This window comes from Accipiter gentilis, chromosome 7 (genome assembly GCF_929443795.1).
Source record: "Accipiter gentilis chromosome 7, bAccGen1.1, whole genome shotgun sequence".
Lineage (NCBI taxonomy): Eukaryota > Metazoa > Chordata > Aves > Accipitriformes > Accipitridae > Astur > Astur gentilis.
In genome coordinates, this window is record NC_064886.1 from 11,818,769 (window position 1) to 11,952,349 (window position 133,581).

Consider the following 133,581-nt stretch of genomic DNA (forward strand, 5'->3'; position numbering starts at 1 on the left):
ACTGCATTGTCAGGTGACGTAAAATACCTGAGGAGGAAAGAGGCATTATACTATGTGCTTAGGGCTTTTACTAACCTTTTTGATTCATTTCCGTTGCAATTAATGGCAGGCGTTCCATTGATTCCTTTAGGTTCTTCTACTGTCTATAATTTGGCATATGCACTATGAGAAGCTTAGGCCAAGGCACAGGATCAATTAACAGAGCACCTGAGCAATGTGTCTAAGACTTACGGTCTGTTTTTTTCTTTTTTCTCTCTCTTTTCTGGATGAAATTATTAGAAAATCTTGCTTGAGTCAATGTCTCATGATATGACACACATATGATATATGAGAGGTAGGTATGAGGTACATATATGCATATATAATACTGGGGCAAGTATCACTGCAGGATCTGGTAGTGCAGAACAAATCTGGGGTTCCTGTTGGTCTACCACAGGGACTGCAGTAGAGAAAAGGGGGAGACCAGTCTTTTAGGAAGGCTGTGGAAGCCAGTAAGATGGAGACCATGCATTCCTGACTGGTAGGAAGCGTTTGCTGGGGAGGGTAGCTAGCAGTGAGGTGTCCAAAGAAGACCCTTGCTTTGTAATGGGCTTTAGTAGAATAAAAAGGCTGGTGGAGTGCTATAAGTTGCCCACTGCAGAAGGGTTTTTTTTAAGCCAGGAAAGGAGAAATCACTTCTCTGATTTTTTGTGGTGCTGTTATCCAGTGAGATATGGCTGTATCTCTGCCAGTCTACACCAGGTGAGGATGCCGACTAATGCCTTAGTTTTAATAAAGACAAATATTGCTTAGCCCAGGGGTTCCCTTCCCTGTTCTGTTGTTTATTATACAACATTGAGGCACCTTTCTGTAACAAACTATTAGTATTTAAATAATACAAACATTGCTAAAGTAAATCTTTAATGACTGTTTTGGAGGAGCATTGATACCATAAATTCTGATGAGGCTCAGCACTTCCAGAATGTCTGTTATTATCCTCATTTAATATGCAAATGAGGAATGGCTCACTGCAGTGGAGGTCACACAAGCAGGTATTTGTTGAGGAAAAAAAAAAAAAGGTAGGCTCTTGACTTTAAGTGTTGTGCTCTGCTTCCTTTGGGAAGCCAGTGTTAGATGAGGCTGAAAACCAGCATCTATAAGATTTGCTGTAAAATAATATTTATAATTTTAACTTCTAAATATTCTGCTAAGATCAGTGTTATAGAACTTAATTTACATTTGCTTTGGTGATATTCTGAAAGAATTTTTTTGTGGTATGAGCAGGTACAATGGCAAAGTATAGACTATGTGATTAATTTTTCCTCCCCCCTCTATGTATATGTATGTAATAGTTACTCAAATGAATGCTGAACTTCTATCAATGTCCTGGTTTTTGTTAGTGAACCAGACTGAAAAGAAATATTAAAGGTGTAAAATAAAAATATTTTAGAAGAAGAGGAGAAAATAGCTATTTTTTCTCAAATACAAAACTCAGTTTTACAGGCACAAATAAGAGGCAAAGAAAAGTGGCACAAAATATTTTTGCCGCCTCTGCTACTCTAGCAGTAGGAATTTTTATTTTGTGAGGAAGAGAGGGTGCACTAGGTTTTATTTTTAAATGTATATTAGGTATATGTAAGTGTACAGAACTTTTTTTTTCCTCTAGGAAATGCTGATATAATTCAGGCTACACACAATTTTAATATGTTAAAAATTTCCCAAATATATGATTTTTTATTCTCAGTCATCTCTAGTCTGAGTATCTGTCATTCTCTTGTCCATTCTGGTATCTCGATTTGATAATTAAAACTGAGGATGACCCCAAAAGTTTTAAGATGAAAGAAGCTCATAACTTTTGCATTGTCATGTGGAGATGAGAACAGACTAATGATCCTTGACATTGAAGAAACCAATTATATTAATTGAAGTTGTGACGTGCAAAAAAATTTAGTTCTGTTGCTGTTTGCGCAGATCAGGATTGTAATTTCTGAGTGACCAAGCAGCCTGTTGCATGGCAGCTGAGGCCAGGTCCCTCACAAACAGCTGAGGAGCACTGAAATGGCCATTAATTGTCCTGGAAAATTGCATACATGCATGAGATTTTTCAAAGTTACCTAACTGCTCAATAATAGAATATTTTGATGTCCCAAATATTGAAAATCAGAAATCAAGCTTGGGAAGTGTGAATTCACTAATGCCTGCTCTTCTGTACGTAGAAACAAAAGTAATACAGGTAAGTGCCTCAAATAGACTTCAAGACACACAGCAGCATTCAGTCAGTAACTGGAAATATAATTTATAAAAAATCTTGTTAGTTATAGAAAGATGGAGTCAAATTCACAGAGGAAAAGATATTAAAACATTTAGTTAAAAGCCTTGACTAATGAGAACTTTGCAGGTTTAAGCGCGCTAATCCCTATAAGATTTCAATTGCTTTTTGTCACCTTCATTTGCCAAATTATTTTTCCTATGTTATTCCTTCATTTGATGTATTTTTCCAGCTGTACTGTAGTAGAGTTTATACCAGAACTAACATAAATACTTTAAAAGTGTGTATTAAAAAGAACTTCTGAAAAAGTTAATGAAAAATGTTGATACATTCTCTCAAGGTGGATGTTTCTATTTTCTCTAACTTATTTTATCAAGTGCATAGTTATTTCATCTCCTATCACATCAGTAATAAGACTATATAGAAATAACACATGTAATTCTAAATACATAAAAATAGGGTATATTTGTGTGTGTTTGTGTGTGTACATAAAAAACTTCATCATTTCTTGAGATGTGATCCACTTTTCCCTATTTCTTCTGCCAACATGCTATGACTGACAATATTTATTGAAAAAATTCTAGTAATTTCATTTTTTTAAATAAAGAAGAATATTTCATATGAGTATAAATATTTTTATTCTTTTTTGTATTATATACAAAATTTAAATGGGAACATTTTGAACAAGTGAAAAAATAGATTGTACTAATTGAAAGACAAACCATTTCCAATTTCTTTGTGTTACTCTGAAATAGGAAAGTCTGTGATGTACTGTATCAACTGATAACTTCTCTTAAACTTTTAAAACAAATTTATGCATAAACCAGAGCTACTTTTAAATAAAAATTGAATACCTTCAGATGCTGAATTTGCACTTCATGACCAGTTGAGGGAAACATTGATTTGCATTTTTAGACTGTTATATCAGATGAGAACATTTTCAGTAAAAGGAACTTAATATAACAATTCAGCACAATGAACAGGAAAAGCCTTTGTTAGTAGATAATTTGTCCAAAATAATTTTTTAGAACTACTATAAGACCAGAATGGTGAATTTTCAAAGCAGGGTTTGATGGATACTTCTGGCAGCTCACCAAGGGACTCATGGGCTTGTTTTCTTCAGATTTCTCTTTTGCAGTCTCCTCTGCCAACCTCTTGAATAACCTGTTGAATAAGTGTCTAGGTTCTGCTTCATTTCTATGCTCTGCTTTTACGTGGATGCAAATTCACATGAGCCTTGCTTTTGCTGGGAATTGGTTGCACCTGACACTTATGGGATGAGACAAGAAACCCTACAGACATTTCCCTGGTCTACCCACCAGGGAAATGTCAGCGCCAAAGTCCATAATTCTGCCTCCTACATGCAGATTGGTGTTGGCTGGAGAGCTGAAGTTCCTGCAGACTTGGAGGAGAAACATTTCCTGCTGGAAATCACTTCCAAAACTCAATCTTCTTGTGGCTCCAGATGGCTCCAACTTGGGAACGGTCCCAGTAGGTTCATCCTTTCATCATCAACCTGACAGTCACCTTTACTTTAAGCAACTCTTCTCCCTCCCTGTCACATGCCTTCTTGTTAATTATGGGGAAGAAGAGGATTCCCCTTGAAGCCTTGGCTTATCTGGAATCTGCACGCTTCTTGTCTTCCTTTGTAAAACAGTTTTTGCTGATGGCAAAGGCTGGCAGACGCTTGCAGGATGCACGCCCAAAGCCAGCCCAGGCAGGGCAGCGATGGGAAGGACTAAGCTCACAGCTCACACACAGGATGTCAACCGCACAAAGTCTCTGGTGGAGAAATGGCAATATTTAAACCTTGTTATGCATTGGGAAGAGGTGAATGTGAGCTCCTGTGTGTTCTCATATCAGGTATATATTTCAGAGCTGCAGAAAGCTTAGGGAGTCTGGCATTTTGTGTCTCAGTGCATTTTGGATTCTCAAATGTAGCATAACTTGGGCTGGAATGTAGTCAGCAAGTACTGGTTTAATTTTCTTGAATCTTCACATTTCTAAGCTAGTATTTTGGAAATAAGCAGTGTTTTTGTGTGTTTGGTGGAAGAGGGGCAGAGTTAAGACACGACAGATGTGAGTTTTGAGAACTGTCTTGGAGGAGACAGAAACTGAGGTGTTCAATACGTCCTCAGTCACCTCAGATTCTACAGGATGCTTAAAATTGAAGATCTGAAAAGCTAGTGCCTCCTTTTTTTGACATGTGTCAGGTAAATAATTAGTAAAGTCAATTATAAAAGAAAAAAATATTAAAGTATAACAGAAGCCATACTGCGATGCAAGATCTTTTAATGAGAGTAAGAAGCACTGTACACAAGCAGTTACAGCTTATAGTAGTACAGAACAGGGGTATCCAAAGATTCATACATTCTTTAAACAAAGAGTTACTACATTTCATAGCAGATGCTTTTGGGACTATGGTGGTGTTTGGTGAAGAGCAGAGCTGTCAGCATGACATACAGCAAGACGCAGCATCTGCCCTGGTCTGCATCTCCTGTTGCAAAGCTACACATCAAAATACACAGCATATCCACCAACAAAGGCTATGAAGGAAAAGCTGACTCTAAAAGCAGGCTATTCAAAATAGCTGCAGACATTGAAGAGAGATATTAAGCACTCAGGACCATTCCTGACCACAGTCACTGTCACAGGAGCTTAGCAAAGATAAAATTCACACAGGAGTCATAAATCACTATTCTGCCTTTTCATTTCCTATCTGGTTGTTATATGGCTGGATTTAGCAGGGGTAGAAGCTCCCATAGCTGTATCTACGGGCATAGCAAGAAGAGTAGGGGTAGCAATAGCGGGAGCTGTAGGAAGGGTAGCAGTCCCTATAACTGCCCAGACCCCTGTAGCCCCGGTAGCTGCAGGGGCTCCCGCAGTCATAGGTCTGGTAGCTGTACACGGTCCCATAGTTGCAGGGAGTGTAGCAGGCATCCTCACACTGGTTCTGGTAGTAGTAAGTCATCGCGGTGCAATGGAGGGAGGTAAGTCTGAAACACAGCAGAAGAGAAGAAGATAAGGTCTGTCCCAGAGACCGAGTGGCAGCTTACTGCTTCTAGAAAACCCTATGTAAGCATGGCAGAGAGGGAGAGGAGAGAAGGGCAAACACAGGAACCCAGTGAACATCTCCATTTGAGGCTATAGTCTGTCTCCTTCTTGCCCAGATCACTCCTTTCTGTTTATCTCCCTTCTTTTCTCCATAAAAATATTTCATGCTGCTTTTCTTGTTGCCATTGCTTAGAATTGGCAGTGCAGATTCAGATAGTATTTTAGAGAGAATATTGTTAGGATTAGGTTGTCTGTAGCAGTGTCTGATGCTTCTCTAAAAACCGTAATTGAGCAGACACTAGTTCAGGAATGAATTCCACCAGTTTTTGCTGTCAAGACCAGACACCACAGAAGAAATCCTCCCCTTCTGCAAGTCAGCAGTGCTCTGCTGAAAAAGGCAGCTTGTTTGTTTGAACCCATGTCTGTGCCTTGATTGCCAGTTCAATATATACTTGCTTTTTGTTCAAAATAACTGAAAAAATGTAATGCATTGTCTGCTTCAAAATAAAGAAGCCTGAAATACTTCAGTATATCATAAAATAAGGTAATTTCTCATAGTGCATGGCTAGATGAGACAATCTTCTAAGCTTATGCAGGCATCTTAATATGCCATTTTTAACAAGAAAGAATTGTACTTGCATGGCTGTGAAATCACAGCCTTTGCTTTCAAAGTATAACTTCCATCTGTATAGCAATATAGCAAAACCACAGCATCTACACAGCAATAAAGACATTACAGTAGGTCTGACTTACCAAGTTCAGTGAGAATGTAAGTCTGGAGATGCGAGTAGAGAGCCTTGAATTTCTCTCCCTTTTATATATTTATCTGACCAAGCCTACTGTGCTTTAAACTCATATTCATCACAAAACAAATTTACTTATACACGTCATTCCATCAGTTGATGTAATTGTTTTTCTTGGTTTGTGATTATTAGTCAGTTCTTGGCTTCCAAAAGCATGACATTGCATTGCAGTTTTCTTTCATGTTCAGACTTCCTGGGTCAATTGTATTTGTAGAATTAGTATGGTGAAATCTGAGTTATAACAGGAAAGGGAAGGAAGGATATTGAAGGCAGAGTGGATTGACATTCACAATCCCAGTTTTGGAGGAATGGACAAATTTCAGTATATGAAGCTTGCAATGGCTCTGGATTGGTTTGAGGAAGAATGAATTTCACATTTTTTGCAGAAATAATAATATGTAGAAAGCATTTCTTGGTTTGTTTGTTTTTATTTCAAAATTGCATTTTTAGGTCAGAATATTGGCATTGTTTGTATTTATGGTTTTGTTTGTATTATTTCCAGCTCAAAAGCAGAAGTACAAGAAAGGTGTTTGGATTAGAGGACAAGTCTGGTCTGTACCTTGCTGCAATCAAATATGCATGGATGTGTTAACTGCATACTGTGACCTGTCACAGGAAAGTAATTTTGTAGAAAATTTGATTTACTTGCTTGTTATGCTCTACCGCTTACTTTTACCAAACATCAACAGCCACCTCCTAAGTCTACCTAAAAGGAAACTGGTGTCCTTTTTGGTGTAAGAACAGTGGAAATATTTTTTTAATAAGGCAAGGAGTCAGTGACAAGACTTTATGGGAACCATAAAGCAGGTAGCAATCAATAATAAATCTAATGCCTTTCAAGCAGAAATAATGATATTTGAAATTTCCAGGCTTTGCACCATATATGAAATAAACTTACAAACTCAGTCTTCTGGAGAGCCAGCCCAAGTGACACAAATTGGACCCAAAAATATCTGCTTAGTGATTGTTTACACTTAGATCAGAAAATGATTCACTCAGGGGTTCATTACAAGGAATAAGATAAAACAAACAGGAACATATCTCTGTAATAACTGTAGTTTTCCTGAGAAGTCCCCCAAATGCTAAGTATGGTTTAACGTGACGACTTCTTAATAGAAGTGTTGGAAAGTTGATGTGTTTAACTTAATGTTGTTAATGATGGTGAATAATGCTGAGCCCTGTGAATGTGACCTGGCAAGCAGCAACATCCTGGTCTTCCCTGGTGACCTTCACCTCAAAACACTGCTGTTTACTTGCATCTAAAGGAAGGATAATAACAGGCATGACAGATGTTCTGGGCCTTTCTCTAAATTTTGAATATCAAAGCCTTCATTAATACTTATTAAAGATTTACATGTACAAAGAGATTTATTATTTGAATATTAATACTATGTTAGTGGAAAACACCCCAGTGTTATGTAACACAGTTTCTAAAAACATATGTCAGGTTATCCTGTTTCTATGCTTTATTAAGGTTGTAATTTATAGTTTCAGTATTGGGTGTCTGAATGTATTTTCTCTAAAAATACATCATATACATACCATTTTAATGCTTACAGGCCAATTTTCTATCTGAATCAATCAGCACAACAATATCCTGTTGCATGACAGCACCAAATCAAAGAAATGGTCTTTCCCCCTTTGCTAGTCACAGGAAATGTTTGAAAGGATTCATAAGAATGTGCTGTTTCATGTGTCATTAAAGTTATGAAATACATGAAAAGGAGATGCTACCCCTTCCACAAGTATTTTGAAAAAAAAAATGTACAACGAAGTACATGGGCCAATATGCATGGTGAGGCTGGTCTTCCAAAAATGACACGTTTGGTAATCTGTACATCTTTGCATATTCTGTCAACTTGTTGCTGTACTGAAGAAGTGAATTCAGCATGATGATACCATGGCTTAATTGTCCTATACAGTTTTGAGATGAAAGAAACCTGGAGGGTGTAGCCTGCATGTCACAGTGCTGGACCAATAATCAGAAACCTTGGGGAGAACCGGTATATCAATGAGAAGGAGTCATGAGGGAGGCAAAATATGTCTGGTAATTGGAGCTGACCTGGGGTGCAGACATACCTTTCACGCGCTGGGTGGGACTGGGTGCTCTATAAAAACCCGCGCTGCTGAGAATAATGCATTCACTTCTCCTGCCTTATCCTCCTTGCAGAAGTGGGTAAGTTGGAAGAGATTTAGAAAACCTAGTGAATAGTGAAGACATGTATTTGGTGCTATTTCTCCCCTCTTCTCCCCCCGCTCCTGGTTACTAATCTACAAGTACTGTAGATTAATGTATTGGGAATCAAGGTTGTGATTTCATGAGATTTATTTATATGTAAGGTATACTTTCCTCCCTGGATTTTCATTGATATTTGAGTGTTCAAAACTGGGTCAGTCCTGCACATATCCCTCTTCTCCTTTAAAGTCTTTATCTCAGTATGGCTATGAAGGATTTTCCAGTTTATTTCCTGTTGGCTCCATTTTGACACAGGCGTCATGGTTCACAATCCCATCTCCCATCATGATCCATGGGTGCAGCCAGTGCTGCTGTGCAGGAAAGCTCAGAAAGGCTGGTCAGGATGGAGGATCAGGGGGAAGACCCATCACTAAAAATCAGGATAGAACAATAGATGAGCACAGAGGGTGTCAGGCAGTGTGCCTGGGTTTGCTGGCTCTCTCTTCTCTCCCTGCTTGCTTGCAACATTTATTTGAGTTTTACTTGCTGTTGGGAGCATTGCCTTATAAGCTTTTTCTTCCCTGCTGTGTTGCAGGCTTGCCTCCCTCCATCACACCAAGATGACTTACTACTACCAGAACCAGTGTGAGGATGCCTGCTACTCTCCCTGCAACTACAAGACCGTGTACAGCTACCGGACCTACGACTGCAGAAGCCCTTGTGGTTACCGTGGCTATGGGAGTCTGGGCAGTTATCGGGACTGCTACCCCTCCTACAGCTCCCGTTACTGCTACCCCTACTCTTCTTGCTACACCCGTAGATACAGCTATGGGAGCTTCTACCCCTGCTACCCCTGCTAAATTCAGAAGATTTAATGGGAAATGAGGACTGAGAATTAATTACCAAATTCATGGCTGCTGTTAGGGGGAGGGTGTGCAAAAGCTCTGAGTCCAGGACTGTGACTGAAAGCCGTAGTATTTTGGAGACCTCAGTGTTTCTGTAAAACTTCTTCAATGTTCTTCCAAAATGTTTTGTTTTCCTTTTTCCCCTAAAGATTTCTTACCCCTACGTGGGTTTGGTGGTGTAAAGGAAGCTGGGCTTTACATGGGTTAACATGGGAAAACAACTTCTTAACTCATTTATAGCTCTTTCCCAGCTAACATTAATGAAATCTAGAGTGTACCTGTACTAGCCTTCCTATGGATATGTTTCTGACTTAACTGCTTTTGAAGCTATACCAAAGAAACAGTAAGTCATCCAATCAGATTTATTTCACTGGACTTAAAGCAAGTGGAAAAGTTTGAAAACGGAAATTGATAGTCAAATGCTACAGCTGTAACAGCAAAAATGGTACCAATGGAACTGGGAGATCTTCTGCAGATATAAATTAATCTCTGTACACATTCTTTCTGCTTCTTCTTTCTGTAATATTTTAGATTATGATTGTGAGCTTTACTCTTATTAAAAATGTTATAGCATCATTACATGTCCCCTTTGTTCTTTTTCTGACTTGGATGTACACAAATTTTTGCCCCCTGCTTGCTATGTTTTACGGAGACATACTGCACCCTGTAGCTTTTATGAATGTCAGCTGAACTTGAGCACACATTTTGCAAACTAATAACCCAGTAGTACCTCAGAAAATGAAGTCACTCATTCCAGAATTTCCTAGGAAGGATTTGGAAACATTCTTTTAAATTTGCCTTAGCATCACAGTGCGTGTGCAGACATTGGACATAACCGCACCACATCTTAGTGATTTGTAAAAGCACAGACTGCATGCAGGAAACCTCAATTTAACTGGGGAATAAGCCAAGAAGTTGGGAGAAAATCCCTCTTTCTCAAGTGCTTTTGTGCTGGCAGTGTCTGGGACGCTTTCTGGATTTAGAGACTTGATCTGTTACAGAGCAGAAAATTGCATGCTTTCTGTTCACCTTATTAAGTGCTGGTAAGGGCAAGTGCTTGCAAGTGTTACTGCATGGCTCCATTTGAATGACAATGAAATGGCATGAATTTCCCAGGCTGCACAATCACACAGTTGTTATTAAGGTAGAGAACCCTTAATGAAAGTCTGAAGTGACTCTGTTATTCATGACTGAAGTACCTAACTGGCAGTGGTAGTAACCTCTTAATAGTATGATGCTGTAACACAGTCTAGGCAAAAAACAGTGAAGTGCTTTAAAAGCCCTATTAAACCCTAGAGTCCTTAATGTGAGTGTAATTGCTGTCCTTTGAACACACACAGAGGCACTTTGAGGGCAGTCTTACAAGAAGAACAGAGCTCAGTTGTGCTACAATACAAAATATGAGTAGAAAATCCATTGAAAACCTTTGCAAGTAAAACTGTGGGTTACACTTCCAGCAATGTTTGGGATGGAGCTTTCTCATGGCTCCTGAGGAGCTTTGTTCCTAGGAAAGCATTCACTGACTTTGGTGCCTGATGTGTTCCCTGCAGAAGCACAGTGCAAATTTCTGTTCAACATTTATCTTGAGATGAAGGTCTATACATTTAGCTGGAACTACTCATAATTTCAATTTTTCATTAGTGAAATCTATTAAAATCTGGAAAGTTATGAATAAGTTACTAAGTTAAAACTGGAAAGTATTAAGTGTGTCAGTGCACAAGAGACAATGTTAGCTTAAAATAATTGTTAATATCTCAGTAGTTCTACAGACTGTTTATGGACTTGGCTGCTTTAAGAGGGGACATAGTCAAAAGAAATTAATTAATGGAATGCCATACACATATATGTTTCTTCCACTACACGACTAGGAAGAAGTCCAAATTTCTGGGATGAGAAGGCAAAGTAACTAATTGTAGGGCCTATCATGGTTGTTTGTACAGAGCCACATTTGAATGAAAAATTTGAAGGTAATAAAATCACATTCTGACTAAAGCATATGTTGAAACGTCTCAACATATACTTTTGAAGTAACTATTATTCAATAATGAAGCACCTGACAAGAGCAGTAAGCTTTTAATAGAGTAATAACATACTATAAATGCATAAAATAGTTATGAGTGGCTGAGAAGTGCTTTGAACTTCTCACACTATCTAGCATGGAAAAAAGGGAAGACATTATATATTTTGATAGGGAAAAGGACCACAAAGTAATGAATAAATTCACTGATATTTTTTCTTTCAAAAGCTGTCCCTTACTATGGGACTAACAGCTTGTTTGTATCTTGTGTGCTACAACACAAAGGTTTCCATCACAAGCTGTTGAACCTCTCACAAACCCTGTTTGCTGATCCGTATGCTATCCGATATATAACCCTGTAGTTTAAGCTTCATTTTCAACATATCCCTAGCCAATGAGGAAAATCAGAAGAGCAAACTCATATAAACCAACGAAAAGCCAAGTAACTGATGCAATGTGGATTCTTTAATTGGGATAGAAAATACAATAGGCAGTGACAGCAGGAAACAAAACAACACAAAACCAATGAGTTGTAAATAGGAAAGTCATAAGGCTGCAGCAAGGCACAACCCAGGGCTCCAGTACAAAGACACCCTCCCTTCCTATTGTGGGATGGGAATCTCAGAGCCAGGCAGAGCAGGAGAGACTCTTGTCCAAGGATGAGTACAAATTCTTTGTATCGCAGGTAAAGGGGAGCTTTAGGAGGCAGTACTGGAAACCCTAAAGCCACGAGCTGAAGATCTGCAAGGTTACTCCGTGCTAATAAGCAAGGACCATAAAGATCAAATAGCTGCTATGCCACAGACTAAACAGGGGCTGAGAGATTTGTTCTGCATGTGGTGGTAGAAGAGAAGAGGGGCTACTTGTGGAGACGGAGGGCAGATGCAGCACTGAACTCCATGGATACTTGGGGTCTAGCAGGGCTCACAGTCGTCGTTGAGGTACCTGTGGCCTCGGTCCCAGCTGCCATATCTGCAACCCCATAGCCTCTGTAGCCCCTGTAGCCACCATAACCTCCGTAGCCCCCATAGCCAACATACCCCAAGAGCAGTTTGAGGGGAGGAGGCAATTGGGAGAAGAGCAGGGCCCCGGCCAAGGGCAGCCCCACATCTCCTGGCAGCCGGCAGACCGAGAGTGCGCATCAGCTGTGCCCAACAGACCCCAAGGCCTCCAAAACTACCACGGCCTGAAAAAGTTCCACCAAAGCCTGCAATGAACATCCCTAAAGCATCCCTTCAAGACATGTTGCCGAATGACGACAGAAACATGCACTGGCAGGTGGGTGACACAGGGAATCCCAGGAAGAGCTTCTGCTCCAGCAGCGGGGGCAAGACGGGGCCAAAAGTGCCTGCAAGCAGCAGTGGAAGACGGAGGAAAAACAGGGTGAGGAGGTGGTGCAGGGGTGCAGGGATGTGGAGGGGATGGAGGCATGGCAGTTGGGGAGGTGCTGGGGGTTGCTTACCGTCTCCCCTGTCGACCCATGGCCTCCCAAGTGGCTCTGAGCTGGGCCTTTGCTGTTGGAGCGTCTCCGTTGGCATCCCAATCCCCGCGGCCCTGAGGCTGCAGGCAGCCCCTGGGGAATGGCCAGAGTGGGCGGCAAACTCACTGCGGGGCCCAACAGCTCTTCTTGGGCTGTGGAGTGCAGGAGCCCAAAGTGGGGGGAAGACAGGGAAGGGAAAGAGGGAGAAGCTGTTGGTGAAGGAGACGAGCATGATCCCTGCTGCATAAGAGTGGCTGGTGGAGGGACGTGCTGCCAAGGGCAGGCAGGAGGAAGCACAGCAGCTCCTGCAGGTGCCCCTGACGAGGCCCCGGGTGGGAGCTGGCTGGGGCGGCCCAGGGAGCCAAGGCTGCCACTCGGGGTACTGGGTATGGAGGAAGGATGAAGAAAAACCATGGGTCGACCTTGCGATGCGACATCAGCTTTTATTGCAGTTTGAGGGGAGGAGGCAGCTGGGAGGAGAGCAGGGCCCCGGCCAAGGGCAGCCCCACGTCTCCTGGCAGCCGGCAGAGCGACAGCGAGCATCAGCCGTGCCGCAGCAGCAGGCACCTAGGGCAAGTCTCTGTCATCAGGGGGCAACAAGTCTTGAAGGGATGCTCAAGGAGGGCAGGAGGAAGGCAGAGCTGGGCCCCGAGCAGGCACGAGGCACCCAGGTTCTGGAGAGCAGCAATGCCGAAGGCATGTCCTTCCACAGAGCGTCGTGTCGGGATGTGCCAGGGGCTTTTCTGGAGCTCTCCTTCATCTGTGGCCAGACCCAGCGTGGGGCTTAGCAAGGCCCACAGTTGCCGTTGAGGTACCTGTGGCCTCGGCCCCAGCCGCCATATCCGCAACCCCCGTAGCCCCCGTAGCCCCCGTAGCCTCCATAGCCCCCAAGGCCTCCATAGCCCCAAGAGCCTCCATAGCCTCCATAGCCCCCAAGGCCTCCAAAACCGCCACGGCCTCCAAAAGTGCCACCAAAGCCCCCTCCAACTCCGGGGGCTCCCGCCGAGCCAACAACGCTGTACTGCGGGAAGGAGCTGAGGATGGGCCCGGGGAAGGTGACCACCGAGGGCGGGGGCTGGATCACCACCGTGGAGTCGGGGCACTGCCGCACGCAGGGCTCGTTGCAGGTGTCAGCCAGCGGGGCCGGGGCGGCCACCCCGCAGGAAGGGGCGCACAGGCTGGAGCAGGACATCTTCCAGGCAGGCAGGGAGTGCTGGAAAAGGCACCAGGGATTAGGCCAGGGTGTGGGGAAGGGGCTGTATGGAGGGAGGCAGGCAGAGATCCCCAAGAGGCTTCCAAGAGCTGGACTTACCCAGTTGATTAGGAGAGTCAAGTGGAGGAAGATGGATAGAGGGCTGCAAAGGCCTCAGCTCTTTTATACTTGTCCCACACTGCCTGGGGCATCGGCTAAGGGGGTGGTGGTGGAAACCCCACGTAATCCCGAAATCAAGTGAAGAAGCTTCATGACACAGATAATGAAGCGAGACAATTATATCCCTCTTCACTGGGGACTTTGGTGTCCTGAAGAGGCAAACGCGCCCTGAAGAGCATAGGGGCGATGGGAGGGACAGACCGTGACACGTCATTACATGAAAGACAAGGCGGTGCTGTAGTTGACCTCGTACCACCAATAAACCCCGATCTGTCCCTGATCCCCCACTTTGCCTATGTAGAAAAGTCCCAGGCATCTTGCAGAAGTGCTTTGCAATCCTGGGCACAGCCATCACGCCTGTCATTAGCTCTCTTTTACAGGCTGGTAAACACAGGCAGCGGGAGGTTGGGCAAAAGCAGAAGCCATTCCAGGCGCTCGGGGTGACTTCCAAATGCCCACCATCTCTGAATGCCAGCAACAGCTGCGCATCTCACGGTCCTGGGGTCCACAGGCATCTCTGCTAATTGCCCACCCCAAAGGCTCTGGCGGGCATTGGGATTTTTAGGTCCCGGTTTCACTCGACGGCCATGCAAAGAGTAGAGGGGATGGGTGCCATGTGTGGCAAAACCGCAGACGCACAGGGGCCTGGTAGAGACGCGATGGGCACGGCAGTGGGGTAGAGCAGGGGAGACCTCTGAGACGGGGGACGTGTATGGAGGAGCAGAAGGGCAGCAACGCGACCAGGTCGCTGTCAGCTCCTTCAGCCTCATGTCTGTGAGCGTGGTCCTCCCCGAGCCCCCTCTGGTGGGACTTGATTACTCACCTGGGCACTGAGGACTGTGCCCGGAGATGCTGGCCGAGCACCCACAGAGAGCCAGGCTGCACGTGGCCACGCTCCCTACGGGCACAGGCATGCTGGGCACCGATGGCTCTGGGTGCGTGGCTGGACTGCTGCTGAGTGCTGAGCGTGGCGTGGTTGGGCACAGCAATCTTCTGCGAGATGCCCAGGATTCTTCTACGTAAGCAAAGTGAGGGATTAGGGACAGGCCAGGGTTTATTGGTGCCGCGAGTTCAGCTACAGCAGCGCCTTGTCTTTCATGTAATGATGTGTCACAGTCTGTCCCTCCCATCACCTCTTTCTTCTCCAGGGCACATTTGCACGCCAATGTCCCCAGTGAGGAGGCACATAGTTGTCTCGCATCACTATCTGTGTCAGGAAGCTTGTCCGCTGGTATTCATAATTACCTGGGCTTTTTGCAACCGCCCCCTTGGCCGATGGCCCGGGCAGTCTGGGACATGTATAAAAGAGCTGAGGGCTTTGCAGCCCTCTATCCAGTTTCCTCCGCTTGTCTCTCCTGATCATTGTGGTAAGTCCAAGTCTTACCTCCACCTTTCCTTCCACAGCAGTGGCTTTCTCAAGGTGTCTTTTGCTGAGTGCTCCACCACACTTTCATAGCACATGGTTAGGATGTGATGGTGCTGTTTCAGAACTATGGAAAGGATGGAAATTTGAACTCACAGGTACGATGCCCTGAGTATGCCAGTGCCCTCAAGTCCTTTGGGAGCTTGGTGATTTTCCATCTGCTTTGGATGAGGGAGTTTTGCCTCCCTGCCGTGGCCGAGTAAGAACCAGGGAGCATGAGGGCAGCAAGGGGTCTAAAGCGGCATTTCAACTCTGGAACGTGTTTTTGCTCTGACTGCCAAGATAATCGCGAGCACGCCCTGGGACACAGGCTCCGAGTGTGAGAGAGGCCGGAGGGACTTAGGATCAGGCCTTGCACTGAGCCAGAGCTCTGCCTTGTCTTGCAGCTTTACCTCCCGAACCCAAGGATGTCCTGCTCCAGCCTGTGCGCCCCTTCCTGCGGGGTGGCCGCCCCGGCCCCGCTGGCTGACACCTGCAACGAGCCCTGCGTGCGGCAGTGCCCCGACTCCACGGTGGTGATCCAGCCCCCGCCCTCGGTGGTCACCTTCCCCGGGCCCATCCTCAGCTCCTTCCCGCAGTACAGCGTTGTTGGCTCGGCGGGAGCCCCCGGAGTTGGAGGGGGCTTTGGTGGCACTTTTGGAGGCCGTGGCGGTTTTGGAGGCCTTGGGGGCTATGGAGGCTATGGAGGCTCTTGGGGCTATGGAGGCCTTGGGGGCTATGGAGGCTACGGGGGCTACGGGGGCTACGGGGGTTGCGGATATGGCGGCTGGGGCCGAGGCCACAGGTACCTCAACGGCAACTGTGGGCCTTGCTAAGCCCCACGCTGGGTCTGGCCACAGATGAAGGAGAGCTCCAGAAAAGCCCCTGGCACATCCCGACACGACGCTCTGTGGAAGGACATGCCTTCGGCATTGCTTCTCTCCAGAGCCTGGGAGCCTCGTGCCTGCTCGGGGCCCAGCTCTGCCTTCCTCCTGCCCTCCTTGAGCATCCCTTCAAGACTTGTTGCCCCCTGATGACAGAGACTTGCCCTAGGTGCCTGCTGCTGCGGCACGGCTGATGCTCGCTGTCGCTCTGCCGGCTGCCAGGAGACGTGGGGCTGCCCTTGGCCGGGGCCCTGCTCTTCTCCCAGCTGCCTCCTCCCCTCAAACTGCAATAAAAGCTGTGTTGCATCGCAAGGTCGACCCATGGTTTTTCTTCATCCTTCCTTCTTCTTTCCCACTTCCCCCAAACCTCGGGGCGTATTGGTCCGGGCTGCTTGAATCTGCCACGGTAGTGCCCTTGGAGCATTTGGGCAATTTGCTCAGTGTCTTACAACTGATGATGGCAGTCCCAGCTGAGTCTTGTAGAGCACATCACACTGAGCTTCCCTGGTCTCCCACCAGCAATAAGCACAATACATTCCCAAAGCCCACTTTGAATACGTGAAAGCGCCATAGGTGTCTTGCAGAAGCTCTTCCAAATGCCCTGCAAAACCAGCATGCCAGGCACTACCTCCTTTTACTGCCTTGTTAACGGTCACGTTTGGAGGTCCAGGGAAATGGAGAGACGACCACTGCATGTACAGGGCTGCTGGCCATGCCCCTGTGCCCAGCTAGAGGTGGGGGCCACCGGGAAGGAGTGAGATAGACACAGCCAAGTCTTCCCAAATCTCCCCTCAGAGGCCTGAAGTGGCCACGGGTATCCAGTCAGGTGAAGCACAAAGCTCTCCGAGCACGAGGTTGGATTGTCTACCCTCCTGAGGTGCCTCCCTTCTCCAAGTATCTTCTGAGCTTGTGATCCCGGGACGGCAAAGTGGTCTTGGACAGGGAGAGTTCCGGCCAGAGCCACCAGGAAGGGCAGTGTGGCAGCACGTTGGTCACTGCTGGGGAGCTCAAGAAAAGATGTCTCATCCGCAGCTGTGAACACAGAGGATGGGATAGAAGGCAGCAAACTGGCAAGAGCAGGCGTTCCTTCCTTCCACTGCCTGAACTGAAGTTTGCACGTCTTCTCTTTCCCTTGAGGGTGTTTCAGTCTCTGCCCGTCCTCACAGCTGGCCAGGTCCCCCTGCACTGATTCTCGGCCATCCACCAGGTCCTGGCTCACGTGGTGTCCCCTGTGTGTCTGCTGAGGACACAGCGGTGGTAGGGGATTCTGGCGACCGCGTCATGGCTGCTGTGGCTGGGTGCTTTGCGGGGGGTGTGGTAGTGTGGGCTACTTTGTGGGCTGGTGTGCAAACAAGGGCCAGCAAATCTGGTCCAGAGCACGGGGCTGTGGGAAGCTCTCCAGTCATTTTTTTCCTGGGCAGAGCCGTATCCCCAGGTGGCAGGTGGGTGACACAGGGAATCCCAGGAAGAGCTTCTGCTCCAGCAGCGGGGGCAAGACGGGGCCAAAAGTGCCTGCAAGCAGCAGTGGAAGACGGAGGAAAAACAGGGTGAGGAGGTGGTGCAGGGGTGCAGGGATGTGGAGGGGATGGAGGCATGGCAGTTGGGGAGGTGCTGGGGGTTGCTTACCGTCTCCCCTGTCGACCCATGGCCTCCCAAGTGGCTCTGAGCTGGGCCTTTGCTGTTGGAGCGTCTCCGTTGGCATCCCAATCCCCGCGGCCCTGAGGCTGCAGGCAGCCCCTGGGGAATGGCCAGAGTGGGCGGCAAACTCACTGCGGGGCCCAACAGCTCTTCTTGGGCTGTGGAGTGCAGGAGCCCAAAGTGGGGGGAAGACAGGGAAGGGAAAGAGGGAGAAGCTGTTGGTGAAGGAGACGAGCATGATCCCTGCTGCATAAGAGTGGCTGGTGGAGGGACGTGCTGCCAAGGGCAGGCAGGAGGAAGCACAGCAGCTCCTGCAGGTGCCCCTGATGAGGCCCTGGGTGGGAGCTGGCTGGGGCGGCCCAGGGAGCCAAGGCTGCCACTCGGGGTACTGGGTATGGAGGAAGGATGAAGAAAAACCATGGGTCGACCTTGCGATGCGACATCAGCTTTTATTGCAGTTTGAGGGGAGGAGGCAGCTGGGAGGAGAGCAGGGCCCCGGCCAAGGGCAGCCCCACGTCTCCTGGCAGCCGGCAGAGCGACAGCGAGCATCAGCCGTGCCGCAGCAGCAGGCACCTAGGGCAAGTCTCTGTCATCAGGGGGCAACAAGTCTTGAAGGGATGCTCAAGGAGGGCAGGAGGAAGGCAGAGCTGGGCCCCGAGCAGGCACGAGGCACCCAGGTTCTGGAGAGCAGCAATGCCGAAGGCATGTCCTTCCACAGAGCGTCGTGTCGGGATGTGCCAGGGGCTTTTCTGGAGCTCTCCTTCATCTGTGGCCAGACCCAGCGTGGGGCTTAGCAAGGCCCACAGTTGCCGTTGAGGTACCTGTGGCCTCGGCCCCAGCCGCCATATCCGCAACCCCCGTAGCCCCCGTAGCCCCCGTAGCCTCCATAGCCCCCAAGGCCTCCATAGCCCCAAGAGCCTCCATAGCCTCCATAGCCCCCAAGGCCTCCAAAACCGCCACGGCCTCCAAAAGTGCCACCAAAGCCCCCTCCAACTCCGGGGGCTCCCGCCGAGCCAACAACGCTGTACTGCGGGAAGGAGCTGAGGATGGGCCCGGGGAAGGTGACCACCGAGGGCGGGGGCTGGATCACCACCGTGGAGTCGGGGCACTGCCGCACGCAGGGCTCGTTGCAGGTGTCAGCCAGCGGGGCCGGGGCGGCCACCCCGCAGGAAGGGGCGCACAGGCTGGAGCAGGACATCTTCCAGGCAGGCAGGGAGTGCTGGAAAAGGCACCAGGGATTAGGCCAGGGTGTGGGGAAGGGGCTGTATGGAGGGAGGCAGGCAGAGAGCCCCAAGAGGCTTCCAAGAGCTGGACTTACCCAGTTGATTAGGAGAGGCAAGTGGAGGAAGATGGATAGAGGGCTGCAAAGGCCTCAGCTCTTTTATACTTGTCCCACACTGCCTGGGGCATCGGCTAAGGGGGTGGTGGTGGAAACCCCACGTAATCCCGAAATCAAGTGAAGAAGCTTCATGACACAGATAATGAAGCGAGACAATTATATCCCTCTTCACTGGGGACTTTGGTGTCCTGAAGAGGCAAACGCGCCCTGAAGAGCATAGGGGCGATGGGAGGGACAGACCGTGACACGTCATTACATGAAAGACAAGGCGGTGCTGTAGTTGACCTCGTACCACCAATAAACCCCGATCTGTCCCTGATCCCCCACTTTGCCTATGTAGAAAAGTCCCAGGCATCTTGCAGAAGTGCTTTGCAATCCTGGGCACAGCCATCACGCCTGTCATTAGCTCTCTTTTACAGGCTGGTAAACACAGGCAGCGGGAGGTTGGGCAAAAGCAGAAGCCATTCCAGGCGCTCGGGGTGACTTCCAAATGCCCACCATCTCTGAATGCCAGCAACAGCTGCGCATCTCACGGTCCTGGGGTCCACAGGCATCTCTGCTAATTGCCCACCCCAAAGGCTCTGGCGGGCATTGGGATTTTTAGGTCCCGGTTTCACTCGACGGCCATGCAAAGAGTAGAGGGGATGGGTGCCATGTGTGGCAAAACCGCAGACGCACAGGGGCCTGGTAGAGACGCGATGGGCACGGCAGTGGGGTAGAGCAGGGGAGACCTCTGAGACGGGGGACGTGTATGGAGGAGCAGAAGGGCAGCAACGCGACCAGGTCGCTGTCAGCTCCTTCAGCCTCATGTCTGTGAGCGTGGTCCTCCCCGAGCCCCCTCTGGAGGGACTTGATTACTCTCCTGGGCACTGAGGACTGTGCCCGGAGATGCTGGCCGAGCACCCACAGAGAGCCAGGCTGCACGTGGCCACGCTCCCTACGGGCACAGGCATGCTGGGCACCGATGGCTCTGGGTGCGTGGCTGGACTGCTGCTGAGTGCTGAGCGTGGCGTGGTTGGGCACAGCAATCTTCTGCGAGATGCCCAGGATTCTTCTACGTAAGCAAAGTGAGGGATTAGGGACAGGCCAGGGTTTATTGGTGCCGCGAGTTCAGCTACAGCAGCGCCTTGTCTTTCATGTAATGATGTGTCACAGTCTGTCCCTCCCATCACCTCTTTCTTCTCCAGGGCACATTTGCACGCCAATGTCCCCAGTGAGGAGGCACATAGTTGTCTCGCATCACTATCTGTGTCAGGAAGCTTGTCCGCTGGTATTCATAATTACCTGGGCTTTTTGCAACCGCCCCCTTGGCCGATGGCCCGGGCAGTCTGGGACATGTATAAAAGAGCTGAGGGCTTTGCAGCCCTCTATCCAGTTTCCTCCGCTTGTCTCTCCTGATCATTGTGGTAAGTCCAAGTCTTACCTCCACCTTTCCTTCCACAGCAGTGGCTTTCTCAAGGTGTCTTTTGCTGAGTGCTCCACCACACTTTCATAGCACATGGTTAGGATGTGATGGTGCTGTTTCAGAACTATGGAAAGGATGGAAATTTGAACTCACAGGTACGATGCCCTGAGTATGCCAGTGCCCTCAAGTCCTTTGGGAGCTTGGTGATTTTCCATCTGCTTTGGATGAGGGAGTTTTGCCTCCCTGCCGTGGCCGAGTAAGAACCAGGGAGCATGAGGGCAGCAAGGGGTCTAAAGCAGCATTTCAACTCTGGAACGTGTTTTTGCTCTGACTGCCGAGATAATCGCGAGCACGCCCTGGGACACAGGCTCCGAGTGTGAGAGAGGCCGGAGGGACTTAGGATCAGGCCTTGCACTGAGCCAGAGCTCTGCCTTGTCTTGCAGCTTTACCTCCCGAACCCAAGGATGTCCTGCTCCAGCCTGTGCGCCCCTTCCTGCGGGGTGGCCGCCCCGGCCCCGCTGGCTGACACCTGCAACGAGCCCTGCGTGCGGCAGTGCCCCGACTCCACGGTGGTGATCCAGCCCCCGCCCTCGGTGGTCACCTTCCCCGGGCCCATCCTCAGCTCCTTCCCGCAGTACAGCGTTGTTGGCTCGGCGGGAGCCCCCGGAGTTGGAGGGGGCTTTGGTGGCACTTTTGGAGGCCGTGGCGGTTTTGGAGGCCTTGGGGGCTATGGAGGCTATGGAGGCTCTTGGGGCTATGGAGGCCTTGGGGGCTATGGAGGCTACGGGGGCTACGGGGGCTACGGGGGTTGCGGATATGGCGGCTGGGGCCGAGGCCACAGGTACCTCAACGGCAACTGTGGGCCTTGCTAAGCCCCACGCTGGGTCTGGCCACAGATGAAGGAGAGCTCCAGAAAAGCCCCTGGCACATCCCGACACGACGCTCTGTGGAAGGACATGCCTTCGGCATTGCTTCTCTCCAGAGCCTGGGAGCCTCGTGCCTGCTCGGGGCCCAGCTCTGCCTTCCTCCTGCCCTCCTTGAGCATCCCTTCAAGACTTGTTGCCCCCTGATGACAGAGACTTGCCCTAGGTGCCTGCTGCTGCGGCACGGCTGATGCTCGCTGTCGCTCTGCCGGCTGCCAGGAGACGTGGGGCTGCCCTTGGCCGGGGCCCTGCTCTTCTCCCAGCTGCCTCCTCCCCTCAAACTGCAATAAAAGCTGTGTTGCATCGCAAGGTCGACCCATGGTTTTTCTTCATCCTTCCTTCTTCTTTCCCACTTCCCCCAAACCTCGGGGCGTATTGGTCCGGGCTGCTTGAATCTGCCACGGTAGTGCCCTTGGAGCATTTGGGCAATTTGCTCAGTGTCTTACAACTGATGATGGCAGTCCCAGCTGAGTCTTGTAGAGCACATCCCACTGAGCTTCCCTGGTCTCCCACCAGCAATAAGCACAATACATTCCCAAAGCCCACTTTGAATACGTGAAAGCGCCATAGGTGTCTTGCAGAAGCTCTTCCAAATGCCCTGCAAAACCAGCATGCCAGGCACTACCTCCTTTTACTGCCTTGTTAACGGTCACGTTTGGAGGTCCAGGGAAATGGAGAGACGACCACTGCATGTACAGGGCTGCTGGCCATGCCCCTGTGCCCAGCTAGAGGTGGGGGCCACCGGGAAGGAGTGAGATAGACACAGCCAAGTCTTCCCAAATCTCCCCTTAGAAGCCTGAAGTGGCCACGGGTATCCAGTCAGGTGAAGCACAAAGCTCTCCGAGCACGAGGTTGGATTGTCTACCCTCCTGAGGTGCCTCCCTTCTCCAAGTATCTTCTGAGCTTGTGATCCCGGGACGGCAAAGTGGTCTTGGACAGGGAGAGTTCCGGCCAGAGCCACCAGGAAGGGCAGTGTGGCAGCACGTTGGTCACTGCTGGGGAGCTCAAGAAAAGATGTCTCATCCGCAGCTGTGAACACAGAGGATGGGATAGAAGGCAGCAAACTGGCAAGAGCAGGCGTTCCTTCCTTCCACTGCCTGAACTGAAGTTTGCACGTCTTCTCTTTCCCTTGAGGGTGTTTCAGTCTCTGCCCGTCCTCACAGCTGGCCAGGTCCCCCTGCACTGATTCTCGGCCATCCACCAGGTCCTGGCTCACGTGGTGTCCCCTGTGTGTCTGCTGAGGACACAGCGGTGGAAGGGGGTTCTGGCGACCGCGTCATGGCTGCTGTGGCTGGGTGCTTTGCGGGGGGTGTGGTAGTGTGGGCTACTTTGTGGGCTGGTGTGCAAACAAGGGCCAGCAAATCTGGTCCAGAGCACGGGGCTGTGGGAAGCTCTCCAGTCATTTTTTTCCTGGGCAGAGCCGTATCCCCAGGTGGCAGGTGGGTGACACAGGGAATCCCAGGAAGAGCTTCTGCTCCAGCAGCGGGGGCAAGACGGGGCCAAAAGTGCCTGCAAGCAGCAGTGGAAGACGGAGGAAAAACAGGGTGAGGAGGTGGTGCAGGGGTGCAGGGATGTGGAGGGGATGGAGGCATGGCAGTTGGGGAGGTGCTGGGGGTTGCTTACCGTCTCCCCTGTCGACCCATGGCCTCCCAAGTGGCTCTGAGCTGGGCCTTTGCTGTTGGAGCGTCTCCGTTGGCATCCCAATCCCCGCGGCCCTGAGGCTGCAGGCAGCCCCTGGGGAATGGCCAGAGTGGGCGGCAAACTCACTGCGGGGCCCAACAGCTCTTCTTGGGCTGTGGAGTGCAGGAGCCCAAAGTGAGCGGAAGACAGGGAAGGGAAAGAGGGAGAAGCTGTTGGTGAAGGAGACGAGCATGATCCCTGCTGCATAAGAGTGGCTGGTGGAGGGACGTGCTGCCAAGGGCAGGCAGGAGGAAGCACAGCAGCTCCTGCAGGTGCCCCTGATGAGGCCCCGGGTGGGAGCTGGCTGGGGCGGCCCAGGGAGCCAAGGCTGCCACTCGGGGTACTGGGTATGGAGGAAGGATGAAGAAAAACCATGGGTCGACCTTGCGATGCGACACAGCTTTTATTGCAGTTTGAGGGGAGGAGGCAGCTGGGAGGAGAGCAGGGCCCCGGCCAAGGGCAGCCCCACGTCTCCTGGCAGCCGGCAGAGCGACAGCGAGCATCAGCCGTGCCGCAGCAGCAGGCACCTAGGGCAAGTCTCTGTCATCAGGGGGCAACAAGTCTTGAAGGGATGCTCAAGGAGGGCAGGAGGAAGGCAGAGCTGGGCCCCGAGCAGGCACGAGGCACCCAGGTTCTGGAGAGCAGCAATGCCGAAGGCATGTCCTTCCACAGAGCGTCGTGTCGGGATGTGCCAGGGGCTTTTCTGGAGCTCTCCTTCATCTGTGGCCAGACCCAGCGTGGGGCTTAGCAAGGCCCACAGTTGCCGTTGAGGTACCTGTGGCCTCGGCCCCAGCCGCCATATCCGCAACCCCCATAGCCTCCGTAGCCTCCGTAGCCCCCGTAGCCCCCGTAGCCTCCATAGCCCCCAAGGCCTCCATAGCCCCAAGAGCCTCCATAGCCTCCATAGCCCCCAAGGCCTCCAAAACCGCCACGGCCTCCAAAAGTGCCACCAAAGCCCCCTCCAACTCCGGGGGCTCCCGCCGAGCCAACAACGCTGTACTGCGGGAAGGAGCTGAGGATGGGCCCGGGGAAGGTGACCACCGAGGGCGGGGGCTGGATCACCACCGTGGAGTCGGGGCACTGCCGCACGCAGGGCTCGTTGCAGGTGTCAGCCAGCGGGGCCGGGGCGGCCACCCCGCAGGAAGGGGCGCACAGGCTGGAGCAGGACATCTTCCAGGCAGGCAGGGAGTGCTGGAAAAGGCACCAGGGATTAGGCCAGGGTGTGGGGAAGGGGCTGTATGGAGGGAGGCAGGCAGAGATCCCCAAGAGGCTTCCAAGAGCTGGACTTACCCAGTTGATTAGGAGAGGCAAGTGGAGGAAGATGGATAGAGGGCTGCAAAGGCCTCAGCTCTTTTATACTTGTCCCACACTGCCTGGGGCATCGGCTAAGGGGGTGGTGGTGGAAACCCCACGTAATCCCGAAATCAAGTGAAGAAGCTTCATGACACAGATAATGAAGCGAGACAATTATATCCCTCTTCACTGGGGACTTTGGTGTCCTGAAGAGGCAAACGCGCCCTGAAGAGCATAGGGGCGATGGGAGGGACAGACCGTGACACGTCATTACATGAAAGACAAGGCGGTGCTGTAGTTGACCTCGTACCACCAATAAACCCCGATCTGTCCCTGATCCCCCACTTTGCCTATGTAGAAAAGTCCCAGGCATCTTGCAGAAGTGCTTTGCAATCCTGGGCACAGCCATCACGCCTGTCATTAGCTCTCTTTTACAGGCTGGTAAACACAGGCAGCGGGAGGTTGGGCAAAAGCAGAAGCCATTCCAGGCGCTCGGGGTGACTTCCAAATGCCCACCATCTCTGAATGCCAGCAACAGCTGCGCATCTCACGGTCCTGGGGTCCACAGGCATCTCTGCTAATTGCCCACCCCAAAGGCTCTGGCGGGCATTGGGATTTTTAGGTCCCGGTTTCACTCGACGGCCATGCAAAGAGTAGAGGGGATGGGTGCCATGTGTGGCAAAACCGCAGACGCACAGGGGCCTGGTAGAGACGCGATGGGCACGGCAGTGGGGTAGAGCAGGGGAGACCTCTGAGACGGGGGACGTGTATGGAGGAGCAGAAGGGCAGCAACGCGACCAGGTCGCTGTCAGCTCCTTCAGCCTCATGTCTGTGAGCGTGGTCCTCCCCGAGCCCCCTCTGGAGGGACTTGATTACTCTCCTGGGCACTGAGGACTGTGCCCGGAGATGCTGGCCGAGCACCCACAGAGAGCCAGGCTGCACGTGGCCACGCTCCCTACGGGCACAGGCATGCTGGGCACCGATGGCTCTGGGTGCGTGGCTGGACTGCTGCTGAGTGCTGAGCGTGGCGTGGTTGGGCACAGCAATCTTCTGCGAGATGCCCAGGATTCTTCTACGTAAGCAAAGTGAGGGATTAGGGACAGGCCAGGGTTTATTGGTGCCGCGAGTTCAGCTACAGCAGCGCCTTGTCTTTCATGTAATGATGTGTCACAGTCTGTCCCTCCCATCACCTCTTTCTTCTCCAGGGCACATTTGCACGCCAATGTCCCCAGTGAGGAGGCACATAGTTGTCTCGCATCACTATCTGTGTCAGGAAGCTTGTCCGCTGGTATTCATAATTACCTGGGCTTTTTGCAACCGCCCCCTTGGCCGATGGCCCGGGCAGTCTGGGACATGTATAAAAGAGCTGAGGGCTTTGCAGCCCTCTATCCAGTTTCCTCCGCTTGTCTCTCCTGATCATTGTGGTAAGTCCAAGTCTTACCTCCACCTTTCCTTCCACAGCAGTGGCTTTCTCAAGGTGTCTTTTGCTGAGTGCTCCACCACACTTTCATAGCACATGGTTAGGATGTGATGGTGCTGTTTCAGAACTATGGAAAGGATGGAAATTTGAACTCACAGGTACGATGCCCTGAGTATGCCAGTGCCCTCAAGTCCTTTGGGAGCTTGGTGATTTTCCATCTGCTTTGGATGAGGGAGTTTTGCCTCCCTGCCGTGGCCGAGTAAGAACCAGGGAGCATGAGGGCAGCAAGGGGTCTAAAGCAGCATTTCAACTCTGGAACGTGTTTTTGCTCTGACTGCCGAGATAATCGCGAGCACGCCCTGGGACACAGGCTCCGAGTGTGAGAGAGGCCGGAGGGACTTAGGATCAGGCCTTGCACTGAGCCAGAGCTCTGCCTTGTCTTGCAGCTTTACCTCCCGAACCCAAGGATGTCCTGCTCCAGCCTGTGCGCCCCTTCCTGCGGGGTGGCCGCCCCGGCCCCGCTGGCTGACACCTGCAACGAGCCCTGCGTGCGGCAGTGCCCCGACTCCACGGTGGTGATCCAGCCCCCGCCCTCGGTGGTCACCTTCCCCGGGCCCATCCTCAGCTCCTTCCCGCAGTACAGCGTTGTTGGCTCGGCGGGAGCCCCCGGAGTTGGAGGGGGCTTTGGTGGCACTTTTGGAGGCCGTGGCGGTTTTGGAGGCCTTGGGGGCTATGGAGGCTATGGAGGCTCTTGGGGCTATGGAGGCCTTGGGGGCTATGGAGGCTACGGGGGCTACGGGGGCTACGGGGGTTGCGGATATGGCGGCTGGGGCCGAGGCCACAGGTACCTCAACGGCAACTGTGGGCCTTGCTAAGCCCCACGCTGGGTCTGGCCACAGATGAAGGAGAGCTCCAGAAAAGCCCCTGGCACATCCCGACACGACGCTCTGTGGAAGGACATGCCTTCGGCATTGCTTCTCTCCAGAGCCTGGGAGCCTCGTGCCTGCTCGGGGCCCAGCTCTGCCTTCCTCCTGCCCTCCTTGAGCATCCCTTCAAGACTTGTTGCCCCCTGATGACAGAGACTTGCCCTAGGTGCCTGCTGCTGCGGCACGGCTGATGCTCGCTGTCGCTCTGCCGGCTGCCAGGAGACGTGGGGCTGCCCTTGGCCGGGGCCCTGCTCTTCTCCCAGCTGCCTCCTCCCCTCAAACTGCAATAAAAGCTGTGTTGCATCGCAAGGTCGACCCATGGTTTTTCTTCATCCTTCCTTCTTCTTTCCCACTTCCCCCAAACCTCGGGGCGTATTGGTCCGGGCTGCTTGAATCTGCCACGGTAGTGCCCTTGGAGCATTTGGGCAATTTGCTCAGTGTCTTACAACTGATGATGGCAGTCCCAGCTGAGTCTTGTAGAGCACATCCCACTGAGCTTCCCTGGTCTCCCACCAGCAATAAGCACAATACATTCCCAAAGCCCACTTTGAATACGTGAAAGCGCCATAGGTGTCTTGCAGAAGCTCTTCCAAATGCCCTGCAAAACCAGCATGCCAGGCACTACCTCCTTTTACTGCCTTGTTAACGGTCACGTTTGGAGGTCCAGGGAAATGGAGAGACGACCACTGCATGTACAGGGCTGCTGGCCATGCCCCTGTGCCCAGCTAGAGGTGGGGGCCACCGGGAAGGAGTGAGATAGACACAGCCAAGTCTTCCCAAATCTCCCCTCAGAGGCCTGAAGTGGCCACGGGTATCCAGTCAGGTGAAGCACAAAGCTCTCCGAGCACGAGGTTGGATTGTCTACCCTCCTGAGGTGCCTCCCTTCTCCAAGTATCTTCTGAGCTTGTGATCCCGGGACGGCAAAGTGGTCTTGGACAGGGAGAGTTCCGGCCAGAGCCACCAGGAAGGGCAGTGTGGCAGCACGTTGGTCACTGCTGGGGAGCTCAAGAAAAGATGTCTCATCCGCAGCTGTGAACACAGAGGATGGGATAGAAGGCAGCAAACTGGCAAGAGCAGGCGTTCCTTCCTTCCACTGCCTGAACTGAAGTTTGCACGTCTTCTCTTTCCCTTGAGGGTGTTTCAGTCTCTGCCCGTCCTCACAGCTGGCCAGGTCCCCCTGCACTGATTCTTGGCCATCCACCAGGTCCTGGCTCACGTGGTGTCCCCTGTGTGTCTGCTGAGGACACAGCGGTGGAAGGGGGTTCTGGCGACCGCGTCATGGCTGCTGTGGCTGGGTGCTTTGCGGGGGGTGTGGTAGTGTGGGCTACTTTGTGGGCTGGTGTGCAAACAAGGGCCAGCAAATCTGGTCCAGAGCACGGGGCTGTGGGAAGCTCTCCAGTCATTTTTTTCCTGGGCAGAGCCGTATCCCCAGGTGGCAGGTGGGTGACACAGGGAATCCCAGGAAGAGCTTCTGCTCCAGCAGCGGGGGCAAGACGGGGCCAAAAGTGCCTGCAAGCAGCAGTGGAAGACGGAGGAAAAACAGGGTGAGGAGGTGGTGCAGGGGTGCAGGGATGTGGAGGCGATGGAGGCATGGCAGTTGGGGAGGTGCTGGGGGTTGCTTACCGTCTCCCCTGTCGACCCATGGCCTCCCAAGTGGCTCTGAGCTGGGCCTTTGCTGTTGGAGCGTCTCCGTTGGCATCCCAATCCCCGCGGCCCTGAGGCTGCAGGCAGCCCCTGGGGAATGGCCAGAGTGGGCGGCAAACTCACTGCGGGGCCCAACAGCTCTTCTTGGGCTGTGGAGTGCAGGAGCCCAAAGTGAGCGGAAGACAGGGAAGGGAAAGAGGGAGAAGCTGTTGGTGAAAGAGACGAGCATGATCCCTGCTGCATAAGAGTGGCTGGTGGAGGGACGTGCTGCCAAGGGCAGGCAGGAGGAAGCACAGCAGCTCCTGCAGGTGCCCCTGATGAGGCCCTGGGTGGGAGCTGGCTGGGGCGGCCCAGGGAGCCAAGGCTGCCACTCGGGGTACTGGGTATGGAGGAAGGATGAAGAAAAACCATGGGTCGACCTTGCGATGCGACACAGCTTTTATTGCAGTTTGAGGGGAGGAGGCAGCTGGGAGGAGAGCAGGGCCCCGGCCAAGGGCAGCCCCACGTCTCCTGGCAGCCGGCAGAGCGACAGCGAGCATCAGCCGTGCCGCAGCAGCAGGCACCTAGGGCAAGTCTCTGTCATCAGGGGGCAACAAGTCTTGAAGGGATGCTCAAGGAGGGCAGGAGGAAGGCAGAGCTGGGCCCCGAGCAGGCACGAGGCACCCAGGTTCTGGAGAGCAGCAATGCCGAAGGCATGTCCTTCCACAGAGTGTCGTGTCGGGATGTGCCAGGGGCTTTTCTGGAGCTCTCCTTCATCTGTGGCCAGACCCAGCGTGGGGCTTAGCAAGGCCCACAGTTGCCGTTGAGGTACCTGTGGCCTCGGCCCCAGCCGCCATATCCGCAACCCCCATAGCCTCCGTAGCCTCCGTAGCCCCCGTAGCCCCCGTAGCCTCCATAGCCCCCAAGGCCTCCATAGCCCCAAGAGCCTCCATAGCCTCCATAGCCCCCAAGGCCTCCAAAACCGCCACGGCCTCCAAAAGTGCCACCAAAGCCCCCTCCAACTCCGGGGGCTCCCGCCGAGCCAACAACGCTGTACTGCGGGAAGGAGCTGAGGATGGGCCCGGGGAAGGTGACCACCGAGGGCGGGGGCTGGATCACCACCGTGGAGTCGGGGCACTGCCGCACGCAGGGCTCGTTGCAGGTGTCAGCCAGCGGGGCCGGGGCGGCCACCCCGCAGGAAGGGGCGCACAGGCTGGAGCAGGACATCTTCCAGGCAGGCAGGGAGTGCTGGAAAAGGCACCAGGGATTAGGCCAGGGTGTGGGGAAGGGGCTGTATGGAGGGAGGCAGGCAGAGATCCCCAAGAGGCTTCCAAGAGCTGGACTTACCCAGTTGATTAGGAGAGTCAAGTGGAGGAAGATGGATAGAGGGCTGCAAAGGCCTCAGCTCTTTTATACTTGTCCCACACTGCCTGGGGCATCGGCTAAGGGGGTGGTGGTGGAAACCCCACGTAATCGCGAAATCAAGTGAAGAAGCTTCATGACACAGATAATGAAGCGAGACAATTATATCCCTCTTCACTGGGGACTTTGGTGTCCTGAAGAGGCAAACGCGCCCTGAAGAGCATAGGGGCGATGGGAGGGACAGACCGTGACACGTCATTACATGAAAGACAAGGCGGTGCTGTAGTTGACCTCGTACCACCAATAAACCCCGATCTGTCCCTGATCCCCCACTTTGCCTATGTAGAAAAGTCCCAGGCATCTTGCAGAAGTGCTTTGCAATCCTGGGCACAGCCATCACGCCTGTCATTAGCTCTCTTTTACAGGCTGGTAAACACAGGCAGCGGGAGGTTGGGCAAAAGCAGAAGCCATTCCAGGCGCTCGGGGTGACTTCCAAATGCCCACCATCTCTGAATGCCAGCAACAGCTGCGCATCTCACGGTCCTGGGGTCCACAGGCATCTCTGCTAATTGCCCACCCCAAAGGCTCTGGCGGGCATTGGGATTTTTAGGTCCCGGTTTCACTCGACGGCCATGCAAAGAGTAGAGGGGATGGGTGCCATGTGTGGCAAAACCGCAGACGCACAGGGGCCTGGTAGAGACGCGATGGGCACGGCAGTGGGGTAGAGCAGGGGAGACCTCTGAGACGGGGGACGTATATGGAGGAGCAGAAGGGCAGCAACGCGACCAGGTCGCTGTCAGCTCCTTCAGCCTCATGTCTGTGAGCGTGGTCCTCCCCGAGCCCCCTCTGGAGGGACTTGATTACTCTCCTGGGCACTGAGGACTGTGCCCGGAGATGCTGGCCGAGCACCCACAGAGAGCCAGGCTGCACGTGGCCACGCTCCCTACGGGCACAGGCATGCTGGGCACCGATGGCTCTGGGTGCGTGGCTGGACTGCTGCTGAGTGCTGAGCGTGGCGTGGTTGGGCACAGCAATCTTCTGCGAGATGCCCAGGATTCTTCTACGTAAGCAAAGTGAGGGATTAGGGACAGGCCAGGGTTTATTGGTGCCGCGAGTTCAGCTACAGCAGCGCCTTGTCTTTCATGTAATGATGTGTCACAGTCTGTCCCTCCCATCACCTCTTTCTTCTCCAGGGCACATTTGCACGCCAATGTCCCCAGTGAGGAGGCACATAGTTGTCTCGCATCACTATCTGTGTCAGGAAGCTTGTCCGCTTGTATTCATAATTACCTGGGCTTTTTGCAACCGCCCCCTTGGCCGATGGCCCGGGCAGTCTGGGACATGTATAAAAGAGCTGAGGGCTTTGCAGCCCTCTATCCAGTTTCCTCCGCTTGTCTCTCCTGATCATTGTGGTAAGTCCAAGTCTTACCTCCACCTTTCCTTCCACAGCAGTGGCTTTCTCAAGGTGTCTTTTGCTGAGTGCTCCACCACACTTTCATAGCACATGGTTAGGATGTGATGGTGCTGTTTCAGAACTATGGAAAGGATGGAAATTTGAACTCACAGGTACGATGCCCTGAGTATGCCAGTGCCCTCAAGTCCTTTGGGAGCTTGGTGATTTTCCATCTGCTTTGGATGAGGGAGTTTTGCCTCCCTGCCGTGGCCGAGTAAGAACCAGGGAGCATGAGGGCAGCAAGGGGTCTAAAGCAGCATTTCAACTCTGGAACGTGTTTTTGCTCTGACTGCCGAGATAATCGCGAGCACGCCCTGGGACACAGGCTCCGAGTGTGAGAGAGGCCGGAGGGACTTAGGATCAGGCCTTGCACTGAGCCAGAGCTCTGCCTTGTCTTGCAGCTTTACCTCCCGAACCCAAGGATGTCCTGCTCCAGCCTGTGCGCCCCTTCCTGCGGGGTGGCCGCCCCGGCCCCGCTGGCTGACACCTGCAACGAGCCCTGCGTGCGGCAGTGCCCCGACTCCACGGTGGTGATCCAGCCCCCGCCCTCGGTGGTCACCTTCCCCGGGCCCATCCTCAGCTCCTTCCCGCAGTACAGCGTTGTTGGCTCGGCGGGAGCCCCCGGAGTTGGAGGGGGCTTTGGTGGCACTTTTGGAGGCCGTGGCGGTTTTGGAGGCCTTGGGGGCTATGGAGGCTATGGAGGCTCTTGGGGCTATGGAGGCCTTGGGGGCTATGGAGGCTACGGGGGCTACGGGGGCTACGGGGGTTGCGGATATGGCGGCTGGGGCCGAGGCCACAGGTACCTCAACGGCAACTGTGGGCCTTGCTAAGCCCCACGCTGGGTCTGGCCACAGATGAAGGAGAGCTCCAGAAAAGCCCCTGGCACATCCCGACACGACGCTCTGTGGAAGGACATGCCTTCGGCATTGCTTCTCTCCAGAGCCTGGGAGCCTCGTGCCTGCTCGGGGCCCAGCTCTGCCTTCCTCCTGCCCTCCTTGAGCATCCCTTCAAGACTTGTTGCCCCCTGATGACAGAGACTTGCCCTAGGTGCCTGCTGCTGCGGCACGGCTGATGCTCGCTGTCGCTCTGCCGGCTGCCAGGAGACGTGGGGCTGCCCTTGGCCGGGGCCCTGCTCTTCTCCCAGCTGCCTCCTCCCCTCAAACTGCAATAAAAGCTGTGTTGCATCGCAAGGTCGACCCATGGTTTTTCTTCATCCTTCCTTCTTCTTTCCCACTTCCCCCAAACCTCGGGGCGTATTGGTCCGGGCTGCTTGAATCTGCCACGGTAGTGCCCTTGGAGCATTTGGGCAATTTGCTCAGTGTCTTACAACTGATGATGGCAGTCCCAGCTGAGTCTTGTAGAGCACATCCCACTGAGCTTCCCTGGTCTCCCACCAGCAATAAGCACAATACATTCCCAAAGCCCACTTTGAATACGTGAAAGCGCCATAGGTGTCTTGCAGAAGCTCTTCCAAATGCCCTGCAAAACCAGCATGCCAGGCACTACCTCCTTTTACTGCCTTGTTAACGGTCACGTTTGGAGGTCCAGGGAAATGGAGAGACGACCACTGCATGTACAGGGCTGCTGGCCATGCCCCTGTGCCCAGCTAGAGGTGGGGGCCACCGGGAAGGAGTGAGATAGACACAGCCAAGTCTTCCCAAATCTCCCCTCAGAGGCCTGAAGTGGCCACGGGTATCCAGTCAGGTGAAGCACAAAGCTCTCCGAGCACGAGGTTGGATTGTCTACCCTCCTGAGGTGCCTCCCTTCTCCAAGTATCTTCTGAGCTTGTGATCCCGGGACGGCAAAGTGGTCTTGGACAGGGAGAGTTCCGGCCAGAGCCACCAGGAAGGGCAGTGTGGCAGCACGTTGGTCACTGCTGGGGAGCTCAAGAAAAGATGTCTCATCCGCAGCTGTGAACACAGAGGATGGGATAGAAGGCAGCAAACTGGCAAGAGCAGGCGTTCCTTCCTTCCACTGCCTGAACTGAAGTTTGCACGTCTTCTCTTTCCCTTGAGGGTGTTTCAGTCTCTGCCCGTCCTCACAGCTGGCCAGGTCCCCCTGCACTGATTCTCGGCCATCCACCAGGTCCTGGCTCACGTGGTGTCCCCTGTGTGTCTGCTGAGGACACAGCGGTGGAAGGGGGTTCTGGCGACCGCGTCATGGCTGCTGTGGCTGGGTGCTTTGCGGGGGGTGTGGTAGTGTGGGCTACTTTGTGGGCTGGTGTGCAAACAAGGGCCAGCAAATCTGGTCCAGAGCACGGGGCTGTGGGAAGCTCTCCAGTCATTTTTTTCCTGGGCAGAGCCGTATCCCCAGGTGGCAGGTGGGTGACACAGGGAATCCCAGGAAGAGCTTCTGCTCCAGCAGCGGGGGCAAGACGGGGCCAAAAGTGCCTGCAAGCAGCAGTGGAAGACGGAGGAAAAACAGGGTGAGGAGGTGGTGCAGGGGTGCAGGGATGTGGAGGCGATGGAGGCATGGCAGTTGGGGAGGTGCTGGGGGTTGCTTACCGTCTCCCCTGTCGACCCATGGCCTCCCAAGTGGCTCTGAGCTGGGCCTTTGCTGTTGGAGCGTCTCCGTTGGCATCCCAATCCCCGCGGCCCTGAGGCTGCAGGCAGCCCCTGGGGAATGGCCAGAGTGGGCGGCAAACTCACTGCGGGGCCCAACAGCTCTTCTTGGGCTGTGGAGTGCAGGAGCCCAAAGTGAGCGGAAGACAGGGAAGGGAAAGAGGGAGAAGCTGTTGGTGAAAGAGACGAGCATGATCCCTGCTGCATAAGAGTGGCTGGTGGAGGGACGTGCTGCCAAGGGCAGGCAGGAGGAAGCACAGCAGCTCCTGCAGGTGCCCCTGATGAGGCCCTGGGTGGGAGCTGGCTGGGGCGGCCCAGGGAGCCAAGGCTGCCACTCGGGGTACTGGGTATGGAGGAAGGATGAAGAAAAACCATGGGTCGACCTTGCGATGCGACACAGCTTTTATTGCAGTTTGAGGGGAGGAGGCAGCTGGGAGGAGAGCAGGGCCCCGGCCAAGGGCAGCCCCACGTCTCCTGGCAGCCGGCAGAGCGACAGCGAGCATCAGCCGTGCCGCAGCAGCAGGCACCTAGGGCAAGTCTCTGTCATCAGGGGGCAACAAGTCTTGAAGGGATGCTCAAGGAGGGCAGGAGGAAGGCAGAGCTGGGCCCCGAGCAGGCACGAGGCACCCAGGTTCTGGAGAGCAGCAATGCCGAAGGCATGTCCTTCCACAGAGTGTCGTGTCGGGATGTGCCAGGGGCTTTTCTGGAGCTCTCCTTCATCTGTGGCCAGACCCAGCGTGGGGCTTAGCAAGGCCCACAGTTGCCGTTGAGGTACCTGTGGCCTCGGCCCCAGCCGCCATATCCGCAACCCCCATAGCCTCCGTAGCCTCCGTAGCCCCCGTAGCCCCCGTAGCCTCCATAGCCCCCAAGGCCTCCATAGCCCCAAGAGCCTCCATAGCCTCCATAGCCCCCAAGGCCTCCAAAACCGCCACGGCCTCCAAAAGTGCCACCAAAGCCCCCTCCAACTCCGGGGGCTCCCGCCGAGCCAACAACGCTGTACTGCGGGAAGGAGCTGAGGATGGGCCCGGGGAAGGTGACCACCGAGGGCGGGGGCTGGATCACCACCGTGGAGTCGGGGCACTGCCGCACGCAGGGCTCGTTGCAGGTGTCAGCCAGCGGGGCCGGGGCGGCCACCCCGCAGGAAGGGGCGCACAGGCTGGAGCAGGACATCTTCCAGGCAGGCAGGGAGTGCTGGAAAAGGCACCAGGGATTAGGCCAGGGTGTGGGGAAGGGGCTGTATGGAGGGAGGCAGGCAGAGATCCCCAAGAGGCTTCCAAGAGCTGGACTTACCCAGTTGATTAGGAGAGTCAAGTGGAGGAAGATGGATAGAGGGCTGCAAAGGCCTCAGCTCTTTTATACTTGTCCCACACTGCCTGGGGCATCGGCTAAGGGGGTGGTGGTGGAAACCCCACGTAATCGCGAAATCAAGTGAAGAAGCTTCATGACACAGATAATGAAGCGAGACAATTATATCCCTCTTCACTGGGGACTTTGGTGTCCTGAAGAGGCAAACGCGCCCTGAAGAGCATAGGGGCGATGGGAGGGACAGACCGTGACACGTCATTACATGAAAGACAAGGCGGTGCTGTAGTTGACCTCGTACCACCAATAAACCCCGATCTGTCCCTGATCCCCCACTTTGCCTATGTAGAAAAGTCCCAGGCATCTTGCAGAAGTGCTTTGCAATCCTGGGCACAGCCATCACGCCTGTCATTAGCTCTCTTTTACAGGCTGGTAAACACAGGCAGCGGGAGGTTGGGCAAAAGCAGAAGCCATTCCAGGCGCTCGGGGTGACTTCCAAATGCCCACCATCTCTGAATGCCAGCAACAGCTGCGCATCTCACGGTCCTGGGGTCCACAGGCATCTCTGCTAATTGCCCACCCCAAAGGCTCTGGCGGGCATTGGGATTTTTAGGTCCCGGTTTCACTCGACGGCCATGCAAAGAGTAGAGGGGATGGGTGCCATGTGTGGCAAAACCGCAGACGCACAGGGGCCTGGTAGAGACGCGATGGGCACGGCAGTGGGGTAGAGCAGGGGAGACCTCTGAGACGGGGGACGTATATGGAGGAGCAGAAGGGCAGCAACGCGACCAGGTCGCTGTCAGCTCCTTCAGCCTCATGTCTGTGAGCGTGGTCCTCCCCGAGCCCCCTCTGGAGGGACTTGATTACTCTCCTGGGCACTGAGGACTGTGCCCGGAGATGCTGGCCGAGCACCCACAGAGAGCCAGGCTGCACGTGGCCACGCTCCCTACGGGCACAGGCATGCTGGGCACCGATGGCTCTGGGTGCGTGGCTGGACTGCTGCTGAGTGCTGAGCGTGGCGTGGTTGGGCACAGCAATCTTCTGCGAGATGCCCAGGATTCTTCTACGTAAGCAAAGTGAGGGATTAGGGACAGGCCAGGGTTTATTGGTGCCGCGAGTTCAGCTACAGCAGCGCCTTGTCTTTCATGTAATGATGTGTCACAGTCTGTCCCTCCCATCACCTCTTTCTTCTCCAGGGCACATTTGCACGCCAATGTCCCCAGTGAGGAGGCACATAGTTGTCTCGCATCACTATCTGTGTCAGGAAGCTTGTCCGCTTGTATTCATAATTACCTGGGCTTTTTGCAACCGCCCCCTTGGCCGATGGCCCGGGCAGTCTGGGACATGTATAAAAGAGCTGAGGGCTTTGCAGCCCTCTATCCAGTTTCCTCCGCTTGTCTCTCCTGATCATTGTGGTAAGTCCAAGTCTTACCTCCACCTTTCCTTCCACAGCAGTGGCTTTCTCAAGGTGTCTTTTGCTGAGTGCTCCACCACACTTTCATAGCACATGGTTAGGATGTGATGGTGCTGTTTCAGAACTATGGAAAGGATGGAAATTTGAACTCACAGGTACGATGCCCTGAGTATGCCAGTGCCCTCAAGTCCTTTGGGAGCTTGGTGATTTTCCATCTGCTTTGGATGAGGGAGTTTTGCCTCCCTGCCGTGGCCGAGTAAGAACCAGGGAGCATGAGGGCAGCAAGGGGTCTAAAGCAGCATTTCAACTCTGGAACGTGTTTTTGCTCTGACTGCCGAGATAATCGCGAGCACGCCCTGGGACACAGGCTCCGAGTGTGAGAGAGGCCGGAGGGACTTAGGATCAGGCCTTGCACTGAGCCAGAGCTCTGCCTTGTCTTGCAGCTTTACCTCCCGAACCCAAGGATGTCCTGCTCCAGCCTGTGCGCCCCTTCCTGCGGGGTGGCCGCCCCGGCCCCGCTGGCTGACACCTGCAACGAGCCCTGCGTGCGGCAGTGCCCCGACTCCACGGTGGTGATCCAGCCCCCGCCCTCGGTGGTCACCTTCCCCGGGCCCATCCTCAGCTCCTTCCCGCAGTACAGCGTTGTTGGCTCGGCGGGAGCCCCCGGAGTTGGAGGGGGCTTTGGTGGCACTTTTGGAGGCCGTGGCGGTTTTGGAGGCCTTGGGGGCTATGGAGGCTATGGAGGCTCTTGGGGCTATGGAGGCCTTGGAGGCTATGGAGGCTACGGGGGCTACGGGGGCTACGGGGGTTGCGGATATGGCGGCTGGGGCCGAGGCCACAGGTACCTCAACGGCAACTGTGGGCCTTGCTAAGCCCCACGCTGGGTCTGGCCACAGATGAAGGAGAGCTCCAGAAAAGCCCCTGGCACATCCCGACACGACGCTCTGTGGAAGGACATGCCTTTGGCATTGCTGCTCTCCAGAACCTGGGTGCCTCGTGCCTGCTCGGGGCCCAGCTCTGCCTTCCTCCTGCCCTCCTTGAGCATCCCTTCAAGACTTGTTGCCCCCTGATGACAGAGACTTGCCCTAGGTACCTGCTGCTGCGGCACGGCTGATGCTCGCTGTCGCTCTGCCGGCTGCCAGGAGACGTGGGGCTGCCCTTGGCCGGGGCCCTGCTCTTCTCCCAGCTGCCTCCTCCCCTCAAACTGCAATAAAAGCTGTGTTGCATCGCAAGGTCGACCCATGGTTTTTCTTCATCCTTCCTTCTTCTTTCCCACTTCCCCCAAACCTCGGGGCGTATTGGTCCGGGCTGCTTGAATCTGCCACGGTAGTGCCCTTGGAGCATTTGGGCAATTTGCTCAGTGTCTTACAACTGATGATGGCAGTCCCAGCTGAGTCTTGTAGAGCACATCCCACTGAGCTTCCCTGGTCTCCCACCAGCAATAAGCACAATACATTCCCAAAGCCCACTTTGAATACGTGAAAGCGCCATAGGTGTCTTGCAGAAGCTCTTCCAAATGCCCTGCAAAACCAGCATGCCAGGCACTACCTCCTTTTACTGCCTTGTTAACGGTCACGTTTGGAGGTCCAGGGAAATGGAGAGACGACCACTGCATGTACAGGGCTGCTGGCCATGCCCCTGTGCCCAGCTAGAGGTGGGGGCCACCGGGAAGGAGTGAGATAGACACAGCCAAGTCTTCCCAAATCTCCCCTCAGAGGCCTGAAGTGGCCACGGGTATCCAGTCAGGTGAAGCACAAAGCTCTCCGAGCACGAGGTTGGATTGTCTACCCTCCTGAGGTGCCTCCCTTCTCCAAGTATCTTCTGAGCTTGTGATCCCGGGACGGCAAAGTGGTCTTGGACAGGGAGAGTTCCGGCCAGAGCCACCAGGAAGGGCAGTGTGGCAGCACGTTGGTCACTGCTGGGGAGCTCAAGAAAAGATGTCTCATCCGCAGCTGTGAACACAGAGGATGGGATAGAAGGCAGCAAACTGGCAAGAGCAGGCGTTCCTTCCTTCCACTGCCTGAACTGAAGTTTGCACGTCTTCTCTTTCCCTTGAGGGTGTTTCAGTCTCTGCCCGTCCTCACAGCTGGCCAGGTCCCCCTGCACTGATTCTCGGCCATCCACCAGGTCCTGGCTCACGTGGTGTCCCCTGTGTGTCTGCTGAGGACACAGCGGTGGTAGGGGATTCTGGCGACCGCGTCATGGCTGCTGTGGCTGGGTGCTTTGCGGGGGGTGTGGTAGTGTGGGCTACTTTGTGGGCTGGTGTGCAAACAAGGGCCAGCAAATCTGGTCCAGAGCACGGGGCTGTGGGAAGCTCTCCAGTCATTTTTTTCCTGGGCAGAGCCGTATCCCCAGGTGGCAGGTGGGTGACACAGGGAATCCCAGGAAGAGCTTCTGCTCCAGCAGCGGGGGCAAGACGGGGCCAAAAGTGCCTGCAAGCAGCAGTGGAAGACGGAGGAAAAACAGGGTGAGGAGGTGGTGCAGGGGTGCAGGGATGTGGAGGGGATGGAGGCATGGCAGTTGGGGAGGTGCTGGGGGTTGCTTACCGTCTCCCCTGTCGACCCATGGCCTCCCAAGTGGCTCTGAGCTGGGCCTTTGCTGTTGGAGCGTCTCCGTTGGCATCCCAATCCCCGCGGCCCTGAGGCTGCAGGCAGCCCCTGGGGAATGGCCAGAGTGGGCGGCAAACTCACTGCGGGGCCCAACAGCTCTTCTTGGGCTGTGGAGTGCAGGAGCCCAAAGTGGGGGGAAGACAGGGAAGGGAAAGAGGGAGAAGCTGTTGGTGAAGGAGACGAGCATGATCCCTGCTGCATAAGAGTGGCTGGTGGAGGGACGTGCTGCCAAGGGCAGGCAGGAGGAAGCACAGCAGCTCCTGCAGGTGCCCCTGATGAGGCCCTGGGTGGGAGCTGGCTGGGGCGGCCCAGGGAGCCAAGGCTGCCACTCGGGGTACTGGGTATGGAGGAAGGATGAAGAAAAACCATGGGTCGACCTTGCGATGCGACATCAGCTTTTATTGCAGTTTGAGGGGAGGAGGCAGCTGGGAGGAGAGCAGGGCCCCGGCCAAGGGCAGCCCCACGTCTCCTGGCAGCCGGCAGAGCGACAGCGAGCATCAGCCGTGCCGCAGCAGCAGGCACCTAGGGCAAGTCTCTGTCATCAGGGGGCAACAAGTCTTGAAGGGATGCTCAAGGAGGGTAGGAGGAAGGCAGAGCTGGGCCCCGAGCAGGCACGAGGCACCCAGGTTCTGGAGAGCAGCAATGCCGAAGGCATGTCCTTCCACAGAGCGTCGTGTCGGGATGTGCCAGGGGCTTTTCTGGAGCTCTCCTTCATCTGTGGCCAGACCCAGCGTGGGGCTTAGCAAGGCCCACAGTTGCCGTTGAGGTACCTGTGGCCTCGGCCCCAGCCGCCATATCCGCAACCCCCGTAGCCCCCGTAGCCCCCGTAGCCTCCATAGCCCCCAAGGCCTCCATAGCCCCAAGAGCCTCCATAGCCTCCATAGCCCCCAAGGCCTCCAAAACCGCCACGGCCTCCAAAAGTGCCACCAAAGCCCCCTCCAACTCCGGGGGCTCCCGCCGAGCCAACAACGCTGTACTGCGGGAAGGAGCTGAGGATGGGCCCGGGGAAGGTGACCACCGAGGGCGGGGGCTGGATCACCACCGTGGAGTCGGGGCACTGCCGCACGCAGGGCTCGTTGCAGGTGTCAGCCAGCGGGGCCGGGGCGGCCACCCCGCAGGAAGGGGCGCACAGGCTGGAGCAGGACATCTTCCAGGCAGGCAGGGAGTGCTGGAAAAGGCACCAGGGATTAGGCCAGGGTGTGGGGAAGGGGCTGTATGGAGGGAGGCAGGCAGAGATCCCCAAGAGGCTTCCAAGAGCTGGACTTACCCAGTTGATTAGGAGAGTCAAGTGGAGGAAGATGGATAGAGGGCTGCAAAGGCCTCAGCTCTTTTATACTTGTCCCACACTGCCTGGGGCATCGGCTAAGGGGGTGGTGGTGGAAACCCCACGTAATCCCGAAATCAAGTGAAGAAGCTTCATGACACAGATAATGAAGCGAGACAATTATATCCCTCTTCACTGGGGACTTTGGTGTCCTGAAGAGGCAAACGCGCCCTGAAGAGCATAGGGGCGATGGGAGGGACAGACCGTGACACGTCATTACATGAAAGACAAGGCGGTGCTGTAGTTGACCTCGTACCACCAATAAACCCCGATCTGTCCCTGATCCCCCACTTTGCCTATGTAGAAAAGTCCCAGGCATCTTGCAGAAGTGCTTTGCAATCCTGGGCACAGCCATCACGCCTGTCATTAGCTCTCTTTTACAGGCTGGTAAACACAGGCAGCGGGAGGTTGGGCAAAAGCAGAAGCCATTCCAGGCGCTCGGGGTGACTTCCAAATGCCCACCATCTCTGAATGCCAGCAACAGCTGCGCATCTCACGGTCCTGGGGTCCACAGGCATCTCTGCTAATTGCCCACCCCAAAGGCTCTGGCGGGCATTGGGATTTTTAGGTCCCGGTTTCACTCGACGGCCATGCAAAGAGTAGAGGGGATGGGTGCCATGTGTGGCAAAACCGCAGACGCACAGGGGCCTGGTAGAGACGCGATGGGCACGGCAGTGGGGTAGAGCAGGGGAGACCTCTGAGACGGGGGACGTATATGGAGGAGCAGAAGGGCAGCAACGCGACCAGGTCGCTGTCAGCTCCTTCAGCCTCATGTCTGTGAGCGTGGTCCTCCCCGAGCCCCCTCTGGAGGGACTTGATTACTCTCCTGGGCACTGAGGACTGTGCCCGGAGATGCTGGCCGAGCACCCACAGAGAGCCAGGCTGCACGTGGCCACGCTCCCTACGGGCACAGGCATGCTGGGCACCGATGGCTCTGGGTGCGTGGCTGGACTGCTGCTGAGTGCTGAGCGTGGCGTGGTTGGGCACAGCAATCTTCTGCGAGATGCCCAGGATTCTTCTACGTAAGCAAAGTGAGGGATTAGGGACAGGCCAGGGTTTATTGGTGCCGCGAGTTCAGCTACAGCAGCGCCTTGTCTTTCATGTAATGATGTGTCACAGTCTGTCCCTCCCATCACCTCTTTCTTCTCCAGGGCACATTTGCACGCCAATGTCCCCAGTGAGGAGGCACATAGTTGTCTCGCATCACTATCTGTGTCAGGAAGCTTGTCCGCTTGTATTCATAATTACCTGGGCTTTTTGCAACCGCCCCCTTGGCCGATGGCCCGGGCAGTCTGGGACATGTATAAAAGAGCTGAGGGCTTTGCAGCCCTCTATCCAGTTTCCTCTGCTTGTCTCTCCTGATCATTGTGGTAAGTCCAAGTCTTACCTCCACCTTTCCTTCCACAGCAGTGGCTTTCTCAAGGTGTCTTTTGCTGAGTGCTCCACCACACTTTCATAGCACATGGTTAGGATGTGATGGTGCTGTTTCAGAACTATGGAAAGGATGGAAATTTGAACTCACAGGTACGATGCCCTGAGTATGCCAGTGCCCTCAAGTCCTTTGGGAGCTTGGTGATTTTCCATCTGCTTTGGATGAGGGAGTTTTGCCTCCCTGCCGTGGCCGAGTAAGAACCAGGGAGCATGAGGGCAGCAAGGGGTCTAAAGCAGCATTTCAACTCTGGAACGTGTTTTTGCTCTGACTGCCGAGATAATCGCGAGCACGCCCTGGGACACAGGCTCCGAGTGTGAGAGAGGCCGGAGGGACTTAGGATCAGGCCTTGCACTGAGCCAGAGCTCTGCCTTGTCTTGCAGCTTTACCTCCCGAACCCAAGGATGTCCTGCTCCAGCCTGTGCGCCCCTTCCTGCGGGGTGGCCGCCCCGGCCCCGCTGGCTGACACCTGCAACGAGCCCTGCGTGCGGCAGTGCCCCGACTCCACGGTGGTGATCCAGCCCCCGCCCTCGGTGGTCACCTTCCCCGGGCCCATCCTCAGCTCCTTCCCGCAGTACAGCGTTGTTGGCTCGGCGGGAGCCCCCGGAGTTGGAGGGGGCTTTGGTGGCACTTTTGGAGGCCGTGGCGGTTTTGGAGGCCTTGGGGGCTATGGAGGCTATGGAGGCTCTTGGGGCTATGGAGGCCTTGGGGGCTATGGAGGCTACGGGGGCTACGGGGGCTACGGGGGTTGCGGATATGGCGGCTGGGGCCGAGGCCACAGGTACCTCAACGGCAACTGTGGGCCTTGCTAAGCCCCACGCTGGGTCTGGCCACAGATGAAGGAGAGCTCCAGAAAAGCCCCTGGCACATCCCGACACGACGCTCTGTGGAAGGACATGCCTTCGGCATTGCTTCTCTCCAGAGCCTGGGAGCCTCGTGCCTGCTCGGGGCCCAGCTCTGCCTTCCTCCTGCCCTCCTTGAGCATCCCTTCAAGACTTGTTGCCCCCTGATGACAGAGACTTGCCCTAGGTGCCTGCTGCTGCGGCACGGCTGATGCTCGCTGTCGCTCTGCCGGCTGCCAGGAGACGTGGGGCTGCCCTTGGCCGGGGCCCTGCTCTTCTCCCAGCTGCCTCCTCCCCTCAAACTGCAATAAAAGCTGTGTTGCATCGCAAGGTCGACCCATGGTTTTTCTTCATCCTTCCTTCTTCTTTCCCACTTCCCCCAAACCTCGGGGCGTATTGGTCCGGGCTGCTTGAATCTGCCACGGTAGTGCCCTTGGAGCATTTGGGCAATTTGCTCAGTGTCTTACAACTGATGATGGCAGTCCCAGCTGAGTCTTGTAGAGCACATCCCACTGAGCTTCCCTGGTCTCCCACCAGCAATAAGCACAATACATTCCCAAAGCCCACTTTGAATACGTGAAAGCGCCATAGGTGTCTTGCAGAAGCTCTTCCAAATGCCCTGCAAAACCAGCATGCCAGGCACTACCTCCTTTTACTGCCTTGTTAACGGTCACGTTTGGAGGTCCAGGGAAATGGAGAGACGACCACTGCATGTACAGGGCTGCTGGCCATGCCCCTGTGCCCAGCTAGAGGTGGGGGCCACCGGGAAGGAGTGAGATAGACACAGCCAAGTCTTCCCAAATCTCCCCTCAGAGGCCTGAAGTGGCCACGGGTATCCAGTCAGGTGAAGCACAAAGCTCTCCGAGCACGAGGTTGGATTGTCTACCCTCCTGAGGTGCCTCCCTTCTCCAAGTATCTTCTGAGCTTGTGATCCCGGGACGGCAAAGTGGTCTTGGACAGGGAGAGTTCCGGCCAGAGCCACCAGGAAGGGCAGTGTGGCAGCACGTTGGTCACTGCTGGGGAGCTCAAGAAAAGATGTCTCATCCGCAGCTGTGAACACAGAGGATGGGATAGAAGGCAGCAAACTGGCAAGAGCAGGCGTTCCTTCCTTCCACTGCCTGAACTGAAGTTTGCACGTCTTCTCTTTCCCTTGAGGGTGTTTCAGTCTCTGCCCGTCCTCACAGCTGGCCAGGTCCCCCTGCACTGATTCTCGGCCATCCACCAGGTCCTGGCTCACGTGGTGTCCCCTGTGTGTCTGCTGAGGACACAGCGGTGGAAGGGGGTTCTGGCGACCGCGTCATGGCTGCTGTGGCTGGGTGCTTTGCGGGGGGTGTGGTAGTGTGGGCTACTTTGTGGGCTGGTGTGCAAACAAGGGCCAGCAAATCTGGTCCAGAGCACGGGGCTGTGGGAAGCTCTCCAGTCATTTTTTTCCTGGGCAGAGCCGTATCCCCAGGTGGCAGGTGGGTGACACAGGGAATCCCAGGAAGAGCTTCTGCTCCAGCAGCGGGGGCAAGACGGGGCCAAAAGTGCCTGCAAGCAGCAGTGGAAGACGGAGGAAAAACAGGGTGAGGAGGTGGTGCAGGGGTGCAGGGATGTGGAGGCGATGGAGGCATGGCAGTTGGGGAGGTGCTGGGGGTTGCTTACCGTCTCCCCTGTCGACCCATGGCCTCCCAAGTGGCTCTGAGCTGGGCCTTTGCTGTTGGAGCGTCTCCGTTGGCATCCCAATCCCCGCGGCCCTGAGGCTGCAGGCAGCCCCTGGGGAATGGCCAGAGTGGGCGGCAAACTCACTGCGGGGCCCAACAGCTCTTCTTGGGCTGTGGAGTGCAGGAGCCCAAAGTGAGCGGAAGACAGGGAAGGGAAGAGGGAGAAGCTGTTGGTGAAGGAGACGAGCATGATCCCTGCTGCATAAGAGTGGCTGGTGGAGGGACGTGCTGCCAAGGGCAGGCAGGAGGAAGCACAGCAGCTCCTGCAGGTGCCCCTGATGAGGCCCCGGGTGGGAGCTGGCTGGGGCGGCCCAGGGAGCCAAGGCTGCCACTCGGGGTACTGGGTATGGAGGAAGGATGAAGAAAAACCATGGGTCGACCTTGCGATGCGACACAGCTTTTATTGCAGTTTGAGGGGAGGAGGCAGCTGGGAGGAGAGCAGGGCCCCGGCCAAGGGCAGCCCCACGTCTCCTGGCAGCCGGCAGAGCGACAGCGAGCATCAGCCGTGCCGCAGCAGCAGGCACCTAGGGCAAGTCTCTGTCATCAGGGGGCAACAAGTCTTGAAGGGATGCTCAAGGAGGGCAGGAGGAAGGCAGAGCTGGGCCCCGAGCAGGCACGAGGCACCCAGGTTCTGGAGAGCAGCAATGCCGAAGGCATGTCCTTACACAGAGCGTCGTGTTGGGATGTGCCAGGGGCTTTTCTGGAGCTCTCCTTCATCTGTGGCCAGACCCAGCGTGGGGCTTAGCAAGGCCCACAGTTGCCGTTGAGGTACCTGTGGCCTCGGCCCCAGCCGCCATATCCGCAACCCCCATAGCCTCCGTAGCCTCCGTAGCCCCCGTAGCCCCCGTAGCCTCCATAGCCCCCAAGGCCTCCATAGCCCCAAGAGCCTCCATAGCCTCCATAGCCCCCAAGGCCTCCAAAACCGCCACGGCCTCCAAAAGTGCCACCAAAGCCCCCTCCAACTCCGGGGGCTCCCGCCGAGCCAACAACGCTGTACTGCGGGAAGGAGCTGAGGATGGGCCCGGGGAAGGTGACCACCGAGGGCGGGGGCTGGATCACCACCGTGGAGTCGGGGCACTGCCGCACGCAGGGCTCGTTGCAGGTGTCAGCCAGCGGGGCCGGGGCGGCCACCCCGCAGGAAGGGGCGCACAGGCTGGAGCAGGACATCTTCCAGGCAGGCAGGGAGTGCTGGAAAAGGCACCAGGGATTAGGCCAGGGTGTGGGGAAGGGGCTGTATGGAGGGAGGCAGGCAGAGATCCCCAAGAGGCTTCCAAGAGCTGGACTTACCCAGTTGATTAGGAGAGTCAAGTGGAGGAAGATGGATAGAGGGCTGCAAAGGCCTCAGCTCTTTTATACTTGTCCCACACTGCCTGGGGCATCGGCTAAGGGGGTGGTGGTGGAAACCCCACGTAATCCCGAAATCAAGTGAAGAAGCTTCATGACACAGATAATGAAGCGAGACAATTATATCCCTCTTCACTGGGGACTTTGGTGTCCTGAAGAGGCAAACGCGCCCTGAAGAGCATAGGGGCGATGGGAGGGACAGACCGTGACACGTCATTACATGAAAGACAAGGCGGTGCTGTAGTTGACCTCGTACCACCAATAAACCCCGATCTGTCCCTGATCCCCCACTTTGCCTATGTAGAAAAGTCCCAGGCATCTTGCAGAAGTGCTTTGCAATCCTGGGCACAGCCATCACGCCTGTCATTAGCTCTCTTTTACAGGCTGGTAAACACAGGCAGCGGGAGGTTGGGCAAAAGCAGAAGCCATTCCAGGCGCTCGGGGTGACTTCCAAATGCCCACCATCTCTGAATGCCAGCAACAGCTGCGCATCTCACGGTCCTGGGGTCCACAGGCATCTCTGCTAATTGCCCACCCCAAAGGCTCTGGCGGGCATTGGGATTTTTAGGTCCCGGTTTCACTCGACGGCCATGCAAAGAGTAGAGGGGATGGGTGCCATGTGTGGCAAAACCGCAGACGCACAGGGGCCTGGTAGAGACGCGATGGGCACGGCAGTGGGGTAGAGCAGGGGAGACCTCTGAGACGGGGGACGTATATGGAGGAGCAGAAGGGCAGCAACGCGACCAGGTCGCTGTCAGCTCCTTCAGCCTCATGTCTGTGAGCGTGGTCCTCCCCGAGCCCCCTCTGGAGGGACTTGATTACTCTCCTGGGCACTGAGGACTGTGCCCGGAGATGCTGGCCGAGCACCCACAGAGAGCCAGGCTGCACGTGGCCACGCTCCCTACGGGCACAGGCATGCTGGGCACCGATGGCTCTGGGTGCGTGGCTGGACTGCTGCTGAGTGCTGAGCGTGGCGTGGTTGGGCACAGCAATCTTCTGCGAGATGCCCAGGATTCTTCTACGTAAGCAAAGTGAGGGATTAGGGACAGGCCAGGGTTTATTGGTGCCGCGAGTTCAGCTACAGCAGCGCCTTGTCTTTCATGTAATGATGTGTCACAGTCTGTCCCTCCCATCACCTCTTTCTTCTCCAGGGCACATTTGCACGCCAATGTCCCCAGTGAGGAGGCACATAGTTGTCTCGCATCACTATCTGTGTCAGGAAGCTTGTCCGCTTGTATTCATAATTACCTGGGCTTTTTGCAACCGCCCCCTTGGCCGATGGCCCGGGCAGTCTGGGACATGTATAAAAGAGCTGAGGGCTTTGCAGCCCTCTATCCAGTTTCCTCCGCTTGTCTCTCCTGATCATTGTGGTAAGTCCAAGTCTTACCTCCACCTTTCCTTCCACAGCAGTGGCTTTCTCAAGGTGTCTTTTGCTGAGTGCTCCACCACACTTTCATAGCACATGGTTAGGATGTGATGGTGCTGTTTCAGAACTATGGAAAGGATGGAAATTTGAACTCACAGGTACGATGCCCTGAGTATGCCAGTGCCCTCAAGTCCTTTGGGAGCTTGGTGATTTTCCATCTGCTTTGGATGAGGGAGTTTTGCCTCCCTGCCGTGGCCGAGTAAGAACCAGGGAGCATGAGGGCAGCAAGGGGTCTAAAGCAGCATTTCAACTCTGGAACGTGTTTTTGCTCTGACTGCCGAGATAATCGCGAGCACGCCCTGGGACACAGGCTCCGAGTGTGAGAGAGGCCGGAGGGACTTAGGATCAGGCCTTGCACTGAGCCAGAGCTCTGCCTTGTCTTGCAGCTTTACCTCCCGAACCCAAGGATGTCCTGCTCCAGCCTGTGCGCCCCTTCCTGCGGGGTGGCCGCCCCGGCCCCGCTGGCTGACACCTGCAACGAGCCCTGCGTGCGGCAGTGCCCCGACTCCACGGTGGTGATCCAGCCCCCGCCCTCGGTGGTCACCTTCCCCGGGCCCATCCTCAGCTCCTTCCCGCAGTACAGCGTTGTTGGCTCGGCGGGAGCCCCCGGAGTTGGAGGGGGCTTTGGTGGCACTTTTGGAGGCCGTGGCGGTTTTGGAGGCCTTGGGGGCTATGGAGGCTATGGAGGCTCTTGGGGCTATGGAGGCCTTGGGGGCTATGGAGGCTACGGGGGCTACGGGGGCTATGGGGGTTGCGGATATGGCGGCTGGGGCCGAGGCCACAGGTACCTCAACGGCAACTGTGGGCCTTGCTAAGCCCCACGCTGGGTCTGGCCACAGATGAAGGAGAGCTCCAGAAAAGCCCCTGGCACATCCCGACACGACGCTCTGTGGAAGGACATGCCTTCGGCATTGCTTCTCTCCAGAGCCTGGGAGCCTCGTGCCTGCTCGGGGCCCAGCTCTGCCTTCCTCCTGCCCTCCTTGAGCATCCCTTCAAGACTTGTTGCCCCCTGATGACAGAGACTTGCCCTAGGTGCCTGCTGCTGCGGCACGGCTGATGCTCGCTGTCGCTCTGCCGGCTGCCAGGAGACGTGGGGCTGCCCTTGGCCGGGGCCCTGCTCTTCTCCCAGCTGCCTCCTCCCCTCAAACTGCAATAAAAGCTGTGTTGCATCGCAAGGTCGACCCATGGTTTTTCTTCATCCTTCCTTCTTCTTTCCCACTTCCCCCAAACCTCGGGGCGTATTGGTCCGGGCTGCTTGAATCTGCCACGGTAGTGCCCTTGGAGCATTTGGGCAATTTGCTCAGTGTCTTACAACTGATGATGGCAGTCCCAGCTGAGTCTTGTAGAGCACATCCCACTGAGCTTCCCTGGTCTCCCACCAGCAATAAGCACAATACATTCCCAAAGCCCACTTTGAATACGTGAAAGCGCCATAGGTGTCTTGCAGAAGCTCTTCCAAATGCCCTGCAAAACCAGCATGCCAGGCACTACCTCCTTTTACTGCCTTGTTAACGGTCACGTTTGGAGGTCCAGGGAAATGGAGAGACGACCACTGCATGTACAGGGCTGCTGGCCATGCCCCTGTGCCCAGCTAGAGGTGGGGGCCACCGGGAAGGAGTGAGATAGACACAGCCAAGTCTTCCCAAATCTCCCCTCAGAGGCCTGAAGTGGCCACGGGTATCCAGTCAGGTGAAGCACAAAGCTCTCCGAGCACGAGGTTGGATTGTCTACCCTCCTGAGGTGCCTCCCTTCTCCAAGTATCTTCTGAGCTTGTGATCCCAGGACGGCAAAGTGGTCTTGGACAGGGAGAGTTCCGGCCAGAGCCACCAGGAAGGGCAGTGTGGCAGCACGTTGGTCACTGCTGGGGAGCTCAAGAAAAGATGTCTCATCCGCAGCTGTGAACACAGAGGATGGGATAGAAGGCAGCAAACTGGCAAGAGCAGGCGTTCCTTCCTTCCACTGCCTGAACTGAAGTTTGCACGTCTTCTCTTTCCCTTGAGGGTGTTTCAGTCTCTGCCCGTCCTCACAGCTGGCCAGGTCCCCCTGCACTGATTCTCGGCCATCCACCAGGTCCTGGCTCACGTGGTGTCCCCTGTGTGTCTGCTGAGGACACAGCGGTGGAAGGGGGTTCTGGCGACCGCGTCATGGCTGCTGTGGCTGGGTGCTTTGCGGGGGGTGTGGTAGTGTGGGCTACTTTGTGGGCTGGTGTGCAAACAAGGGCCAGCAAATCTGGTCCAGAGCACGGGGCTGTGGGAAGCTCTCCAGTCATTTTTTTCCTGGGCAGAGCCGTATCCCCAGGTGGCAGGTGGGTGACACAGGGAATCCCAGGAAGAGCTTCTGCTCCAGCAGCGGGGGCAAGACGGGGCCAAAAGTGCCTGCAAGCAGCAGTGGAAGACGGAGGAAAAACAGGGTGAGGAGGTGGTGCAGGGGTGCAGGGATGTGGAGGGGATGGAGGCATGGCAGTTGGGGAGGTGCTGGGGGTTGCTTACCGTCTCCCCTGTTGACCCATGGCCTCCCAAGTGGCTCTGAGCTGGGCCTTTGCTGTTGGAGCGTCTCCGTTGGCATCCCAATCCCCGCGGCCCTGAGGCTGCAGGCAGCCCCTGGGGAATGGTCAGAGTGGGCGGCAAACTCACTGCGGGGCCCAACAGCTCTTCTTGGGCTGTGGAGTGCAGGAGCCCAAAGTGGGGGGAAGACAGGGAAGGGAAAGAGGGAGAAGCTGTTGGTGAAAGAGACGAGCATGATCCCTGCTGCATAAGAGTGGCTGGTGGAGGGGCGTGCTGCCAAGGGCAGGCAGGAGGAAGCACAGCAGCTCCTGCAGGTGCCCCTGATGAGGCCCCGGGTGGGAGCTGGCTGGGGCGGCCCAGGGAGCCAAGGCTGCCACTCGGGGTACTGGGTATGGAGGAAGGATGAAGAAAAACCATGGGTCGACCTTGCGATGCGACACAGCTTTTATTGCAGTTTGAGGGGAGGAGGCAGCTGGGAGGAGAGCAGGGCCCCGGCCAAGGGCAGCCCCACGTCTCCTGGCAGCCGGCAGAGCGACAGCGAGCATCAGCCGTGCCGCAGCAGCAGGCACCTAGGGCAAGTCTCTGTCATCAGGGGGCAACAAGTCTTGAAGGGATGCTCAAGGAGGGCAGGAGGAAGGCAGAGCTGGGCCCCGAGCAGGCACGAGGCTCCCAGGCTCTGGAGAGAAGCAATGCCGAAGGCATGTCCTTCCACAGAGCGTCGTGTCGGGATGTGCCAGGGGCTTTTCTGGAGCTCTCCTTCATCTGTGGCCAGACCCAGCGTGGGGCTTAGCAAGGCCCACAGTTGCCGTTGAGGTACCTGTGGCCTCGGCCCCAGCCGCCATATCCGCAACCCCCATAGCCTCCGTAGCCTCCGTAGCCCCCGTAGCCCCCGTAGCCTCCATAGCCCCCAAGGCCTCCATAGCCCCAAGAGCCTCCATAGCCTCCATAGCCCCCAAGGCCTCCAAAACCGCCACGGCCTCCAAAAGTGCCACCAAAGCCCCCTCCAACTCCGGGGGCTCCCGCCGAGCCAACAACGCTGTACTGCGGGAAGGAGCTGAGGATGGGCCCGGGGAAGGTGACCACCGAGGGCGGGGGCTGGATCACCACCGTGGAGTCGGGGCACTGCCGCACGCAGGGCTCGTTGCAGGTGTCAGCCAGCGGGGCCGGGGCGGCCACCCCGCAGGAAGGGGCGCACAGGCTGGAGCAGGACATCTTCCAGGCAGGCAGGGAGTGCTGGAAAAGGCACCAGGGATTAGGCCAGGGTGTGGGGAAGGGGCTGTATGGAGGGAGGCAGGCAGAGATCCCCAAGAGGCTTCCAAGAGCTGGACTTACCCAGTTGATTAGGAGAGTCAAGTGGAGGAAGATGGATAGAGGGCTGCAAAGGCCTCAGCTCTTTTATACTTGTCCCACACTGCCTGGGGCATCGGCTAAGGGGGTGGTGGTGGAAACCCCACGTAATCCCGAAATCAAGTGAAGAAGCTTCATGACACAGATAATGAAGCGAGACAATTATATCCCTCTTCACTGGGGACTTTGGTGTCCTGAAGAGGCAAACGCGCCCTGAAGAGCATAGGGGCGATGGGAGGGACAGACCGTGACACGTCATTACATGAAAGACAAGGCGGTGCTGTAGTTGACCTCGTACCACCAATAAACCCTGATCTGTCCCTGATCCCCCACTTTGCCTATGTAGAAAAGTCCCAGGCATCTTGCAGAAGTGCTTTGCAATCCTGGGCACAGCCATCACGCCTGTCATTAGCTCTCTTTTACAGGCTGGTAAACACAGGCAGCGGGAGGTTGGGCAAAAGCAGAAGCCATTCCAGGCGCTCGGGGTGACTTCCAAATGCCCACCATCTCTGAATGCCAGCAACAGCTGCGCATCTCACGGTCCTGGGGTCCACAGGCATCTCTGCTAATTGCCCACCCCAAAGGCTCTGGCGGGCATTGGGATTTTTAGGTCCCGGTTTCACTCGACGGCCATGCAAAGAGTAGAGGGGATGGGTGCCATGTGTGGCAAAACCGCAGACGCACAGGGGCCTGGTAGAGACGCGATGGGCACGGCAGTGGGGTAGAGCAGGGGAGACCTCTGAGACGGGGGACGTGTATGGAGGAGCAGAAGGGCAGCAACGCGACCAGGTCGCTGTCAGCTCCTTCAGCCTCATGTCTGTGAGCGTGGTCCTCCCCGAGCCCCCTCTGGAGGGACTTGATTACTCACCTGGGCACTGAGGACTGTGCCCGGAGATGCTGGCCGAGCACCCACAGAGAGCCAGGCTGCACGTGGCCACGCTCCCTACGGGCACAGGCATGCTGGGCACCGATGGCTCTGGGTGCGTGGCTGGACTGCTGCTGAGTGCTGAGCGTGGCGTGGTTGGGCACAGCAATCTTCTGCGAGATGCCCAGGATTCTTCTACGTAAGCAAAGTGAGGGATTAGGGACAGGCCAGGGTTTATTGGTGCCGCGAGTTCAGCTACAGCAGCGCCTTGTCTTTCATGTAATGATGTGTCACAGTCTGTCCCTCCCATCACCTCTTTCTTCTCCAGGGCACATTTGCACGCCAATGTCCCCAGTGAGGAGGCACATAGTTGTCTCGCATCACTATCTGTGTCAGGAAGCTTGTCCGCTGGTATTCATAATTACCTGGGCTTTTTGCAACCGCCCCCTTGGCCGATGGCCCGGGCAGTCTGGGACATGTATAAAAGAGCTGAGGGCTTTGCAGCCCTCTATCCAGTTTCCTCCGCTTGTCTCTCCTGATCATTGTGGTAAGTCCAAGTCTTACCTCCACCTTTCCTTCCACAGCAGTGGCTTTCTCAAGGTGTCTTTTGCTGAGTGCTCCACCACACTTTCATAGCACATGGTTAGGATGTGATGGTGCTGTTTCAGAACTATGGAAAGGATGGAAATTTGAACTCACAGGTACGATGCCCTGAGTATGCCAGTGCCCTCAAGTCCTTTGGGAGCTTGGTGATTTTCCATCTGCTTTGGATGAGGGAGTTTTGCCTCCCTGCCGTGGCCGAGTAAGAACCAGGGAGCATGAGGGCAGCAAGGGGTCTAAAGCAGCATTTCAACTCTGGAACGTGTTTTTGCTCTGACTGCCGAGATAATCGCGAGCACGCCCTGGGACACAGGCTCCGAGTGTGAGAGAGGCCGGAGGGACTTAGGATCAGGCCTTGCACTGAGCCAGAGCTCTGCCTTGTCTTGCAGCTTTACCTCCCGAACCCAAGGATGTCCTGCTCCAGCCTGTGCGCCCCTTCCTGCGGGGTGGCCGCCCCGGCCCCGCTGGCTGACACCTGCAACGAGCCCTGCGTGCGGCAGTGCCCCGACTCCACGGTGGTGATCCAGCCCCCGCCCTCGGTGGTCACCTTCCCCGGGCCCATCCTCAGCTCCTTCCCGCAGTACAGCGTTGTTGGCTCGGCGGGAGCCCCCGGAGTTGGAGGGGGCTTTGGTGGCACTTTTGGAGGCCGTGGCGGTTTTGGAGGCCTTGGGGGCTATGGAGGCTATGGAGGCTCTTGGGGCTATGGAGGCCTTGGGGGCTATGGAGGCTACGGGGGCTACGGGGGCTACGGGGGTTGCGGATATGGCGGCTGGGGCCGAGGCCACAGGTACCTCAACGGCAACTGTGGGCCTTGCTAAGCCCCACGCTGGGTCTGGCCACAGATGAAGGAGAGCTCCAGAAAAGCCCCTGGCACATCCCGACACGACGCTCTGTGGAAGGACATGCCTTCGGCATTGCTTCTCTCCAGAGCCTGGGAGCCTCGTGCCTGCTCGGGGCCCAGCTCTGCCTTCCTCCTGCCCTCCTTGAGCATCCCTTCAAGACTTGTTGTCCCCTGATGACAGAGACTTGCCCTAGGTGCCTGCTGCTGCGGCACGGCTGATGCTCGCTGTCGCTCTGCCGGCTGCCAGGAGACGTGGGGCTGCCCTTGGCCGGGGCCCTGCTCTTCTCCCAGCTGCCTCCTCCCCTCAAACTGCAATAAAAGCTGTGTTGCATCACAAGGTCGACCCATGGTTTTTCTTCATCCTTCCTTCTTCTTTCCCACTTCCCCCAAACCTCGGGGCGTATTGGTCCGGGCTGCTTGAATCTGCCACGGTGGTGCCCTTGGAGCATTTGGGCAATTTGCTCAGTGTCTTACAACTGATGATGGCAGTCCCAGCTGAGTCTTGTAGAGCACATCCCACTGAGCTTCCCTGGTCTCCCACCAGCAATAAGCACAATACATTCCCAAAGCCCACTTTGAATACGTGAAAGCGCCATAGGTGTCTTGCAGAAGCTCTTCCAAATGCCCTGCAAAACCAGCATGCCAGGCACTACCTCCTTTTATTGCCTTGTTAACGGTCACGTTTGGAGGTCCAGGGAAATGGAGAGACGACCACTGCATGTACAGGGCTGCTGGCCATGCCCCTGTGCCCAGCTAGAGGTGGGGGCCACCGGGAAGGAGTGAGATAGACACAGCCAAGTCTTCCCAAATCTCCCCTCAGAAGCCTGAAGTGGCCACGGGTATCCAGTCAGGTGAAGCACAAAGCTCTCCGAGCACGAGGTTGGATTGTCTACCCTCCCGAGGTGCCTCCCTTCTCCAAGTATCTTCTGAGCTTGTGATCCCAGGACGGCAAAGTGGTCTTGGACAGGGAGAGTTCCGGCCAGAGCCACCAGGAAGGGCAGTGTGGCAGCACGTTGGTCACTGCTGGGGAGCTCAAGAAAAGATGTCTCATCCGCAGCTGTGAACACAGGGGATGGGATAGAAGGCAGCAAACTGGCAAGAGCAGGCGTTCCTTCCTTCCACTGCCTGAACTGAAGTTTGCACGTCTTCTCTTTCCCTTGAGGGTGTTTCAGTCTCTGCCCGTCCTCACAGCTGGCCAGGTCCCCCTGCACTGATTCTCGGCCATCCACCAGGTCCTGGCTCACGTGGTGTCCCCTGTGTGTCTGCTGAGGACACAGCGGTGGAAGGGGGTTCTGGCGACCGCGTCACGGCTGCTGTGGCTGGGTGCTTTGCGGGGGGTGTGGTAGTGTGGGCTACTTTGTGGGCTGGTGTGCAAACAAGGGCCAGCAAATCTGGTCCAGAGCACGGGGCTGTGGGAAGCTCTCCAGTCATTTTTTTCCTGGGCAGAGCCGTATCCCCAGGTGGCAGGTGGGTGACACAGGGAATCCCAGGAAGAGCTTCTGCTCCAGCAGCGGGGGCAAGACGGGGCCAAAAGTGCCTGCAAGCAGCAGTGGAAGACGGAGGAAAAACAGGGTGAGGAGGTGGTGCAGGGGTGCAGGGATGTGGAGGGGATGGAGGCATGGCAGTTGGGGAGGTGCTGGGGGTTGCTTACCGTCTCCCCTGTCGACCCATGGCCTCCCAAGTGGCTCTGAGCTGGGCCTTTGCTGTTGGAGCGTCTCCGTTGGCATCCCAATCCCCGCGGCCCTGAGGCTGCAGGCAGCCCCTGGGGAATGGTCAGAGTGGGCGGCAAACTCACTGCGGGGCCCAACAGCTCTTCTTGGGCTGTGGAGTGCAGGAGCCCAAAGTGGGGGGAAGACAGGGAAGGGAAAGAGGGAGAAGCTGTTGGTGAAAGAGACGAGCATGATCCCTGCTGCATAAGAGTGGCTGGTGGAGGGGCGTGCTGCCAAGGGCAGGCAGGAGGAAGCACAGCAGCTCCTGCAGGTGCCCCTGATGAGGCCCCGGGTGGGAGCTGGCTGGGGCGGCCCAGGGAGCCAAGGCTGCCACTCGGGGTACTGGGTATGGAGGAAGGATGAAGAAAAACCATGGGTCGACCTTGCGATGCGACACAGCTTTTATTGCAGTTTGAGGGGAGGAGGCAGCTGGGAGGAGAGCAGGGCCCCGGCCAAGGGCAGCCCCACGTCTCCTGGCAGCCGGCAGAGCGACAGCGAGCATCAGCCGTGCCGCAGCAGCAGGCACCTAGGGCAAGTCTCTGTCATCAGGGGGCAACAAGTCTTGAAGGGATGCTCAAGGAGGGCAGGAGGAAGGCAGAGCTGGGCCCCGAGCAGGCACGAGGCTCCCAGGCTCTGGAGAGAAGCAATGCCGAAGGCATGTCCTTCCACAGAGCGTCGTGTCGGGATGTGCCAGGGGCTTTTCTGGAGCTCTCCTTCATCTGTGGCCAGACCCAGCGTGGGGCTTAGCAAGGCCCACAGTTGCCGTTGAGGTACCTGTGGCCTCGGCCCCAGCCGCCATATCCGCAACCCCCATAGCCTCCGTAGCCTCCGTAGCCCCCGTAGCCCCCGTAGCCTCCATAGCCCCCAAGGCCTCCATAGCCCCAAGAGCCTCCATAGCCTCCATAGCCCCCAAGGCCTCCAAAACCGCCACGGCCTCCAAAAGTGCCACCAAAGCCCCCTCCAACTCCGGGGGCTCCCGCCGAGCCAACAACGCTGTACTGCGGGAAGGAGCTGAGGATGGGCCCGGGGAAGGTGACCACCGAGGGCGGGGGCTGGATCACCACCGTGGAGTCGGGGCACTGCCGCACGCAGGGCTCGTTGCAGGTGTCAGCCAGCGGGGCCGGGGCGGCCACCCCGCAGGAAGGGGCGCACAGGCTGGAGCAGGACATCTTCCAGGCAGGCAGGGAGTGCTGGAAAAGGCACCAGGGATTAGGCCAGGGTGTGGGGAAGGGGCTGTATGGAGGGAGGCAGGCAGAGATCCCCAAGAGGCTTCCAAGAGCTGGACTTACCCAGTTGATTAGGAGAGGCAAGTGGAGGAAGATGGATAGAGGGCTGCAAAGGCCTCAGCTCTTTTATACTTGTCCCACACTGCCTGGGGCATCGGCTAAGGGGGTGGTGGTGGAAACCCCACGTAATCCCGAAATCAAGTGAAGAAGCTTCATGACACAGATAATGAAGCGAGACAATTATATCCCTCTTCACTGGGGACTTTGGTGTCCTGAAGAGGCAAACGCGCCCTGAAGAGCATAGGGGCGATGGGAGGGACAGACCGTGACACGTCATTACATGAAAGACAAGGCGGTGCTGTAGTTGACCTCGTACCACCAATAAACCCTGATCTGTCCCTGATCCCCCACTTTGCCTATGTAGAAAAGTCCCAGGCATCTTGCAGAAGTGCTTTGCAATCCTGGGCACAGCCATCACGCCTGTCATTAGCTCTCTTTTACAGGCTGGTAAACACAGGCAGCGGGAGGTTGGGCAAAAGCAGAAGCCATTCCAGGCGCTCGGGGTGACTTCCAAATGCCCACCATCTCTGAATGCCAGCAACAGCTGCGCATCTCACGGTCCTGGGGTCCACAGGCATCTCTGCTAATTGCCCACCCCAAAGGCTCTGGCGGGCATTGGGATTTTTAGGTCCCGGTTTCACTCGACGGCCATGCAAAGAGTAGAGGGGATGGGTGCCATGTGTGGCAAAACCGCAGACGCACAGGGGCCTGGTAGAGACGCGATGGGCACGGCAGTGGGGTAGAGCAGGGGAGACCTCTGAGACGGGGGACGTGTATGGAGGAGCAGAAGGGCAGCAACGCGACCAGGTCGCTGTCAGCTCCTTCAGCCTCATGTCTGTGAGCGTGGTCCTCCCCGAGCCCCCTCTGGAGGGACTTGATTACTCACCTGGGCACTGAGGACTGTGCCCGGAGATGCTGGCCGAGCACCCACAGAGAGCCAGGCTGCACGTGGCCACGCTCCCTACGGGCACAGGCATGCTGGGCACCGATGGCTCTGGGTGCGTGGCTGGACTGCTGCTGAGTGCTGAGCGTGGCGTGGTTGGGCACAGCAATCTTCTGCGAGATGCCCAGGATTCTTCTACGTAAGCAAAGTGAGGGATTAGGGACAGGCCAGGGTTTATTGGTGCCGCGAGTTCAGCTACAGCAGCGCCTTGTCTTTCATGTAATGATGTGTCACAGTCTGTCCCTCCCATCACCTCTTTCTTCTCCAGGGCACATTTGCACGCCAATGTCCCCAGTGAGGAGGCACATAGTTGTCTCGCATCACTATCTGTGTCAGGAAGCTTGTCCGCTGGTATTCATAATTACCTGGGCTTTTTGCAACCGCCCCCTTGGCCGATGGCCCGGGCAGTCTGGGACATGTATAAAAGAGCTGAGGGCTTTGCAGCCCTCTATCCAGTTTCCTCCGCTTGTCTCTCCTGATCATTGTGGTAAGTCCAAGTCTTACCTCCACCTTTCCTTCCACAGCAGTGGCTTTCTCAAGGTGTCTTTTGCTGAGTGCTCCACCACACTTTCATAGCACATGGTTAGGATGTGATGGTGCTGTTTCAGAACTATGGAAAGGATGGAAATTTGAACTCACAGGTACGATGCCCTGAGTATGCCAGTGCCCTCAAGTCCTTTGGGAGCTTGGTGATTTTCCATCTGCTTTGGATGAGGGAGTTTTGCCTCCCTGCCGTGGCCGAGTAAGAACCAGGGAGCATGAGGGCAGCAAGGGGTCTAAAGCAGCATTTCAACTCTGGAACGTGTTTTTGCTCTGACTGCCGAGATAATCGCGAGCACGCCCTGGGACACAGGCTCCGAGTGTGAGAGAGGCCGGAGGGACTTAGGATCAGGCCTTGCACTGAGCCAGAGCTCTGCCTTGTCTTGCAGCTTTACCTCCCGAACCCAAGGATGTCCTGCTCCAGCCTGTGCGCCCCTTCCTGCGGGGTGGCCGCCCCGGCCCCGCTGGCTGACACCTGCAACGAGCCCTGCGTGCGGCAGTGCACCGACTCCACGGTGGTGATCCAGCCCCCGCCCTCGGTGGTCACCTTCCCCGGGCCCATCCTCAGCTCCTTCCCGCAGTACAGCGTTGTTGGCTCGGCGGGAGCCCCCGGAGTTGGAGGGGGCTTTGGTGGCACTTTTGGAGGCCGTGGCGGTTTTGGAGGCCTTGGGGGCTATGGAGGCTATGGAGGCTCTTGGGGCTATGGAGGCCTTGGGGGCTATGGAGGCTACGGGGGCTACGGGGGCTACGGGGGTTGCGGATATGGCGGCTGGGGCCGAGGCCACAGGTACCTCAACGGCAACTGTGGGCCTTGCTAAGCCCCACGCTGGGTCTGGCCACAGATGAAGGAGAGCTCCAGAAAAGCCCCTGGCACATCCCGACACGACGCTCTGTGGAAGGACATGCCTTCGGCATTGCTTCTCTCCAGAGCCTGGGAGCCTCGTGCCTGCTCGGGGCCCAGCTCTGCCTTCCTCCTGCCCTCCTTGAGCATCCCTTCAAGACTTGTTGTCCCCTGATGACAGAGACTTGCCCTAGGTGCCTGCTGCTGCGGCACGGCTGATGCTCGCTGTCGCTCTGCCGGCTGCCAGGAGACGTGGGGCTGCCCTTGGCTGGGGCCCTGCTCTTCTCCCAGCTGCCTCCTCCCCTCAAACTGCAATAAAAGCTGTGTTGCATCACAAGGTCGACCCATGGTTTTTCTTCATCCTTCCTTCTTCTTTCCCACTTCCCCCAAACCTCGGGGCGTATTGGTCCGGGCTGCTTGAATCTGCCACGGTAGTGCCCTTGGAGCATTTGGGCAATTTGCTCAGTGTCTTACAACTGATGATGGCAGTCCCAGCTGAGTCTTGTAGAGCACATCCCACTGAGCTTCCCTGGTCTCCCACCAGCAATAAGCACAATACATTCCCAAAGCCCACTTTGAATACGTGAAAGCGCCATAGGTGTCTTGCAGAAGCTCTTCCAAATGCCCTGCAAAACCAGCATGCCAGGCACTACCTCCTTTTATTGCCTTGTTAACGGTCACGTTTGGAGGTCCAGGGAAATGGAGAGACGACCACTGCATGTACAGGGCTGCTGGCCATGCCCCTGTGCCCAGCTAGAGGTGGGGGCCACCGGGAAGGAGTGAGATAGACACAGCCAAGTCTTCCCAAATCTCCCCTCAGAGGCCTGAAGTGGCCACGGGTATCCAGTCAGGTGAAGCACAAAGCTCTCCGAGCACGAGGTTGGATTGTCTACCCTCCTGAGGTGCCTCCCTTCTCCAAGTATCTTCTGAGCTTGTGATCCCAGGACGGCAAAGTGGTCTTGGACAGGGAGAGTTCCGGCCAGAGCCACCAGGAAGGGCAGTGTGGCAGCACGTTGGTCACTGCTGGGGAGCTCAAGAAAAGATGTCTCATCCGCAGCTGTGAACACAGGGGATGGGATAGAAGGCAGCAAACTGGCAAGAGCAGGCGTTCCTTCCTTCCACTGCCTGAACTGAAGTTTGCACGTCTTCTCTTTCCCTTGAGGGTGTTTCAGTCTCTGCCCGTCCTCACAGCTGGCCAGGTCCCCCTGCACTGATTCTCGGCCATCCACCAGGTCCTGGCTCACGTGGTGTCCCCTGTGTGTCTGCTGAGGACACAGCGGTGGAAGGGGGTTCTGGCGACCGCGTCATGGCTGCTGTGGCTGGGTGCTTTGCGGGGGGTGTGGTAGTGTGGGCTACTTTGTGGGCTGGTGTGCAAACAAGGGCCAGCAAATCTGGTCCAGAGCACGGGGCTGTGGGAAGCTCTCCAGTCATTTTTTTCCTGGGCAGAGCCGTATCCCCAGGTGGCAGGTGGGTGACACAGGGAATCCCAGGAAGAGCTTCTGCTCCAGCAGCGGGGGCAAGACGGGGCCAAAAGTGCCTGCAAGCAGCAGTGGAAGACGGAGGAAAAACAGGGTGAGGAGGTGGTGCAGGGGTGCAGGGATGTGGAGGGGATGGAGGCATGGCAGTTGGGGAGGTGCTGGGGGTTGCTTACCGTCTCCCCTGTCGACCCATGGCCTCCGAAGTGGCTCTGAGCTGGGCCTTTGCTGTTGGAGCGTCTCCGTTGGCATCCCAATCCCCGCGGCCCTGAGGCTGCAGGCAGCCCCTGGGGAATGGCCAGAGTGGGCGGCAAACTCACTGCGGGGCCCAACAGCTCTTCTTGGGCTGTGGAGTGCAGGAGCCCAAAGTGGGGGGAAGACAGGGAAGGGAAAGAGGGAGAAGCTGTTGGTGAAAGAGACGAGCATGATCCCTGCTGCATAAGAGTGGCTGGTGGAGGGGCGTGCTGCCAAGGGCAGGCAGGAGGAAGCACAGCAGCTCCTGCAGGTGCCCCTGATGAGGCCCCGGGTGGGAGCTGGCTGGGGCGGCCCAGGGAGCCAAGGCTGCCACTCGGGGTACTGGGTATGGAGGAAGGATGAAGAAAAACCATGGGTCGACCTTGCGATGCGACACAGCTTTTATTGCAGTTTGAGGGGAGGAGGCAGCTGGGAGAAGAGCAGGGCCCCGGCCAAGGGCAGCCCCACGTCTCCTGGCAGCCGGCAGAGCGACAGCGAGCATCAGCCGTGCCGCAGCAGCAGGCACCTAGGGCAAGTCTCTGTCATCAGGGGGCAACAAGTCTTGAAGGGATGCTCAAGGAGGGCAGGAGGAAGGCAGAGCTGGGCCCCGAGCAGGCACGAGGCACCCAGGCTCTGGAGAGCAGCACTGCCGAAGGCATGTCCTTCCACAGAGCGTCGTGTCGGGATGTGCCAGGGGCTTTTCTGGAGCTCTCCTTCATCTGTGGCCAGACCCAGCGTGGGGCTTAGCAAGGCCCACAGTTGCCGTTGAGGTACCTGTGGCCTCGGCCCCAGCCGCCATATCCGCAACCCCCATAGCCTCCGTAGCCTCCGTAGCCCCCGTAGCCCCCGTAGCCTCCATAGCCCCCAAGGCCTCCATAGCCCCAAGAGCCTCCATAGCCTCCATAGCCCCCAAGGCCTCCAAAACCGCCACGGCCTCCAAAAGTGCCACCAAAGCCCCCTCCAACTCCGGGGGCTCCCGCCGAGCCAACAACGCTGTACTGCGGGAAGGAGCTGAGGATGGGCCCGGGGAAGGTGACCACCGAGGGCGGGGGCTGGATCACCACCGTGGAGTCGGGGCACTGCCGCACGCAGGGCTCGTTGCAGGTGTCAGCCAGCGGGGCCGGGGCGGCCACCCCGCAGGAAGGGGCGCACAGGCTGGAGCAGGACATCTTCCAGGCAGGCAGGGAGTGCTGGAAAAGGCACCAGGGATTAGGCCAGGGTGTGGGGAAGGGGCTGTATGGAGGGAGGCAGGCAGAGATCCCCAAGAGGCTTCCAAGAGCTGGACTTACCCAGTTGATTAGGAGAGTCAAGTGGAGGAAGATGGATAGAGGGCTGCAAAGGCCTCAGCTCTTTTATACTTGTCCCACACTGCCTGGGGCATCGGCTAAGGGGGTGGTGGTGGAAACCCCACGTAATCCCGAAATCAAGTGAAGAAGCTTCATGACACAGATAACGAAGCGAGACAATTATATCCCTCTTCACTGGGGACTTTGGTGTCCTGAAGAGGCAAACGCGCCCTGAAGAGCATAGGGGCGATGGGAGGGACAGACCGTGACACGTCATTACATGAAAGACAAGGCGGTGCTGTAGTTGACCTCGTACCACCAATAAACCCCGATCTGTCCCTGATCCCCCACTTTGCCTATGTAGAAAAGTCCCAGGCATCTTGCAGAAGTGCTTTGCAATCCTGGGCACAGCCATCACGCCTGTCATTAGCTCTCTTTTACAGGCTGGTAAACACAGGCAGCGGGAGGTTGGGCAAAAGCAGAAGCCATTCCAGGCGCTCGGGGTGACTTCCAAATGCCCACCATCTCTGAATGCCAGCAACAGCTGCGCATCTCACGGTCCTGGGGTCCACAGGCATCTCTGCTAATTGCCCACCCCAAAGGCTCTGGCGGGCATTGGGATTTTTAGGTCCCGGTTTCACTCGACGGCCATGCAAAGAGTAGAGGGGATGGGTGCCATGTGTGGCAAAACCGCAGACGCACAGGGGCCTGGTAGAGACGCGATGGGCACGGCAGTGGGGTAGAGCAGGGGAGACCTCTGAGACGGGGGACGTGTATGGAGGAGCAGAAGGGCAGCAACGCGACCAGGTCGCTGTCAGCTCCTTCAGCCTCATGTCTGTGAGCGTGGTCCTCCCCGAGCCCCCTCTGGTGGGACTTGATTACTCACCTGGGCACTGAGGACTGTGCCCGGAGATGCTGGCCGAGCACCCACAGAGAGCCAGGCTGCACGTGGCCACGCTCCCTACGGGCACAGGCATGCTGGGCACCGATGGCTCTGGGTGCGTGGCTGGACTGCTGCTGAGTGCTGAGCGTGGCGTGGTTGGGCACAGCAATCTTCTGCGAGATGCCCAGGATTCTTCTACGTAAGCAAAGTGAGGGATTAGGGACAGGCCAGGGTTTATTGGTGCCGCGAGTTCAGCTACAGCAGCGCCTTGTCTTTCATGTAATGATGTGTCACAGTCTGTCCCTCCCATCACCTCTTTCTTCTCCAGGGCACATTTGCACGCCAATGTCCCCAGTGAGGAGGCACATAGTTGTCTCGCATCACTATCTGTGTCAGGAAGCTTGTCCGCTGGTATTCATAATTACCTGGGCTTTTTGCAACCGCCCCCTTGGCCGATGGCCCGGGCAGTCTGGGACATGTATAAAAGAGCTGAGGGCTTTGCAGCCCTCTATCCAGTTTCCTCCGCTTGTCTCTCCTGATCATTGTGGTAAGTCCAAGTCTTACCTCCACCTTTCCTTCCACAGCAGTGGCTTTCTCAAGGTGTCTTTTGCTGAGTGCTCCACCACACTTTCATAGCACATGGTTAGGATGTGATGGTGCTGTTTCAGAACTATGGAAAGGATGGAAATTTGAACTCACAGGTACGATGCCCTGAGTATGCCAGTGCCCTCAAGTCCTTTGGGAGCTTGGTGATTTTCCATCTGCTTTGGATGAGGGAGTTTTGCCTCCCTGCCATGGCCGAGTAAGAACCAGGGAGCATGAGGGCAGCAAGGGGTCTAAAGCAGCATTTCAACTCTGGAACGTGTTTTTGCTCTGACTGCCGAGATAATCGCGAGCACGCCCTGGGACACAGGCTCCGAGTGTGAGAGAGGCCGGAGGGACTTAGGATCAGGCCTTGCACTGAGCCAGAGCTCTGCCTTGTCTTGCAGCTTTACCTCCCGAACCCAAGGATGTCCTGCTCCAGCCTGTGCGCCCCTTCCTGCGGGGTGGCCGCCCCGGCCCCGCTGGCTGACACCTGCAACGAGCCCTGCGTGCGGCAGTGCCCCGACTCCACGGTGGTGATCCAGCCCCCGCCCTCGGTGGTCACCTTCCCCGGGCCCATCCTCAGCTCCTTCCCGCAGTACAGCGTTGTTGGCTCGGCGGGAGCCCCCGGAGTTGGAGGGGGCTTTGGTGGCACTTTTGGAGGCCGTGGCGGTTTTGGAGGCCTTGGGGGCTATGGAGGCTATGGAGGCTCTTGGGGCTATGGAGGCCTTGGGGGCTATGGAGGCTACGGGGGCTACGGGGGCTACGGAGGCTACGGAGGCTATGGGGGTTGCGGATATGGCGGCTGGGGCCGAGGCCACAGGTACCTCAACGGCAACTGTGGGCCTTGCTAAGCCCCACGCTGGGTCTGGCCACAGATGAAGGAGAGCTCCAGAAAAGCCCCTGGCACATCCCGACACGACGCTCTGTGGAAGGACATGCCTTCGGCATTGCTGCTCTCCAGAGCCTGGGTGCCTCGTGCCTGCTCGGGGCCCAGCTCTGCCTTCCTCCTGCCCTCCTTGAGCATCCCTTCAAGACTTGTTGCCCCCTGATGACAGAGACTTGCCCTAGGTGCCTGCTGCTGCGGCACGGCTGATGCTCGCTGTCGCTCTGCCGGCTGCCAGGAGACGTGGGGCTGCCCTTGGCCGGGGCCCTGCTCTTCTCCCAGCTGCCTCCTCCCCTCAAACTGCAATAAAAGCTGTGTTGCATCGCAAGGTCGACCCATGGTTTTTCTTCATCCTTCCTTCTTCTTTCCCACTTCCCCCAAACCTCGGGGCGTATTGGTCCGGGCTGCTTGAATCTGCCACGGTGGTGCCCTTGGAGCATTTGGGCAATTTGCTCAGTGTCTTACAACTGGTGATGGCAGTCCCAGCTGAGTCTTGTAGAGCACATCCCACTGAGCTTCCCTGGTCTCCCACCAGCAATAAGCACAATACATTCCCAAAGCCCACTTTGAATACGTGAAAGCGCCATAGGTGTCTTGCAGAAGCTCTTCCAAATGCCCTGCAAAACCAGCATGCCAGGCACTACCTCCTTTTACTGCCTTGTTAACGGTCACGTTTGGAGGTCCAGGGAAATGGAGAGACGACCACGGCATGTACAGGGCTGCTGGCCATGCCCCTGTGCCCAGCTAGAGGTGGGGGCCACCGGGAAGGAGTGAGATAGACACAGCCAAGTCTTCCCAAATCTCCCCTCAGAGGCCTGAAGTGGCCACGGGTATCCAGTCAGGTGAAGCACAAAGCTCTCCGAGCACGAGGTTGGATTGTCTACCCTCCTGAGGTGCCTCCCTTCTCCAAGTATCTTCTGAGCTTGTGATCCCAGGACGGCAAAGTGGTCTTGGACAGGGAGAGTTCTGGCCAGAGCCACCAGGAAGGGCAGTGTGGCAGCACGTTGGTCACTGCTGGGGAGCTCAAGAAAAGATGTCTCATCTGCAGCTGTGAACACAGAGGATGGGATAGAAGGCAGCAAACTGGCAAGAGCAGGCGTTCCTTCCTTCCACTGCCTGAACTGAAGTTTGCACGTCTTCTCTTTCCCTTGAGGGTGTTTCAGTCTCTGCCCGTCCTCACAGCTGGCCAGGTCCCCCTGCACTGATTCTCGGCCATCCACCAGGTCCTGGCTCACGTGGTGTCCCCTGTGTGTCTGCTGAGGACACAGCGGTGGAAGGGGGTTCTGGCGACCGCGTCATGGCTGCTGTGGCTGGGTGCTTTGCGGGGGGTGTGGTAGTGTGGGCTACTTTGTGGGCTGGTGTGCAAACAAGGGCCAGCAAATCTGGTCCAGAGCACGGGGCTGTGGGAAGCTCTCCAGTCATTTTTTTCCTGGGCAGAGCCGTATCCCCAGGTGGCAGGTGGGTGACACAGGGAATCCCAGGAAGAGCTTCTGCTCCAGCAGCGGGGGCAAGACGGGGCCAAAAGTGCCTGCAAGCAGCAGTGGAAGACGGAGGAAAAACAGGGTGAGGAGGTGGTGCAGGGGTGCAGGGATGTGGAGGGGATGGAGGCATGGCAGTTGGGGAGGTGCTGGGGGTTGCTTACCGTCTCCCCTGTCGACCCATGGCCTCCCAAGTGGCTCTGAGCTGGGCCTTTGCTGTTGGAGCGTCTCCGTTGGCATCCCAATCCCCGCGGCCCTGAGGCTGCAGGCAGCCCCTGGGGAATGGTCAGAGTGGGCGGCAAACTCACTGCGGGGCCCAACAGCTCTTCTTGGGCTGTGGAGTGCAGGAGCCCAAAGTGGGGGGAAGACAGGGAAGGGAAAGAGGGAGAAGCTGTTGGTGAAAGAGACGAGCATGATCCCTGCTGCATAAGAGTGGCTGGTGGAGGGGCGTGCTGCCAAGGGCAGGCAGGAGGAAGCACAGCAGCTCCTGCAGGTGCCCCTGATGAGGCCCCGGGTGGGAGCTGGCTGGGGCGGCCCAGGGAGCCAAGGCTGCCACTCGGGGTACTGGGTATGGAGGAAGGATGAAGAAAAACCATGGGTCGACCTTGCGATGCGACACAGCTTTTATTGCAGTTTGAGGGGAGGAGGCAGCTGGGAGGAGAGCAGGGCCCCGGCCAAGGGCAGCCCCACGTCTCCTGGCAGCCGGCAGAGCGACAGCGAGCATCAGCCGTGCCGCAGCAGCAGGCACCTAGGGCAAGTCTCTGTCATCAGGGGGCAACAAGTCTTGAAGGGATGCTCAAGGAGGGCAGGAGGAAGGCAGAGCTGGGCCCCGAGCAGGCACGAGGCACCCAGGCTCTGGAGAGCAGCAATGCCGAAGGCATGTCCTTCCACAGAGCGTCGTGTCGGGATGTGCCAGGGGCTTTTCTGGAGCTCTCCTTCATCTGTGGCCAGACCCAGCGTGGAGCTTAGCAAGGCCCACAGTTGCCGTTGAGGTACCTGTGGCCTCGGCCCCAGCCGCCATATCCGCAACCCCCATAGCCTCCGTAGCCTCCGTAGCCCCCGTAGCCCCCGTAGCCTCCATAGCCCCCAAGGCCTCCATAGCCCCAAGAGCCTCCATAGCCTCCATAGCCCCCAAGGCCTCCAAAACCGCCACGGCCTCCAAAAGTGCCACCAAAGCCCCCTCCAACTCCGGGGGCTCCCGCCGAGCCAACAACGCTGTACTGCGGGAAGGAGCTGAGGATGGGCCCGGGGAAGGTGACCACCGAGGGCGGGGGCTGGATCACCACCGTGGAGTCGGGGCACTGCCGCACGCAGGGCTCGTTGCAGGTGTCAGCCAGCGGGGCCGGGGCGGCCACCCCGCAGGAAGGGGCGCACAGGCTGGAGCAGGACATCTTCCAGGCAGGCAGGGAGTGCTGGAAAAGGCACCAGGGATTAGGCCAGGGTGTGGGGAAGGGGCTGTATGGAGGGAGGCAGGCAGAGATCCCCAAGAGGCTTCCAAGAGCTGGACTTACCCAGTTGATTAGGAGAGTCAAGTGGAGGAAGATGGATAGAGGGCTGCAAAGGCCTCAGCTCTTTTATACTTGTCCCACACTGCCTGGGGCATCGGCTAAGGGGGTGGTGGTGGAAACCCCACGTAATCGCGAAATCAAGTGAAGAAGCTTCATGACACAGATAACGAAGCGAGACAATTATATCCCTCTTCACTGGGGACTTTGGTGTCCTGAAGAGGCAAACGCGCCCTGAAGAGCATAGGGGCGATGGGAGGGACAGACCGTGACACGTCATTACATGAAAGACAAGGCGGTGCTGTAGTTGACCTCGTACCACCAATAAACCCCGATCTGTCCCTGATCCCCCACTTTGCCTATGTAGAAAAGTCCCAGGCATCTTGCAGAAGTGCTTTGCAATCCTGGGCACAGCCATCACGCCTGTCATTAGCTCTCTTTTACAGGCTGGTAAACACAGGCAGCGGGAGGTTGGTCAAAAGCAGAAGCCATTCCAGGCGCTCGGGGTGACTTCCAAATGCCCACCATCTCTGAATGCCAGCAACAGCTGCGCATCTCACGGTCCTGGGGTCCACAGGCATCTCTGCTAATTGCCCACCCCAAAGGCTCTGGCGGGCATTGGGATTTTTAGGTCCCGGTTTCACTCGACGGCCATGCAAAGAGTAGAGGGGATGGGTGCCATGTGTGGCAAAACCGCAGACGCACAGGGGCCTGGTAGAGACGCGATGGGCACGGCAGTGGGGTAGAGCAGGGGAGACCTCTGAGACGGGGGACGTATATGGAGGAGCAGAAGGGCAGCAACGCGACCAGGTCGCTGTCAGCTCCTTCAGCCTCATGTCTGTGAGCATGGTCCTCCCCGAGCCCCCTCTGGAGGGACTTGATTACTCACCTGGGCACTGAGGACTGTGCCCGGAGATGCTGGCCGAGCACCCACAGAGAGCCAGGCTGCACGTGGCCACGCTCCCTACGGGCACAGGCATGCTGGGCACCGATGGCTCTGGGTGCGTGGCTGGACTGCTGCTGAGTGCTGAGCGTGGCGTGGTTGGGCACAGCAATCTTCTGCGAGATGCCCAGGATTCTTCTACGTAAGCAAAGTGAGGGATTAGGGACAGGCCAGGGTTTATTGGTGCCGCGAGTTCAGCTACAGCAGCGCCTTGTCTTTCATGTAATGATGTGTCACAGTCTGTCCCTCCCATCACCTCTTTCTTCTCCAGGGCACATTTGCACGCCAATGTCCCCAGTGAGGAGGCACATAGTTGTCTCGCATCACTATCTGTGTCAGGAAGCTTGTCCGCTGGTATTCATAATTACCTGGGCTTTTTGCAACCGCCCCCTTGGCCGATGGCCCGGGCAGTCTGGGACATGTATAAAAGAGCTGAGGGCTTTGCAGCCCTCTATCCAGTTTCCTCCGCTTGTCTCTCCTGATCATTGTGGTAAGTCCAAGTCTTACCTCCACCTTTCCTTCCACAGCAGTGGCTTTCTCAAGGTGTCTTTTGCTGAGTGCTCCACCACACTTTCATAGCACATGGTTAGGATGTGATGGTGCTGTTTCAGAACTATGGAAAGGATGGAAATTTGAACTCACAGGTACGATGCCCTGAGTATGCCAGTGCCCTCAAGTCCTTTGGGAGCTTGGTGATTTTCCATCTGCTTTGGATGAGGGAGTTTTGCCTCCCTGCCGTGGCCGAGTAAGAACCAGGGAGCATGAGGGCAGCAAGGGGTCTAAAGCAGCATTTCAACTCTGGAACGTGTTTTTGCTCTGACTGCCGAGATAATCGCGAGCACGCCCTGGGACACAGGCTCCGAGTGTGAGAGAGGCCGGAGGGACTTAGGATCAGGCCTTGCACTGAGCCAGAGCTCTGCCTTGTCTTGCAGCTTTACCTCCCGAACCCAAGGATGTCCTGCTCCAGCCTGTGCGCCCCTTCCTGCGGGGTGGCCGCCCCGGCCCCGCTGGCTGACACCTGCAACGAGCCCTGCGTGCGGCAGTGCCCCGACTCCATGGTGGTGATCCAGCCCCCGCCCTCGGTGGTCACCTTCCCCGGGCCCATCCTCAGCTCCTTCCCGCAGTACAGCGTTGTTGGCTCGGCGGGAGCCCCCGGAGTTGGAGGGGGCTTTGGTGGCACTTTTGGAGGCCGTGGCGGTTTTGGAGGCCTTGGGGGCTATGGAGGCTATGGAGGCTCTTGGGGCTATGGAGGCCTTGGGGGCTATGGAGGCTACGGGGGCTACGGGGGCTACGGAGGCTACGGAGGCTATGGGGGTTGCGGATATGGCGGCTGGGGCCGAGGCCACAGGTACCTCAACGGCAACTGTGGGCCTTGCTAAGCCCCACGCTGGGTCTGGCCACAGATGAAGGAGAGCTCCAGAAAAGCCCCTGGCACATCCCGACACGACGCTCTGTGGAAGGACATGCCTTCGGCATTGCTGCTCTCCAGAGCCTGGGTGCCTCGTGCCTGCTCGGGGCCCAGCTCTGCCTTCCTCCTGCCCTCCTTGAGCATCCCTTCAAGACTTGTTGTCCCCTGATGACAGAGACTTGCCCTAGGTGCCTGCTGCTGCGGCACGGCTGATGCTCGCTGTCGCTCTGCCGGCTGCCAGGAGACGTGGGGCTGCCCTTGGCCGGGGCCCTGCTCTTCTCCCAGCTGCCTCCTCCCCTCAAACTGCAATAAAAGCTGTGTTGCATCGCAAGGTCGACCCATGGTTTTTCTTCATCCTTCCTTCTTCTTTCCCACTTCCCCCAAACCTCGGGGCGTATTGGTCCGGGCTGCTTGAATCTGCCACGGTGGTGCCCTTGGAGCATTTGGGCAATTTGCTCAGTGTCTTACAACTGGTGATGGCAGTCCCAGCTGAGTCTTGTAGAGCACATCCCACTGAGCTTCCCTGGTCTCCCACCAGCAATAAGCACAATACATTCCCAAAGCCCACTTTGAATACGTGAAAGCGCCATAGGTGTCTTGCAGAAGCTCTTCCAAATGCCCTGCAAAACCAGCATGCCAGGCACTACCTCCTTTTACTGCCTTGTTAACGGTCACGTTTGGAGGTCCAGGGAAATGGAGAGACGACCACAGCATGTACAGGGCTGCTGGCCATGCCCCTGTGCCCAGCTAGAGGTGGGGGCCACCGGGAAGGAGTGAGATAGACACAGCCAAGTCTTCCCAAATCTCCCCTCAGAGGCCTGAAGTGGCCACGGGTATCCAGTCAGGTGAAGCACAAAGCTCTCCGAGCACGAGGTTGGATTGTCTACCCTCCTGAGGTGCCTCCCTTCTCCAAGTATCTTCTGAGCTTGTGATCCCAGGACGGCAAAGTGGTCTTGGACAGGGAGAGTTCTGGCCAGAGCCACCAGGAAGGGCAGTGTGGCAGCACGTTGGTCACTGCTGGGGAGCTCAAGAAAAGATGTCTCATCTGCAGCTGTGAACACAGAGGATGGGATAGAAGGCAGCAAACTGGCAAGAGCAGGCGTTCCTTCCTTCCACTGCCTGAACTGAAGTTTGCACGTCTTCTCTTTCCCTTGAGGGTGTTTCAGTCTCTGCCCGTCCTCACAGCTGGCCAGGTCCCCCTGCACTGATTCTCGGCCATCCACCAGGTCCTGGCTCACGTGGTGTCCCCTGTGTGTCTGCTGAGGACACAGCGGTGGAAGGGGGTTCTGGCGACCGCGTCACGGCTGCTGTGGCTGGGTGCTTTGCGGGGGGTGTGGTAGTGTGGGCTACTTTGTGGGCTGGTGTGCAAACAAGGGCCAGCAAATCTGGTCCAGAGCACGGGGCTGTGGGAAGCTCTCCAGTCATTTTTTTCCTGGGCAGAGCCGTATCCCCAGGTGGCAGGTGGGTGACACAGGGAATCCCAGGAAGAGCTTCTGCTCCAGCAGCGGGGGCAAGACGGGGCCAAAAGTGCCTGCAAGCAGCAGTGGAAGACGGAGGAAAAACAGGGTGAGGAGGTGGTGCAGGGGTGCAGGGATGTGGAGGGGATGGAGGCATGGCAGTTGGGGAGGTGCTGGGGGTTGCTTACCGTCTCCCCTGTCGACCCATGGCCTCCCAAGTGGCTCTGAGCTGGGCCTTTGCTGTTGGAGCGTCTCCGTTGGCATCCCAATCCCCGCGGCCCTGAGGCTGCAGGCAGCCCCTGGGGAATGGTCAGAGTGGGCGGCAAACTCACTGCGGGGCCCAACAGCTCTTCTTGGGCTGTGGAGTGCAGGAGCCCAAAGTGGGGGGAAGACAGGGAAGGGAAAGAGGGAGAAGCTGTTGGTGAAAGAGACGAGCATGATCCCTGCTGCATAAGAGTGGCTGGTGGAGGGGCGTGCTGCCAAGGGCAGGCAGGAGGAAGCACAGCAGCTCCTGCAGGTGCCCCTGATGAGGCCCCGGGTGGGAGCTGGCTGGGGCGGCCCAGGGAGCCAAGGCTGCCACTCGGGGTACTGGGTATGGAGGAAGGATGAAGAAAAACCATGGGTCGACCTTGCGATGCGACACAGCTTTTATTGCAGTTTGAGGGGAGGAGGCAGCTGGGAGGAGAGCAGGGCCCCGGCCAAGGGCAGCCCCACGTCTCCTGGCAGCCGGCAGAGCGACAGCGAGCATCAGCCGTGCCGCAGCAGCAGGCACCTAGGGCAAGTCTCTGTCATCAGGGGGCAACAAGTCTTGAAGGGATGCTCAAGGAGGGCAGGAGGAAGGCAGAGCTGGGCCCCGAGCAGGCACGAGGCACCCAGGCTCTGGAGAGCAGCAATGCCGAAGGCATGTCCTTCCACAGAGCGTCGTGTCGGGATGTGCCAGGGGCTTTTCTGGAGCTCTCCTTCATCTGTGGCCAGACCCAGCGTGGAGCTTAGCAAGGCCCACAGTTGCCGTTGAGGTACCTGTGGCCTCGGCCCCAGCCGCCATATCCGCAACCCCCATAGCCTCCGTAGCCTCCGTAGCCCCCGTAGCCCCCGTAGCCTCCATAGCCCCCAAGGCCTCCATAGCCCCAAGAGCCTCCATAGCCTCCATAGCCCCCAAGGCCTCCAAAACCGCCACGGCCTCCAAAAGTGCCACCAAAGCCCCCTCCAACTCCGGGGGCTCCCGCCGAGCCAACAACGCTGTACTGCGGGAAGGAGCTGAGGATGGGCCCGGGGAAGGTGACCACCGAGGGCGGGGGCTGGATCACCACCGTGGAGTCGGGGCACTGCCGCACGCAGGGCTCGTTGCAGGTGTCAGCCAGCGGGGCCGGGGCGGCCACCCCGCAGGAAGGGGCGCACAGGCTGGAGCAGGACATCTTCCAGGCAGGCAGGGAGTGCTGGAAAAGGCACCAGGGATTAGGCCAGGGTGTGGGGAAGGGGCTGTATGGAGGGAGGCAGGCAGAGATCCCCAAGAGGCTTCCAAGAGCTGGACTTACCCAGTTGATTAGGAGAGTCAAGTGGAGGAAGATGGATAGAGGGCTGCAAAGGCCTCAGCTCTTTTATACTTGTCCCACACTGCCTGGGGCATCGGCTAAGGGGGTGGTGGTGGAAACCCCACGTAATCGCGAAATCAAGTGAAGAAGCTTCATGACACAGATAACGAAGCGAGACAATTATATCCCTCTTCACTGGGGACTTTGGTGTCCTGAAGAGGCAAACGCGCCCTGAAGAGCATAGGGGCGATGGGAGGGACAGACCGTGACACGTCATTACATGAAAGACAAGGCGGTGCTGTAGTTGACCTCGTACCACCAATAAACCCCGATCTGTCCCTGATCCCCCACTTTGCCTATGTAGAAAAGTCCCAGGCATCTTGCAGAAGTGCTTTGCAATCCTGGGCACAGCCATCACGCCTGTCATTAGCTCTCTTTTACAGGCTGGTAAACACAGGCAGCGGGAGGTTGGTCAAAAGCAGAAGCCATTCCAGGCGCTCGGGGTGACTTCCAAATGCCCACCATCTCTGAATGCCAGCAACAGCTGCGCATCTCACGGTCCTGGGGTCCACAGGCATCTCTGCTAATTGCCCACCCCAAAGGCTCTGGCGGGCATTGGGATTTTTAGGTCCCGGTTTCACTCGACGGCCATGCAAAGAGTAGAGGGGATGGGTGCCATGTGTGGCAAAACCGCAGACGCACAGGGGCCTGGTAGAGACGCGATGGGCACGGCAGTGGGGTAGAGCAGGGGAGACCTCTGAGACGGGGGACGTATATGGAGGAGCAGAAGGGCAGCAACGCGACCAGGTCGCTGTCAGCTCCTTCAGCCTCATGTCTGTGAGCATGGTCCTCCCCGAGCCCCCTCTGGAGGGACTTGATTACTCACCTGGGCACTGAGGACTGTGCCCGGAGATGCTGGCCGAGCACCCACAGAGAGCCAGGCTGCACGTGGCCACGCTCCCTACGGGCACAGGCATGCTGGGCACCGATGGCTCTGGGTGCGTGGCTGGACTGCTGCTGAGTGCTGAGCGTGGCGTGGTTGGGCACAGCAATCTTCTGCGAGATGCCCAGGATTCTTCTACGTAAGCAAAGTGAGGGATTAGGGACAGGCCAGGGTTTATTGGTGCCGCGAGTTCAGCTACAGCAGCGCCTTGTCTTTCATGTAATGATGTGTCACAGTCTGTCCCTCCCATCACCTCTTTCTTCTCCAGGGCACATTTGCACGCCAATGTCCCCAGTGAGGAGGCACATAGTTGTCTCGCATCACTATCTGTGTCAGGAAGCTTGTCCGCTGGTATTCATAATTACCTGGGCTTTTTGCAACCGCCCCCTTGGCCGATGGCCCGGGCAGTCTGGGACATGTATAAAAGAGCTGAGGGCTTTGCAGCCCTCTATCCAGTTTCCTCCGCTTGTCTCTCCTGATCATTGTGGTAAGTCCAAGTCTTACCTCCACCTTTCCTTCCACAGCAGTGGCTTTCTCAAGGTGTCTTTTGCTGAGTGCTCCACCACACTTTCATAGCACATGGTTAGGATGTGATGGTGCTGTTTCAGAACTATGGAAAGGATGGAAATTTGAACTCACAGGTACGATGCCCTGAGTATGCCAGTGCCCTCAAGTCCTTTGGGAGCTTGGTGATTTTCCATCTGCTTTGGATGAGGGAGTTTTGCCTCCCTGCCGTGGCCGAGTAAGAACCAGGGAGCATGAGGGCAGCAAGGGGTCTAAAGCAGCATTTCAACTCTGGAACGTGTTTTTGCTCTGACTGCCGAGATAATCGCGAGCACGCCCTGGGACACAGGCTCCGAGTGTGAGAGAGGCCGGAGGGACTTAGGATCAGGCCTTGCACTGAGCCAGAGCTCTGCCTTGTCTTGCAGCTTTACCTCCCGAACCCAAGGATGTCCTGCTCCAGCCTGTGCGCCCCTTCCTGCGGGGTGGCCGCCCCGGCCCCGCTGGCTGACACCTGCAACGAGCCCTGCGTGCGGCAGTGCCCCGACTCCACGGTGGTGATCCAGCCCCCGCCCTCGGTGGTCACCTTCCCCGGGCCCATCCTCAGCTCCTTCCCGCAGTACAGCGTTGTTGGCTCGGCGGGAGCCCCCGGAGTTGGAGGGGGCTTTGGTGGCACTTTTGGAGGCCGTGGCGGTTTTGGAGGCCTTGGGGGCTATGGAGGCTATGGAGGCTCTTGGGGCTATGGAGGCCTTGGGGGCTATGGAGGCTACGGGGGCTACGGGGGCTACGGGGGTTGCGGATATGGCGGCTGGGGCCGAGGCCACAGGTACCTCAACGGCAACTGTGGGCCTTGCTAAGCCCCACGCTGGGTCTGGCCACAGATGAAGGAGAGCTCCAGAAAAGCCCCTGGCACATCCCGACACGACGCTCTGTGGAAGGACATGCCTTCGGCATTGCTTCTCTCCAGAGCCTGGGAGCCTCGTGCCTGCTCGGGGCCCAGCTCTGCCTTCCTCCTGCCCTCCTTGAGCATCCCTTCAAGACTTGTTGTCCCCTGATGACAGAGACTTGCCCTAGGTGCCTGCTGCTGCGGCACGGCTGATGCTCGCTGTCGCTCTGCCGGCTGCCAGGAGACGTGGGGCTGCCCTTGGCCGGGGCCCTGCTCTTCTCCCAGCTGCCTCCTCCCCTCAAACTGCAATAAAAGCTGTGTTGCATCGCAAGGTCGACCCATGGTTTTTCTTCATCCTTCCTTCTTCTTTCCCACTTCCCCCAAACCTCGGGGCGTATTGGTCCGGGCTGCTTGAATCTGCCACGGTAGTGCCCTTGGAGCATTTGGGCAATTTGCTCAGTGTCTTACAACTGATGATGGCAGTCCCAGCTGAGTCTTGTAGAGCACATCCCACTGAGCTTCCCTGGTCTCCCACCAGCAATAAGCACAATACATTCCCAAAGCCCACTTTGAATACGTGAAAGCGCCATAGGTGTCTTGCAGAAGCTCTTCCAAATGCCCTGCAAAACCAGCATGCCAGGCACTACCTCCTTTTATTGCCTTGTTAACGGTCACGTTTGGAGGTCCAGGGAAATGGAGAGACGACCACTGCATGTACAGGGCTGCTGGCCATGCCCCTGTGCCCAGCTAGAGGTGGGGGCCACCGGGAAGGAGTGAGATAGACACAGCCAAGTCTTCCCAAATCTCCCCTCAGAGGCCTGAAGTGGCCACGGGTATCCAGTCAGGTGAAGCACAAAGCTCTCCGAGCACGAGGTTGGATTGTCTACCCTCCTGAGGTGCCTCCCTTCTCCAAGTATCTTCTGAGCTTGTGATCCCGGGACGGCAAAGTGGTCTTGGACAGGGAGAGTTCCGGCCAGAGCCACCAGGAAGGGCAGTGTGGCAGCACGTTGGTCACTGCTGGGGAGCTCAAGAAAAGATGTCTCATCCGCAGCTGTGAACACAGAGGATGGGATAGAAGGCAGCAAACTGGCAAGAGCAGGCGTTCCTTCCTTCCACTGCCTGAACTGAAGTTTGCACGTCTTCTCTTTCCCTTGAGGGTGTTTCAGTCTCTGCCCGTCCTCACAGCTGGCCAGGTCCCCCTGCACTGATTCTCGGCCATCCACCAGGTCCTGGCTCACGTGGTGTCCCCTGTGTGTCTGCTGAGGACACAGCGGTGGAAGGGGGTTCTGGCGACCGCGTCATGGCTGCTGTGGCTGGGTGCTTTGCGGGGGGTGTGGTAGTGTGGGCTACTTTGTGGGCTGGTGTGCAAACAAGGGCCAGCAAATCTGGTCCAGAGCACGGGGCTGTGGGAAGCTCTCCAGTCATTTTTTTCCTGGGCAGAGCCGTATCCCCAGGTGGCAGGTGGGTGACACAGGGAATCCCAGGAAGAGCTTCTGCTCCAGCAGCGGGGGCAAGACGGGGCCAAAAGTGCCTGCAAGCAGCAGTGGAAGACGGAGGAAAAACAGGGTGAGGAGGTGGTGCAGGGGTGCAGGGATGTGGAGGGGATGGAGGCATGGCAGTTGGGGAGGTGCTGGGGGTTGCTTACCGTCTCCCCTGTCGACCCATGGCCTCCCAAGTGGCTCTGAGCTGGGCCTTTGCTGTTGGAGCGTCTCCGTTGGCATCCCAATCCCCGCGGCCCTGAGGCTGCAGGCAGCCCCTGGGGAATGGTCAGAGTGGGCGGCAAACTCACTGCGGGGCCCAACAGCTCTTCTTGGGCTGTGGAGTGCAGGAGCCCAAAGTGGGGGGAAGACAGGGAAGGGAAAGAGGGAGAAGCTGTTGGTGAAAGAGACGAGCATGATCCCTGCTGCATAAGAGTGGCTGGTGGAGGGGCGTGCTGCCAAGGGCAGGCAGGAGGAAGCACAGCAGCTCCTGCAGGTGCCCCTGATGAGGCCCCGGGTGGGAGCTGGCTGGGGCGGCCCAGGGAGCCAAGGCTGCCACTCGGGGTACTGGGTATGGAGGAAGGATGAAGAAAAACCATGGGTCGACCTTGCGATGCGACACAGCTTTTATTGCAGTTTGAGGGGAGGAGGCAGCTGGGAGGAGAGCAGGGCCCCGGCCAAGGGCAGCCCCACGTCTCCTGGCAGCCGGCAGAGCGACAGCGAGCATCAGCCGTGCCGCAGCAGCAGGCACCTAGGGCAAGTCTCTGTCATCAGGGGGCAACAAGTCTTGAAGGGATGCTCAAGGAGGGCAGGAGGAAGGCAGAGCTGGGCCCCGAGCAGGCACGAGGCTCCCAGGCTCTGGAGAGAAGCAATGCCGAAGGCATGTCCTTCCACAGAGCGTCGTGTCGGGATGTGCCAGGGGCTTTTCTGGAGCTCTCCTTCATCTGTGGCCAGACCCAGCGTGGGGCTTAGCAAGGCCCACAGTTGCCGTTGAGGTACCTGTGGCCTCGGCCCCAGCCGCCATATCCGCAACCCCCATAGCCTCCGTAGCCTCCGTAGCCCCCGTAGCCCCCGTAGCCTCCATAGCCCCCAAGGCCTCCATAGCCCCAAGAGCCTCCATAGCCTCCATAGCCCCCAAGGCCTCCAAAACCGCCACGGCCTCCAAAAGTGCCACCAAAGCCCCCTCCAACTCCGGGGGCTCCCGCCGAGCCAACAACGCTGTACTGCGGGAAGGAGCTGAGGATGGGCCCGGGGAAGGTGACCACCGAGGGCGGGGGCTGGATCACCACCGTGGAGTCGGGGCACTGCCGCACGCAGGGCTCGTTGCAGGTGTCAGCCAGCGGGGCCGGGGCGGCCACCCCGCAGGAAGGGGCGCACAGGCTGGAGCAGGACATCTTCCAGGCAGGCAGGGAGTGCTGGAAAAGGCACCAGGGATTAGGCCAGGGTGTGGGGAAGGGGCTGTATGGAGGGAGGCAGGCAGAGATCCCCAAGAGGCTTCCAAGAGCTGGACTTACCCAGTTGATTAGGAGAGGCAAGTGGAGGAAGATGGATAGAGGGCTGCAAAGGCCTCAGCTCTTTTATACTTGTCCCACACTGCCTGGGGCATCGGCTAAGGGGGTGGTGGTGGAAACCCCACGTAATCCCGAAATCAAGTGAAGAAGCTTCATGACACAGATAACGAAGCGAGACAATTATATCCCTCTTCACTGGGGACTTTGGTGTCCTGAAGAGGCAAACGAGCCCTGAAGAGCATAGGGGCGATGGGAGGGACAGACCGTGACACGTCATTACATGAAAGACAAGGCGGTGCTGTAGTTGACCTCGTACCACCAATAAACCCCGATCTGTCCCTGATCCCCCACTTTGCCTATGTAGAAAAGTCCCAGGCATCTTGCAGAAGTGCTTTGCAATCCTGGGCACAGCCATCACGCCTGTCATTAGCTCTCTTTTACAGGCTGGTAAACACAGGCAGCGGGAGGTTGGTCAAAAGCAGAAGCCATTCCAGGCGCTCGGGGTGACTTCCAAATGCCCACCATCTCTGAATGCCAGCAACAGCTGCGCATCTCACGGTCCTGGGGTCCACAGGCATCTCTGCTAATTGCCCACCCCAAAGGCTCTGGCGGGCATTGGGATTTTTAGGTCCCGGTTTCACTCGACGGCCATGCAAAGAGTAGAGGGGATGGGTGCCATGTGTGGCAAAACCGCAGACGCACAGGGGCCTGGTAGAGACGCGATGGGCACGGCAGTGGGGTAGAGCAGGGGAGACCTCTGAGACGGGGGACGTGTATGGAGGAGCAGAAGGGCAGCAACGCGACCAGGTCGCTGTCAGCTCCTTCAGCCTCATGTCTGTGAGCGTGGTCCGCCCCGAGCCCCCTCTGGTGGGACTTGATTACTCACATGGGCACTGAGGACTGTGCCCGGAGATGCTGGCCGAGCACCCACAGAGAGCCAGGCTGCACGTGGCCACGCTCCCTACGGGCACAGGCATGCTGGGCACCGATGGCTCTGGGTGCGTGGCTGGACTGCTGCTGAGTGCTGAGCGTGGCGTGGTTGGGCACAGCAATCTTCTGCGAGATGCCCAGGATTCTTCTACGTAAGCAAAGTGAGGGATTAGGGACAGGCCAGGGTTTATTGGTGCCGCGAGTTCAGCTACAGCAGCGCCTTGTCTTTCATGTAATGATGTGTCACAGTCTGTCCCTCCCATCACCTCTTTCTTCTCCAGGGCACATTTGCACGCCAATGTCCCCAGTGAGGAGGCACATAGTTGTCTCGCATCACTATCTGTGTCAGGAAGCTTGTCCGCTGGTATTCATAATTACCTGGGCTTTTTGCAACCGCCCCCTTGGCCGATGGCCCGGGCAGTCTGGGACATGTATAAAAGAGCTGAGGGCTTTGCAGCCCTCTATCCAGTTTCCTCCGCTTGTCTCTCCTGATCATTGTGGTAAGTCCAAGTCTTACCTCCACCTTTCCTTCCACAGCAGTGGCTTTCTCAAGGTGTCTTTTGCTGAGTGCTCCACCACACTTTCATAGCACATGGTTAGGATGTGATGGTGCTGTTTCAGAACTATGGAAAGGATGGAAATTTGAACTCACAGGTACGATGCCCTGAGTATGCCAGTGCCCTCAAGTCCTTTGGGAGCTTGGTGATTTTCCATCTGCTTTGGATGAGGGAGTTTTGCCTCCCTGCCGTGGCCGAGTAAGAACCAGGGAGCATGAGGGCAGCAAGGGGTCTAAAGCAGCATTTCAACTCTGGAACGTGTTTTTGCTCTGACTGCCGAGATAATCGCGAGCACGCCCTGGGACACAGGCTCCGAGTGTGAGAGAGGCCGGAGGGACTTAGGATCAGGCCTTGCACTGAGCCAGAGCTCTGCCTTGTCTTGCAGCTTTACCTCCCGAACCCAAGGATGTCCTGCTCCAGCCTGTGCGCCCCTTCCTGCGGGGTGGCCGCCCCGGCCCCGCTGGCTGACACCTGCAACGAGCCCTGCGTGCGGCAGTGCCCCGACTCCACGGTGGTGATCCAGCCCCCGCCCTCGGTGGTCACCTTCCCCGGGCCCATCCTCAGCTCCTTCCCGCAGTACAGCGTTGTTGGCTCGGCGGGAGCCCCCGGAGTTGGAGGGGGCTTTGGTGGCACTTTTGGAGGCCGTGGCGGTTTTGGAGGCCTTGGGGGCTATGGAGGCTATGGAGGCTCTTGGGGCTATGGAGGCCTTGGGGGCTATGGAGGCTACGGGGGCTACGGGGGCTACGGAGGCTACGGAGGCTATGGGGGTTGCGGATATGGCGGCTGGGGCCGAGGCCACAGGTACCTCAACGGCAACTGTGGGCCTTGCTAAGCCCCACGCTGGGTCTGGCCACAGATGAAGGAGAGCTCCAGAAAAGCCCCTGGCACATCCCGACACGACGCTCTGTGGAAGGACATGCCTTCGGCATTGCTGCTCTCCAGAGCCTGGGTGCCTCGTGCCTGCTCGGGGCCCAGCTCTGCCTTCCTCCTGCCCTCCTTGAGCATCCCTTCAAGACTTGTTGCCCCCTGATGACAGAGACTTGCCCTAGGTGCCTGCTGCTGCGGCACGGCTGATGCTCGCTGTCGCTCTGCCGGCTGCCAGGAGACGTGGGGCTGCCCTTGGCCGGGGCCCTGCTCTTCTCCCAGCTGCCTCCTCCCCTCAAACTGCAATAAAAGCTGTGTTGCATCGCAAGGTCGACCCATGGTTTTTCTTCATCCTTCCTTCTTCTTTCCCACTTCCCCCAAACCTCGGGGCGTATTGGTCCGGGCTGCTTGAATCTGCCACGGTGGTGCCCTTGGAGCATTTGGGCAATTTGCTCAGTGTCTTACAACTGGTGATGGCAGTCCCAGCTGAGTCTTGTAGAGCACATCCCACTGAGCTTCCCTGGTCTCCCACCAGCAATAAGCACAATACATTCCCAAAGCCCACTTTGAATACGTGAAAGCGCCATAGGTGTCTTGCAGAAGCTCTTCCAAATGCCCTGCAAAACCAGCATGCCAGGCACTACCTCCTTTTACTGCCTTGTTAACGGTCACGTTTGGAGGTCCAGGGAAATGGAGAGACGACCACGGCATGTACAGGGCTGCTGGCCATGCCCCTGTGCCCAGCTAGAGGTGGGGGCCACCGGGAAGGAGTGAGATAGACACAGCCAAGTCTTCCCAAATCTCCCCTCAGAGGCCTGAAGTGGCCACGGGTATCCAGTCAGGTGAAGCACAAAGCTCTCCGAGCACGAGGTTGGATTGTCTACCCTCCTGAGGTGCCTCCCTTCTCCAAGTATCTTCTGAGCTTGTGATCCCAGGACGGCAAAGTGGTCTTGGACAGGGAGAGTTCTGGCCAGAGCCACCAGGAAGGGCAGTGTGGCAGCACGTTGGTCACTGCTGGGGAGCTCAAGAAAAGATGTCTCATCTGCAGCTGTGAACACAGAGGATGGGATAGAAGGCAGCAAACTGGCAAGAGCAGGCGTTCCTTCCTTCCACTGCCTGAACTGAAGTTTGCACGTCTTCTCTTTCCCTTGAGGGTGTTTCAGTCTCTGCCCGTCCTCACAGCTGGCCAGGTCCCCCTGCACTGATTCTCGGCCATCCACCAGGTCCTGGCTCACGTGGTGTCCCCTGTGTGTCTGCTGAGGACACAGCGGTGGAAGGGGGTTCTGGCGACCGCGTCACGGCTGCTGTGGCTGGGTGCTTTGCGGGGGGTGTGGTAGTGTGGGCTACTTTGTGGGCTGGTGTGCAAACAAGGGCCAGCAAATCTGGTCCAGAGCACGGGGCTGTGGGAAGCTCTCCAGTCATTTTTTTCCTGGGCAGAGCCGTATCCCCAGGTGGCAGGTGGGTGACACAGGGAATCCCAGGAAGAGCTTCTGCTCCAGCAGCGGGGGCAAGACGGGGCCAAAAGTGCCTGCAAGCAGCAGTGGAAGACGGAGGAAAAACAGGGTGAGGAGGTGGTGCAGGGGTGCAGGGATGTGGAGGCGATGGAGGCATGGCAGTTGGGGAGGTGCTGGGGGTTGCTTACCGTCTCCCCTGTCGACCCATGGCCTCCCAAGTGGCTCTGAGCTGGGCCTTTGCTGTTGGAGCGTCTCTGTTGGCATCCCAATCCCTGCGGCCCTGAGGCTGCAGGCAGCCCCTGGGGAATGGTCAGAGTGGGCGGCAAACTCACTGCGGGGCCCAACAGCTCTTCTTGGGCTGTGGAGTGCAGGAGCCCAAAGTGGGGGGAAGACAGGGAAGGGAAAGAGGGAGAAGCTGTTGGTGAAAGAGACGAGCATGATCCCTGCTGCATAAGAGTGGCTGGTGGAGGGGCGTGCTGCCAAGGGCAGGCAGGAGGAAGCACAGCAGCTCCTGCAGGTGCCCCTGATGAGGCCCCGGGTGGGAACTGGCTGGGGCGGCCCAGGGAGCCAAGGCTGCCACTCGGGGTACTGGGTATGGAGGAAGGATGAAGAAAAACCATGGGTCGACCTTGCGATGCGACACAGCTTTTATTGCAGTTTGAGGGGAGGAGGCAGCTGGGAGGAGAGCAGGGCCCCGGCCAAGGGCAGCCCCACGTCTCCTGGCAGCCGGCAGAGCGACAGCGAGCATCAGCCGTGCCGCAGCAGCAGGCACCTAGGGCAAGTCTCTGTCATCAGGGGGCAACAAGTCTTGAAGGGATGCTCAAGGAGGGCAGGAGGAAGGCAGAGCTGGGCCCCGAGCAGGCACGAGGCTCCCAGGCTCTGGAGAGAAGCAATGCCGAAGGCATGTCCTTCCACAGAGCGTCGTGTCGGGATGTGCCAGGGGCTTTTCTGGAGCTCTCCTTCATCTGTGGCCAGACCCAGCGTGGGGCTTAGCAAGGCCCACAGTTGCCGTTGAGGTACCTGTGGCCTCGGCCCCAGCCGCCATATCCGCAACCCCCATAGCCTCCGTAGCCTCCGTAGCCCCCGTAGCCCCCGTAGCCTCCATAGCCCCCAAGGCCTCCATAGCCCCAAGAGCCTCCATAGCCTCCATAGCCCCCAAGGCCTCCAAAACCGCCACGGCCTCCAAAAGTGCCACCAAAGCCCCCTCCAACTCCGGGGGCTCCCGCCGAGCCAACAACGCTGTACTGCGGGAAGGAGCTGAGGATGGGCCCGGGGAAGGTGACCACCGAGGGCGGGGGCTGGATCACCACCGTGGAGTCGGGGCACTGCCGCACGCAGGGCTCGTTGCAGGTGTCAGCCAGCGGGGCCGGGGCGGCCACCCCGCAGGAAGGGGCGCACAGGCTGGAGCAGGACATCTTCCAGGCAGGCAGGGAGTGCTGGAAAAGGCACCAGGGATTAGGCCAGGGTGTGGGGAAGGGGCTGTATGGAGGGAGGCAGGCAGAGATCCCCAAGAGGCTTCCAAGAGCTGGACTTACCCAGTTGATTAGGAGAGTCAAGTGGAGGAAGATGGATAGAGGGCTGCAAAGGCCTCAGCTCTTTTATACTTGTCCCACACTGCCTGGGGCATCGGCTAAGGGGGTGGTGGTGGAAACCCCACGTAATCCCGAAATCAAGTGAAGAAGCTTCATGACACAGATAACGAAGCGAGACAATTATCTCCCTCTTCACTGGGGACTTTGGTGTCCTGAAGAGGCAAACGCGCCCTGAAGAGCATAGGGGCGATGGGAGGGACAGACCGTGACACGTCATTACATGAAAGACAAGGCGGTGCTGTAGTTGACCTCGTACCACCAATAAACCCCGATCTGTCCCTGATCCCCCACTTTGCCTATGTAGAAAAGTCCCAGGCATCTTGCAGAAGTGCTTTGCAATCCTGGGCACAGCCATCACGCCTGTCATTAGCTCTCTTTTACAGGCTGGTAAACACAGGCAGCGGGAGGTTGGTCAAAAGCAGAAGCCATTCCAGGCGCTCGGGGTGACTTCCAAATGCCCACCATCTCTGAATGCCAGCAACAGCTGCGCATCTCACGGTCCTGGGGTCCACAGGCATCTCTGCTAATTGCCCACCCCAAAGGCTCTGGCGGGCATTGGGATTTTTAGGTCCCGGTTTCACTCGACGGCCATGCAAAGAGTAGAGGGGATGGGTGCCATGTGTGGCAAAACCGCAGACGCACAGGGGCCTGGTAGAGACGCGATGGGCACGGCAGTGGGGTAGAGCAGGGGAGACCTCTGAGACGGGGGACGTGTATGGAGGAGCAGAAGGGCAGCAACGCGACCAGGTCGCTGTCAGCTCCTTCAGCCTCATGTCTGTGAGCGTGGTCCTCCCCGAGCCCCCTCTGGTGGGACTTGATTACTCACCTGGGCACTGAGGACTGTGCCCGGAGATGCTGGCCGAGCACCCACAGAGAGCCAGGCTGCACGTGGCCACGCTCCCTACGGGCACAGGCATGCTGGGCACCGATGGCTCTGGGTGCGTGGCTGGACTGCTGCTGAGAGCTGAGCGTGGCGTGGTTGGGCACAGCAATCTTCTGCGAGATGCCCAGGATTCTTCTACGTAAGCAAAGTGAGGGATTAGGGACAGGCCAGGGTTTATTGGTGCCGCGAGTTCAGCTACAGCAGCGCCTTGTCTTTCATGTAATGATGTGTCACAGTCTGTCCCTCCCATCACCTCTTTCTTCTCCAGGGCACATTTGCACGCCAATGTCCCCAGTGAGGAGGCACATAGTTGTCTCGCATCACTATCTGTGTCAGGAAGCTTGTCCGCTGGTATTCATAATTACCTGGGCTTTTTGCAACCGCCCCCTTGGCCGATGGCCCGGGCAGTCTGGGACATGTATAAAAGAGCTGAGGGCTTTGCAGCCCTCTATCCAGTTTCCTCCGCTTGTCTCTCCTGATCATTGTGGTAAGTCCAAGTCTTACCTCCACCTTTCCTTCCACAGCAGTGGCTTTCTCAAGGTGTCTTTTGCTGAGTGCTACACCACACTTTCATAGCACATGGTTAGGATGTGATGGTGCTGTTTCAGAACTATGGAAAGGATGGAAATTTGAACTCACAGGTACGATGCCCTGAGTATGCCAGTGCCCTCAAGTCCTTTGGGAGCTTGGTGATTTTCCATCTGCTTTGGATGAGGGAGTTTTGCCTCCCTGCCGTGGCCGAGTAAGAACCAGGGAGCATGAGGGCAGCAAGGGGTCTAAAGCAGCATTTCAACTCTGGAACGTGTTTTTGCTCTGACTGCCGAGATAATCGCGAGCACGCCCTGGGACACAGGCTCCGAGTGTGAGAGAGGCCGGAGGGACTTAGGATCAGGCCTTGCACTGAGCCAGAGCTCTGCCTTGTCTTGCAGCTTTACCTCCCGAACCCAAGGATGTCCTGCTCCAGCCTGTGCGCCCCTTCCTGCGGGGTGGCCGCCCCGGCCCCGCTGGCTGACACCTGCAACGAGCCCTGCGTGCGGCAGTGCCCCGACTCCACGGTGGTGATCCAGCCCCCGCCCTCGGTGGTCACCTTCCCCGGGCCCATCCTCAGCTCCTTCCCGCAGTACAGCGTTGTTGGCTCGGCGGGAGCCCCCGGAGTTGGAGGGGGCTTTGGTGGCACTTTTGGAGGCCGTGGCGGTTTTGGAGGCCTTGGGGGCTATGGAGGCTATGGAGGCTCTTGGGGCTATGGAGGCCTTGGGGGCTATGGAGGCTACGGGGGCTACGGGGGCTACGGAGGCTACGGAGGCTATGGGGGTTGCGGATATGGCGGCTGGGGCCGAGGCCACAGGTACCTCAACGGCAACTGTGGGCCTTGCTAAGCCCCACGCTGGGTCTGGCCACAGATGAAGGAGAGCTCCAGAAAAGCCCCTGGCACATCCCGACACGACGCTCTGTGGAAGGACATGCCTTCGGCATTGCTGCTCTCCAGAGCCTGGGTGCCTCGTGCCTGCTCGGGGCCCAGCTCTGCCTTCCTCCTGCCCTCCTTGAGCATCCCTTCAAGACTTGTTGCCCCCTGATGACAGAGACTTGCCCTAGGTGCCTGCTGCTGCGGCACGGCTGATGCTCGCTGTCGCTCTGCCGGCTGCCAGGAGACGTGGGGCTGCCCTTGGCCGGGGCCCTGCTCTTCTCCCAGCTGCCTCCTCCCCTCAAACTGCAATAAAAGCTGTGTTGCATCGCAAGGTCGACCCATGGTTTTTCTTCATCCTTCCTTCTTCTTTCCCACTTCCCCCAAACCTCGGGGCGTATTGGTCCGGGCTGCTTGAATCTGCCACGGTGGTGCCCTTGGAGCATTTGGGCAATTTGCTCAGTGTCTTACAACTGGTGATGGCAGTCCCAGCTGAGTCTTGTAGAGCACATCCCACTGAGCTTCCCTGGTCTCCCACCAGCAATAAGCACAATACATTCCCAAAGCCCACTTTGAATACGTGAAAGCGCCATAGGTGTCTTGCAGAAGCTCTTCCAAATGCCCTGCAAAACCAGCATGCCAGGCACTACCTCCTTTTACTGCCTTGTTAACGGTCACGTTTGGAGGTCCAGGGAAATGGAGAGACGACCACGGCATGTACAGGGCTGCTGGCCATGCCCCTGTGCCCAGCTAGAGGTGGGGGCCACCGGGAAGGAGTGAGATAGACACAGCCAAGTCTTCCCAAATCTCCCCTCAGAGGCCTGAAGTGGCCACGGGTATCCAGTCAGGTGAAGCACAAAGCTCTCCGAGCACGAGGTTGGATTGTCTACCCTCCTGAGGTGCCTCCCTTCTCCAAGTATCTTCTGAGCTTGTGATCCCAGGACGGCAAAGTGGTCTTGGACAGGGAGAGTTCTGGCCAGAGCCACCAGGAAGGGCAGTGTGGCAGCACGTTGGTCACTGCTGGGGAGCTCAAGAAAAGATGTCTCATCTGCAGCTGTGAACACAGAGGATGGGATAGAAGGCAGCAAACTGGCAAGAGCAGGCGTTCCTTCCTTCCACTGCCTGAACTGAAGTTTGCACGTCTTCTCTTTCCCTTGAGGGTGTTTCAGTCTCTGCCCGTCCTCACAGCTGGCCAGGTCCCCCTGCACTGATTCTCGGCCATCCACCAGGTCCTGGCTCACGTGGTGTCCCCTGTGTGTCTGCTGAGGACACAGCGGTGGAAGGGGGTTCTGGCGACCGCGTCACGGCTGCTGTGGCTGGGTGCTTTGCGGGGGGTGTGGTAGTGTGGGCTACTTTGTGGGCTGGTGTGCAAACAAGGGCCAGCAAATCTGGTCCAGAGCACGGGGCTGTGGGAAGCTCTCCAGTCATTTTTTTCCTGGGCAGAGCCGTATCCCCAGGTGGCAGGTGGGTGACACAGGGAATCCCAGGAAGAGCTTCTGCTCCAGCAGCGGGGGCAAGACGGGGCCAAAAGTGCCTGCAAGCAGCAGTGGAAGACGGAGGAAAAACAGGGTGAGGAGGTGGTGCAGGGGTGCAGGGATGTGGAGGCGATGGAGGCATGGCAGTTGGGGAGGTGCTGGGGGTTGCTTACCGTCTCCCCTGTCGACCCATGGCCTCCCAAGTGGCTCTGAGCTGGGCCTTTGCTGTTGGAGCGTCTCTGTTGGCATCCCAATCCCTGCGGCCCTGAGGCTGCAGGCAGCCCCTGGGGAATGGTCAGAGTGGGCGGCAAACTCACTGCGGGGCCCAACAGCTCTTCTTGGGCTGTGGAGTGCAGGAGCCCAAAGTGGGGGGAAGACAGGGAAGGGAAAGAGGGAGAAGCTGTTGGTGAAAGAGACGAGCATGATCCCTGCTGCATAAGAGTGGCTGGTGGAGGGGCGTGCTGCCAAGGGCAGGCAGGAGGAAGCACAGCAGCTCCTGCAGGTGCCCCTGATGAGGCCCCGGGTGGGAGCTGGCTGGGGCGGCCCAGGGAGCCAAGGCTGCCACTCGGGGTACTGGGTATGGAGGAAGGATGAAGAAAAACCATGGGTCGACCTTGCGATGCGACACAGCTTTTATTGCAGTTTGAGGGGAGGAGGCAGCTGGGAGGAGAGCAGGGCCCCGGCCAAGGGCAGCCCCACGTCTCCTGGCAGCCGGCAGAGCGACAGCGAGCATCAGCCGTGCCGCAGCAGCAGGCACCTAGGGCAAGTCTCTGTCATCAGGGGGCAACAAGTCTTGAAGGGATGCTCAAGGAGGGCAGGAGGAAGGCAGAGCTGGGCCCCGAGCAGGCACGAGGCTCCCAGGCTCTGGAGAGAAGCAATGCCGAAGGCATGTCCTTCCACAGAGCGTCGTGTCGGGATGTGCCAGGGGCTTTTCTGGAGCTCTCCTTCATCTGTGGCCAGACCCAGCGTGGGGCTTAGCAAGGCCCACAGTTGCCGTTGAGGTACCTGTGGCCTCGGCCCCAGCCGCCATATCCGCAACCCCCATAGCCTCCGTAGCCTCCGTAGCCCCCGTAGCCCCCGTAGCCTCCATAGCCCCCAAGGCCTCCATAGCCCCAAGAGCCTCCATAGCCTCCATAGCCCCCAAGGCCTCCAAAACCGCCACGGCCTCCAAAAGTGCCACCAAAGCCCCCTCCAACTCCGGGGGCTCCCGCCGAGCCAACAACGCTGTACTGCGGGAAGGAGCTGAGGATGGGCCCGGGGAAGGTGACCACCGAGGGCGGGGGCTGGATCACCACCGTGGAGTCGGGGCACTGCCGCACGCAGGGCTCGTTGCAGGTGTCAGCCAGCGGGGCCGGGGCGGCCACCCCGCAGGAAGGGGCGCACAGGCTGGAGCAGGACATCTTCCAGGCAGGCAGGGAGTGCTGGAAAAGGCACCAGGGATTAGGCCAGGGTGTGGGGAAGGGGCTGTATGGAGGGAGGCAGGCAGAGATCCCCAAGAGGCTTCCAAGAGCTGGACTTACCCAGTTGATTAGGAGAGTCAAGTGGAGGAAGATGGATAGAGGGCTGCAAAGGCCTCAGCTCTTTTATACTTGTCCCACACTGCCTGGGGCATCGGCTAAGGGGGTGGTGGTGGAAACCCCACGTAATCCCGAAATCAAGTGAAGAAGCTTCATGACACAGATAACGAAGCGAGACAATTATATCCCTCTTCACTGGGGACTTTGGTGTCCTGAAGAGGCAAACGCGCCCTGAAGAGCATAGGGGCGATGGGAGGGACAGACCGTGACACGTCATTACATGAAAGACAAGGCGGTGCTGTAGTTGACCTCGTACCACCAATAAACCCCGATCTGTCCCTGATCCCCCACTTTGCCTATGTAGAAAAGTCCCAGGCATCTTGCAGAAGTGCTTTGCAATCCTGGGCACAGCCATCACGCCTGTCATTAGCTCTCTTTTACAGGCTGGTAAACACAGGCAGCGGGAGGTTGGTCAAAAGCAGAAGCCATTCCAGGCGCTCGGGGTGACTTCCAAATGCCCACCATCTCTGAATGCCAGCAACAGCTGCGCATCTCACGGTCCTGGGGTCCACAGGCATCTCTGCTAATTGCCCACCCCAAAGGCTCTGGCGGGCATTGGGATTTTTAGGTCCCGGTTTCACTCGACGGCCATGCAAAGAGTAGAGGGGATGGGTGCCATGTGTGGCAAAACCGCAGACGCACAGGGGCCTGGTAGAGACGCGATGGGCACGGCAGTGGGGTAGAGCAGGGGAGACCTCTGAGACGGGGGACGTGTATGGAGGAGCAGAAGGGCAGCAACGCGACCAGGTCGCTGTCAGCTCCTTCAGCCTCATGTCTGTGAGCGTGGTCCTCCCCGAGCCCCCTCTGGTGGGACTTGATTACTCACCTGGGCACTGAGGACTGTGCCCGGAGATGCTGGCCGAGCACCCACAGAGAGCCAGGCTGCACGTGGCCACGCTCCCTACGGGCACAGGCATGCTGGGCACCGATGGCTCTGGGTGCGTGGCTGGACTGCTGCTGAGAGCTGAGCGTGGCGTGGTTGGGCACAGCAATCTTCTGCGAGATGCCCAGGATTCTTCTACGTAAGCAAAGTGAGGGATTAGGGACAGGCCAGGGTTTATTGGTGCCGCGAGTTCAGCTACAGCAGCGCCTTGTCTTTCATGTAATGATGTGTCACAGTCTGTCCCTCCCATCACCTCTTTCTTCTCCAGGGCACATTTGCACGCCAATGTCCCCAGTGAGGAGGCACATAGTTGTCTCGCATCACTATCTGTGTCAGGAAGCTTGTCCGCTGGTATTCATAATTACCTGGGCTTTTTGCAACCGCCCCCTTGGCCGATGGCCCGGGCAGTCTGGGACATGTATAAAAGAGCTGAGGGCTTTGCAGCCCTCTATCCAGTTTCCTCCGCTTGTCTCTCCTGATCATTGTGGTAAGTCCAAGTCTTACCTCCACCTTTCCTTCCACAGCAGTGGCTTTCTCAAGGTGTCTTTTGCTGAGTGCTACACCACACTTTCATAGCACATGGTTAGGATGTGATGGTGCTGTTTCAGAACTATGGAAAGGATGGAAATTTGAACTCACAGGTACGATGCCCTGAGTATGCCAGTGCCCTCAAGTCCTTTGGGAGCTTGGTGATTTTCCATCTGCTTTGGATGAGGGAGTTTTGCCTCCCTGCCGTGGCCGAGTAAGAACCAGGGAGCATGAGGGCAGCAAGGGGTCTAAAGCAGCATTTCAACTCTGGAACGTGTTTTTGCTCTGACTGCCGAGATAATCGCGAGCACGCCCTGGGACACAGGCTCCGAGTGTGAGAGAGGCCGGAGGGACTTAGGATCAGGCCTTGCACTGAGCCAGAGCTCTGCCTTGTCTTGCAGCTTTACCTCCCGAACCCAAGGATGTCCTGCTCCAGCCTGTGCGCCCCTTCCTGCGGGGTGGCCGCCCCGGCCCCGCTGGCTGACACCTGCAACGAGCCCTGCGTGCGGCAGTGCCCCGACTCCACGGTGGTGATCCAGCCCCCGCCCTCGGTGGTCACCTTCCCCGGGCCCATCCTCAGCTCCTTCCCGCAGTACAGCGTTGTTGGCTCGGCGGGAGCCCCCGGAGTTGGAGGGGGCTTTGGTGGCACTTTTGGAGGCCGTGGCGGTTTTGGAGGCCTTGGGGGCTATGGAGGCTATGGAGGCTCTTGGGGCTATGGAGGCCTTGGGGGCTATGGAGGCTACGGGGGCTACGGGGGCTACGGAGGCTACGGAGGCTATGGGGGTTGCGGATATGGCGGCTGGGGCCGAGGCCACAGGTACCTCAACGGCAACTGTGGGCCTTGCTAAGCCCCACGCTGGGTCTGGCCACAGATGAAGGAGAGCTCCAGAAAAGCCCCTGGCACATCCCGACACGACGCTCTGTGGAAGGACATGCCTTCGGCATTGCTGCTCTCCAGAGCCTGGGTGCCTCGTGCCTGCTCGGGGCCCAGCTCTGCCTTCCTCCTGCCCTCCTTGAGCATCCCTTCAAGACTTGTTGCCCCCTGATGACAGAGACTTGCCCTAGGTGCCTGCTGCTGCGGCACGGCTGATGCTCGCTGTCGCTCTGCCGGCTGCCAGGAGACGTGGGGCTGCCCTTGGCCGGGGCCCTGCTCTTCTCCCAGCTGCCTCCTCCCCTCAAACTGCAATAAAAGCTGTGTTGCATCGCAAGGTCGACCCATGGTTTTTCTTCATCCTTCCTTCTTCTTTCCCACTTCCCCCAAACCTCGGGGCGTATTGGTCCGGGCTGCTTGAATCTGCCACGGTGGTGCCCTTGGAGCATTTGGGCAATTTGCTCAGTGTCTTACAACTGGTGATGGCAGTCCCAGCTGAGTCTTGTAGAGCACATCCCACTGAGCTTCCCTGGTCTCCCACCAGCAATAAGCACAATACATTCCCAAAGCCCACTTTGAATACGTGAAAGCGCCATAGGTGTCTTGCAGAAGCTCTTCCAAATGCCCTGCAAAACCAGCATGCCAGGCACTACCTCCTTTTACTGCCTTGTTAACGGTCACGTTTGGAGGTCCAGGGAAATGGAGAGACGACCACGGCATGTACAGGGCTGCTGGCCATGCCCCTGTGCCCAGCTAGAGGTGGGGGCCACCGGGAAGGAGTGAGATAGACACAGCCAAGTCTTCCCAAATCTCCCCTCAGAGGCCTGAAGTGGCCACGGGTATCCAGTCAGGTGAAGCACAAAGCTCTCCGAGCACGAGGTTGGATTGTCTACCCTCCTGAGGTGCCTCCCTTCTCCAAGTATCTTCTGAGCTTGTGATCCCAGGACGGCAAAGTGGTCTTGGACAGGGAGAGTTCTGGCCAGAGCCACCAGGAAGGGCAGTGTGGCAGCACGTTGGTCACTGCTGGGGAGCTCAAGAAAAGATGTCTCATCTGCAGCTGTGAACACAGAGGATGGGATAGAAGGCAGCAAACTGGCAAGAGCAGGCGTTCCTTCCTTCCACTGCCTGAACTGAAGTTTGCACGTCTTCTCTTTCCCTTGAGGGTGTTTCAGTCTCTGCCCGTCCTCACAGCTGGCCAGGTCCCCCTGCACTGATTCTCGGCCATCCACCAGGTCCTGGCTCACGTGGTGTCCCCTGTGTGTCTGCTGAGGACACAGCGGTGGAAGGGGGTTCTGGCGACCGCGTCACGGCTGCTGTGGCTGGGTGCTTTGCGGGGGGTGTGGTAGTGTGGGCTACTTTGTGGGCTGGTGTGCAAACAAGGGCCAGCAAATCTGGTCCAGAGCACGGGGCTGTGGGAAGCTCTCCAGTCATTTTTTTCCTGGGCAGAGCCGTATCCCCAGGTGGCAGGTGGGTGACACAGGGAATCCCAGGAAGAGCTTCTGCTCCAGCAGCGGGGGCAAGACGGGGCCAAAAGTGCCTGCAAGCAGCAGTGGAAGACGGAGGAAAAACAGGGTGAGGAGGTGGTGCAGGGGTGCAGGGATGTGGAGGCGATGGAGGCATGGCAGTTGGGGAGGTGCTGGGGGTTGCTTACCGTCTCCCCTGTCGACCCATGGCCTCCCAAGTGGCTCTGAGCTGGGCCTTTGCTGTTGGAGCGTCTCTGTTGGCATCCCAATCCCCGCGGCCCTGAGGCTGCAGGCAGCCCCTGGGGAATGGTCAGAGTGGGCGGCAAACTCACTGCGGGGCCCAACAGCTCTTCTTGGGCTGTGGAGTGCAGGAGCCCAAAGTGGGGGGAAGACAGGGAAGGGAAAGAGGGAGAAGCTGTTGGTGAAAGAGACGAGCATGATCCCTGCTGCATAAGAGTGGCTGGTGGAGGGGCGTGCTGCCAAGGGCAGGCAGGAGGAAGCACAGCAGCTCCTGCAGGTGCCCCTGATGAGGCCCCGGGTGGGAGCTGGCTGGGGCGGCCCAGGGAGCCAAGGCTGCCACTCGGGGTACTGGGTATGGAGGAAGGATGAAGAAAAACCATGGGTCGACCTTGCGATGCGACACAGCTTTTATTGCAGTTTGAGGGGAGGAGGCAGCTGGGAGGAGAGCAGGGCCCCGGCCAAGGGCAGCCCCACGTCTCCTGGCAGCCGGCAGAGCGACAGCGAGCATCAGCCGTGCCGCAGCAGCAGGCACCTAGGGCAAGTCTCTGTCATCAGGGGGCAACAAGTCTTGAAGGGATGCTCAAGGAGGGCAGGAGGAAGGCAGAGCTGGGCCCCGAGCAGGCACGAGGCACCCAGGCTCTGGAGAGCAGCAATGCCGAAGGCATGTCCTTCCACAGAGCGTCGTGTCGGGATGTGCCAGGGGCTTTTCTGGAGCTCTCCTTCATCTGTGGCCAGACCCAGCGTGGAGCTTAGCAAGGCCCACAGTTGCCGTTGAGGTACCTGTGGCCTCGGCCCCAGCCGCCATATCCGCAACCCCCATAGCCTCCGTAGCCTCCGTAGCCCCCGTAGCCCCCGTAGCCTCCATAGCCCCCAAGGCCTCCATAGCCCCAAGAGCCTCCATAGCCTCCATAGCCCCCAAGGCCTCCAAAACCGCCACGGCCTCCAAAAGTGCCACCAAAGCCCCCTCCAACTCCGGGGGCTCCCGCCGAGCCAACAACGCTGTACTGCGGGAAGGAGCTGAGGATGGGCCCGGGGAAGGTGACCACCGAGGGCGGGGGCTGGATCACCACCGTGGAGTCGGGGCACTGCCGCACGCAGGGCTCGTTGCAGGTGTCAGCCAGCGGGGCCGGGGCGGCCACCCCGCAGGAAGGGGCGCACAGGCTGGAGCAGGACATCTTCCAGGCAGGCAGGGAGTGCTGGAAAAGGCACCAGGGATTAGGCCAGGGTGTGGGGAAGGGGCTGTATGGAGGGAGGCAGGCAGAGATCCCCAAGAGGCTTCCAAGAGCTGGACTTACCCAGTTGATTAGGAGAGTCAAGTGGAGGAAGATGGATAGAGGGCTGCAAAGGCCTCAGCTCTTTTATACTTGTCCCACACTGCCTGGGGCATCGGCTAAGGGGGTGGTGGTGGAAACCCCACGTAATCCCGAAATCAAGTGAAGAAGCTTCATGACACAGATAACGAAGCGAGACAATTATATCCCTCTTCACTGGGGACTTTGGTGTCCTGAAGAGGCAAACGCGCCCTGAAGAGCATAGGGGCGATGGGAGGGACAGACCGTGACACGTCATTACATGAAAGACAAGGCGGTGCTGTAGTTGACCTCGTACCACCAATAAACCCCGATCTGTCCCTGATCCCCCACTTTGCCTATGTAGAAAAGTCCCAGGCATCTTGCAGAAGTGCTTTGCAATCCTGGGCACAGCCATCACGCCTGTCATTAGCTCTCTTTTACAGGCTGGTAAACACAGGCAGCGGGAGGTTGGTCAAAAGCAGAAGCCATTCCAGGCGCTCGGGGTGACTTCCAAATGCCCACCATCTCTGAATGCCAGCAACAGCTGCGCATCTCACGGTCCTGGGGTCCACAGGCATCTCTGCTAATTGCCCACCCCAAAGGCTCTGGCGGGCATTGGGATTTTTAGGTCCCGGTTTCACTCGACGGCCATGCAAAGAGTAGAGGGGATGGGTGCCATGTGTGGCAAAACCGCAGACGCACAGGGGCCTGGTAGAGACGCGATGGGCACGGCAGTGGGGTAGAGCAGGGGAGACCTCTGAGACGGGGGACGTGTATGGAGGAGCAGAAGGGCAGCAACGCGACCAGGTCGCTGTCAGCTCCTTCAGCCTCATGTCTGTGAGCGTGGTCCTCCCCGAGCCCCCTCTGGTGGGACTTGATTACTCACCTGGGCACTGAGGACTGTGCCCGGAGATGCTGGCCGAGCACCCACAGAGAGCCAGGCTGCACGTGGCCACGCTCCCTACGGGCACAGGCATGCTGGGCACCGATGGCTCTGGGTGCGTGGCTGGACTGCTGCTGAGTGCTGAGCGTGGCGTGGTTGGGCACAGCAATCTTCTGCGAGATGCCCAGGATTCTTCTACGTAAGCAAAGTGAGGGATTAGGGACAGGCCAGGGTTTATTGGTGCCGCGAGTTCAGCTACAGCAGCGCCTTGTCTTTCATGTAATGATGTGTCACAGTCTGTCCCTCCCATCACCTCTTTCTTCTCCAGGGCACATTTGCACGCCAATGTCCCCAGTGAGGAGGCACATAGTTGTCTCGCATCACTATCTGTGTCAGGAAGCTTGTCCGCTGGTATTCATAATTACCTGGGCTTTTTGCAACCGCCCCCTTGGCCGATGGCCCGGGCAGTCTGGGACATGTATAAAAGAGCTGAGGGCTTTGCAGCCCTCTATCCAGTTTCCTCCGCTTGTCTCTCCTGATCATTGTGGTAAGTCCAAGTCTTACCTCCACCTTTCCTTCCACAGCAGTGGCTTTCTCAAGGTGTCTTTTGCTGAGTGCTCCACCACACTTTCATAGCACATGGTTAGGATGTGATGGTGCTGTTTCAGAACTATGGAAAGGATGGAAATTTGAACTCACAGGTACGATGCCCTGAGTATGCCAGTGCCCTCAAGTCCTTTGGGAGCTTGGTGATTTTCCATCTGCTTTGGATGAGGGAGTTTTGCCTCCCTGCCGTGGCCGAGTAAGAACCAGGGAGCATGAGGGCAGCAAGGGGTCTAAAGCAGCATTTCAACTCTGGAACGTGTTTTTGCTCTGACTGCCGAGATAATCGCGAGCACGCCCTGGGACACAGGCTCCGAGTGTGAGAGAGGCCGGAGGGACTTAGGATCAGGCCTTGCACTGAGCCAGAGCTCTGCCTTGTCTTGCAGCTTTACCTCCCGAACCCAAGGATGTCCTGCTCCAGCCTGTGCGCCCCTTCCTGCGGGGTGGCCGCCCCGGCCCCGCTGGCTGACACCTGCAACGAGCCCTGCGTGCGGCAGTGCCCCGACTCCACGGTGGTGATCCAGCCCCCGCCCTCGGTGGTCACCTTCCCCGGGCCCATCCTCAGCTCCTTCCCGCAGTACAGCGTTGTTGGCTCGGCGGGAGCCCCCGGAGTTGGAGGGGGCTTTGGTGGCACTTTTGGAGGCCGTGGCGGTTTTGGAGGCCTTGGGGGCTATGGAGGCTATGGAGGCTCTTGGGGCTATGGAGGCCTTGGGGGCTATGGAGGCTACGGGGGCTACGGGGGCTACGGAGGCTACGGAGGCTATGGGGGTTGCGGATATGGCGGCTGGGGCCGAGGCCACAGGTACCTCAACGGCAACTGTGGGCCTTGCTAAGCCCCACGCTGGGTCTGGCCACAGATGAAGGAGAGCTCCAGAAAAGCCCCTGGCACATCCCGACACGACGCTCTGTGGAAGGACATGCCTTCGGCATTGCTGCTCTCCAGAGCCTGGGTGCCTCGTGCCTGCTCGGGGCCCAGCTCTGCCTTCCTCCTGCCCTTCTTGAGCATCCCTTCAAAGCTCGCTGACTCCCGATGGCAGAGACCCGCACTTAGCGCCTGCTGCTGCGGCACGGCTCATGCGCACTCTCGCTCTCCCGGCTGCCAGGAGACATGGGGCTGCCCTTGGCCGGGGCCCTGCTCTCCTCCCAGCTGCCTCCTCCCCTCAAACTGCAATAAAAGCTGTGTCGCATCGCAAGGTCGACCCATGGTTTTTCTTCATCCTTCCTCCATACCCAGTACCCCGAGTGGCAGCCTTGGCTCCCTGGGCCGCCCCAGCCAGCTCCCACCCGGGGCCTCGTCAGGGGCACCTGCAGGAGCTGCTGTGCTTCCTCCTGCCTGCCCTTGGCAGCACGTCCCTCCACCAGCCACTCTTATGCAGCAGGGATCATGCTCGTCTCCTTCACCAACAGCTTCTCCCTCTTTCCCTTCCCTGTCTTCCCCCCACTTTGGGCTCCTGCACTCCACAGCCCAAGAAGAGCTGTTGGGCCCCGCAGTGAGTTTGCCGCCCACTCTGGCCATTCCCCAGGGGCTGCCTGCATCCTCAGGGCCGCGGGGATTGTGATGCGAACAGAGATGATTTTGGAGGCCGTGGTGGTTTTGGATGTCTTGGGGGCTATGGAGGCTACGAAGTCTATGGGATTTTGGGACTACGGATTCTATGGGGGCTGCGGGTACTATGGTTTTTGCAGATATGGCATCCGGGCTGAGGCCACAGGTACCTCAATGGCTACTCTGGGCGGTGCTAAACTCCAAATATCCATGGATTTTATTGGCGTTTCTGCCCTCTGTCTCCACAAGTTGCCCCTCTTGTCTTCTACCACCACATGGAGAAAAAACCTTTCAGCCCCTATTTAGGCTCTGGTAAAGCAGCTTCTTGAACTGTATGGTCCTTGCTTATTTGCACAGATTAACCTTGCAGATCTTCAGGTGGCGGCTTTATGGTTTCCAGCACTGCCTCCTAAAGCTCCCGTCTATCTGTGATACAAAGAATCTGTACTCATCCTTTGTTGAGAGTCTCCCCTGCTCCGCCTGGCTCTGAGATTCCTATCCCACAATAGGAAGGGAGGGTGTCTTTGGACTGGAGCCCTGGATTGTGCCTTGCTGCAGCCTTATGACTTTCCTGTTTCCAATTCATTGGTTTTGTGTTGTTTATTTTCTTTCTGTCACTGTCTATTGCATTTTCCATCAACATTAAAGAATCCGCATGGAATGAACAATTTTTTTTGGTCTGAATTTCTTCACTGTGGCTGGAATTATGTCTATAACTGAGTGATTATGTAAAAAGTTAGATGGTAATTAATTTGCTAAAAACATTTGTGGAAGATCTGATTTTCTCTTAGAAAAGAGTTTTGATCTGCTATGTAGGCAAGTTTGTAGCAAATGATTAGCTTCACTATAAAAGACAGCTATCAAAGGTGAAATATCACTTTCTGTTTTGTGATGTCTTTAGAGGAATGAAAACTAAACTAGTGGTGTATTTCTTCCTATTCTTACTGTGCATCCTGTTCACACCAGTCAGTTATGATGCTTGGGTTGATGAATTGAGCATGCACCCTGCAATGGGTCTAGTGCATTCACCAGTGCTGTTTTCTGTGGGCAGCCTGAGGGCATGTTTCCCCCTGTGACCTCTGGGAAGCTCTGCATAGTGTGTCAGAGGGCCACATGTGGGCTGTACTTTTCTCCACTCTGCCGGCTGCACCCAGATTTTCGTGTCTTGCTTTGGGCTGGGGCAAAGTGCTGGAAAGTTTCTCTGTCCTGAGATGGACGTGGCAAATTAGGAGCTGAGCATTACCTGAGCCCTTGCAAGGACTGCTGTTACAAGTGGCAGCTGCCTGGGCTCAGGTTGATCCTAGGGAGTGTCAAATGTTCAGCACATGTTTAATGACTTTGCATAGAAAAGTATTCCTGAGATTTTGTGACATTTGCACTTGACAAAGAAACATGGAATACCTATGACTCAGGATAAATGTACTATAAATTCAACTGATAAATAAAAGAAGGAAATGATTATATGGTAATAAAAACCAGAAGACATACTTTGCTACAGAAAATTTATTTGGAAAGAGACAGCTTTTCTACAATTCTGGAACAAAATTGTACAGATTATAAAGACCATCTTTCCAGGGGTTCAATGAGGCTCTGGCTAATGACCAGGGTCAAAGTGATGCAGTCTGTGAAAAACGTTTTTTTCTGCTTTGGTGCAGTTGCTGTGTGCAATTTCTAGCATCCTAAGTCACCTCTCTAAGTTCAGTGTCAATAATATAACTGAAATAAGACAAAGCACAATGTAAGCAGATGACTAAACTGGAAAGCCAGAGGATAACAGCTCTAAACTAAAGGCAAAATGAGAAAACGCACACATGAGCCTGCCTTTCACAGGTGCTGAGTATTTGCAGCTCTCATTCTTTTCAGCTGGAGGGAGACAACACCCAGCACTCAGGCTGGTGCCTATCAGCTCCACCCCCAATTTGCATCTCAAGTTTCCTTTGCTGCTTCTTTAAATCGCTCTGTGCACACCATAGCTGAATTTAGTATGTCCACCGTTTCCCAGAGCGATATGAATTGCATGGATGTGTCCATTGGGAAGAATAGGTGTAGGAGTATTTTGGGGCACACCGTGGCTCAGGTTGGGCAATGACCTGGGGGGCAAGTTTCTCAACAGCTGCTTCCAGCCTCCCTGTCACATCTGCTGGTAGAGGTGCTGTGGCTGGTGGCTCTGCCAGTGCCACCTCAGAGGGCTCTGAGGCTCCCACGATGGTTTGCTGTGGGTAGGTGGTGAGGATGGGCCCTGGGAAGGTGACGACGACTGGTGGTGGGTATATAATCACCCGGGAGTCACCACAGGCCACGACGCAGGGCTCGTTGCTGCTGGTGGCCAGGGGCTGGGGACACTTTGACTCGCAGGGGTTGGTGCATGCCAGCTGGTTGGAAGCCATTGCCTGGCCGTGGTAGGAGAGTGCCTGCAATTTATTTGCAGAATTAGGAAAAAAAAAAAAACCCAACAAAAACTCAAAACCCCATGTACTTGGTTATTGACACATCTAAGCTTGGGTCTAAGAGATCTTTAGACAGAGGTACTTTGGATAAAGACAGCAGTTGAGCTCCTTTCCTTGTATCCGCCACCTTTTACTTAGCCTGCTTCTATTTGTCCTTTCTAATTTGCTGCTTTAAGCTTGCTCTCTTTACTTCTTTTCCTCTGGGAGTAAAAATCTTCCCCTTTCCTTTGTATGCTGCCTCCAAAACAGACATCTGCTCTAAAGCCTCCCAGTCCTTTGTAATACTTCCTGGAGACAAGTTTGAACTTGTTCCCACAGCATCTCTTCCTCCCACATGCAGCTTCTCAGGGCAGTGCCTACAATCTGCATTTTACAGGTGGGGTGCAAGGGAGCAAGGAGGAAAATACCCTGGATTTTCAATAGATTTGAGCGTTGAGTAATCTGTTTAGCAGCCTGCTTAATTTCCTATATTTTCTTTGCAGAGTCCTGTTATTTTCAGGCACCAAAAAGTACCACTAAAATGCAGAAAAATGAAAGGCTAAGAATAAGTGGAGTGTTAAAAACACTGGTTTAATAAGTAAGACATGTAACTTAAAGTGTTTATATTGTGGTAATCTTGTCAACCCAAATAAGAAAATTGCAGCTTCAGCTAGGGTACATACATTTAATAGAGTTTATTTCTTTCTTCAGATTAAATTGTCACATTAAAGCTAGTTCTCCATGGTATAGCATCACACTATTTTTTAAACTTGTTAATCAAAGATACCTTACAGTGATGAATAAGGCAAAAGTATTATTTTATTCTCAGTTAAGTCCTGTGCTGTAGTATACTAGAACCGCTTTCCTTAAGAACATTTGGAAGATGAGGGCTAGGGGACATGGCAGCTTTGCAGTACTCCTTATAGTAAGTAAACAGAAAATGCAGAATGTTTCTGAGGCAGATGGTGGGTAATTTGGAGATAATCTCTGAAATCAGTAAGTCTTATCTATGGAGAAGTAGTATACAGGACCCTAAAATATGTAGCCAGCAACACTTTCTAATAAATAAACTATTATATTGCCAGGCATAAAGTAAAAATATCCTGAAATCTACTTTCCTCCACTTCAGAAGCTCAGTGCTGTTTTGCACCTGGTGCTAGCAGCTTGCTGGCAAAGGGGAATGGGCAAGGCAATGAACTCTTTCATCTATTTACTTTTCTCAATTACATTCAGAGTAAAGCAAAAGTATCCCCATATGTATCATTCTGGGAGGAAAAAAAAAAAAAAGAAGCAAAAAACATGCATAGCATTTTCCCCCAAATACTCTTAGGTTAGAATGTAGCTCTGTCCTAAAAAAAAAATGCTGAATTTAATATCTGTAAAAATGTATTAAAATACTAGCAAAGTTTTAATAGTTAGAAATGAAAGCTTATTTCCACAGTTACATTAAGTAATAATATCTAATCATCACTTGGTGTAGCTTGTTCTGACTCTAATTAAATTAGTTAAGGATAGGCAGATTATGAACAACAGCAATGCTGCATGTCTATAGCTACACGGAACTAACTTCGAACAAAGATTTTACTTCAACAGTTATCTACGAAATCCCCCCACCTAACAACTCCTGAATCCCCTAATCATGCCATATATGCAAAACCAATGCTTAAATCTATTCTCAGAGCTCTTCTGAAAAATTTTAAGAGGTTGAAATTCCTAATTCTCCCATAAAATTAACAGCCCAAAGAGGTCTTGAAAAGCCCTTGCTTTTATTCTTACATCCTTTATCCAGCATAGAAAACATATGTAGAAATATGTTTACTAATGTTTCTGAGCGTCAGAATATTTATGCAGGATTTAGTCCTGATTTTAACAAAAAATCATGCTAAAGCAAAATTCAACTCAAGGTTTTTATAGTTTTCAAATCAGACTTACTCAGTGTACCGGAGAGAACAAGTCAAGAGTGGTAGTTAGAAAAGCCTTTCGTGGAGAGAGTATTTATACCCTTTCTCAGGTTGCCTGGAGGACGTGAGACACCCTTTGTGTAAAGGACCTTAATTACTTATGAAGCAAACTTTGTTGCATGTATTATTCCTGTAGTTACAGTAATTGTTTTGCTCACTGTTTATGATTATCTAAAGCTGAGCTAGGTAATAATACAAAATGCAGATGGTAACTTGCAATTTCTTTTCATCTTGAAATTTCCTGGTTTTACTCTACTGATTTCATTAAGAATTAAAAATACACTAAGAATTAATAGACTTCTGGTACTTATCTTTGCTAAAAACATGACTGTACAGGGAGTCTCACAGATGTCAGAGGCAGTGTGTCAGCACACAAGATTTATTTTGCTTATTGGAGATACAAACCGACATCTAGTATTTGTCTCCATGCCTAGATACATCTCTAGAAGGACAGGGCTTCTTTTTCATCTGATATAATGTTAATAAAGTTTACAGATGTGCTCTTAAGCCAGAGGAAGTACCTGGTGCAAAAACTTTAAAGCGCAAAACTATCACAGAGTTATCTTTTAAATAAAAACAAAGCCATCCCCAATAATGAAGCTTAAAATGAGGAGTTGATTAAATAAATGTTTTACATATTTCATTCTGCATGAGGTCAGAGCAGTCTAAATCCACTAAGATATTATTACTATTAACATAAAACAATTTCCATGTATGACATACTAATAATTGTTTGTGAACTTGTTTGAAATCTTATTTCCTGATGTCTCCAGAATATTCTTGATAAGCTCCACAGCCTGGGAGACCTTTAGGGGTGCCTCATAAAATAAGAATAATTAATGTCATAATGCATCATGCCATAAACACCATGATGGTGGTGGTTTTAATTAATTTAAATGTGCTCGGCATTTTTTATGCCCAAATCTTCCCTCCGGAGAGAAAAGTGAGTCCGATGAACTGATTTCTGGGAAAATGGGTGAACTGCGTGCGCACTTTGACAACGTCCTCCTGGTGATCTCTGCCAGTGTGCGTGGGAGCCTCCCATTGCGAACAATGCCTCTATGTGCACAGGGGCAGACTTAAATCCATTGGTACTGGCTGGGGTAGCATTCAGCCTGTTGGTATGTGCCATGGCAGAGGGAGCCTCAGGGTTTCATGACTTGGTACAAACAAGGTAGGATGAGTGCTGTGTATGTCAGAGGAGCTCACAATTCAGCTGAAGATATGGTCTTGATTTTTTTTCTTCTCCCTAAGTTTTCAATGTCTCTTGGTTTGAACTCTTTGGTAATTTCTAGCTGGAAGACCTCTGCCCTCCAAGGATGCAGCCCAGAAGTGCTATTTCAAAACATGGGTATTAAAGCACATGTAGGAAGTATGAAATTCACTCCTACAGAAGGTTTCTAGCTAAGCACTCCAGATTCTTCTCTCAGTCGATCTCTGTGGCATTTTGGAGATCCCTGACAACTAGGATTGTTAGGTTAAGATGCAGTCCCTTAACTACAAAGTAATTAACTCTTTTTGAAATTATCTCATAATGTAGCAACACTATATAGAATTTTCTTTTTTCCCCTCAATTTTTGTGTTGTGTTCTAGAGTGACTAACAAAAGTAATAAAGGGCAAAGAGTAATGTAGACTGCATACATAACAATGTAGAATGTTAATATTGTCAGCACCTATTAATTTTAAATTGTTTTTGAAAATTATATCCTTGTGTAAGGCAGGGATACCAGTAATAATGGCTCTTGCCTAGCTAAGATATGATTTATGTGGTCAAACCAGTTCTGTTCAACTTCATAGCACAAAAGTTTTGCTTGTAAAGCTGAGTCAGGAGCACTTGTTAATGAAGAAATAATCAAAGGAAAATGCTTGGGGATGGATGCTCTGCTGATGTAGGTCTGCAACACTCACTCTCTTCACTTCAGAGAGGCTCTACCTGCTTACATCATCTCAACACATTATATCAGCAAGAATTCTGCCCATTAGGCAAGTATGAATGAAATATATGTCCAGAGCAGTAGCAAGAGTTAATTATGTATTAGTATAGATCCACTGTTTTTTATATTGTCAGAAACTCTGGTTTTCTGATTTTATACAAACTATGAGTGAAAGTTGAATAACCCAAAATTTGAGGCAGTGAATAACAGTCTAATTAGGACGATGTCAGAAATGACCTTGATATATCTCCTTTAAGGTGATACTATTGCCCAACACTAAGCGTCACCTACAGCTATTATCATAATACAACTATTTGCATAGGCAACTTATTAATAAGTGTTTGTGAAACATTTTCAGTCCTCAGAATGTTCTCATGGTGTTTAATTATGCAGGGTGTTCCCAGAAACACCTCATAAATCCTAATTTATGGCAGAAGAAGCATGATTTAACAAAACTACAGCTACTGGGGGGGAAAAATAATCCACAGACTGGGTATATGACAGGGTGAAGGATGGTCTTCTCCAAATGTATTTGTCAGCTCAAGAGAACAGAGACTTTTATGAAGGTCTTTTGATAACATTTGGTGTGTAAAAAGGGGAAATTTTCTTGTATGATGGCCTCATGAGGTGTGCAATTGCTGGCTGGCTTCTTGCTTTCCAACCTTGTCAGGACCCACACAGGTGTGGGGGGGTGGGGTTCACTGGCTTTTCTTTGTTCTTATCAGCACATTTCTAGGGCTTAGCAGACCAGCAAAAAAACCCCTAAATGAGTAGGAAAACCCAGGTTTTGTACTCTTTGTTCACTGCTAGCTGGGATTAAACTAGATTTTGAATGCTGAAAAATGACAAAGAACTGTCAGCAAATTATCAGTTGGCATGGTAAACTTGGAGGAAATAAATGTTAAAGGAGCACAGAAGGAGAGGCAATGAAAGGAGTAGGGTGGAAGAAAGACATCTCCCTCACCATGTGCTGACCAGAACGTACCAAAATGTATTGTAATACAAGAAAATTGAAATGCTGGCTTGTTCAGACTAGGAAAGCAAATTCAATTATTTAAATTATGTAAAATATGTTTGGAGTATACCTATATCCCTGATCCCAGCTTTTTTTTTGTTTTGTTTTGTTAATCCTGTTTTTTTTGTGTATGGGTGGAAACAAAAGTCATGCAGATAGATTTACAAGATGCTGAGTTAACTCAGTATTATTTGGTCTCCACAGCTCCCTCTGGTTGCCCTACATGACATTACACAACCTGCCTTATTTTCCCTTTAAGTCTTGAGTTTTTCTTTTTCTCACCCACTTCCCAAGCACCCACCCCAACTCTTCATTGTACAGCATTAGGCAGCAACACATGGGTAGCAAACTGTTTTCCTTCTGTCATGTGTAAGCCCTTGCCTTAAGATAATTGCTATCTTTCTGTAGGGGTCAATTATATGGAACTTAGTTACTGGGCCTGAAAGTAGCTCATGGTCGCAAGAGCATTCCAGACGCCTTTAGAAGGCCTTGAACAGAATAAACGAGAAGACAGAAAAAGAAAGATCCTGATTAGAAAAACACAGGTGCGCATTCCATGATAAAGGGAACTTGGCACAAACAACCTCAATTCGGCAGTTTATCTTGACCAATTAGACTGAGACAAGTTTCGCATGCTCTAGTTAATATAGCCAATTATGTCCTGTGTTTATGCGCATGTACAGAGCGAGTATAACTAACTGTATCTTATGTTTATACGGGTGTACAGTGTCGATATAACCGATCATATTTTATGATTGTGCGTGTGGACACCAAATGCTTGCATGCAGCAGCCAATCAAAGCTTCTAAGCAACTTAGAGAATTGTATAAGAATGATCTGCTAGGCTCAGTAAACCGGCGACTTTAATCATTATATTGGTGTCCTGTCATCCGGGACGGCTTGGAATAACCCTACATCTGGCAACCTCCGACGTGATCCGGTAAGGAACAAGAGGGAATGCTAACTGAAAAGGCAGGGGAAATTGCTGCGGATGCCAGTGGGCTTGGAAGAAAGCGCTGGGCTGCTCGAGAGAGGCAGGAAATCATAAGCTTACATGAAAAAAGGCGGCATGGGTTTCGCAGCATCTGCGAGGGAAAAGGCAGCCATAAAGACATTTATGAGGCTGGTTGAAAAAACAGAGACGGATATTAAAAAGGACTCACCCATAAAGGAGGTGAGCGGTCGGGGGAGGAGATGAGGTCTATGCTTTCCAAAGAAGAAGGTGGTAGTTAAGCTCACCCAACGTATACTCTCAGAGACAGGCAAAAAATATGATAAAGCTTGTTTAAAGCAGCTTCTACAATGGAGCAAGGACAGAAACCTTTTAATTAGTGTGGGTACAGCTTTTGAGCTTAGTACCTGGAAAGCTATTGGAACCTGCCTATGGGATGAAATCAGTGACAGGTCTAAAGAAGTTAAAGGTCTTGCAACTTTATGGAAATTGATTAAGACAACTCTGCAAGAAATTAAAGCAGATTGTAAACCATCTGCGTCTGCTTTTGCTGCTACCTCTCCAATCGCAAGCGAAAGGGGAAAAGCGGGTGGAAAAACATAGTGCAGCAAGAGAGACTTTTTGGAGCTTGTCCGCTGGCTCCTGTGCCCTTGACTTCTGCTCCACTCCCTGGGACTGCCAATATTAATCAGCCATCTGACAATTCCTAAGCCTCCCTAACTGTACGCTTAAAGGAAACCCTACAGAATCAGGAAGCAAGTAAAAATCTACCTATGAGAAAACAGCCCCCAGATACCACCGTTCAACATGAATAAATTATACCTGGCATATACCCTGATTCAAATAATACAAATGAAGATTTGGCTACTATAATACAAGAACAAGAGAAAGCTAAAATACATGCTGAAGCTCACACTGCAGCACTTGCTGTAGCGTTACGACCGATGGTGTGACAGGGAAAAGGATACCGCAGCCCACACAAAGACTCCTTAGCGTGTTATCGGTGTGGTCAACCGGGGCATTTGAAATGTATGTGCCCTCAATGCATAGCAACACAGCCTTGATCTATGCCAGCACTAACTAACAGCAGTCAGTCAGTCAAACTTTCCTGGGGTCTGTAACAAGTGCGACAAGTTCAGACACAAAGCCAGCGACTGTTGATCAAGGTTTAAAAAAGACGGAACGCTGTTAACACTATATCTGGGTTTGCAAGTTGCGGAAGCCTCTGTTTGTCCACAAAAGCTGTTGCTACACAAAGACATATGAAATATACATGATGTACAAAAACTTGTTGGAGACCTACAGTGGATTCAGCCTTATTGTGGTATTACAAATACAGACTTACAGCCGCTGCTGGATTTATTGCAGGGCAGTGAGAGCTTAACTTCTGCAATACAACTAAATGCATTGGGGCAGCAAGCCTTGACAGCAATTGAGCAGAAAATCACATCATACATGTCTGGCAGATACAACCCTGATTTGTCCATAAACTTATATGTATATAACTCAGACAAGGAAGTTACGGGAATTTTGGGTCAGTGGGATGTGCAACGGGAACAAAACCCATTGATAATAATAGAATGGATATTCTTGCCTGCTAGCATGTCAAAAACGGTAGTCACTAGAATTGAAGCTCTGGGAATGTGCATTCAAAAAGCAGGGGCAAGGGCCACGCAAATTTCAGGGAAGCAAATGGACAAAATTATTTTGCCTATGTGGCTTGATATTGTGAATAATGCCATGATGAAAAATGACTGCCTTGCAGTAGCTTTGATGGGTTTTAAGGGGGAAGTGGATAATCACTACCCCCCTCACCCATTGTTTAAAACAATGTTAACAATGGAACCACACTGTATTTGCAGTGAAAGCCCACTGGAGACAATTACCATTTTTACTGATGCTAGCAGCAGAACAGGTAAAGCGGAATTTGTATATCTTCAGGATGGATCCTGGAAATCCGAAGTTGTTCTGTCAGAGGGGTCAGTACAGGTGCTTGAGCTATTAGCGGTATGCTCTGTTTTCAAAAAATGGGATAAAACACCTGTCAACATTGTTTCGGATTCTCAATATGTCATTGGGATAGTCAAATGTATGCATAGATCCTTGCTAAAAACTGTAAGTCATAAACAGCTGTTCATGGCACTTTTGAAATTATGGACGTTATTAGAAAGACGGACAGACTTATTTTTTATCAATCATATTCATAGCCATACAATGTTGCTGGGATTTATTGTGGAAGGTAATGCGTGCGCGGATCAACTGGTAGTAGCCAATGCAGACATCTGTTTTAATACACCCAAGCCTGATTTGGTTGGACAAACACTGCTTTCCCATAAATTTTATCATCAGTCAGCAAAAGCGCCGAGTAAGCAATTTGATCTCCCATTGCAGCAAGCCAAAACTATTGTTGCTGCTTGCCCTGACTGTGCGAACATTCCAAACTTACAACCGCAAGGGGTGAACCCCCGGGGACTATCACTATTGCAAATTTGGCAAACAGATGTTATGGAGTATCCCAGTTTGGGGAAATATAAATACATTCATGTATCTATTGACACATATTCGAACCTTATGGGGGCTACTAATGTATCAACTAATGCCAGATCCGTAATTAAGCACCTTTTGGCAGCATTTGCTACCATGGGAGTGCCAACAGAAATTAAAACAGACAATGGCCCGGGATATCACGCACAGTCATTAGAAACATTTTTACAGCTATGGGGTGTAACTCATAATTTTGGCATACCCCATAATTCTACTGGTCAAGCTATCGTTGACCGTGCACATGACCTTAAAGGATCATTTAAACATTTTAAAAATGGGGGAAGACATGCGGCATTGTACACCCCCAAGAGTTACTAAGCAAAGCACTATATGTTTTGAATTGGCTACAGCCACGTGGTACTGAGGATCAGATCCCAATTACTAGGCATATGTGTGGGAGCAAAAATGTTGATAAAAACCAGCTGCAAGTTTCAATACTTGATCCAGTTTTACAACAATGGCAGGGACCTTGCAAGTTATTCACGTGGGGAAGAGGGTATGCTTGTGTTTCCACAGGTAATGAGCAGCCCCATTGGATACAGGCGAAATGGGTCAAGCCATGGATTGAACAATCAGTTATCACAAACAACTCAGAAGATTGAGAACAAGAGGCAGTGGAGACTTCAGCAGGTCCTGAAGCCCTAGATAGACTGCCTAGACAAATCACAACGGAGACCGGCAGTCAATGCGGAAATTAAGAATGTGTGTGAAAAACACGGAGTATGGTGCTGGCCCTGGATATGCATCTTAGTGTGAGTGGGTGAAAGGGATAGAAAACTTTTTGTGTGATCATTGTGGTAGAAATTTAACTAACCAACTAACCTTGCGTGAGCAGGCAGAGGATTTTTCAATAAATTGCTTACTGATTTTGGCTTTGTGTATGCTACTAATTGTATAGAGAATAAGCAGCTTAGAGCTATTGCAGCAAATATATATGGTTTAATGTTGATCGGCATCCGGCAAAACATTACTCATAAGAGCCGAGTGTGGAAGTAGTATTAAGATACACCAATATATAGTCATTTATGATAAAGACTGGAAAAAGACTAAGAAAGAAAAAAAAAAAGGGATTTAGAAAAGCAAATGGTAGTGATAATGATTGCGATGACCTTAGTCATGGGATCTGTATTTAAAATTGACTGATTTTTGTCTGTCCTTAGCTATATGAGAGGATCCTTTTCACACATGTCTAATTGGGTATCCAGACTTTAACCCTAAATTTTACAGCTCATGGTACAACCAAACTAATTACAATATAGAATTTGAGAAATTCAACATGATGACAACAAGTGATGTGGTGATGTGCATAAAGATTGGTGAAAAGTAGTGGCCCTCTTTGATAGGAGCTAAACAGCAACAATTGTTTGTGGAAAACCTTCTGATTAGTGCGAGCTTGCCCCTTCAGGAATTGGACCTAATGTTTTCTTTACCCCCGGTTGAGGTAACTAATATTTCCCATTTAGAAGATTGTCGATATCTCCGAGCACAATTACAACCATATAATGGTATAGGAGTGATATTTTTTGGGGGGACATCGTTTTGGTAAAGAAGGAGAAAGAGTGATCAGGGTCATACTTTATAGGCTGGCAGAACATAACAGGGTTACCTTTATGGCCTGATGTTGATACTGCAAGTTTGGATGTAAATACTGTGGGGGGAAAGTTGTTGGCCCCAGGAGTGTTTTTGATTTGTGGAGATAGGACTTGGGTGTGAAGAGTTTGAAGGAATGTGTTGCATGAAGCTGTCGGACCATTCTATAAGCATTCACAAATAGCTAAATCAATTACAAGAGAACCTAAACAAGATTGGATACTATACTGACGTGTTTAGTGACTGGTTAGAATCATTGGGGTTTGGGCCCTGGATATGGCAAATATAAAAGTGGTTGATTTTCTTGGTGGCTCCTATATTCATACTCTTAGCTATTATCCCATGTATGATTCGATGCTCGTGAATGATGATGACTAGATCTGTTAATCATCATCAAAAAAAAAAAAAGAAAAAGTAGGGAATCTACTTTTAGCTAAAGCCAAAATTAGAGGTAAGGTCATGGTCTTAGTTAAGAATCTAGAAACAGGGCAATGGGAAGGTCCATTTTCATTAATAACCTGGGGGCGAGATTATGCTTGTGTTTCCACAGACGCAGGCCCACAATGGACTCCCGCTCGATTTGTATGACCATCATCGTCTGGAACATCCTAGATGGTGCGGCAATATGAATACCACCTCAGCCAAAAACTAACGTGTAGGTCACCTTGGCTAACATAACAGGTCAAGATTCTCTGTGCATTGCAACCACATCACAAAGCCCATGAACCAATAGACAGGATGGCTATGACTTGTGCAGCACGCCTGGCCAGCGAGCACATGAGTCATAGGTTGCAACTGTGGCGGATTTTGGCACCCGCTGGCCACGTGTGCTGAAACCCGTTCCTCTGCAAATGTATAAATACCGGGATTTTCTGAAGAGCATCGGGCTGGTGTAGGGCAAGGCCATCGTTGCCTCTGTGGGGATGCTCACATAAAGCTGACACCTACTGACTGCTGGGCTGAGTTTGTGGAGCAAGACGGCACAAGAATGTACAGATGGTCCATCCTTGTATGTTGCAGTGTGTTCAAAAATTAATTGATAGATCAAGTAAGGCTGTGTTAATTGACAAAAAAACAAAAAAGGGGGAGATGTAGGGGTCAATTATATAGAACTTAGTTACTGGGCCTGAAAGTAGCTCATGGTCATAAGAGCATTCCAGACGCCTTTAGAAGGCCTTGAACAGAATAAACGAGAAGACAGAAAAAGAAAGATCCTGATTAGAAAAACACAGGTGTGCATTCCACGATAAAGGGAACTTAGCACAAACAACCTCAATTCGGCAGCTTATCTTGACCAATTAGACTGAGACAAGTTTCGCATGCTCTAGTTAATATAGCCAATTATGTCCTGTGTTTATGCGCATGTACAGAGTGAGTATAACTAACTGTATCTTATGTTTATACGTGTGTACAGTGTCGATATAACCAATCATATTTTATGATTGTGCGTGTGGACACCAAATGCTTGCATGCAGCAGCCAATCAAAGCTTCTAAGCAACTTAGAGAATTGTATAAGAATGATCTGCTAGGCTCAATAAACCGGCGACTTTAATCATCATATTGGTGTTCTATCGTCCGGGTCCCTCATGGAATAACCCTACAACCTTACATCTTTCTTCAATATGCATAGAAATATGGATGCTGAAGATTCTGGTTGGTTTCCTAAAGATAGATAAGAAGCAGACCAGACTTGCTTATAACTGTGTACATCAGCTTTGTATTACTTGTAATGTCACAATCAAAATGAAGGCTACATTGTGTTGGCAATGAAATAACAACATAAAGGATGGTCCCTGAATAGGATCATATCTAGGATCATCAGTCTGACCTGTTGAAAGGTGGAGAAGGAGCTATTGTCACCATTTATAGGTCAGGAATGGATGCATAAAGTAAAAGGCTGAACTGTCATTCTAGGTGAGCAGAAGTTAAGGAGGAGGTGGAGCTAGGCCATTTTTGGATATGTATGGCAAGGGAATGAAAGGTGATGGGTATAAAGTGAAATGAGAGGTTGAGATTGACATAAGGAAGAGAAAAAAAGAAAAAAAAAAAAATCCCATGAAGGAGACCTTCAGCATCATGGTCTGAATTCAGAATTGATCCTGCTTTAAACAAGAAGTTGGATGAGAGACCTAAGAAAATGTTAGAAATGCAGAATTAGATCCTCAGCTGGAGCAGGTTGGCTTTATCAAGCTTTAACATCTCTTATAATTTTCAGTCAAGTTATATAAAATGCAGTGTGCAGGTCTGAAACATTGCTTTAAAGCACAGTTGTTTCTTAATGAGTAGTGAACATACAAAATGAGTCTTGGCATATAAAAAGGAAAGATAGTTTTCAGTTGTGTGGCATCAGAGCTTGCTGAAACATTGATGACTTGTAATACTGTAGTGTGGTGCCTATAGGAGATGCTGTACAGCCTTCACAAAGTTCTTTGAAAGTATTTGTGCTCAGCCTTCAACAGGATATATTTAACAAGTGAATTTTTTTGCCCAGGGGAATCCTGCTCATTCATCTCAAATTTTAAGGACAATTTATGGCATGAAAACCTGAAGTTATTTAATCAGGAACAAACCACAGGAATGTAAACAAATTATGCAGGAGAATGAATAAAGTATTTTTAGCAATCTGTGGGTGTAGCAGCTAAATCTGGTGTGAGTCATCCTGTGTCCTCCCTGGTAGACCTCAGACTTGGGATGGTTACAGGGTGAGAAACGCTGTCCAGCACATAGACCTCTGCTCCCACATACCTGCCCTGGGGGGGGCTGACTTTTAATGGAAATTGAAGTACTCAAAGCTCAATGACTAGAACTAATGATGACTATATTAACAAAGTATCACGAATGAAGCTTTTATGCATAATTTAAAGTGATGCTATTACTTGATATTTGAATGTAAGGAGTCTGATAAGATATGGTTTGATTCATCCCATTTGTTCCAATGTTTTGTGCAGGAAAAACAAAAACATTTTTGAGATGAGGATTTTGAAGTGTTTCTTCTAAATAACTGAAGGTAGGTGTTATTGCTCGCAAGTTCCTTGAGAGGGCAGACCAAAAACTTGGTATGAGCAACGTAAAAGAAGTTGCAAATTTAGGAAATGAGCAAAGCACAAGAATGTAAACAGTAGGAGCGGTCTGTCCTGGTCCTGCATGTAGAAGAAGCTCTCTGAAACTGGAGAGGGAAAGAAAAGGATGTTAGGGAGAACTGGGAATGGAGAGTCTGCTGCATGGGAAAGTTTTTGAAGTGATGAACAATCTCTTTGCACATTCAAGGCTTATCAGATGTGCCTGATCTAGATGCATATCTACTTGATAGTAAAGATCTGATTCCAGGACATCTAAATTGAGTTACATGATATTAATTTTATAATAGGCACTTTGCCTATGTAAATCAATACAGAGCACTTAAGAAGTATTTCGAAACTCTTTCCTTAAGGACACTTGGAGATTTCTCAGTGAATGATTTTGCCCCGGTCGACACTCAGAGAGGTACTTCCTGTGCTAGTGGTAGTTGGGAGTATAAATCTAAGTAAATCAAAACCCAGGCTGTACAGAAACTGTGCAATGGAATAAAACAAGACTTTTAGTACACAACCTGGGCCCAAGTGATCCTTCCCCTTCCTGCAGACCGCAGCCATCTAGAGCTTCCCAGCACTGACACCAATGCTGCATGCATCTGCCCTCCTTTATAGCCTGGCTAATGCCCAAAGGTCTGGGCTACATAGCAGGTGAGTGTATTCAGAGCAAAACTGCATGTGGCACACGTATGCCAGGTCACTTATGGTTGTGTTGACCAACACAGGTTTTGCAACGATCCTTGGGGAAGGAGAAAGAAAGGACAGACACCATCTGCTTATTGCAGGCTTTGGTCCAAATGAGCAAGGATCCTCCATCACAGCCACTAAGACAAGCATCATGGCTAAATCTCTAGGACAGGTGTGGTGGTGGTAAGCAGTGGTGTAACTCTAGTGGTGGATGGTAGCTACTAGCATTTGGCTTGCTGATCTCCTATTAAATAGACCACTACTGGAGACACATTCATGGGGCTAGACTGTTACACGGTACCAGTACATGAATACATGAATATTATGTATTCATGTGCAACGTAAACTGAGGATAATGAATACCAGATTGCTGAAGGGAAGAGAGATGTCTGGCTTCCACTGTCTTGGAATTTGTCCCATGCAGTTTAAAAAGCACCGGGGTATGCATGGGGCGATTTGTTTAAAATTAAAAAAAGCTTTTTATGAAAAAATGCAAGATAATCATCTCACCTGAAAAATGATGCTTGCAATTCGCATACATGTATTTCTAAAGTGTAGGTGTTTCTTAACATGTGGATGTCTAAATCTGAAGGCAGAGGCTTAGTTTTGCAATGCTCTGCATGTATAGAAATATAATTAATGTTTATGAAGCATTCTGGAAACTGTATTTGTTATTACTGAAAGGATCATACAGCAGCCATCAGCAGTGGGGTTTGATTTATGGAAAAAGTTGTTGCAGATTTGATTTGCAGACGTCAAGAACTTGAGTATATTAGTATGGAGAAAATGTCCTGGGGGATGGGGAAGGCTGTTGGAAACACAATCCCCTGTAAATGACAACGGGGGAAAAAGTCTGTTTTAAAATCTTGCAGGTAGCAGCTTTTGTCACTGGCTGAAGGGTGTGAACTTCGATGTAATTTTTCATAGATTTACTGCTGCAGGCCCAGCCAAAAATTATCCACTTATATTTGCCCTTTAAAAAAAAAAATATTTTGAAAGCACAGAATAATGAGGGACAGTAAAAGTGATTGAACCTTCTGAGTCTCAGAACATAGATACTTAAAAGCAGAATCACTCCTCTGCTGGGCCTGTAATACCTCTTGGGGGGAATATGAGCGCATTAAATCTCAGCCTAATAACTCATTAGTCCTAGCTATTAAGGTATGTTGGCCAATATATATATATATATTTACTTTGCACTATTAAGTTGCACATACCCACATAGCAGATTCTTCTTGCACAAGTTGTCCCAATGAAGTGACCCAGAGAGAGGGTTCCAGTGCCCTGCTGCTGCCTCTATATGCTTGGTCAATTATTCTTGCCCTATTTTTGGGGAATAGCCTTGTGAGTAGGCTGGGAAATTCATTCTAGTACTTCAATTAATTTAAAAATCACATCTGCTGTGCAGGCATCTGCGCTTCTGAGAGCCTGAGAAGAAATGTGGAGGAGGTTTCATGGTGCTCCATGCTGCTGCAAGCCAGATAGCTTTCCATGAACTGCTTCAGAGGTGAACTGGCACTGCACCTTGCAGGGTGCAGCACCCTCTAGAGACAGCAGCATCTTTCTTCCATGCAGAAATGCAGTTTGGATGAATTCTTGGAAAATGCAAAAGCTTATAATTATTGAGTGTTGATTTAGTTAATGCTGGCATGGGTGCTGAGCCTCAGGAAGGTGATAATGCCACTTATAGTGGGACTCACAAGGGTTCAAAAATAAAGTGTAGAGAAAAAAGGAAAACCAAAATGTGCATGCTGCATGACAGTATTTAATGGGAATGAGAAGCTGAATATACATGCGCAAAATTAGATGGATAGGATATAATCAGAAGAGTTCCAGGACTTCATGAGGGTCTACAATGAATCTCCAGTTCCATGATTTTGCACAGATTGTTCTTCTTTGATCAGAAGTATTTTACAAAGAAGTCTACTATTACAATTGCTTGAAGTAATTTTTTTTTGCCCTGGCTTGCATCAAATGAGATATAGGCAGAAAAATAAGCTGGGAAACCATTACATCATGGGTCTAAGCAGAAATAAAGCACACGAAAGACTTACAAATGCCTAATTATAAGAAATGCCAAGTAGATCTGACTTTTTTTTTTAAAATGGTAAATGGTGGTTCAGTAAAATATACAAGTGAATATGAATTTTGATAAAATTTAATTTTCAACCCAATATTTTCAGTCATATAATTTTAAAATTTTATTATTTTTATTTTGAGAGAAATTGATAATAAAAAGTCAATGGTGGCATAAAAACTTGAATTTATTGAGAGATACATTTTTATCAAACAAAAAAAAATTTTTTGAAAATCTTGTTTCTTGGAAAATTCTATTTTTTATTTCATCCTAATTTTGAATAAGTTCAATAGTGAAATTTCAATTTCTTGTAGTTTGGAAATTCTAGTCCTCATGCAGGTCTAGTGCCAGGAAGCCATGCTTTTATTGACTCCACTGGGAACTGCGGGAGCTCAGCACTTCTATGATCCATTATCCATAAACTTAGTCATGATCTGTCTTACTGTTCAGTTTTGCTTTTCATTTAATCCACAAATATCCATGTTGGGTTTAGGTTGGCCTGCAAGTTCTATAACAAAATGGTTTGGACAAGTGAGGAGAAAAAGGATTAAAGTTTCCTGTATCATAAAATGATAATCCTGAGTTACATGCTGTCCCAGAACCACACATACCCCTAAACCCATGAGATCCCCTGGAACTGAGTAAGTTTCTGATGTCGAACAATGCAGTAGATCCCACTATGGTTTGCTGAGGGAAAGTGGTGAGAGTTGGGCCGGGATATACCACAGAATATGGTGGCAAGTCAGGGTCCACTATGTCCACTATTGTATCGGGGTATTTTACGACACAGGTCTCACTGGAGGTGAGGGCAAACGGCTCAGGGCATATCACCCCTGGCGGCAGGCAGCACTCGTTGTAAGGAGACATGTGGTAGATCCAGACCTGAAACACAGGAGGAGGGGAGAGGAAAAAAGGTAGTCGTTAGTCCAGCAAGAATTTTACATATTAGATATCAAGATTTTGGGAAGACAGGGTTGCATGCTGGATATCGTGATTGCTGACAAAAGGGGGAATTAGAAAATGCAAATAGATCAGGTGATAGTTAAATATTTGTCTGGTTTCCTTTTCCCATCCAGTAACTCTTCTCCTTTCTAAGTAAACCTTTTGAACTTCATTGTTTCTATATCTGATTATATTTTCTAGATCACCACTGTTTTCATCCTAAAATACTTTTGTCCTATTGCTTGTCTTCTCTTATTCCCAGGATTTTCAGTGTGTTGTACTGCTCTGTCTCACTCCTATTGCCAATTCAAACCCTGCTGAAAGCCATAACCCCAACTCAAGTCCATGTTTTAAAATTTAATTTTAATCCTCACTGCACTGGAAAAACCAAAACATGGGGGTGAAGCTAGTTACCTCATCTCACCTGGTTAGAAGTGGAACAGTATGATCTGGGATGGAGATCCACCCATCTTTCATTAGTCTCATTAATATATCATCTGGATTACAGTATCTTATATTTGAAATCACACAGCTCTTTAAAACTGTACCTGATATCAAGGCCAGATTTTCCTGGGCATTGTATAATTATAGATTAACAGGCTGTCGTTGCCCTGAATTGTGCCCACACTGATTAGGCAAGGCAAACAGAGTGAGGGAGAAGTGATAATTTTCTTTACTTTATCAGTGTGAAACTGATGTGGAAGAGATTAAGGGCTGGCATAAAGGATGGGCCTGAACTGATTTCCCAAATGAGTCCCCACATTTACCCCAGGAGTCTGGGAGAGAAAATTCAGGGGAGATTTCTTATGTCTCCATCCAAACACCTTGTTTTTGCCACATGCCATCGTTGTCTTCTCCAGTCCTCAGGGCTGCATCTTCCACTTTTTCCAATTGACCCCTATGCCTTTGACTTGAAGGTAAGAAAAAGGCAACAGCAGAATATTTTACTAGCTAAAGAGCTGGATCTGAAACAGCTAGTTTTGCCTTCCGGAAAAGAATTGCTACCACAGATCGGTCTAAGTGTAGGGATCCTTGAGTGGTCCAATGCAGACAAACAATTTGTCAAAGCTCACCCTAGTACTCATGAAAAGAGGTGAAGAAGGAGCACTTGTACATTCCTTCTAGATTTAGAATTCAACACTATAAATAAATTTTAAACAAAACCGGCAGTAAAGTGCCTTTTTAGTATGAAAAATCTGAGTTCCAGTCTCTGTAGAATTTTGAAAATATTTAGGACAAGTTCTCCAACTGTTAAAAGGCACAATAGCTTCCTTGAAGACAGCTGAGGGTAAGAACATCATAAAGAATTCTTTTTTTCAATAGTAATTTCTTTAATGAAACCTAGTCTTTACAATATGAAAAGAATGCCTACCAGTATGAAATTACTGAGACCCTTTAGAGTTCTGAGGGAGTTTTATATGCTGTCCCTGGTTTAAATGAACTGATGTCCTGAAAGCTAATGTAGTTTGCAAAGGCCAGCTTTCACCTCTGAAGTGTAAAACTTAAATTGACTTAAAACTAAAAGGACAATAGAAAGTATATTTCTGGAATAATACCCCCTTGCCATTTCCTAAGGTTAACCTATCATTTGATAATATTTAGATAGTAATAAATAATTGATTTAAAATTGACTTACCAGGATCACCAAGGAGAAGAGTTTAAGAAAAGTGATTAGAAGAGTTCTATGTAGCAAATGCTTTTATACACTTAGTCAAATTGCCTGGAGGATGTGACACCCTTTTTGCATGAAGTCTTAATTAGTTGCAAAACAAACTTTGCTGCATGCATAACTTCTGTAAGTAATGAAACTGTTTTGCTTGCTGTTTGTGTTTGTTAGCTATTGGATCTTCACATAGTGTGCTAAATACATACTACACCCTATAGGCAGGATTCACTTTAAAATTTCATGGCTCAAAAAGAACTTGATCTATTTCATTAACCACATTTCAGTTATATCATGAGTTGATCAAACATTCTTTTATTTGCTCCCCCCCAATTCAGTCTGTGAAAGAGATTCAAGGGACCATCAGTAGCACCATTTTCTTTCAGGGAACAGGACTTTATTTTCATTTCCCAAATCCGACGTGTTGTCCAGTGTAGCAGAGAAAAGAGTTTTCCTCTGAAATGCCTTACAGGGCATTAAACTTAACAGTATACAGCTGTTATCCCTCTCAGTGAATATTCATGGATGAGGAGAACAACTCAGTTTGTAGCCATTTTCTCAATGAGACTGGTCATCTCTAAATAGGATTGATTCCTAAGGAGAGTGCTCTACATTATCTAACATCCACTTTAGTCTTTACAAATAGTGCTTGCATAGGATTTAAGTGCAGCATGTGGATTTGTATCAGGTCTCTGCAAGGTTTGACCATGTTGCAATTAAAGGCAGGTGGATGCCACCCACATTTGGTTTTTTTTTTGCTACTGACTCAAAGTGAAGTCACAGAGCATCACAGAGGTGGGTTGTTTTCTGTTGGTGTTGTCCCTGTCCCCCCCTTCCTGCCCCCAACTTTTTGGCTGGGTTGAAAAGGACAGTATTATAGGAAAGGGAAGGTTGCAATGGGCTGTAATCTGACACTGGTGTTTCCATCTAGGCTGTGTTTTTCTGTGACAGTACTAAGGTGAAGACTGGTGGTGGTGGGGAAAGTACACAAGAAATAGCTCTATCCTGAGAAGAATTGAATTTAACACAAATGAGAGACATAAGTTTAATATAAGACTCCCAAAGAATTGGAGAAAATGGAATCTGTCAGTTTGTCAAGATTTTTATGAATGAGCCAGACACGTGGATTTAAAAATGTTTTTATAAACACTTTAAAGAGGAAATCAGTATGACAGAAATATCTTTTTATAGAAGGAGAGGGAAATCAGGATTCACATGGAAACAGATTTCTGAAAAACCCACCAGTTAATTCAGTTAGTTTTTTGGCATAATAGTCACCTGACGTGCCAGCTCATAAATCAGAAACAGGTTTTTTTAATACATAAAGGCTATTCTTTATTAAAAACCTATTGTAATACCAGGGATAGGAATCACTTATGTATTTGGGGACACACTTAACAAGTACAATACAACTCGCTGTATTGCATTACCACAGCTGATGCACAATGCTTTATCTGCATGAATGACTGGGAATCAGTTTGAAATCTTTTGTTCTGTTCACAAGTTCCCATAAATGCTTTTGCCTTAGGACCCCTGCTTACATCCTCCCAAGCTACAGCTAATTTATGATATGAAGGAAAATTTTAAGTAAATAATAATTATGAACAAAGGAATCCTTCCTCCCAGTTTGCAGAGCAAGGAAGGGAGGTATGTCATCTTCCTAGCACCACACAATGGCTGCCTTTCACTTTGAATATAAATCTTGTGAAAGAGAAATAATAGTAGTATCGATAGTCTTTGACATGAGGTTCTAGGGCCTGATGGTTGCTTTAAGACAGTGAAGTTTAGTGTGGGACTAAAAAGCTTTCCGGGACAGGAGTAACTAAGAAAAGTGACCCAGCTGAGAGGACTCCAGTGAGGACTTCCCTGTTCAGGATGAAAGATGGTATTGCCACTTTATCCAGATACATGGGGATCCTGAAAGAGTCTTTCTTTAAGGGACAGAGATGCACCAGCTGCTCTGGAGAAGGTAAAGATCTAAGGCTGAAATACATTATTTTATTAACACTTCACAGCCCTGCAGAATGACTGGAGTCAAGGCTGCTGCAAGTTTGTATTCTGTAGCATATTTATTTGTAGCTGATTTGCCCGTGCTTTGGTCCCTTTTCACCTCTGCTCCATCCTGGTTAGGAAACTTTGTGCTCAGACTGACTCCCTGCTAGATATGTTGCGCTCACACCTGTGCATCGACATGCCTTCAGCCCTTGTGGGGATTACTACGGCATTTACACTGATCTGTCTAAAATACTTCAAAATCAAATCTGGCTGCTTGGAGCTATGGGAAAAAATTTTGCCTATTCCTTCTGCATAACATACATAAGAGAAAGCCTTACCTATTTGCTGGAGGCAGCTGTTCTTCAGGGAGGCAGTGTTTTGGGGTGGTTTTTTTGTACAAATTAGCAGCTCTGTCTCTTGTCTCTCATATTGATTTTGTGCAAGTAAATCTATGGGGGAACACTACTGAGTGGAGCAGGTGCTTCACTTTTTGCCAGAAGGCAGGAAAAAAAAAAAAGAAGTCTGGAGTAAAAAGGTGGATTTGCATTTCACCCTTAGTGCTGTTTGGGCTTTTCTTTTTTTTGAGTAAAACTTTACTACATCTTAGCGAGGTTGTGTTTTAGGGCCATGATAAGAAATGGGAAAAATGAGTACAGTTTTCTGATTAAAATAGGCTTTTTGAGGGCTCCAGGAAAAACAGGAGTAAAGACAGGTGGGAATGTCCTAAGATTTACCTCTAATTAATCTGCCTAAGCACTTCCCTGCCACTGAGGTAACATGAAAGCTATGCAGCAGGATTCATTCAGCTATATGTAGAAATATAAGGAGATTAATATATATTTATTGATATAAGTTTATTTTCCTTCAGAATTCATTTAGTAAGATTTGGTTCTTACAATTTAACCATGGATAAAGAAAATGATTGGTTGTATCAATATAAAATTCATACAACATACTACTCATAAGCCAAGTGAATATAAACCTTAAAAACTTGTAGGTAAAAAAAAAAAATAAAAGAAATCCAGCTTTTAACTGACTGTAAACCACTGCAGGCACTGTTCTTAGGAAGGAATGGTATTGCATGCAGTAGATCCCTTAATTACTGGAATTTCCCCCGTAGCTCAGTTTCATAAACAAAGCAGCAAGACACCCTGTGATGCTCCAGACGTGAAGCCCTGCAGCAGGAGAGCCCCAAGGGGTTAGTGTGAAGAAGTCTCAGAGTGGTGGTAGCTGTGGGGTAGCAGCCCCTTCTCTGCATCTTGGGGAGATGAGTGGGCCTGGACATCGCCTGAACCAGGGTAATGCCCCATGGAGGCTTTTCCGCAAGTGCTTGGGACAAATCAGATACGATCTTTAATAAACGTTATGGGAAGAAAGCTGCAAATGCCTGGCAAGAAAAAACTGAGCTGCCATCTATGCTCATCTTCTGTAGTTGAAGCATTTTGTGTCATTAATCCAGGCTTACTGTAACCCATGCTTCTCTTATGGGCCTTCTCTTTTCTAAATACTGTCCCAGAGACTGCTCAGTACTTTGTGTTCATTGCATCCTCTTTTTACAGCCCCTTGTGCCATAGGATTTGTGGGACTCCTTGAGACTTTTACTCTCTTTGCAGTTTTGGGCACTATATAAAATGCTACCCCACACTTCCCTTACAGCTTAATTTTTCATTGCCTTTGGCAAATTTTAATTCTAGTTATTATCTAGGTTAAATAGTAAAGCAGAGAGGCTAAATGAATTGTCAGAGGTCACTTGGTGGGCAAATGAAACAGCCTGGAGTAAAATAGGCTCTCCTCATTGGCATTTATCATATTATTTATGATTTGAATTCCAGCAACTCTTTGAAGTCCTAACTGAGATTGCATTGCATTGGGCAAACAAAGAGCAAGTCCCCACACCAAATAACAAGTGTTCGAAGTAATTAGACCCGAGAAACAAAAGAGAAGGGATTACTATCTCTTTTACAAATGCAACATTAATGTACAGGGATTAAGGGAGGGGCTGTTAGTAGAGAAAAGTACAGTAAGCACTTTTTGATATGTCCTGAAATGACTTTTCCAGTTTTACATAGGAAATCTGTGGCTGTCAGGAAATAAACACAGACCTGAGTTTTAATAAATTATTTAAGAATACGCATTATATTCACGTTATCCCCATGCTGTTTCCAGAATAAACTGAGGATTCAGTGTAAAAGCTCAGTCTATAGGATGACTGAAGTGTGTACAACTGCAACTATGCCAGTTGTTTGGACACTGGAACATCCTTCTCTCTGAGATAGCCATGTTTACAGTAAAGATAAGAGACCTGAAATTGAATCTGAAGAGTAAGTATACAAAGGGATTAGAAATCTTAGTGTAGTGGAGATTCACTTGGTCTGAACAAAACATAGCAGTTCAACAGGGCTGGAAATTCTCAAACTGTGTGCTTCCTCCCCCCTTAGAATGAATCGTGAACATTGGGTGTTTTTTTTTTTGTTTGGTTGGGTTTTTTTTTAATTTTTTTTTTTTCTTTCTCCACAAAATTTGAGAAAAAAGTCCCAAGTTTTTCAAAGCTGCTTAAAGTATTTAAGACACCATCCCTAGTTAAAATCCATGGCTTCATTTCTGTATTTTGAAACCTAAGCTGTCACTTAAGAAACCTGCAATTACCTATGCCTGCAAATTACTAACTATGGAGTAATGAACTTTGTTAAAAGAATAATACCCTTTAAATGAAAATCCTACATCAAAAATCATCCCTTAGGCAATGGTTGGTTACCAAGGAACAATTGTGTCAGCATGGATTTATCTGCTTTTCTGAAGAGAACAGGTAAAGAGGGAAAAAATAAAGAAAACAAATAAAGAATAAGAAGAGATATAGGAGGCCTACATTGTTGGAACTTTCTTAAATTAATGGAAAGATTTAAGAAGCCTTTTGTGCGTGAGGTCCTAATTAGCTACCCGGATTATTTTTTTTTCCAGGAGTCAATTCTGCATACTGTCTGCATGTGTCAGACTAGTCTGATTGGCACATTTTCTGATCTTCACACTCTGTTCACATTCTTTCATTAGAGATGTACAAGAGCCTAATCCTTTGATCAAATAATTCTCCTGACTACTCTGAAAAGGCCACCAAGTCTTTATTAAGGGTCTTAATAAAGGTCTTTATTTTGTTATTCCTTTATCAATTGAGTAGTTCAGTTTTTTTCTGAGACCCTTCCCCAAAATGCAAACAAAATTAAACATGATGAGATCATGCATGCTTATACAATTATTCTCTGTTTTCATATACATAGCAAGCAAGCATACACATGTTTGTGTAATTTCTGAGAAATCAGTGCTGTCTGAGAAGGTTCTGGTTTTCTCTGCAACAAGTTTCATCAGTTGCCTATTCTGAGAAATCTGGCAGCAGTGCAAAGCTACTTTTCAAATGAAAATAAAAAAAAAAATGTAGTATGATGCAAGCACCTTAATACATAACTAGAGAATGTATATTAATAACCTTGACACATATTTCAGGGTGACTTTGTAACTCTGTTTTAAAACACTGCAATCATGCTGGATACTGAAAATATGATAATGAGTGTTTAGCATGTATAAATCATTAATGAGAGTTTGCAAAGTGCTTTGAAATCCTTTAATCTGAAACTTCCGCAGGCTGTTCCCAATGACTGGCATTGCTTTGAGCTCTTTACAAAGACATCTACTTTACAGGAATAATTTAGAAGATGAGGGCCACAGATTGAATGAATTATTTAAAAATGGAAAATAGTAGCAACTAGGAAAATTAAAAGATTTTCAGAAAAAGGTGGTGGAGCATGAATGCTTTTTAAACCGAAATCTCCCAATCTTCCACAAGGTAAGATGGTATGCCAGGAGTGGCAGCATCTTGCCCAAAGAGATTTACTTGCACAGTTACAGCAGACTGTAAATTAAACCTGCAAAGGGAGGTTTTTTTACACCCAGTTACAAATGTAATCCCAACGTTAGGGGAGTCCTCTTTGCTGCTCATCAACCTTGTCCAATCAGCTGACTGCTAAGACTGTCTGCTGCAAAATTATACCGCCTGTGTGGGTGTAGGATCCAGCTTCACTGGAGTATAGAAGTACTAAAATTAAGGAGCAAAGAAAAACAAATTCCTTCTCCCTACATATCAGGTAATGTGAACTCACTCTCCCTCAGCATGCAGGTTCCTTGGGTATGACCAATGACAGAAGTCGCTAAAGTAATAGCCATGATCTCTGATATTGCTTCATACAGGGCTTACTGATTCCCTGTAATCCCTTCTCCGACATCCCCATGAGTCTGGCTTCAGAGCTAGGTGAGCTGTGAGAGACATCCAGGGAGACAGAATTAAAAAGAAATCACCCAAACCACTCCTGCTTTACAGCAAAAGCGAAGGTTTGCTCCCACTGAAAAATGATGAGATTTTGGTTGCCAAAGCCATGATGCCTCAAAGGATATAGATTTTTAGAAGTAATTTGCCTTGAAAATGAGGCATCTCAGAGCTATTCTAAATTTGAAGCCAGAAGCAGCTAACAGTTTTGAAAGTCTGTTTGTGCTTTCCAAGCAGTGCACTCCAGCTCTCAGTCCATCTGTCTTCCGTCCTTATGAGTACCACAGCTAAGTATGATTTGAGGGGAAAGATGACTGGGGAACAAGAACATCAGACTGATGACAGGCAGCCTACTAAAACTGCTAGCAGTTGTGCCATTGAAGAAGGGCTGGTCCTTGAAATACACTCACAGAAAGGGAAAATAATCCGTCACTGAGATGACTTTTATCCTTAGAAAAAATTGATTAAAATTATAAGGCTTTACCCTTCATGGTAGAAATCATTGCAGTGACATACAAACCCATGGAATGGAGTTTATTTGCGTTTACTGGGATCCAGGGTCACCCAAGACTGTAAGTGGTGAGTGGGATCTAATATGAATGCAGTGTAGGGGAAAAAAAAAAAAGCATTATGAGGCCAGGAATCATGACCTGATTACGAGCTGATTAGTGGAATTACATACGTGACTTTGATCTGTTTATCTTAAAGGGATATTATTTCTCAGTTCATGGGTGTCTGAAGCCAATACCGCACTTTAAGTATAATAACACAGCACTCTGAATGTATAAATCATTAATGAATACTTGTGATATGACATTTCATCTAAGGAGAAGGTAGAGCTTCCTGATAAAGGGTTACTACCCTAGGGATCCCTCCAACACACCTCATAATTTAAGAGGGATTTACAGAGAAAAATTTCTACTGCTCTATTAGAGAAGCAAACAGGCAGCAGGTAAACATCTCCAGACAGGAAATCTGTCTCTAGGGAAGGGCAGATCTCAGGGTATGCAAGACACTTTCTCTGACTTGTCGTGTGGGCTGACAGGCATGGCTTTTGACACAACAGCCCAAAGATGAGCTATGTGGGGACAAAAAAGTCTTTGTCATCCTTGGTGGCTGCAGCTTTTCACCCTGATTCTTATTGGCAGACCCTTTAATCAGGCTTGATGCCCAAATAAGCATCTAAGGGACCAACCAAAGCTTGAGTGCAGAATGACACTTTATCTATCAGAAAGGATTAGGATGGCCAGAAATGTCCCTTTCTAAAGAATAAGAAACAAAATACCAATTTCTGTCTAGACAGCACATTGAAATAGAAATGATTACACCATACCAGGCTTTTCAGTGCAATAAGGTGTCATGGTAAGTCTCAGACCCTTCCTGGTCTAGCCTGAAGGAGCTCACTTACAGTGGTGTCACTGGATATGAATTTTCGCTATGAATCTGGAGCAGATGTATGGCTCTAGTGCTGCAGGTAGGCAGCTTAGTCTTCTAGTAGAGCTGAGGAAATTGTTTTTCACTGAGAAGAACATGCTGTGAAAGACAAAGGGAGAGGGGCAATAACTTAGGATTTGTATAAACCATATTTTTGTAGTAACAGCAGGGACAGGCACAGAGCTTGTGGTAGCAGGCTAATGCTTGAGGAAGTGGATGGTTGTGTTTGTGACTTCCAAAAAAACCCATATTCCAACCTTATTTTGTTGCCCAGTGCTGCTGCATTATATAGTCACAAGAATTTAGGCAGCTGTGGATCTGCTCCAGAAGTTTTATAAAAGGTTATTATTATCACACACACAAAACTACTTTTTAATGAAAAAATTAATAACCCTGGTTTCTGATGCTATTAAATATTGCCTGCTCAGGGAGTAACTGTGACTCACAAATTTAAAGTGATGTTATTATCCAAATGACATAACTATTTAAATTTTGTCATATACTTGCAATATTTACATAGTATATACACTTTGTATGTCTCAACCATTAATGAATATTTGGGATTAACTTTCAAGTTCTTTCCTTTAAAGAAGCCAAAGGAAAAGCTTCAATATTGTTATACAGCCCTAAGGATCTGCAGACAGACACACCTCAGTGACTTCTAAATATGTAATGGAGGTAAATGAAAGATCAAGGTTCTGATGTTGCTAGGTAGAAAACATTAAGTGAAATATACTTTTTTTCAATGAAAGAATATTTTATATAAACATTTCCATTAATCCTGGAACTGATCACTTATTCCACCTCGGTGATTACTACAGGATGCTTTCCCAATGAATTTGATTTTTCTCTGAACTAAATTCTTAATAAAAATAAAATCACAAATCTGTGTGTGATGTTTTGTAGGAACTCTGCTGGGTGGATAATTTTATCCCTTCACAGTCAATTTAATTCTTGTTTTGCTGTAGTCATGATGTACTAGGATCTGTATTAACAAATGAAATTAAACATTTATCTCTTCAGAAACATTTCATGCAATGGTGTAAAAATTTAAGCTTTAGATGTTCTTCATTGTTCTTCATTTGATTAGCCAAAATTACCAACTCAAATTATTTGAATGTAGTATAAATGATTGTTTGCGACACCACCTGAATGAAGTATTTGGTTTTCTGTGTTTGGGTATGGTAATAAATCAACTGAAATTTTGTGTCCAAGCAATTGCATGGATGCCATCTTCTCATGTGTTCTCAATTGCTTTAATTTCTTTCCTACAGCAGAGTTGTCTGAATACTTTAAGTGGACATTCTGGATACCAAATTATTATGCCAGTACATAAAACCGTAGCATATTACACCCCTAATTAGACTAAGGAAACAACTTGTCCAATGGGCCATATCCAACACCAGATGCTGGTCAGCATGTTTCCACTGAGAAATACTTTGTAGAATGATTCTGGTTTGCTTTAAAAAACCCCACCGATTTGCTGTGCTAAATTCCTAAGTCAGCATCTCTCAACACCTGCAGCACTTTTCCCATTGAGTTTCATCTCAAACATTTAATGGGATGTTTTTGTATGTTGTACTATAAGATTCTTCACTGCTGTCAGTACACGGATGATTCCAAGTCCTGTTGTGAGAAGAGTTTTTTCAGTACTTCATAGGTGTCTGGACTGTCCGATGTTGCACAATGGATTTTAAATGGTATCTTGAATGTACAATTCCATTTCTGGCCAGGTAGAAACAGCCGACCTGTCTAAAGCATTGTCCTTGCACAGCTTGAACTTGAGTCCATGAAGTCTGAAAGTTTTCAGTCTCAGCTTAGTGAGATAATACTCAGTCTGACTGATGTCAAGAAGGATTCTCCTTACAAGTAGTTGCTCCATTTTCTGACTCCGTGTAAAAACATAAGATATCCTCCAAACAGATGTCAGCTTACTATTGGAAGAAGGGAAGGAAAAAACACTCTTGGAGGCTTTATAGAAATTGCTCCATGGGCCAAGGGGCAAATTATTTCTAAAAAATGGCTTAAAGTGTTAAGTTGGCTTGGAAGAACACGCTTTGTTAAACATATGATGGTACCATGTTGTGTGTTGGAAATTAAAAGTAGTTGGACATAACAACACTAAAAATTTGCTACTATGCAGGGTATGTGACCTAATTAGTCTTTAATCTAAAAAAAATTACATTCTCAGTAAGCAATTCAAGCTAGATATGTGGCACAATCCTAATAAAAAGGGAAAAATATCTGAAAGTATATTTGTGCAAAACAGGCAAATTTTCCAATTATGTAACTAATTATGAACAGTCTCACATCATTCTAATTTGGCCCTGTGAAAGATAAGCCACTGACTAAAACGAGACAGGAGGAAAACTATATTGCTTAAAAAGAAGGTCACCATAAATGTGTAAATTACCTGGATCAAGATTCAGGTTCATGCAATTCATTTGATCTCTAATCATGTCACATAAAACAAGGCTCTCGGGTGGAATGGGCATGCTGTTAGAAAGGAAATGGGAAAGGACAATTGCAAGTACCAAATCAAAGACTACTTCAGTAGTAGATAGCATTTTCCATACAAGATGAGCATGTTGGTAAACACATTACATGTGCAAAGAGTACCTCTGGGCCCCGAGCAGTCTGGACCAGTATAAAAGCCAGTCCAACAGCAGGCTTCCTCATCCACTTCTCTTGCCTTCTCCTCCTTGGTGAAGAAGGGAAGTAGCAAGTGCCTTCATCTGCTTCTCATCTTTGACAATTTTGTCTTCCTCTTTTGTACTTGGTGAGAGCCTTCCCCCTTTGTCATGTTCCAGACCCTCAGCTCCTTGCCAAACTGGGGATGTAGGAGGTCTTGGGCTGTCGTTGCAGGGAGGGGACCCTTGGGGACCAGGGCTCCTTAATCTCCCTTCCTCCCTGCTCCCCAGACTGTGCCATTGCTCTTGCCGAGCAGGCTGTCGGGCTGCGCCTCACATGCTGCCTCTGCTTTCCCTGCCCTCTCTCCCAGGTGCACCTCCATCCCGCAGCCATGTCCTGCTACGATCTGTGCCGTCCCTGTGGGCCAACCCCGCTTGCCAACAGCTGCAACGAGCCCTGTGTCAGGCAGTGCCAGGACTCCCGCGTGGTGATCCAGCCCTCTCCCGTGGTGGTGACCCTGCCCGGACCCATCCTCAGCTCCTTCCCCCAGAACACCGCTGTGGGATCCACCACCTCCGCTGCTGTTGGCAGCATCCTGAGTGCTGAGGGAGTGCCCATCAACTCCGGGGGCTTTAGCCTCTCTGGCCTTGGTGGCCGCTACTGTGGCAGAAGGTGCCTGCCCTGCTAAGGCCGGGCTGGATGTCCAGTGAGTGCATCGACCAGGAAGCCCAAAGCCGGGTGCCGGTCTGAGGATGGAGCTGCTGGCCAGGGCTTTCCAGACGGGTTGAGCACCCTCGTGCCCTCCCGCGAAGGCGGGAGGTAGGCAAGGTGCCAGCCTGTGCTGTCTGGAAAGACGGCCAACTGTTGTCCTCTCCTTCGCCTGCTTTCTTCTCCGCATCACGAGTCCCTGTTGTCTCCTGCTGTCCTGTGCCACGAGTTCATCCTGAAGCAAGTTGAGAGGGGCCCTGCTCATCTCCCTCTCCCCATGTGTGTGGGAGGAAGACGTGCGTCCCATTGCTGTGAAGGGGTGCCTGACCGTCAGCTGCCCTTGTAGCAGCCTGGACCGGGTCCCTTCCAGCACGCACAGCTTTGTTTCACTCTTTAGACCCATTAAAGTTTATGCTGCATCGTAGCTTGAGTCTCCTCATGTGCCTTCCCTCCCGGGATGGCCAGCCGAGCCGTCCAGGGGAAATGTGATGCTCTACAAGGTAAAGACATGGCTGAAGGGATATGGTGGGCTAGTATCTTCCTTGGGGGATTGGGAGGGGGTGTCTTGCTGAAATGGCCACCTGGAGGGGACCGTCCTTTACATGTGACAAAGCCTTCCCAAAGTCATACACAGCCCTTAGTCCTAAGCACCGAGACTTGTTGTCTCTCTCAGCAAAACCCTGCGATGCTTTCCATTGCTCCAAGACGTGTTTGGTGTGCGACAGATGCGCAAGGAGTTGTATCCCTTCATTACTGCCCCCAGACTACCCTTCTGTGCCCCCAGACCCCATTCTGCAATATTCAGCAATGTTGTCAGTGCTGCAAAGTCACTGCTTGGGAGTTTACATGACGTGTGGCCCGTGACACTGAAGTGAGGGCACTTAACAAGTCCCTTGCACACTGGAGGAAGGAAAGAAAGAAACCTGCAGGATGCAGCCATTGTGTCTTCCTGCCTTTCTGCCCTGAACTGCAAGACCACTGACATCAGGGAGGGATGCGACCTCCTTGCTTGTGACTGGAGTTGGCATGTGGTTGGTGTGGCCTACTCCACCGGCATGTGGTGGTTGCTCACGCCACAGGGGATGCAGGAGAGCACAAGCTGCCTACCTCTTCCTTCCACACCCTCTAGTCCTCCACAGGTGATGTATTGCCCCGCGCTTCCCAGTCCTGCTTCACGTAGAGCGAGGGTCATCTCTTGTGCTGCCTCATATGCTGTGGGAACCCCCACGGTGCCTTTCCCCATAGCTAAAGCCCTGTCTTCCCTTGAAAGACAGCTGCTGCTAGCAAAATCCCAGTGCCCTGCTGTGCAGGAGGGCCCTCAGGAAATGCACTCTCCATCAACACCCATAAGCCATGCTGAGCTGACAGCAGAAGCATGGTGGGGTGAAAACATCGTACCAGGGCGGGTAGAGAGCATCTGCGACACGTGATCAGAGAGCGTAGGCTGCAACAGGGCACTGGAGCCTTTGGGCAGACCCTCACCATAGGTGCTGACTGTGGGACTAGCATGGGCCAGTGGGAAACTCATGTCTGAGAGTGCTGAGATGCTTGGGAAGAGGAAACAGGTATCCTGATGTCTACTTGCTTCCAGTGTGTTCCTGCTGGCATTCCCAGACTATGAGGACTTGTGATGAGTTTTGATGTCTCATGGAAAGCTTTCCAAGCTTGTTGCAGTGTATGTTATTGAGTTAGCGTGTAGGCTCAAAGAAGAAGTGTTTGGCAGTCTTGGGGATGAAGAAGGACCCGTTGGGAAGCCCCAACACTGACCTTTGGTGGTGGGGGGGGCAGGGAGCAGACTTAGCATGTGTTGGAGGGGAGTGTCTCTGCTTCTCAAACATCCTTCTCCTGTTGATTGGAGGCTCTCCAGAGAAGGTAAGGATGAGCAAAGAGCATATGAATTTCTCTTGATGTTCAATTGCTGAGTCTAAAACCTTACAGCGTTTCCAAGGTGACTGGGAAGTTTATACCTAACTTTGATGGAGTTAGGTATGAGGTTCCGCAATGGATATGTTGACTTCTGTCACAGAAAATTCTTTTTAAGTCTGGCCTTGTATTTTAGGAGTGCCAGAAAACATGCCCTGTTCATTATGAGAACGCTGAAAGGGAGGCCCTGGAGGGCAAGGGGATGGCATCACTTGGCAAGGTGGGACAGTCGTCCTCACAGGCTGCACCATCGGCCTATGCTGGCGTGTCATTTCCCCTGGAAACGTTTTGGCCTCTAATACTGTCACTTGAAAGGAGCCTGTGTGGCTGAATGGGCATGTCATGAGGAGGGAAATGAAAAGGCAGCGTTGCAGGGAACATAAGCAGTGTCCCCATTTCTGTAATTGTGATGCTTTGCATGCAAGAAGAGCTTGTTGGCAAACACATTACATGCGCAAAGAGTGCCTCTGGGCCCCGAGCAGTCTGGACCAGTATAAAAGCCAGCCCAACAGCAGGCTTCCTCATCCACTTCTCTTGCCTTCTCCTCCTTGGTGAAGAAGGTGAGCTGCAACCGCCTTTGCCTCTTTCTTGTCTTTCTCCTTTTCCTCTTTGTCTTCCGGCCTCAGCTGAGTCTCTGCCTCAGCACAGCTTTTGCTGAGAGCCTTGCTACTCGATCTGCTCCTGGTGCCCCTGTTCTTCCTGTTCTCCAGTGGGGGGAGGTGGGAGAAGGCCTTGGGCTGTCATTGCAGGGAGGGGACCCTTGGGGACCGGGGCTCTTTAATCTCCCTTCCTCCCTGCTCCCCAGACTGTGCCGTTGCTCTTGCCGAGCAGGCTGTCGGGCTGCGCCTCACATGCTGCCTCTGCTTTCCCTGCCCTCTCTCCCAGGTGCACCTCCATCCCGCAGCCATGTCCTGCTACGATCTGTGCCGTCCCTGTGGGCCAACCCCGCTTGCCAACAGCTGCAACGAGCCCTGTGTCAGGCAGTGCCAGGACTCCCGCGTGGTGATCCAGCCCTCTCCCGTGGTGGTGACCCTGCCCGGACCCATCCTCAGCTCCTTCCCCCAGAACACCGCTGTGGGATCCACCACCTCCGCTGCTGTTGGCAGCATCCTGAGTGCTGAGGGAGTGCCCATCAACTCCGGGGGCTTTAGCCTCTCTGGCCTTGGTGGCCGCTACTGTGGCAGAAGGTGCCTGCCCTGCTAAGGCCGGGCTGGATGTCCAGTGAGTGCATCGACCAGGAAGCCCAAAGCCGGGTGCCGGTCTGAGGATGGAGCTGCTGGCCAGGGCTTTCCAGACGGGTTGAGCACCCTCGTGCCCTCCCGCGAAGGCGGGAGGTAGGCAAGGTGCCAGCCTGTGCTGTCTGGAAAGACGGCCAACTGTTGTCCTCTCCTTCGCCTGCTTTCTTCTCCGCATCACGAGTCCCTGTTGTCTCCTGCTGTCCTGTGCCACGGGTTCATCCTGAAGCAAGTTGAGAGGGGCCCTGCTCATCTCCCTCTCCCCATGTGTGTGGGAGGAAGACGTGCGTCCCATTGCTGTGAAGGGGTGCCTGACCGTCAGCTGCCCTTGTAGCAGCGTGGACCGGGTCCCTTCCAGCACGCACAGCTTTGTTTCACTCTTTAGACCCATTAAAGTTTATGCTGCATCGTAGCTTGAGTCTCCTCATGTGCCTTCCCTCCCGGGATGGCCAGCCGAGCCGTCCAGGGGAAATGTGATGCTCTACAAGGTAAAGACATGGCTGAAGGGATATGGTGGGCTAGTATCTTCCTTGGGGGATTGGGAGGGGGTGTCTTGCTGAAATGGCCACCTGGAGGGGACCGTCCTTTACATGTGACAAAGCCTTCCCAAAGTCATACACAGCCCTTAGTCCTAAGCACCGAGACTTGTTGTCTCTCTCAGCAAAACCCTGCGATGCTTTCCATTGCTCCAAGACGTGTTTGGTGTGCGACAGATGCGCAAGGAGTTGTATCCCTTCATTACTGCCCCCAGACTACCCTTCTGTGCCCCCAGACCCCATTCTGCAATATTCAGCAATGTTGTCAGTGCTGCAAAGTCACTGCTTGGGAGTTTACATGACGTGTGGCCCGTGACACTGAAGTGAGGGCACTTAACAAGTCCCTTGCACACTGGAGGAAGGAAAGAAAGAAACCTGCAGGATGCAGCCATTGTGTCTTCCTGCCTTTCTGCCCTGAACTGCAAGACCACTGACATCAGGGAGGGATGCGACCTCCTTGCTTGTGACTGGAGTTGGCATGTGGTTGGTGTGGCCTACTCCACCGGCATGTGGTGGTTGCTCACGCCACAGGGGATGCAGGAGAGCACAAGCTGCCTACCTCTTCCTTCCACACCCTCTAGTCCTCCACAGGTGATGTATTGCCCCGCGCTTCCCAGTCCTGCTTCACGTAGAGCGAGGGTCATCTCTTGTGCTGCCTCATATGCTGTGGGAACCCCCACGGTGCCTTTCCCCATAGCTAAAGCCCTGTCTTCCCTTGAAAGACAGCTGCTGCTAGCAAAATCCCAGTGCCCTGCTGTGCAGGAGGGCCCTCAGGAAATGCACTCTCCATCAACACCCATAAGCCATGCTGAGCTGACAGCAGAAGCATGGTGGGGTGAAAACATCGTACCAGGGCGGGTAGAGAGCATCTGCGACACGTGATCAGAGAGCGTAGGCTGCAACAGGGCACTGGAGCCTTTGGGCAGACCCTCACCATAGGTGCTGACTGTGGGACTAGCATGGGCCAGTGGGAAACTCATGTCTGAGAGTGCTGAGATGCTTGGGAAGAGGAAACAGGTATCCTGATGTCTACTTGCTTCCAGTGTGTTCCTGCTGGCATTCCCAGACTATGAGGACTTG

At 53.0% G+C, this 133,581-nt stretch overlaps 32 protein-coding genes across 32 annotated transcripts; 16 read left to right on the forward strand and 16 right to left on the reverse strand.

Annotated features, from left to right (window-relative positions):
* Window positions 1–13,467: 13,467 nt before the first annotated feature.
* LOC126040902 (claw keratin-like) lies at window positions 13,468–13,875 on the reverse strand. The gene has a single exon (XM_049805954.1). The coding sequence runs from the start codon at window positions 13,873–13,875 to the stop codon at window positions 13,468–13,470; it is 408 nt and encodes a 135-aa protein (XP_049661911.1).
* A 2,010-nt stretch (window positions 13,876–15,885) lies between these two features.
* LOC126040916 (claw keratin-like) lies at window positions 15,886–16,293 on the forward strand. The gene has a single exon (XM_049805985.1). It carries the CDS (start codon window positions 15,886–15,888, stop codon window positions 16,291–16,293), a length of 408 nt encoding a protein of 135 aa, XP_049661942.1.
* A 2,476-nt stretch (window positions 16,294–18,769) lies between these two features.
* LOC126040925 (claw keratin-like) lies at window positions 18,770–19,177 on the reverse strand. The gene has a single exon (XM_049806003.1). It carries the CDS (start codon window positions 19,175–19,177, stop codon window positions 18,770–18,772), a length of 408 nt encoding a protein of 135 aa, XP_049661960.1.
* A 2,010-nt stretch (window positions 19,178–21,187) lies between these two features.
* On the forward strand, window positions 21,188–21,595 carry LOC126040927 (claw keratin-like). The gene has a single exon (XM_049806005.1). The coding sequence runs from the start codon at window positions 21,188–21,190 to the stop codon at window positions 21,593–21,595; it is 408 nt and encodes a 135-aa protein (XP_049661962.1).
* A 2,475-nt stretch (window positions 21,596–24,070) lies between these two features.
* On the reverse strand, window positions 24,071–24,496 carry LOC126040907 (claw keratin-like). The gene has a single exon (XM_049805964.1). It carries the CDS (start codon window positions 24,494–24,496, stop codon window positions 24,071–24,073), a length of 426 nt encoding a protein of 141 aa, XP_049661921.1.
* Window positions 24,497–26,506: 2,010 nt separating this feature from the next.
* LOC126040926 (claw keratin-like) lies at window positions 26,507–26,914 on the forward strand. Its single transcript, XM_049806004.1, has one exon. It carries the CDS (start codon window positions 26,507–26,509, stop codon window positions 26,912–26,914), a length of 408 nt encoding a protein of 135 aa, XP_049661961.1.
* A 2,475-nt stretch (window positions 26,915–29,389) lies between these two features.
* LOC126040908 (claw keratin-like) lies at window positions 29,390–29,815 on the reverse strand. Its single transcript, XM_049805965.1, has one exon. It carries the CDS (start codon window positions 29,813–29,815, stop codon window positions 29,390–29,392), a length of 426 nt encoding a protein of 141 aa, XP_049661922.1.
* Window positions 29,816–31,825: 2,010 nt separating this feature from the next.
* On the forward strand, window positions 31,826–32,233 carry LOC126040958 (claw keratin-like). The gene has a single exon (XM_049806072.1). The coding sequence runs from the start codon at window positions 31,826–31,828 to the stop codon at window positions 32,231–32,233; it is 408 nt and encodes a 135-aa protein (XP_049662029.1).
* Window positions 32,234–34,708: 2,475 nt separating this feature from the next.
* LOC126040909 (claw keratin-like) lies at window positions 34,709–35,134 on the reverse strand. Its single transcript, XM_049805966.1, has one exon. The coding sequence runs from the start codon at window positions 35,132–35,134 to the stop codon at window positions 34,709–34,711; it is 426 nt and encodes a 141-aa protein (XP_049661923.1).
* Window positions 35,135–37,144: 2,010 nt separating this feature from the next.
* Window positions 37,145–37,552, forward strand: LOC126041087 (claw keratin-like). Its single transcript, XM_049806356.1, has one exon. The coding sequence runs from the start codon at window positions 37,145–37,147 to the stop codon at window positions 37,550–37,552; it is 408 nt and encodes a 135-aa protein (XP_049662313.1).
* Window positions 37,553–40,028: 2,476 nt separating this feature from the next.
* Window positions 40,029–40,436, reverse strand: LOC126041089 (claw keratin-like). Its single transcript, XM_049806357.1, has one exon. The coding sequence runs from the start codon at window positions 40,434–40,436 to the stop codon at window positions 40,029–40,031; it is 408 nt and encodes a 135-aa protein (XP_049662314.1).
* A 2,010-nt stretch (window positions 40,437–42,446) lies between these two features.
* LOC126040807 (claw keratin-like) lies at window positions 42,447–42,854 on the forward strand. Its single transcript, XM_049805721.1, has one exon. It carries the CDS (start codon window positions 42,447–42,449, stop codon window positions 42,852–42,854), a length of 408 nt encoding a protein of 135 aa, XP_049661678.1.
* A 2,474-nt stretch (window positions 42,855–45,328) lies between these two features.
* LOC126040804 (claw keratin-like) lies at window positions 45,329–45,754 on the reverse strand. Its single transcript, XM_049805718.1, has one exon. It carries the CDS (start codon window positions 45,752–45,754, stop codon window positions 45,329–45,331), a length of 426 nt encoding a protein of 141 aa, XP_049661675.1.
* A 2,010-nt stretch (window positions 45,755–47,764) lies between these two features.
* LOC126040806 (claw keratin-like) lies at window positions 47,765–48,172 on the forward strand. Its single transcript, XM_049805720.1, has one exon. It carries the CDS (start codon window positions 47,765–47,767, stop codon window positions 48,170–48,172), a length of 408 nt encoding a protein of 135 aa, XP_049661677.1.
* A 2,475-nt stretch (window positions 48,173–50,647) lies between these two features.
* LOC126040805 (claw keratin-like) lies at window positions 50,648–51,073 on the reverse strand. Its single transcript, XM_049805719.1, has one exon. It carries the CDS (start codon window positions 51,071–51,073, stop codon window positions 50,648–50,650), a length of 426 nt encoding a protein of 141 aa, XP_049661676.1.
* Window positions 51,074–53,083: 2,010 nt separating this feature from the next.
* On the forward strand, window positions 53,084–53,491 carry LOC126041374 (claw keratin-like). Its single transcript, XM_049806939.1, has one exon. It carries the CDS (start codon window positions 53,084–53,086, stop codon window positions 53,489–53,491), a length of 408 nt encoding a protein of 135 aa, XP_049662896.1.
* A 2,475-nt stretch (window positions 53,492–55,966) lies between these two features.
* Window positions 55,967–56,392, reverse strand: LOC126040950 (claw keratin-like). Its single transcript, XM_049806059.1, has one exon. It carries the CDS (start codon window positions 56,390–56,392, stop codon window positions 55,967–55,969), a length of 426 nt encoding a protein of 141 aa, XP_049662016.1.
* A 1,653-nt stretch (window positions 56,393–58,045) lies between these two features.
* Window positions 58,046–58,765, forward strand: LOC126041316 (claw keratin-like; the record flags this gene model as incomplete). The annotated part of the gene is made up of 2 exons (XM_049806803.1): window positions 58,046–58,093; window positions 58,478–58,765. Coding segments are annotated over exons 1-2 (336 nt in total), but the record flags the coding sequence as incomplete, so codon positions are not given.
* A 2,520-nt stretch (window positions 58,766–61,285) lies between these two features.
* Window positions 61,286–61,711, reverse strand: LOC126040951 (claw keratin-like). The gene has a single exon (XM_049806061.1). The coding sequence runs from the start codon at window positions 61,709–61,711 to the stop codon at window positions 61,286–61,288; it is 426 nt and encodes a 141-aa protein (XP_049662018.1).
* Window positions 61,712–63,721: 2,010 nt separating this feature from the next.
* Window positions 63,722–64,147, forward strand: LOC126040944 (claw keratin-like). The gene has a single exon (XM_049806050.1). It carries the CDS (start codon window positions 63,722–63,724, stop codon window positions 64,145–64,147), a length of 426 nt encoding a protein of 141 aa, XP_049662007.1.
* A 2,475-nt stretch (window positions 64,148–66,622) lies between these two features.
* On the reverse strand, window positions 66,623–67,048 carry LOC126040949 (claw keratin-like). The gene has a single exon (XM_049806058.1). The coding sequence runs from the start codon at window positions 67,046–67,048 to the stop codon at window positions 66,623–66,625; it is 426 nt and encodes a 141-aa protein (XP_049662015.1).
* Window positions 67,049–69,058: 2,010 nt separating this feature from the next.
* On the forward strand, window positions 69,059–69,484 carry LOC126040966 (claw keratin-like). The gene has a single exon (XM_049806088.1). It carries the CDS (start codon window positions 69,059–69,061, stop codon window positions 69,482–69,484), a length of 426 nt encoding a protein of 141 aa, XP_049662045.1.
* Window positions 69,485–71,959: 2,475 nt separating this feature from the next.
* Window positions 71,960–72,385, reverse strand: LOC126040948 (claw keratin-like). The gene has a single exon (XM_049806057.1). The coding sequence runs from the start codon at window positions 72,383–72,385 to the stop codon at window positions 71,960–71,962; it is 426 nt and encodes a 141-aa protein (XP_049662014.1).
* Window positions 72,386–74,395: 2,010 nt separating this feature from the next.
* Window positions 74,396–74,803, forward strand: LOC126041375 (claw keratin-like). Its single transcript, XM_049806941.1, has one exon. The coding sequence runs from the start codon at window positions 74,396–74,398 to the stop codon at window positions 74,801–74,803; it is 408 nt and encodes a 135-aa protein (XP_049662898.1).
* A 2,475-nt stretch (window positions 74,804–77,278) lies between these two features.
* Window positions 77,279–77,704, reverse strand: LOC126040947 (claw keratin-like). Its single transcript, XM_049806056.1, has one exon. The coding sequence runs from the start codon at window positions 77,702–77,704 to the stop codon at window positions 77,279–77,281; it is 426 nt and encodes a 141-aa protein (XP_049662013.1).
* Window positions 77,705–79,714: 2,010 nt separating this feature from the next.
* Window positions 79,715–80,140, forward strand: LOC126040943 (claw keratin-like). Its single transcript, XM_049806049.1, has one exon. The coding sequence runs from the start codon at window positions 79,715–79,717 to the stop codon at window positions 80,138–80,140; it is 426 nt and encodes a 141-aa protein (XP_049662006.1).
* A 2,475-nt stretch (window positions 80,141–82,615) lies between these two features.
* On the reverse strand, window positions 82,616–83,041 carry LOC126040945 (claw keratin-like). Its single transcript, XM_049806052.1, has one exon. It carries the CDS (start codon window positions 83,039–83,041, stop codon window positions 82,616–82,618), a length of 426 nt encoding a protein of 141 aa, XP_049662009.1.
* A 2,010-nt stretch (window positions 83,042–85,051) lies between these two features.
* On the forward strand, window positions 85,052–85,477 carry LOC126040965 (claw keratin-like). The gene has a single exon (XM_049806087.1). The coding sequence runs from the start codon at window positions 85,052–85,054 to the stop codon at window positions 85,475–85,477; it is 426 nt and encodes a 141-aa protein (XP_049662044.1).
* Window positions 85,478–87,952: 2,475 nt separating this feature from the next.
* On the reverse strand, window positions 87,953–88,378 carry LOC126040967 (claw keratin-like). Its single transcript, XM_049806089.1, has one exon. It carries the CDS (start codon window positions 88,376–88,378, stop codon window positions 87,953–87,955), a length of 426 nt encoding a protein of 141 aa, XP_049662046.1.
* A 2,010-nt stretch (window positions 88,379–90,388) lies between these two features.
* On the forward strand, window positions 90,389–90,814 carry LOC126040964 (claw keratin-like). The gene has a single exon (XM_049806086.1). The coding sequence runs from the start codon at window positions 90,389–90,391 to the stop codon at window positions 90,812–90,814; it is 426 nt and encodes a 141-aa protein (XP_049662043.1).
* A 2,475-nt stretch (window positions 90,815–93,289) lies between these two features.
* On the reverse strand, window positions 93,290–93,715 carry LOC126040826 (claw keratin-like). Its single transcript, XM_049805777.1, has one exon. The coding sequence runs from the start codon at window positions 93,713–93,715 to the stop codon at window positions 93,290–93,292; it is 426 nt and encodes a 141-aa protein (XP_049661734.1).
* A 2,010-nt stretch (window positions 93,716–95,725) lies between these two features.
* On the forward strand, window positions 95,726–96,151 carry LOC126040827 (claw keratin-like). Its single transcript, XM_049805779.1, has one exon. The coding sequence runs from the start codon at window positions 95,726–95,728 to the stop codon at window positions 96,149–96,151; it is 426 nt and encodes a 141-aa protein (XP_049661736.1).
* Window positions 96,152–133,581: the final 37,430 nt, after the last annotated feature.

Bases quoted from the DNA above. Each gene is read 5' to 3' on its own strand.
- LOC126040947 (XM_049806056.1), bottom strand. From the start codon at position 77,704: ATGTCCTGCTCCAGCCTGTGCGCCCCTTCCTGCGGGGTGGCCGCCCCG.
- LOC126040943 (XM_049806049.1), top strand. From the start codon at position 79,715: ATGTCCTGCTCCAGCCTGTGCGCCCCTTCCTGCGGGGTGGCCGCCCCG.
- LOC126040926 (XM_049806004.1), top strand. From the start codon at position 26,507: ATGTCCTGCTCCAGCCTGTGCGCCCCTTCCTGCGGGGTGGCCGCCCCG.
- LOC126041374 (XM_049806939.1), top strand. From the start codon at position 53,084: ATGTCCTGCTCCAGCCTGTGCGCCCCTTCCTGCGGGGTGGCCGCCCCG.
- LOC126040951 (XM_049806061.1), bottom strand. From the start codon at position 61,711: ATGTCCTGCTCCAGCCTGTGCGCCCCTTCCTGCGGGGTGGCCGCCCCG.
- LOC126040807 (XM_049805721.1), top strand. From the start codon at position 42,447: ATGTCCTGCTCCAGCCTGTGCGCCCCTTCCTGCGGGGTGGCCGCCCCG.
- LOC126040907 (XM_049805964.1), bottom strand. From the start codon at position 24,496: ATGTCCTGCTCCAGCCTGTGCGCCCCTTCCTGCGGGGTGGCCGCCCCG.
- LOC126040827 (XM_049805779.1), top strand. From the start codon at position 95,726: ATGTCCTGCTCCAGCCTGTGCGCCCCTTCCTGCGGGGTGGCCGCCCCG.
- LOC126040966 (XM_049806088.1), top strand. From the start codon at position 69,059: ATGTCCTGCTCCAGCCTGTGCGCCCCTTCCTGCGGGGTGGCCGCCCCG.
- LOC126041087 (XM_049806356.1), top strand. From the start codon at position 37,145: ATGTCCTGCTCCAGCCTGTGCGCCCCTTCCTGCGGGGTGGCCGCCCCG.
- LOC126041375 (XM_049806941.1), top strand. From the start codon at position 74,396: ATGTCCTGCTCCAGCCTGTGCGCCCCTTCCTGCGGGGTGGCCGCCCCG.
- LOC126040916 (XM_049805985.1), top strand. From the start codon at position 15,886: ATGTCCTGCTCCAGCCTGTGCGCCCCTTCCTGCGGGGTGGCCGCCCCG.
- LOC126040967 (XM_049806089.1), bottom strand. From the start codon at position 88,378: ATGTCCTGCTCCAGCCTGTGCGCCCCTTCCTGCGGGGTGGCCGCCCCG.
- LOC126040804 (XM_049805718.1), bottom strand. From the start codon at position 45,754: ATGTCCTGCTCCAGCCTGTGCGCCCCTTCCTGCGGGGTGGCCGCCCCG.
- LOC126040925 (XM_049806003.1), bottom strand. From the start codon at position 19,177: ATGTCCTGCTCCAGCCTGTGCGCCCCTTCCTGCGGGGTGGCCGCCCCG.
- LOC126040927 (XM_049806005.1), top strand. From the start codon at position 21,188: ATGTCCTGCTCCAGCCTGTGCGCCCCTTCCTGCGGGGTGGCCGCCCCG.
- LOC126041089 (XM_049806357.1), bottom strand. From the start codon at position 40,436: ATGTCCTGCTCCAGCCTGTGCGCCCCTTCCTGCGGGGTGGCCGCCCCG.
- LOC126040945 (XM_049806052.1), bottom strand. From the start codon at position 83,041: ATGTCCTGCTCCAGCCTGTGCGCCCCTTCCTGCGGGGTGGCCGCCCCG.
- LOC126040902 (XM_049805954.1), bottom strand. From the start codon at position 13,875: ATGTCCTGCTCCAGCCTGTGCGCCCCTTCCTGCGGGGTGGCCGCCCCG.
- LOC126040826 (XM_049805777.1), bottom strand. From the start codon at position 93,715: ATGTCCTGCTCCAGCCTGTGCGCCCCTTCCTGCGGGGTGGCCGCCCCG.
- LOC126040948 (XM_049806057.1), bottom strand. From the start codon at position 72,385: ATGTCCTGCTCCAGCCTGTGCGCCCCTTCCTGCGGGGTGGCCGCCCCG.
- LOC126040950 (XM_049806059.1), bottom strand. From the start codon at position 56,392: ATGTCCTGCTCCAGCCTGTGCGCCCCTTCCTGCGGGGTGGCCGCCCCG.
- LOC126040949 (XM_049806058.1), bottom strand. From the start codon at position 67,048: ATGTCCTGCTCCAGCCTGTGCGCCCCTTCCTGCGGGGTGGCCGCCCCG.
- LOC126040909 (XM_049805966.1), bottom strand. From the start codon at position 35,134: ATGTCCTGCTCCAGCCTGTGCGCCCCTTCCTGCGGGGTGGCCGCCCCG.
- LOC126040944 (XM_049806050.1), top strand. From the start codon at position 63,722: ATGTCCTGCTCCAGCCTGTGCGCCCCTTCCTGCGGGGTGGCCGCCCCG.
- LOC126040806 (XM_049805720.1), top strand. From the start codon at position 47,765: ATGTCCTGCTCCAGCCTGTGCGCCCCTTCCTGCGGGGTGGCCGCCCCG.
- LOC126040965 (XM_049806087.1), top strand. From the start codon at position 85,052: ATGTCCTGCTCCAGCCTGTGCGCCCCTTCCTGCGGGGTGGCCGCCCCG.
- LOC126040805 (XM_049805719.1), bottom strand. From the start codon at position 51,073: ATGTCCTGCTCCAGCCTGTGCGCCCCTTCCTGCGGGGTGGCCGCCCCG.
- LOC126040964 (XM_049806086.1), top strand. From the start codon at position 90,389: ATGTCCTGCTCCAGCCTGTGCGCCCCTTCCTGCGGGGTGGCCGCCCCG.
- LOC126040958 (XM_049806072.1), top strand. From the start codon at position 31,826: ATGTCCTGCTCCAGCCTGTGCGCCCCTTCCTGCGGGGTGGCCGCCCCG.
- LOC126040908 (XM_049805965.1), bottom strand. From the start codon at position 29,815: ATGTCCTGCTCCAGCCTGTGCGCCCCTTCCTGCGGGGTGGCCGCCCCG.